Source organism: Pristis pectinata, chromosome 8, assembly GCF_009764475.1.
Source record: "Pristis pectinata isolate sPriPec2 chromosome 8, sPriPec2.1.pri, whole genome shotgun sequence".
Taxonomy (NCBI): domain Eukaryota; kingdom Metazoa; phylum Chordata; class Chondrichthyes; order Rhinopristiformes; family Pristidae; genus Pristis; species Pristis pectinata.
In genome coordinates, this window is record NC_067412.1 from 12,286,007 (window position 1) to 12,407,930 (window position 121,924).

At 39.8% G+C, this 121,924-nt stretch overlaps 1 protein-coding gene across 1 annotated transcript; it reads left to right on the forward strand.

Moving 5' to 3' along the window:
- The first annotated feature begins 27,161 nt into the window (after positions 1 to 27,161).
- zc3h7a (zinc finger CCCH-type containing 7A) lies at positions 27,162 to 111,692 on the forward strand. The gene is given in 24 exon segments (XM_052021259.1): positions 27,162 to 27,399; positions 38,941 to 39,046; positions 66,934 to 66,973; positions 69,366 to 69,560; positions 69,904 to 70,062; positions 73,664 to 73,744; positions 73,843 to 73,857; positions 74,365 to 74,404; positions 74,675 to 74,955; positions 82,534 to 82,759; positions 87,267 to 87,334; positions 90,306 to 90,489; positions 92,048 to 92,209; positions 93,843 to 94,048; positions 95,743 to 95,843; positions 97,855 to 98,036; positions 101,333 to 101,409; positions 104,142 to 104,275; positions 106,220 to 106,235; positions 106,237 to 106,326; positions 106,409 to 106,517; positions 108,145 to 108,272; positions 109,797 to 109,960; positions 110,684 to 111,692. Coding segments are annotated over 23 exon segments (2,916 nt in total). The 5' UTR covers positions 27,162 to 27,399; positions 38,941 to 38,978; the 3' UTR covers positions 110,874 to 111,692.
- The last annotated feature ends 10,232 nt before the right edge of the window (positions 111,693 to 121,924 follow it).

The following is a 121,924-nucleotide window of genomic DNA, read 5'->3' on the forward strand; positions in this document are numbered from 1 at the left end:
GAGCCAATGACTGTGAACTCATCCCTATAAAAGCAGCTTATGGAGAGGGAAGGGTGTGAAATAAGAGAGGTATCTTATGCCATTTCAGCTTGTTAATCAGATTATAGATTGACAACAAGTTGGATGGAAAAAGGACCATGTATGAGAAAACTGTCAGCCCGAGGCTCAGCAATGGTTGTTCCTATAATGGCCAATGTATCCTCCGCATTGGTCAGGTATAGATGGGCACCACCACCCTCCAATTTGCTGCTGCCATCTGTGGTTCTGTGCCACCTTGCATTACAAGAGATTGAGGTGTTTCACCGAGTGGTGAGTGGGACAGTTGGGTAATGTGGTTGTCAAGGTTAACCAGCAGGCACCACATGCATACCGTGAGGTACGGGTGTGATGCTCGCAGTAGCACCAATCATGTGGGAATGAGGTGGAACATATGAGCTGAGGCCTGATTGATAGAGATTGGGAGATGAGTCATGGAGGTGGGGTGAACTGAGCCATTTCTGAGGTTAGTACTGAAGTTTGTAGGCTTTGGCGTTTGAAGGCACATTGGCTGACCACTCTTTATTATGAGATCAATTCTTCTAAAACTGCATCCAGATTCTTGGGTCTTGGTAATTCCACAGAGACCAACTCCCACTCCCTTTTGATGATGTATCAGCCCCTCTGCTGGTACCATCATCTCTTCTACATTGTCTCTCTTAACACAGACCTCGTGAAAAATGCAAACATTTTTGTAGCCCGGTCTCTTTTATCTTGTACTATTTTCTACCCTAAGCAACAGACAGCTCCTGTTCCAACGACAGCACACCTCCCCTTTAAGAGGCAGGCCATCTTCAACTGGAGTTATTGCCCCTCCCCCCCCCATTAATGTTTGGCTGTGAACAGCATGTGAAGGAAGCACTGACTGGCTGCATGAAGTTAATGTTTCACCTGCATTGCAGTCAAAAAGTACAGGTTAATTACACACCATGTGCTGGGATTATATTTTAGTAACTGTCAAAGTTAGACCCCAATGTCTCTACTAATACATAGTTAAATCCAATGGGGAAAAGCTCTTTTAACCAGCAAGTGGTAGAAATTCTGAACTCAGGAGGCTGAAAGGAATAGAAGAATGTGTTGATGGGGTGAGATTTTAGGATTGAAGCAGCTTTGTGTGAGCATGAATACCTACATGTATTTGTGGAGTTATTAGGCTTTATTAGGAGTTATGGTGCAGTAAATGCCAGAAAGTACCTTGTAATGTTAGTTCCAAGTCCGCTAGATTTAAACTTTCATTTCTGTTAATCTTTCCTAGTGCCATCTTTGGGATGGCTCTCAGGAAGATCAGGCAAAACAACTAATTGTGTCATGGTTATATAAAAGCACAAAATAATCAGATTTGTCTCTCTTTTGAGTTTTCCGTAACTTGTTTGTGATCTTTTCTGTTATGTAAAAAGTCTAATGTCTGCATTTTAACTGATATATTCTCAGCATTGTGAACATTCTCAAAATATATCTGATACTTTGCTTTAAAATGCTAAAACAGTTGTAGCATATTATACAAGATTTTTATTCAGTTGCTAGGGTGGGGCTCTGTTTAATTTGGGCTCTCCATTTAAAATCATCTAATTTCCATGTTGAAAAATGTTGGCTTTCAGTTGACTGCATTCTTGCCTCTGAGTCAGACTGTCATGGGTTCAAGACTTTTAAAACTTACGCAATATAGAGGTGTACTCATTGTGGAATGCTTTAGAGAAGTCACTAAATCTGTGTCTCTTTGCATAGTTGTGTTCATTCAATTCCATGACACTATTTGAAGAATGGTTGAATTCTTCCAATGTTTGGCTTAATATTTTATTCTCAGTCAGTGCCAAATGGATTAGTTGGTTAATGCATTGAAAGGGGACTTGCAGGGTGCACATTTGAGACTGTGTTTGCCTATGGTGACCAAACATCTAAAGCAATTTGAAATATTTTGTGGACATGAAATGTGTTGTAATAACACATTAAATAAGTTATTTCTGTCCTGAACGACAATTTGAGGACACTCCGAATTGTATTGTTGTCAGAATGCATTGCAGCTTGGAAGATTATCAGTAGTGGGTTGCATCCAGTATTTTAAGACTTTTGTATCTGAAAAAAATTGCCCGAGTATATGGTTTTATTGTTTTAGAAATTGGTACGTGAGTTGGGCACCTTAAGGAGTCGGAGAGTTTATTTTGGATATTGTCCTTTATAAGAGATCCTCTTAATGGTCTGGCAATGGATTATGACTTGCATTCAACTCCCTGATTCCCTGTGGAAATCAGATTTCATTGGTAGACTTCTTACAGCAAAAGGACAAATGTTTTTCTTTTTCTATGCTAGTGCAGATTAAAGGAAGGTGGAAAATATTATTGGGACCGGAGTAATTGATGATTAGTTCCCTACTTGTTTTACTTCTGTGTAAAGTTTATTGTGTTGTATCTTTATGGAATAATGACGAAATTGCAAGATTTACATTGTTTTCAAACCACATAATTTCAAACACTTCCAGATTAAAGGTGAAATTGCGGGATTTTCATTACTTTCAAATCATTCTACAGTGTTGGTGAAGCACATTAATACTTTTTAATCCAGAAGATATTTAGATGCTGGAAATCCTAGATAAAAACAGAAATGTCTTAAGTACTCAGCAAGTCAGACAGCGTCTCTGGAGAGGGAAACAGAGTTAATGTTTCAGGTAAGTTATTTTTTCTCCACAGGCGCTGCCTGACCTGCTGAGTATTTCCAGCATTTTTAAGTTTTGATTTCACATGAATGCTTCATTTATGCTTATTTGCAAATTTAATAAAAGCCAATGAATAGTTTTAGCCTGATCAATGTGGCATTGCTCTGTCTTATTGCCCTCTAGCTTCAGAATTAACATTTGCTTCCAGTGTACATAGTGATACAAAAGGAATTTTTAACTCCAGCATGTCACATACTTGGCATATTGTGCACAAGATAAAGTATCTAAACATGGGGAGCTAGGTCAAGCTTAGGGTGAAGGTGGTCTTTCTTGAATGAGCTAGTTCATTAGTGAACAGTCATTTTCATCCTAAATACAAGCAGTTAATATTGGGAGGGTGCTCAGATTGTAACAATAAATAATTCTCCTTTATTTGAAATTGTGAACTACTCCATAAAATTCTCTGCTGTGATTCAATAAATTTTGCAAGTCTACCTTACTTGGGACTCATCTGCAAGAAATTAAAATAATAGATCCTTCTAAAAATTCAGTAAAATGATAATTAAAAGTTAACTATCTGTCAGCAATCAGGCTGAGGTAATCTAGTGTTTGGGTTCCATTTTATTCAATCGATGGTTCCCTTAGTGTCAGTATTCTATTAGCACGCAGTGATTTGTAATACACAAACACCTTACATATTAACATTGATCATTTGTTGTGTGAGTTTTGCAATTTAAAATTACAGCACCATATAAATAATGAACTGGAGCCTAACCAACAATGGGGCTGCTCAATTTAGATGTGATTATTGCTCCAGTTCAATGAAAATGATTTGAAAAGTCAATGGACAATTTTAAAGCAAAGCAGAATCATTTAAAATTTTTATGAAGTGCAGAAACCTATGTGCGCTAAATGATTGTTTTTTATCCATTGGAGAAAGAACTTAGCAGCATATGATTCTGAAAGGATCTGTGAACAGCTTTCACCAAGGAATTGAACTGTGTAGAGTTTGCACATTCCGCCTATGACCATGTGGGCTTCCTCCAGGTGCTCCGATTTCCTCCCAAAATCCCAAAGACGTGCTGATTGATATGTTAGTTGGCATAGTAAAATTGCCCCTAGTATAGGTGAGTGGAGAATTGATGGGAATGTGGGAAGACTAGATTGCAGGGAAAACCGGGGGGAGTGGGGAGGGGGGCAGGGAATGGGATGGTTCCATGAGCTGGCTAGACTCAATTGGCTGAATGACCTCCTGTGTTGTAAGGAATTATAGGGATTCTGCATCCATCTTTGTAAATAAATCATTAGCTTCCATGTTGAATGCTGCAGGCCTTTCCCCTAACTTCCTTATTGATTATATTTGACATGGACATCCTTATTTTGGCAGGCCAGTTCATGCCACACTCCTGTCCAATTCAACTGCTCATGTTTTCAGCAGTAGTGTGTCCCATAACGTACAGTTACTGGAACTCGTATATGAGCAGCATTGAGAGCAAGAAGGATAGTGTGGGAAGGGATGAAAGAATAAAGGAACAAGGGAGAAGGTGGGATTTGAGTAGAATTGGGAAATGGGAAGGCAGAAATGGTAGGGAAAGGAAATGAGGCGATGAAGGGCAGGTGAGGAAGCAAAGGACAAACAGAATGAAAATGATGACTGAAGGAGAGGAAGATAGAAGCTCTTTGTATCTATTTCATGAGGAGAATGCCACAGTAGGCATTTGGGCAAGGTGAGAGGGAAGGTCAAAGCAATTACCTTTCTTCTTCCATTCCAGACAATGTACAGATTGAGATAGAAGTTCTTGCTTTAACTGGGGGAACAGAATGTAATTGGAGTACTACTGTTAACTGACGTAATGGGATGGAGGAGAATTATGGTACAAGGTGAGGGTGTGGAGAAGTTAATGACAAGATAAGAGATCTTTATTAGTCACATGTACATGGAAACACACAGTGAAATGCATCTTTTGCGTAGTGTTCTGGGGGCAGCCCGCAAGTGTCGCCACGCTTCTTGCAGCAACATAGCATGCCCACAACTTCCTAACCCCTATGTCTTTGGAATGTGGGAGGAAACCGGAGCATCTGGAGGAAACCCACGCAGACACGGGGAGAACGTACAAACTCCTTACAGGCAGCGGCTGGAATTGAACCCGGGTCGCCAGCGCTGTAAAGTGTTATGCTAACCGTTACACTACCATGCCTGCCTACCGTACCGTGCATGAGGAGAATTAGGTGTGAAGGGATGTCAACCAGGCACTGGGAGATGTTGGGAGCTCAGTGGAAATGGTCTGGTTAAGTTAAAGTAGATGGAGAATAGAGAGAGAACATGCATAGGAAAGCCAGTATTAAGTTTCTAGGAAAATGTAGGTGCTTGAATGAGGTACATCGAACTTGTGAATTGGATGAAAAGAGTCTACTATCTCTTTGTAAACTTGATTGAGGTCTATAAGGCATTCACTGCTGTGTTGAAAAGCAACATTTTTTGACTTTGTCTTTTTATCAATTAAGGATCTATCGTGAACTATAGAGAAGCTTAAAATTAACAACATTGCACCATTTATAGTCTCATTAAAAATTCTTGATTGTTTCCTAGTCATCTGCAATTCCATGCACCAATATACACGTGCATTCTTGCAAAGCAAGTCAAGGAATAGTAAGCACACTAAATTTTAGGCTACAAAGCCTGTGTACCAATTTGGTTTCATATATTATAGATGATATCCATGATTGTCCATGAGTTGCTGATATTTGGAGGGATTGATTAAATTATTTATTTGGAAAGCTATTTCAGCTCAGCCTGCAACTGGTAGCTTCCAAAAGGGATATCACACAGTTGACGCATGACACATGAACTTGAAACAATTATATAAATGCAAATTACTGTTACAAAGATGGAAAAAAAGTGTGGCTTATTGAAAGGCTTACATTTCAATAGCACCTTTCACAACATCACGAAACGTTTTGCAACCGGTAAAGCACTTTTTGAAGAGCAATGTTGCAGAAGTATCAGAAGCTAACCTGCACACAGTGAATTCTGACCATCAGCAATGTGATGACCAAACAGATAGACACATGAATATGAAGAGAATGGAGGGATGTGGATGATACAGGACATTTAGTATAAATTGGCATCAAGATCAGCACAACATCGTGGGCCGAATGGTCTGTCCAGTGTTGTACTATGTTCTATGTGATAATCACTGGATCATCTGTTTGTTGAATGATGCATTAATGTTGGTCTGGACAGAAGGAAGAACTTGCTCTTCTTTGAGGTAGTGACATGGAATCTTCGAGCCCACCTGAGAAATCAGGTGGAACCTTGGACCAACATCTCATCCAAATGTCGACAGCCCCCAACAGAAATATTTAGGAGGCCTGACAGCATCTGTGGAGAGAGGGACAGTGAAAGTTTCATATCCATGGGCTTCCATCAGCACATATATACCACAGTCAATGAAAGGAAATAACATCCCCACCAAAAGTCAACCACTCCAGCTGTGTTGTGCCAGCCTGGTTTCTGTGCTCCAAGTCTTTGGGGTATCTTCAACTGTCTGACTTAAAGGTACGGGTGCTTCTAAATGGACCACAATTGATGCTCTGTCTAACTGACTAAGATTTTCTAGCATTTATTTATTGCTCGTGGACTACTTTTGGAGCTTTCAATATACGCCGATGTTCCAGTTTAGAACTGCAAATCAGACAAATGCAACCTTATTCATTTTATATTGCAAAGATGTTGCACGAATTTGGAATCTGATATTTACACTTAAAAACTTTAAGCTTCTCTTCTGCAACATTTGATTCCCATTCTAGTTTCCATTCAATCTGCGACTGTTGTATTTCTATCCTGTGCGCTGCTGAAAGGCCATGGATGTGAAACGTTATCGGTTCCTCTTCCCACAGATGGCTGCCTTGCCTCCCAAATATTTGTTTCATTTTAATTACCAGCATCTACATTCGTAAACTGTGTAAACCGGAGACCAATCGCAACTTATCTGCAAAGCGTTTTGAATATTACCCTTTACAATCTTTTAAGAAGTTTTCCAATGGTGAGTGGTAAGCTTTTTTTTTTGCTTTTGTCTTGTGAGCCTGTCAGTTATCGCAAATTAAGCAAAGCAGAGATAGACAGGGAGAACTCCCCCGCATTATACAATGCTTTATTTGCAAATGTTTTTGTGTGTGACAGTGTGCATCTGAAATTGCGAGGACTCCCAATATTTCTGAGATGATACCGGCAGCAAGACGATGAAGAGACGACATCGCAGATTGGTATTTACTTGCACCCGTTCCCTTGCGTATTTGCGTGTTATTATAATTGGCCGAATGAGCAATATTTGGCGCAAAGTGCCTCTCCTCGCCGTGCATTAGCGTTGAGGGTTGCATATATTTCTCTGTGCAATAATAAAATTGAAATAGCGTGCACGCATTTTGCACACTGCGGATCAACAATACATTAGCATACGTGACTTGTCAGCCTTGCATTGCAATTGCGCGCAAGTGGAAAGGCACCGGATTTTTTTCATATAGAGTGTAAGAATTTTATTTGCCTTCTTCTTCTGCTGCACAGCAGAGGAAATCAGCGAGTCAGAGGTCGGGTTTGAGAAACTTTGGTCAATATTTTGCATTTTGCAAAATTCCGTCGCATCTCCGCTTGCGACGCCGCAAAAATCTCGTCTCCCAGACGCAGCGAAAGTGCGCCGGCCCTCCGGAGTGCAAATGCAACTTAAAGAGTCGCCATTTTATGCTCTCGGGTTGCAGGGGATGTTGCTTCGCGTAAAAGTACGCTAGAGTTGCGCACGGACAGTGGCCGGCTGCTCCCAATGGCGCAGGAAGAAGCCTTTCGCCGCCGCAAGCTGAATTTTAACGAGGACGAGACAGAAGTCCTGATCCGTGAAGTGACACTAAACCAGGAGCAGCTGTTCGGCAGAGGAGACACCAAAATCCCACCAGGGGCCAAGACTAAGATCTGGCTCTCAATACTGGCCAAGGTCAATGCTGTGTCCAAGTGCACAAGGGACATAGGTGACATTAAGAAGAGGTGGTATGACATGTGTCACCGGACCAAGGATAAGGTGGCCAGACTCGCGCAGGAAGCAATGCAGAATGAGAGAATTGCCCGAACCCTGCAGCAGGAGGCCCCCGTTCAGAGCGTCGCCAACCGTGATGCAGCCGGACTCAGTGCCAGCAATGACAGTGAGCCCAGCACTAGTGGGACCAGCCAGGATGGTGGTGCGTGCAGAGCCAGCGGCAGGCAAGCCTTGGGCAGCCAGCGGAAGAAGCCCACGCTACCCAGCAAGGTGACTTGGCAAGCCAAGCAGGTGCCAGCACAGCCGTTGCCAGATCATCCAGTCCAGTGGCCACCGGTTCTCCTGTTCACAGTGGGCCAGAATGCTTCAGAGGAGAGCAACCGGGAGTCTCAAGGCCATCAAGCCAATGTAGACTTTCGTGGTGAGTCGCCTCTCTACACACTCCTGTTCAACCACACGTGCCGCCAAATCTCCACAGTAGATACACCTGCCTGATCTAATCCCTAATGGAACATAATGAAAAGTCATCCCGTGGCTCTGGAGAGTGGGTGTTGTGTGGATCACAGGTAGTTAATGAGAAGATTGCTGCCCATTCCGATGCCAGAAACTTTCCCCAGTTTGTGTCATCCATCCACCTTTGGCCCTTCTTCTTCTTGTGAGTTTCAAAAGATTTTCCACTAGCTCTATAGATTCTCTACTTTGTCCATCAGAAAAGGCAGCCAGACAACACAATCTCTTAGTGCATGCCATTGCCTCTCCAAGCATCAGACAGTTACCCCAGCTTTGCTGAAGCAGTTCAACTGAAGTTGGGAACTTCTCTCTGGGAATTTGCAAATAGGTATCTGTCGGGATGCACTACAGATTCATTTCACTACCAGTGTCCCATATTGCTCTGTAACACTAACCATCTGCATATCCTGCTCTCCCTGTTGATTTCCCGTTCCTCAGTCTGAAACAAAACACCAGCTAATTCAGCTGGATTTTCTCTGTATTACTTGCAACATACTTTACAGTATAGTCTTATCAGTAACCAAAAGTCATGTTTGAAGTTGGGATTGAATTCTTAAGCTTTTATTTTTGGTTCAGTTCAGGCATGCATTTTCAGATATAATTATTCGGCAGAATTGGATAAACAAAAATAATTTAAGAAAATGGACCAACTTTTGATTTTTATGGCAACTAAATTAGTAATGACAATAAATTCAAAGTCATCCATTGATGCATGTGGCTATATTGATCCAAGAATATTTTTTCTGTCATGTCATTGACTAACGTGTTCTATTACACGTGCACAAACAAATATAATTGGTCATCAATCATTACAGGATATCCAGATTTTAAAAGCTGCATTTTGAAACACAAAATTCACGGTTGATATTCTAAAATGCTTCACCTAAACAAAATGCCTGATTTTATTTAAGGTGGCTTTTAGGGATGAATTTTTATTGGCTGTTAGGGATAAACTATGAAAAATTCAAGCCCCCATTTCAAGTTATGGAAGAGAAGAGCCACAAAAACCAGTGTGGAACCTGCCGTTGTGGTATGTGTAATACAAAGGTATTTTAATAGGAAAAGGTGGATCTTGTTTGTACACTTCTTCAGGTAAGTTATTTAATTTGCTAGTCATTATAGATTTAAGCCTCTTTAAAAAAAACTCTGACTGGAGGTGATGTCAAATTTTCTGTTTAAATTGCTCTTTTACCATGGAATATGAAACATTCCCTAATTTTTTAATTAAATAAATGAAGAATATATTGGACCAAATTTACATGTTAAAATAACAATGAGGGTAATTTATTTCTACTTAAAGGTACAAGAAAGGAGCAGGTACATAGTCAAATTGCACCTCCCAAAGATTCTGATCCACCATTAGCTTCATGAACATAGAACCTTGCTATTGACAAGAATCAAGTGCTTTATCTCCATTGTTGATGTGAGTAAAACTTGGTATAGAGAATAGTCCTGTCTTTACAAAAGTAAGTGCTCTTTAATTATGTGATAATACTTAATTACTGCCAATGGGTCTTTGGCACTGAAGAATAACTATTAAAATTGTGGATTAATTATTTTAATTAAAAGATTTTAAAATACCAAATATAGTTTAAGAAAAGACATTTAAATTTCCCTTTTATTCCTCATTTATATAATTAAATCTTTCTTTGCCCCACAGTAATTTTCCTGCTAGTATCCACCCACTCTATAATGTATGCTTCCTTCTCTATCTTTCCACTACAGATAATTACAGTAGTCCATTCTGATTACTTGGTTAAGGAGATATCCCTATTCAGTCCAAACAGCCTGTTTCCTCACCATGATGTTATAAGGTCACATACGCAACAACTTGCAACAGGAACTTTTGGAGAACCTAAACGTGTACTAACAGGTCCAATGATAGACATTGATAGTATAGGGTCAGTTTTTTTTACACAGAGAGTGCTAGGTGTCTGGAACGTGCTGCCAGGGGTGGTGGTGGAAGCAGACACAATAGTGGCATTTCAGAGGCATTTAGGCATGACATGAATATGCAGGGAATGGAGGGATAGGGATCACGTGCAGGCGGATAAGCTTAGTTTAATTTGGCATTAGGGTCAGCACAGACTGTGGGCTGAAGGGCCTGTTTGTGTGCTGTACTTTTCTATGTTCTATGTACTGTCAAATCTTGGTCATTCGCAAACATTGTAGGTTGTTTTTTAATAACTTGAATCCCAGCAATCATGTAGTTTTTGAAAAATAGTATTTACTGCTGCTGAAAGTGTGATCTGATAACATTGAACTAAAAAAAGCAAGGTTTCTGATACCAGCTAAGTTCTGACATGCATCAGTGTGCATAGTCGGGGACATTGTCTTCTCATGATTATATTATATGTCCAACAGAGACCATTGTTGAAGTGAAACAGGAAGACGTTGGTTCAAACGTTGATGTGGATTATTCTTCACCAGAAATTGGATCTCCACTGATCTCCCAAGAAGAACGTCCATTCCAGTTAGGGAAGAGGGTACATAAGCAAATTTCCGAAGAAGAACTATTGGGTATCCAGGAGCAACACAACCTATTACTTGGGGTTGGCAATGATGAGTTGCATGGCATCAGACAGGAATTAAGGGAGCTCCGAGGTGACATTCAAGAATTGGCCACGACTATCAGACAGCCCCTGGAGCGTCTAGCAGACTGCGTACAGGCGCTCCTTCCACTGTTGCAGCATCCTTCTCGTTCCCATATGACAGAGATGAATGACGCTTTCACGCAGCATGATAACAAAGAAACTTCGGAGTCTAACGAGTTATCATCTCGTGGTCGCCGGACTGGGCGAAAAGCCTGCAAAAGAGCAAAGCTTAATGTGTAATAAAGACATAAATGCCAGAAACACTCAGCAGTTCAGGGTGCAGTTGTGGAAAGGGAAAGAGTCAATATTTCAGGTTGGGGACCCTTTCATCCGAACTGGGAAAGAGAGAAAAACAAGTTTGTTTCCAATGGAAGCTTCTCTTCTTGGAATGCCAACCTTGAAGATGTTCTACTCTGCCCTCTGGTGGGACTTCCATTACCGGACTTGAAGCATTAACTGTTTCTTTTCCCACAGATTCTGCCTGACCCGCTGAGTCTTTCGTGCATTTTCTGTTTTTATTTCAGATTTCCAGCATCTGCAGTTTTTGATTTTCATTTACAGCTGAGTATATAATTTGTGTTAGATTGGTGGATTTTTGCTACATTCATTTTCATCTTTGGTTGGGTTTACTTGATTGCACAATAGTTTTTAGCAATACTTGAAAATAAATTCAAAATTGGTTTCAGTGTGGCTCAGTTTATGTAACACTGTTATCACCAGGATTTTAGAAATGTGTAGAGGTGGGAGTGTGGAGCTTTCATCAAAATAAACATTACAGCTAGGTTTGGGTTGTTTCATCTTACAGTGTCCATGTGAAGTATTTTGGACTGGAATGAATTAGATGTCTGATCATGTATTTTTGTAGTGTGAAAAATTTGAGATAATGGATTACGTTTATCACAAATTAAGGATATTGCCATGACATTAAAGCTTTTTTGATAATGTGTATTTTCCTATGGTGTATTGGTGCTAATATGCAAAATGTGGCAAGGTGAAATGAAATGCTATTCATTGTGAGCAAATTTTAAGACTGCTTTAAGAATATAGTTGATCTAAAGCCACAGTTGTGAGAATGCTTCTGAAATGTGTAACATAAACTTGGAGGCAGCAGAAAAATATTTTGTACTGTACATTAAAAATTAAATTACACAAATGAAGCTCTTGATAATCAACATCATTGGGTTAATTCAGTTTGTTAAAGCAGTGATCTGTGAATTTCGAGGGTGAATTTCAGTAACTGTAACACAGGGGTTGCCTGTATTAGGTTTTTAAAAGTAAATATCGGTCGTCTGATTTCATTCAAGTATTGACATGTTGGAAATAATTTGTAGAAATTTAACTACGACTGTGATAATTAGATACTCTGGGGTGGAGTAGCTAGAAGAATAATGATTCTGACCTAAGCTTGGAAATGTTTGCAGAAAAATATCAGCATCTTGCACCCATTGAAAAATACAACCAATTAAATGCATCACACACGTACTGACATGTCTTGCTATTTTGTGGACCAGGCTAACAAATACCTTGGGTGCACAGTGGCATGGCTGGTAGAGCCAGTGCTTCATCGATCCAGCAACCCACCTCTGGTGCTGTCTGTGTAGAGCTTGCACATTCTCCCTGCAATTGCTTGGATTTGCCCCAGGTACTCTGGTTTCCTCCCACTTCCCAAAGACTTGTAGATTACTAAGTTAATTGGCCACTGTAAATAGCCCAAAATGTGGTAGTGTCATAGAGTCATACAGCCAGGAAACAGGCCCTTCGGCCCAACTGGTCCATGCCAACCAAGATGCCCATTCAAGCTAGTCCCATTTGGCCCATAATCTCTAATCCTTTCCTATCCATGTACCTGTCCAACTGTCTTAAAAGTTGTTATTGTACCTGCCTCAACCACTTCCTCTGGCAGCTCGTTCCACATAGATACCACCCTCTGTGTAAAATAAAAGTTGCCACTCAAGTTCTTATTGAATCTTCCCCCTCTCACCTTAAACCTATGCCCTCTAGTTCTTGATTCCCCAACCCTGAGAAAAAGTCTGTGTGGATCCTGGTCAAATCACGTAGATGCCACGGCTAAGAAAGCTCACCAGCGCCTCTACTTCATCAGGAGGCTAAAGAAATTCAGTTTGTCCCCTTTGACACTCACCAACTTTTATCGATGCACCATAGAAAACATCCTATCTGGATGCATCACGGCTTGGTACGGCAACTGCTCTGCCCAGGACCGCAAGAAGCTGCAGAGAGTTGTAGACACAGCCCAGCGCATCACGGACACCAGTCTTCCCTCCTTGGACTCTGTCTTTACCTCTCACTGTCTTAGTGAAGCAGCCAGCATAATCAAAGACCCCACCCACCCGGGTCATTCTCTCTTCTCTTCCATCAGGTAGAAGATACAGGACCCTGAGGGCACGTACCACCAGACTTGAAGACAGCTTCTACCCCACTGTGATAAGACTATTGAACGGTTCCCTTATAGGATGAGATGGACTATAACCTCAGGATCTACCTTGTTGTGACCTTGCATCTTATTGCACTGCACTTTCTCTGTAGCTGTGACACTTTACTCGGTACTGTTATTGTTTTTACCTGTACTACATCAACGCACTCTGTACTAACCCAATGCAACTGCACTGTGTAATGAATTGACCTGTACGATCGGTATGCAAGACAAGTTTTTCAGTGTACCTTGGTACAAGTGACAATAATAAACCAATACCCTATCTATGCCCCTCATGATTTTATATGCCTCTGTAAGCTCCAAGGAAGGAAGTCCTAGCCTGTCAAACCTCTCCCTGTCACTCAGTCCCTTGAGTCCTTGCAGCATTCTTGTAAATCTTTCCTGCACTCTCTCCTGTTCCTAGAGCAGGCAACCAAAACTGAACTCACTTCTCCAAGAACGGCCTCACCAGTGTCTTGTATAACCGCACCATGACCTCCCAACTTCGATACTCAATGCCCTGACTGTTGAAGGCTAGCGTGCTAAAAGCCTTCTTTACCACCCTGTCCACCTGTAACTTCACTTTCATGGAAGCGTGCACCTGAACTCCAAGGTCTCTCTGTTCTACAACATTCCCTAGGGCTCTACTGTTCAGGTGAATGGTAAAATTTAGGGTGAGTTGATGGGAATGTGGGGAGAATAAAATGGGATTCATGTAAACGGTGGTGTTCATGGGTTCATGGACCATTTGGAAATCTGATGGTGGAGGGAAGGGTGTTCCTGGGTGGTTGGGTGTGTGTCTTCAGGCTCCTGTGCCTCCTCCCCAATGGTCGTAGCGAGAGGAGGGCATGTCCCAGATGGTGAGGGTCCTTAGTGATGGATACCACCTTCTTGAGGCATCGCCTCTTGAAGATGTCCTCAATGGTGGGGAGGTAGTACCTGTGCTATTTCAAAGAAGAGGGGCTTGGATGGGCACATGAATGAGAGGAAAATGGAGGGATATGGGCATTCTGAAGGTAGGAGGGATTAGCTCTGTTGGCACAACATTGTGGGCCAAAGGGCCTGTTCTGGGCTGTACTGTTCGATGTTCTAAACAGGTCTTTGATCGTCAGTAAACAAAAACAGAAATGCTGGAAGAACTCAGCCAGTCAATTTGCATCTGTGGAGAGAGCAGACTGAGAGCAGGTGCCCTGCAAAGAGATCACACAACCTGCGTTTGTTTTCTCCAGTGCAGAGGAGACCACATTGTGAACATTGAATACAGTAGACTATAAGAAGTGCAAGTGAATTGCTGCTTTACCTGGAATGATTGTTTGGGTCTCTGGGTGATGGGAAAGGAAGAGCTTAGTGGAGTGGTGTTTCATCTCCTCTGGTTGCACAGAAAGGTGCCGTGAGATGGAGAGTGGTGGGTGGGGATGGCAGGGAGCCCAGGGAGTCACAAAGTGAGTGGCCCCTGCAAAATGTGGAAAGGGGAGGAGAGGGGAAGATGTGACCGGTGATCTAATGTGATGTTTTCGATGTGGAGTTGCAATGTTTAACTTAACTGCTAGGTGCTTGAATGTGTTTCTAGTAAGCTTTTAATAACTTTTATTTTAATTACATCAATTTTAACAGTTTTAGAGTTTCTCTGAATATCAGGAACATTTAAAAACTTGTAGCTTGCTTGAGCTCAGACACAAACTCCATCCCCCGCTTTGTCATGACTCCATTGCCTGAGGCCAAACTTGCCGTCCCTTCCAGGCTGTGGTGGTCAATGAGATCAGCTCTCTGTGCTGCGTACTGCTCAGGTGAGCGCAGACCATGAGCGTCGTCCAGGTAGTGAGCTCGGACCACGAAGTTCCAGCTCATAAGTTTCACAAGAGCTTCATTTGCTCTGGTTAATGAAATCGGATGGAAATGAAGTTAATTAATTACAGCACATAAAGACAAGATTGGGCAAATTTTATTTGGTTTGTCGCAGAATTGGAATGTTCCTATATAATACTAAATGGTATCCAATCATTTGTTTTAAAAAAAATAGAAAATACAATGCAGGTAAATACTGCTATAAGTATATAAAAAAAACATGTTTGCAAGATATCCATTGATGAGTAAGGAAGTCAGATAGTCATAATCTTACATGGAAACTGGCTCCATGTCCCACTGAGGCAGCGCTGACGAGGATCTCTTCACCTCCGTCATATTTGTTCCAGTGATGAGGCCTCTGCTCTGTTGCCCCTGAAATCATCCTCCTTCCTGAAACGTGACTTCCCATCTGCCATAGTGGATGGATCTCTCAACCGCATTTCCTCTATTCCCCATATGTCTGCTCTCACCCCTAATTCCCCGGGACAGAACAAAGATTGACTTCCCCCGGTACTCACCGTCACCGCAATGGCCATCTTGATTTTTCCGGTTGCGTGTCACTTCAACTCCCCTCCCCATTCCCACACCGACATGTCTGTCCTCAGCTGCCTTCACTGCCATGGTGAGGCCAAACACCAACTAGAAGAAGAGCATTCAGGGTCCCAACCAATCCTTCCGGGTGAGGCAGCACTTCACCTGTGAGTCTGAGGGTGTCACTTATTGCATCCAGTGCTCCCGGTGCAGCCTCCTGTACATCAGTTAGACCCGACGCAGATTGGGTGACCGCTTCGTCAAGCACCTTTGCTCCGTCCACCGCAACAGCCAGGACCTCCCGGTGGCCACCCACTTCAATTCCACATCCCATTCCCATACTGAGGTATCTATCCATGGCCTCCTCTACTGCCATGTTAAGGCCAGGCGCAGGTTGGAGGAACAACACCTCATATTCTGCCTTGGGAGTCTCCAACCTGATGGCCTCAACATCAATTTCTCTAACTTCCAGTAACCACCCCTTCTTTTTCTTCCCCCCCCCCCCAACTCCTTTGTCTTCCCTTATTCCTGTGGCTCCCTTCCCCCACCTTGATGGCCTGCCCATCTCCTCTCCTCCCCTCCCCCATCCTTTATTCCATGGTCCACTGCCCTCTCCTACCAGATTCCTTCTTCTTCAGCCCTTGGCCTCTTCTACCTATCATCTCTCAGCTTATTACATCTTCTCCCCCACCCACTACCTTCCCCCTCTCACCTGGACTTGCCTATCACCCTAACTCACCTCCTCCCCCTCCCCCTCACCCCACCATCTTATCCTGGCTTCCGCCCTCTTCCTTTCCAGTCCTGATGAAGGGTCTCGGCCCGAAAAGTCGACTGTTTATTTCCCTCCATGGATGCTGCCTGACCTGCTGAGTTCCTCCAGCACTTTTTGTGTATTGGTGCAGATTCCAGCATCGGCAGGATTTCTTGTGTCTCCGTAGAAGAAGAGCACCTCATGTTCCACTTGGATAGCCTACAACCCAATGGTATGAATATTGTATTTTCCAATATCAGGTAACCCACTCAGTGTCCCCACTGGTCCATCCAGGGTCTCGCTCGCTCTCTTCATTTACCTTTTCCATCCTTCCATCCCTTCCCCCTCCCCCTCCCCATTACCTAGACTTATCACCCTCTGGTTCCAACTGCCCATCACCCACACACAGTACTTACCTGCCTAGGTTTCTTCTCCCTCGATTCACCTTCCCTATCCCCTCTCCCTTCTGGTTCCAACTGCCCATCATCCCTCACCTGGTTCCACCTATCACCTACCAACCTCTACCCTTCCCCCTCCTGCCTAATTTTTCTTATGTTTCCACCTATCACCTCCCAGCCACTGTCTCGCCCCTCCCTCTCACTTCTGTCACGTGCCATCAACAAAAGAAACACACCGAGTCATGTATGAGTGTTAGGAACTATTTTATTAATAACTACTTATAACAATAAGAAAAATAAAAGTAAAAATGTTAAAATGTTAGAAGTAAAAATGTTAGATCTTAAGCATTAACCCCAAAAACTAAACTCGAAGTGTGTGTGTGGCAAATTCCCAAACTCCAAGTCCAGGAATGGTTCTCAAAGTTCAGTTCAGCAAGCCGTAAGGTGAAACGTGAGCAAAGGCTTCTGCAAAACCACCGTTGACTGAAGAGGAAATGTAGAGAGAAAATAGAGAGAAGTTATGAAATCCAAATGTTCCACGATGGAACCCATATGACACCTCAATCACTGATGATCTCCATTCCTTTGTTCTGAAGTATCTACCACCCCGAAAGGCATTCGAGACGTGGCCGTCCATACAAATACCTGTTTCCTTCTACAAGTTAACGACAAAGTGGACTCCACCGGATTATTCCAAAAATCCATACGTGGATTGTAGTGACAGACACAGTTATTGTTTTTCATCCATCTATTCAGAGACCAGCAGGCAGGCATCCCTCTCCCTCCCTCTCTCTCTCTCTCTCTCTCTCTCTGACTGACTCTGACTGCTCCAAAAACATCATCACGTCCTTATCTCCTGTTGTTGTCGTAATCACGCCCCCCCCCCCCACACACACACACACACACACACACACACACACACACACACACACACACACACTACTGTGCTATGTCTTAAAGGGACATTCACCAACAGTAACCTAACCCGTAACACTTCTGTATTCAGTACGGTACTGGCAATTTCCCCTCTACGGTCTCAGTGGTCTTGCCCTGAATTATTGACCTTCCCTTTGCTGCTTGACCCGCTGAGTTCTTCCAGTAGTTTCTTTTTAGTTACAGTAAGGAGGTAGTTTATTTAGCAACAAAATCCCAGTCAGCAGGCTTTCAGTTTCTATACCTGTAGAAATAACGTTGAAGACAGCTTGTGATGTTGTGCACAAGGCTATTACCCTGGGCCAAACAAGAACACTGAAAACATTTGTGCTGTGTCCATTGATCGCCAATACAATTGTGCGTACCATTTAAAAAAATAAGCAAAAAATTGGGGACTGTGTATGAAAATAACAACTCTAGTTCAGAAGTGTCATTGGTGAGAAGACTTCCTCAATTAGCTGAGAAACTTCTGAAGACTTTGAATATTGAAAGTTTCAGTTTGGGGTTGGCGTGGCAATTAGGACTGAATTCTGTTTGAGCATGTGTCTGGTGACACCACTGAAGCCCAGCTATTCACTGCCTATAGGAGCTGGCTATACAGATTTGTTCAGCGCCGTCCTCTGTGAAATGTGAAATCACAATCCGGATCTGCCGACGTGAACGCTGCTAGCAATTTTAAGCCACTTATTAAACATGATGAATGATTCTTTGAGATAAAGGCTACGAACACACTCCAGTTTTCTAACTATGACACAACCTTTTGTTTTACACAAGAAAGTAAGCATGGGACTGATTTAACTGAAGAACAACATGTGGCCAGTGATTTCAAGGCATTTAAAGATAGATTAACCCCTTTGTGTGAATGGAGCAGTGGACTTCAGGTGTAAGTTTCTTTTAATGTACCTGGCCAAAAACTCAGGCGCGTTAAACAGTAATGTTTCCAGGTAGTGTGGTGTTCCATGGAGAAAGCCTGGGTCACACATCCAGATGAAGGGTCTCGTCCTCAAACCTCGACTATCCATTTCTCTCCAGAAATGGTGCCTGAGTCGCTGACTTCCTCCAGCATCTTGTGTGTTGCTGGATCACAGGTGGTTTTGAAGATTGGATGGAGTACTTGTTTGTCCCGTTCAGGTTTTTTTCCCCCTCTCGTGTTGGACAAGCGCCAGATCACATATCAGAGACACTGTGTTTTATTTCCCCCCCCCCCAATCCCCACCACCACCATTTGTGTAATGGTTTTGTCTCCCAAGATAATGCCAATCTTACAACCTATGGACACTGATGTTATTAAGACCTTACAAAGACTTTGTCTACACTTCTCGCTGCCTGGATAAAGCAACACAAGACAAGATATCTTTATTAGTCACATGTACATCGAAACACACAGTAAAATGCATCTTTGTGTAGAGTGTTCTGGGGGCAGCCCACAAGTGTCACACGCTTCCAGCGCCAACATAACATGCCCACGACTCCTAACCTGTACGTCTTTGGAATGTGGGAGGAAACCCACGCAGACACGGGGAGAACGTACAAGCTCCTTACAGACAGCGGCGGGATTGAACCTGGGTTGCTGGCGCTGTAAAGCGTTACACTAACTACTACACTACCATGCCTGCCCATAATCAAAGCATAATCATAATCAAAGCAGCCAGCATAATCAAAGACCCCAGCCACCCTAGACATTCTCTCTTCTCCCCACCACCCCCCACCGCCCCCATCAGGCAGAAGATACAAAAGCCTGAAAGCACGTACCACCAGGCTCAAGGACAGCTTCTATCCTGCTGTATAAGACTATTAAATGGTTCCCTAGTATGATAAGATGAACTCTTGACCTCACAATCTACCTCATTATGACTTTGCACCTTATTGTCTACCTGCACTGTACTTTCTCTATAATGGTGACAGTTTATTCTGCATTCTATATTGTTTTACCTTGTGCTTTCTCAATGCACTGTGTAACAAAGTGATCTGTATGAACAGTGTGCAAGAAAAGTTTTTCACTGTACCAATTCCAATTCCAAACGTATTACACCAAGAGGCTCTACAGACAAGTACTGAAAGCAATTGAAGAAAACAGAATGAAGAGTCTGACACAGTACAACATTTTTGGACTTCATCAGCATCATCCAGAAGGTTTTATGTGGGAATGTGGGAGTGGAGTTTGTGATGAGGTCAAAGTTTCAACTTTCAATACCTCTTGGCCATCACTGCTACAACCATTCAAGGATTGATGTGGAAAACACAAAATTTGAGCAAAGAGAATTGTAGACTTTGAACTCATCACAGAAAGGAGTCTCAATTTCAAGTCGGGTTTACATCAATCCCTTTCATGTTATGAGGAGCTCCACAAGGAACTGACCAGAAATGCAAAGGGGCAAAGGATCACCTCCTTCTTCAAATCTCAGCCTGCCTCTTGAAATGAAATTGATTTGTAATTTCATCATTGTAATTTGTAAGTAAAGGTTCCAATAAGGCTATAAATTTCAAAATGTTGTGATTTAGTGTATTCAGAAATAAGGTTATCCAATCTTGATACCAGGACCCATACCCCCATTTTAATTAGATTTAAAGCTTTAAATCACATTGTTTCAGTGTTTTTCAGGAATCTACCCTCAATGTAACTTGAAGTTTGATTGTATTAGGTGGTTGTGTTTGTGTTCCAAGGCTGCAACAACCTTCTGTAATGGAAGTAATTGCAAGCTATTTAGATTTGTGATTCTCCCTTTGTTGAATCTACAGCTACCTTTTCTTCTAAATTATAACCAGTGGAAGATTAATCATTTAGCAATTTGTGTAATTTTAATTTATTCACTAAAGCTAAAGACAACATTGAAATTAAAGAGCCTTTAAATCTTCAGATTCTTGAAATCTGAAACAAAACATAAAATACCAGAGGTATGAGAGGCATGAACATTGAATTCTTCTGCTTTAAGTAACCTTACCCCCCTTCCTCACAAACCACCCCCCCCCCACCATCTTCTCTTCTTCCCTTTCCTAGCCTTTCTCTCTTTTTTCTACCACCTTTTTTTTCTTTTCTCTCCTTACCTTTGACCCCTCCCCCGGTGGATCTGCTCTCCCCCTCCTCCCCCGCACCTGCCTATCACTGTCTCTTACCTGCACCTACCTATCACCACCTTGTGCCCACCCCACCTCCCCTCTTTTGTCCACCTATCACTGCTCTGCTTTTCCCTCCTATATATTGGGCTTCCCCTTTTCCTATCTTCAGTCCTGAAGAAGGGTCCTGACCTGAAACGTTGACCGCCTGCTTTTCTCCACAGATGCTGCCTGGCCTGCTGAGGTTCCTCCAGCATCATCGTGGTTTTCAAGTACCAGAGATACTTCACGTGCCAGGTATCATCTGACAGGGAGAAATTACATGAATGTTTCAGGTTGTTGATCATCCATTAGATGAACATCTTAATTAAGTTCTTTTTGGACTTCAGCCATCTAATCTATAAACTGCCGAATTGGCTCCCTAAAACTGCATCTTTTTTATTCTCTTTTGAGATGTTTCTTAAAACCTGTGCTAAGATCATGGCATGTGGCTTTATGTAAAGCTTTGTTTGATATATCCTAAAATAATCAGCTTAGAAAGATTTCTAAGAGGTACTATATAAATGCAGATTGTTGTAACTGTAAGATTAAGTAATTTATATCCATTTCATAATTAACTCTTAGTTCTTTACATTTTAGAAATTTTTTAGATTGTGTATTCTGTATGTTAAAACAATTGTAATGCAAGGATAAGTTGTGTTTTTACAATTGAACATATTGCACATTTGCTGTTAGTGTGACATCTTGCAATGAGGAAACCTGTCTATCAAAATCATATGACCAAAAGACAGCTTTGTGGGTTACTTTACATCACTGGATTGGTGCAAAATACTTCATTGCAGCTGAGTATCTGGAATCATTGTAATGCGTTTCAGTGAGTGAAAGGTAATTTATTTGCAAAACAATTCAAAACTCTACTCTCAGTTTAGAGAAGCATTTTGTATTTTTTCCTGCCATTTACCAAATCAGAAAGTGATCGGTTTCTTGGTCCCTGCCACTACCTCTGTGTAACCAAGGAATTTGTTTTGCCTTTATTCTGTCATGGGCTATTGTGGCCTGTAATATCCGTGGCCAACATCCCAGCATTGAAGCCCTAATTGCACTACATTGAGCAGGCCATGTTATTCACAAGTCCAACATCAGACTCTTGCAACAGACACTCTGTTCTGAGCTCTGCCATAGGAAGAGATTACCAGTCAGACAGAGGAAAAGATAAGATTTCTTTTATTAGTCACATGTACTTTGAAACACACAGTGAAATGCAGCTTCTGCGTAGAGTGTTCTGGGGGCAGCCCGCAAGTGTCGCCACGCTTCCAGCGCCAACATAGCATGCCCACAACTTCCTAACTCGTACATCTTTGGAATGTGGGAGGGAACCAGAGCACCCAGAGGAGACCCACACGGACACAGGAAGAACGTACAAACTCCTTACAGACAGTGGCCAGAATTGAACCCAGGTCGCTGGCACTGTAAAGCGTTACACTAACTGATGCACTACCATGATTTGTAGGATGTGTCAAAGTCAAAGTTGAGTTTATTGTCATATGCACAAGTACATGTACTGTAAGTACAGGTACAATGAAAATCTTATTTGCAGCAGCGTCACAGGCACATAGCATCAGATACACAATATTCACAAGAAAATATAAATTAAACATAAATCATATAAAATTATACAAGAAAGAACACAATTAGAACAAAAAAAACAAAGTCCATAGTAGTGCAAAGTGGTCATAGTGTTGCTATACTGAGGTAGTGGTTAGAATTGTGCAGAAGGGAAGTAGCTGTTCTTGAACCTGGTGGTGTGGGACTTCAGGCTTCTGTACCTCCTGCTCAATGGTAGCTGTGAGAAGATGGCATGACCCGGATGGTGAAATCTTTGATGATGGATGCTGCCTTCTTGAGTGAGCGCCTCATGTAGATACTACCGATGGTGAGAAGGGAAAAAAAAGGGATGCGCCCGTGATGTATTGGGCTGAGTCCACAACTCTCTGCAGCTTCTGTGCATTTGAATTGCCATACCAAACCATGATGCAGTCACAAACCAGTCAGGATACTTTCAACAGTACATCTGTAGAAGTTTGCTAGAGCGTTCAGTGACATACCAAACCTCCTTAACCTCCTAAGAAAGTAAAGTAGCTGGTGTGCCTTCCTTGTTAGAAGTTACCTTGATGAAATGCAATATCCCCACTGACTCCTGGGAAGTTCTGGCCTGAAGTGGAGAAGGAGCATTTGGGATAGTATTGAGAATCCTGAATCCAATCATTGCAAGAAGAAGTCTGCCGTAAGTTGCAAAAGGAATGCATCACTTAACAAACTATCTATCTGCCTGCTCCATCAGGTACCATGTGCCTGACTGTGGCTTCCACACTGTCCTCATCAGTCACCTCAGAACCCACAAAACATGAGAGGATCATCCTTGATCCCAAAGTGACTACCTGAGAAGAAGGATAGCAAATCTCTTTCCCTAAAGGACCTATGTTAATCATGTTGCTTCATGATCAATTTTACGGATTACATTTCTTAAAAATTCCTCATTATTTTATTAGATGTATTTAAATTCAACTGTTCTGATGCATTTTGATCTCTTTACTCTGGTTGACTCTCCTACCAATCCCAATGATCCAATATACTCTGTCTTCTGAGCATGTCTGGCAGGCTCCTTGGCCCTCTGTTGGTACAGAAGATGTGAGAAGGGAACAGGAGGAAAATTAACTCAAAATAAATGATAATAAAGTGATTAATTTTCTTGTGGCATTTTTTTGTTTCTTGCTACCAGGGCCCTAAGAGGATTAGCCAAATAGTTTGACTATGACAACAATAAAATAAGTTTCTGTTAGCATTTTTTAAATGAAATGTTGCAATGAGAAAGATATTTATCTCATTATGACATAACTTTAGAGTATGCTGAGTCACACAATTACCATTTGAAGAGAGATTCGGGAGAATGTAGTGTTACCCTGTGAATCTTTGTTTATAATAATTGGAGGAAACAATTACTTCTCTAGGAATCATCCTGTTCCTTTTGGTCACAGCTCTTTAAGCCTACACGAACCTTCGCCTGAGAAGGCAAGCTGTATTTAAGTAGTCCAAGTTTTCTTCGGTTCACCGGAAAAGTACTTTGTGGATGAAACCAGAATTGTGCTCGGATCTGAAGCTTAAATGTTAACCTTTACATGGATACTAAAGGTTGATCTAAATTCCAGACTCTTATTTTGGTCATTTTCCTCAGTACCTTTATGATCCCCATACAGCTTCCAGAATTTTTTTTTCATATAGTTTACCATCTGTTATAGCTTTACGCAGTGTTAAAATATGGTCTGGTTAATGATTTCTGCTCATAATATTGAAATGTTAACTATTTAGGGCAAGAAGGAGTGAAAGTGATTGAGGCAGCAGAGAAGAAATTCATGAGTTCCTCACAATTGCTGTGGTATTGGTATTGCTATTGGTTTATTATTGTCACTTGTCTTACATACCGATCGTACAGGTCAATTCATTACACAGTGCAGTTACATTGAGTTAGTACAGAGTGCATTGAAGTAGTACAGGTAAAAACAATAACAGTACAGAGTAAAGTGTCACAGCTACAGAGAAAGTGCAGTACAACAAGGTGCAAGGTCACAACAAGATAGATCGTGAGGTCATAGTCCACCTCATTGTACAAGGGAACTGTTCAATAGTCTTATCACAGTGGGGTAGAAGCCATCTTAAGTCTGGTGGTACGTACCCTCAGGCTCCTGTATCTTCTACCTGATGGAAGAGGAGAGAAGAGAGAATGTTTTGGAGAGAGAAGGGAAAGATTTAAAAAAAGATTTTAAAAAAGGGGTTTGCAGCAGACAAAAAAACACAGGAGGAGGTTGTCTATAGATTCCAGCATAATCCTGGGATGGGGAACACTTCTGGCAGATGGGATAATGGTATGATAATTTTTATTTATAATACAGCAGATCTGTTAGAAATATTTGTACTAGTAATCTCAATGGTCTAGCTATAAGCCATGAATGGAGGATTTTTCAGAAAGAGTTGATATGCTATTTCATGCACAGCATACTGATGCAAGATGAAAATTGATAAATAGACATACAAAAAGAAAAGAAATAGCATACCAACAGTTGGGGTATGGTATGGTAACATAGTTGTTATTTAACTAGGTTAATAATCCAGAGGCATGGACTAAGATCCAGATTCATGTTCAAATTCTGCTACTGCAGCTGGGGAATTTACATTTAGTTTATTAAACAATCTGGAATTCAAAAGTTAGTATCATAAAATGGTGACAAAGAAACTACTGTAGTGCTGTTAAAATCTATCTGGTTCACTAATGTCCTATTGGGAAGGAAATTTGCCTATGTGTAATGGATTGGAGTGTGGTTGACAGTACTGCCCTCTGACCTTGAAAGCTACTCAGTGTCGCTCTGTCGATGATGCCCACATTTTATGAATGAATTAAAAATAAATAAATAAATAAATAAATGCTTTAAATATGGCATGAAATTTGTTGTTTGGCGGCAGCAATACTGAGTTAAGTTCAGACTCTTTCTTTTTCAATCTTTTTATTAGTTTTCAAATGAATACAGATTAATATATAACATCAATGTTTGTACATGTAATACAAAGAGATCAGGAGAACAATCATGGTATGGATAATCATAAAGAACAATAAAATATTTAAAAAATCTGTAGATCCCACGATCTCTTAGTAAATGAATATAATATAAAAGAAAGGAAAGAAAAAGATTTACTGTATATATAAAAGAAAAGAAAAAAATCCCCAAATCAATAAGAAAAATTATAAACAATATATCAAACCAAACTAAATGGAAAAATTTCAAAACAAAAAGAAAAAAAAAGACTGGACTGAAATTTCTCAGTAGAAACAGAGCAATATTATGTCATCAACTCCGTTCCTCTAAATTGGAAAGTTTTTGAAAGGGGATCTATATCATGTGAAAATATTGAATAAATGGACTCGAAATATCTTCAAATTTAAGTGAAGGACCAACAGTACCACTCCTAAAGTTCAGACTCTTAAAGTAGCTTGAGCAAGAGCCTCCCTTATCTTAGTCCGTGTTCATAGCAAAAGGATATTGAAATCTTTTTTACATAAATACAAAAGGCTTTGATAACCATTCCTTGTATGTTGACTATGGTTTAGAAGTGTGGACACCAACTAAACACTGTTACTGAACCTGGTATAGTATAGGGAGAAAATGCTGTATTCCTGATGGAGATACAAAAGACTGCAGATGCTGGAATCTGGACCAACAAACGATCTGCTGGAGGAACTCAGAGGGTCAAGCAGCATTTGTGGGAAGCAAGGAATTGTCGACAATTCCTTGCCCCCACGGATGCTGCTCGACCTGCTGAGTTCCTCCAGCAGATTGTTGCTGCATTCATAAATTTGTCTTTCCTCTCTTCTTATTCTGCTTTTTTTCACTCCTTATATCATTTTTGTTCCTCCCTTCCCTATTACTTGTTATCCTAAAGTATTTATGCACACCAACGACTAACCTAAATTCGCGCCACTCGATCACACTCACACCCTGCTGTACTCCAGTCAAGCAAATATTTCCCACCGTTCCTCTACCTCAACCATCCATTGAATCTTCGGAATGCACCAATATATTGTCCACTAACAACCTCCCTTAATCATTGTTATTCCAACTCAGCTAGCCACTATTTTCCCCAAATTTGCTTAATGTGCCCTCACATTCTCACTTTACCATTCTCCCTAACTGCTCCATGAATCTTTAAGAATCACCAGGCCTCTGGCAAATATATCTCCTCACTCAGTAGTAGCAATGCCATTTATAACTCACTTCCTATTAAAGCGTATTGGCTCTTCACTGCCAATACTAAACAAATGCTAGGTTGCTTATGAGCTGCGCCTTGAAACTGACAAGCACACTTCAAACTGAAACAGGCCTTGACCAAACAGCAATTACTTTATACTGGACAGCTAAAGGAATCACATTTCTGATATTAAAGGTGCAGGTTAGTTTAAACACCAGTTTACAGTCTATTTATCAACAGAATAATAGATTTTTCATTACGAGGCTTCTCATTATGAAATGGATGAGCTAATTAAAGCAATACTTAAAATCAGCTAGTCTTTTAAAGTGCTGTTTGCAATGTAATCTCATGTATGCAACTGACAAGAACATCCGAATTTTTTTCCAGAAAAAAAGAATTTCAGATGCCAACAATTTGCCCATTTGTCTAAAGTACTGTATGTATTTTAAACATTCGTGGTTTCGGTATTGAACGAATAGCAAGTGAAGACTTTAACAATGAGATGCTTGTGCTTGAAAGCGCGATTGGCACGATTTCAGGAAAGTCATGAGATAAACTTGTTTTAAAGTAATTTCACACGTACGTTTCCGTCCACAGTTTAATGACAAGCGAAGAAGGTGGGGAGTTAATGTTAGCTCTCGGGTTTCGATTTGCCACTTATTGTACAGTGCTACTTGCATGTTTTGAGCTCTCTATCGCTCTGTAGGTGGCAGTTGTTAACTGACAACGAAGCAAAGGGAAAGACACGTTTCTGATTTAGGAGAGAAAAGAAAATAAGGTGTATGGAGAAAGAGGGGCTGTCTCCACAGAGAGGACAAAAGACCTTCGCCTAAGCTGGTGAAACAGGCAAGTGACAGAAACAGGCCAAACTAGGCGAGTTTATCCGTCCCACGGTAGTCCTTTTTTTTTGTTTGTTGCGTGTGGCCAATTTTTGCAGCGAGAGAGAGAGAGACAGACAAAAAGTTTGTGATCGCTGCAGCAAGAGGTGGCTGCGCGCCTCCCCGGGGAACTTGCACCGGGGTCCTGGCGCGGCCGCCGAACAAAGCGGCTGCCCCTGGCAACCGCGGCCGGGGAGCAGCCCGGGCCTGAGGATTCCTTCACACTCTTCGAGCTGTGGGCTCCCCCATGAACCCCACTTCCTGGGGGAGGGGGGTGGAAGGGAAGGGGGGGGTTGGTGGTTGAGGTGAGCTGGAGCTGAGAAGGCCGCCGGCCTCTCGGCTCGGCGGGGAGCCTGGGCCTCGGGTCGGGGGATGAGGTGGATCCGAGGAGGGGGAGGCGCGGCCGCCGGACGTGCTTTGTGTCACAGCTCCGAGTGCGGAGCCCACTGCAAGGGCCGCAAAACCCGGGGCGGGGGGTTTTGAAGGAACAGTCGCCCAGCCGTCAATCCCTCTGCAATCCGGCGGAATTACCGCCGAACTGAGTTAAAATAGGACCCGAGGTGGAGCACCGTGTATTTTTTATACCCGTGCATATTTGCATTTTCCTCCTAAAATGTAAGAAATTCAAGTGTTTGCTTACGTTTTAAGTTTTTATTTAATGCTACCTGTGTTGTCGGCTCCTATATATTAAATATGATGTGGAATGAACCCAACCGTGGCTTTTTGAAGCTGTTTATTTTATGTAAGTAACGGGCTAAACAAGGGTGCACCTTATGTGGGAGTTATGGTATGTCTAGATTTTGAAAGACACTTGGTGAAGAAGCCACACACAAGCCGTCGTATGAAATAAACACAACAGGGCAGGGGTAATATATGGACGCAGGTATACAGGGATGTAGGATGATTGATTAATCGGAAACGGAGGAGGAATGAATGGTTGCTTTACAAGTTGGCAGGAAATTATTAGTGGCGTGCCATAGGGATCAGTACTGAATCCTCGGCTATTCGCAAACTATTTTAATGGCCGGTCTAAAGGCAGTACTACATACTGATTTAGTACATACTGACATACTTATCTACATACTGACAATACTACATTTTTTCATCCAAGTTTGGTGACAATACAGAGTTGGATGGGAAAGAGAGATGTAGAGGCATATAGACAGATGAATCGAGTGGGTTTGAAAGTAGTTGATGGAACATAATTGGAGCAAACATATATGAAAAATGGGAATTTTTTTTGAAGAAATGATGTGAAGCTCGTTAAATAATTATTGTACAGTGGAACTATGATGGGCTGGCAAATGATATGCATCAAATTAACATCGGTACAGCAATAAGACTAGAAAATACTGCAAACACTTAAGGTCAGGCAGCATCTGTGGAACGAGAAACAATACAGCAAGCAGCTTGGAAGGCAAATAGTGCTATGGCCTTTATTACAAGGAGGGTTGAGCACAAAAGTAAGAAAGTCATGCTGTAATTGTTACAGGGCTTTTTTGAGATCACACCTGGAATGCTATGGGCTCATTACTAAAGAAGGAGTCATTTCCCTTGCAAAATAATGATCTGCTGGAGGAACTCATCGGCTCATTGAGTTCCTCCAGCAGCTCGTCTTTTGCTCTAGATTCCAGCATCTGCAGTCTCTTGTGTCTCAGTTCATTTCCCTTGATGGCAGTGCAGTATGGATGCTCTTGATTGATTCCTGGGATGGCAGACCTGCACCAAGAGGAGAGATTGAAGAAGTTGGTTGGTATTCACCAGGGTTTAGAAGAATGGCCTCATTGAGGCATACAAGGACTTGGTAGTACAAGTGCTGAGAAGCTGTCTCCATAAGATGGATAACCTTGAACTGGAGGGCATTGTCCTGCAAGAAGAGGTCACTATTTCTTGACTAAGGAACTCTCTACCCACAGAAGGCTGTGGATGCTCAGTTATGGAGTGTATTTAATACCCGGGTTGTCAGAAGTTTGAACACAAAGGGATCGAGCGATTGTGGGGATCAGGCAGGAAAGTGAATGAGAGAAAAGACCTGCTGTAATCACATTTAAGGCATAGCAAGGTTTGGGCAAGGTGACTTCCTGGTTCTCTTTGCACTTTAATTTCAGATAGTTTACAAAAATATAGGAAAAATAATTAAAAGTTTCTCTCTTGTAGGGAAAATTTTGAAGTTAACATTGCAGATTTTCATTTGTATTTTATACATCATAAAAACATCCCAAGGTATTTCACATAAATAGACTCTAGGGCTTTGCCAAATGATATATAAAAGGCCAGAATCTAAGAGCAGAGACACAAAGTATTGTAACACTGGAGGAGGTTAGTGAGAAAGTGAAGAGTGAGATCAAGGAGGGATTTGAAGACCAGGGTGAGAATTTTGACATTGGTATGCAGGTCAGCATGTATAGGGGCAGTGGGTGAACACAATTTAGTGCAAGTTAGATTTCAGGCATTGGAATTTGTGAGAGCTCAATTTATTGGTGGTGCAAGGTGTATAACTACATGGTGGTAATAGTGTTAATACTGGTTGTAGCAGGTGTGCTTTAGAGTAGTTCCTTTCCATAACTTCCCGTGTGCTTTCATCAAGAGTATTATTCAAGGTTAGATTACTATCAGAATTTTTTCCTTATAGTTTGTTCAGGGAAATGGTATGTCTTTTTTTAACTTTTTTTTAATATAGCAGCGAAAATGCATTAAAACATGGTAACTCTTCCTGAGGACATTCCATAGACATTGGGAGCTGCTCAGTAACATTCATTGTTTGGGGAATTTATTACAAAAGTTGGGAGATTATGCTTATGTAGGTAGATTGGCTTTATTGAGACCATAGAGAATTGTGTGTACATTATTGGTCCTCTTATTTAAGAAAGGATGTTGAAAACAATTCTGAGCAAGTTTACTACACTCAAGCCTAGAAAGGGCAGGCTAGGCTTGTATCCACTGGAGTTTAGAAGGGTGATTGAAAATATAAGATCCTGAGGAGTTTTGATAGTGTGGTTATGACAATGACATTTCCTCTTATAGACAAATTTAAAAGTAGGAGTCACTACCTTTCCAAAAAAAAAGGGGAGATGCCCATCTAAGACAGAGTTAGGGTGAATCTTTTCTCTCTCCAGAGTGGGTCATGAGTGTGTGGAACTCTCTTCTTCAAAGGGCGGTGGAAGCAGAGACTTTGAATATATTTAAGGCATTGGTAGACAGATATTTGATATGCAAAGGGCTGAAGAGTTACCTTGGATAGACCAAAATGCAGAGTTGAATGCAGGGCCATGATCTTAGAGTGATAGAGTTATACAGCATGGAAACAGGAACAAGTTCGTGTTGCCCATCAAGCACCCTTTTTGTTAGACACATCTTACCATAATACATTTTATTCTCCCATTAGTCCCATCAACTCACACAGACTCTTCCGCTCATCTACATACTAGGGGCAATTTACAGTGGCCAATCAACCTACCATCTTTGGAATATGGGTGGAAACCAGAGCACCCTGTGGAAATCCTCGTGGTCACAGGGAGCATACAAACTTGGACATTACCAGAGGTCAGGATCGAACCTGGATTGCTGGAGTTGGGGCAGCATCTGCACCAGCTGTACCAATGCATTGAATTGCAGAGCAGTCTGGAGAGGCCAAGTAATTACCCTGGCTCCTAATTCATATTCCTTTGTATAAGGCAAAGCATTTGATCAGTGGCAATTTCACGGTCAAGGATATTTAGTTCTTTATATGTTCATCACTGGATAACAATCAGGAGAATGCTTAGCTGAATTTGCCAATACCCTGAAGGTTAAGGAGGCAGGAATAAGCCAACACCGAGGAAATGAATTTGTATATTGTTGAACAAACCTTGATAGTCTTTAACTCAGAGCTGTGTTGATCTATTGAGTCGTTTGGAGCAATGGTTTTTGGAGGGATGCTTGGATAGCTTGGATGAAGGTACAATTACCAGAAACTTATGAGAGGTTGTGATCTGGAATCATAAATCATTGATGATGGTTTGAAATGACTTTGTGACCATTAGTGAAGCTAATGTGGTTGTATAAAATTAATTTGTCCACTAAAACTTTGCAATAGGTTAATGCCTTCAAGATAGTAGGCAGTAGAATTTTATATTAATGTGTCCACAACCATTACTTCCGAATGACTCCAATCTAATAATTTGTATAGCTAATATTTTAAAAATAAATTGTATTACATGTAGATCCAAATATTTTCATGGGCACTCATGTAATGTAGGGAAATGTGATAAGGTCCTGCAAACCAGGGAGATTGGAGATTAATGCTTCAATATCTTTGATAGTATCTCAGATTAGTGTCACATCTGAAAGGCTGCATCCTGAGTACTATGTTGGGTGAAGGAAATCAGTCTGCATTTATCTGTCATGTTTTTGAATGGGGTTTGAACCCATAACTGAGCAAGTGAGAGTGCAATTAGTTCACTAAGACTGATGAAAAACGGACATGCAGCAATTTTTCCAAACTCGGGACATCATAACATGCTTCAAATGCATTGAATACTTAGGAGGTGTAGTCACTTCTGTGATACAACAAGAAGAAATTTATGATTTAAATTTTAAGATTCAAATAAAATGTTCACACCAGTTTTTCTTCACTGTTTATTGGAGGAGATGAAGAGCTGCATGTCATCAACCTACACGTCCACGTACAGTATCTCCTGTCGATGGCAAGGTAGACAAGGGAGAAGAGGATTTGAGTATAATTGAGATGTGACTTTTTGCTGGCATGGAAGGAAATCTGCTGCACAAGAGCTGGTTGTTTTGGGCCAACAAGTGGAGTGGGCAATCAGTTGTCTAATTGCAGGTCCATGTCCTTGAGTTCTAGTTTCTGCTTTTTACTGTCCTTGCACCAGTAGGAGAGCAGTTTGTTTCCTACATCTTGCATCTCCACTTTTGTGATGTTCAAGCTTATTGTCATTGGCATTTTTACCTGATGTATGTATGCCAAGAAAATTAGCTTTTTCCAGCAGCACAGTACATTACAAACATAAGTTAACATAAATTAACAGAATTTATACATAATTTGCACAAGAAATTCAACAAAATAAACATGACGTTAGTGCAAGTTGAGAGAAAAGAAAGAAATATAGTCTGAGGTAGTGTTAGGGTTTTTCAGGTCAGTTCAAGAACCTGTGGGGAAGAAGCTGTTGTTGAATCTTAGGTGTGGGCCGTAAGGCTCCTGTACCTCCTACCTGATGGCAGCATCGAGAAGAGGGTGTGGCCTAATTGGTGGGGGCCCTTAATGATGGATGTTGCCTTTCTTAGACATCGCCTCCTATAGATGTCCTCGATGGTAGGGAGAGCTGTGTCCGTGATGGAACTGGCTGAGTCCACCACTCTCTGTAGCCTCTTGTGTATCTGTGCATTGGAGTTTTCATACCAGACCGTGATGCAACCAGTCAGAATGCTTCCTACTGTTGAAGTTTGTCAGTCTTCAATGACATGCTGAATATCCCTAAACTTCTAAGAAAGTAGAGAAGCTAGTGCACCTTCTTCATCGTTGCATCTGTGTGCTGGGCCTCTGAGATGTTGACACCCAGGAACTTTCCACCACAGACCCTTCAATGTGGAGGGTTTGTGAATATTGTGTTGGACGTGAAGTTATCATTTTCATTCTGTCAACAAAAAAAAGATTAATTAATGTTTACACCACCACATCCTTGTATACTTATACCACTGATGCATTATAGTTTCGCAGGATGTCTTTAATTTATTATTGCTTTTTGTTTCTGGTACTTCCCACAACTTATTTTTCATTGCCACTTTGAATGTAATGGAGATTTTATTGGATCGTAGTTATGATTTAAAGAGACAATAACAGGACAGAGCATGAGAAATAGCCCCTTTACCTTTAAGATCATGGCCAACCTGATCTTTGGCCTAAACTCCATTTTCCTACCTAATTCCCTCTTTCATCCCCGTGATGGATGAAATTCTTTTTGCCAGCTAATAGTTTCATGAGAAATGAACGTAATTTGTTGTAATCTAGTTTCCATAGATGTTTAGTACACAGCGCATCCACAAAACAGAAGTGATAATTGGTTATCTCAATTATCCTATGAGATTGCATGTTGTAGTCATTAGAATCATTCTTTCGAAATGTAAATTTTGATTTTTGTGATCAGTGATGGAGTAAGCAGTTTTCACTAACCTCAGAGAAAACTACTTGCAGTGATCTGGTTATCACTGTTTGAACTGCCTCTGTTCCAATGGCAATTACTATCAGTCATCATGTCACAATCCCTTGCAGTTAGCGAACACACAAATCTCTCAGGTGATTAAACCAGGAAGTAGAAAATATAATTTTTTTTTAAAGAGAGCTATCTAAAGATTGGAATGTACACATAAGATAATGGTAAAAGCTGAAATATTATAAACCTTTCAAAATATAGTATTTTAGTTTACAATGTTCATCTGTGTGAATTACAATTCACATTCATATTCTTATAGGGCCTGAGAGCTTGCCAAACCGTACTAATTCTTGGAATGCAACACTGCATAACACTTGCAGGATACTTTACTACAAGAATAATTTATAAACACATGACATTTTTATTACTTTACTGCTTTTTTTTCTGGAGTTTACAGTGGAGCAGGCTTCGAGTTAGGAGGAGGACTATCAAGAAGTGAATTACTGAAAGACATTTTTGGGGGTGGGTGACTAGTGTATGCACGCATCCTCTCCATGCACAGTACTCCAAAGATTGCTGTCAATTTTGTGGTGTGATGGCATTGATTGCTGCCAGTTTTGCTCTCATTATAACTAAGATATGCACCATCACTTAATGCATGTTGTCAGGACAGAGGTGATCTGCTCTGCTTATGTGTGTTTTTTTTAACTTCTGGATTTAATTGATACCTTTGATCCCACTGATTGTCTAGCATGTCACAATAAAGGTCATAAAAGTGCATTTTCCTTCAATATAGTGAGGGAATTGAAATCGCTTGGTGTATGATTATTTTGCTTGTGGACTCTGCTTCGAGAAAAAAAGTTAGTTAAATTACTTAAACTAGCAGTTCAAATTTCTATCCATTAGTGAAAACTGTAAATACACAGGCTATTCACATGCACTATAAGATTAGATTTGTCAGGTTTTCTAGGGGCAGATCACAATTTCTATGCTAATGTTTTTCTGGGGAGCAGAATGCAAAATGCATTTTTACTTGCTATGAGATGATATCTCTTCCCAAGATACCTTCTAGTTTGTATAATATTTGTCAATTTAGCATTCGACTCTTGAAACTGTGAGTTACTAATGTTGGATATAAGTTATACTACCACCTGCAACTCTCACGAGTATCTTCTTGTCTACAACTTTAATTTGTAGGTGTTGATGTAGAACTTAGTCCACACATCAAAACAGATGCTTAAAGTGGCTTAGTGCTGTGGACCTGCAGCAGTCATTTTTTTATATACAAATATTGTGCAGGTGAGCAGGGTAATTTGCAAGTCTTTTGTGCAGTTGCACTTATGTGAATCTGGGAGTTGAGCATCAATTTCTGTGATGTGCTGGCATGGCTGGAATTCCTGGAGAACTCATTATCAACAGGATCCACTGCTGGAGGTGGTGGGGTGGCTGGGGTGAACTGTCTGGATGGGCATGGGAATAGGTACCTTTGTTCTTTGCATTGAAGACCGAAACTACAAATGGAGACATCTAGGGAGAGGATTCAAGTTGTTGAGTGGCAAGGGATAGCAATGCCTCTCTCAAGAAATGTGACTGGTTAAACTTGAAAATGGTCAGAAACCTGGACGGATTCTAGATAGCATTGGAGGCGGTGCAGAGGAGACACCCCAGGATATTTCCTGGGATTGGGTGACTAGTTTGCAGAGCACTTGTGTGCAGTCTGCAAGAGTGACTCAGAGCTTCCTGGTACCTGCCAATTTAAGTCTCCACACCACTCCCACGCTGATTTATCTGTGTCCTCCTGCACTATTACAATAGGGCTCAATGCAAGATTGAGGATTTACACCACATCCTTTGGGTAGGTTGAAGCCTTCTGGACTAGATATCATATTCTCCAATTTTAGGTAATTCTCTCTATCTGAACTTCCTTTTCTGCTTCAAGTCATCAATCTGTGATAATTGGCTCAGCTGTTCTCTCTCCATTACAACAGCCGACCTGTTGGGCTTTATTCACAGCCCTGCTGTTAGAAATGCACAACATAGTCAAAGAAATTAATCACCCTCGAGCTGCCCCATTAACCCATTTTGACCTGACCTCGCCCTGTCACACATATTCCCTTTGTCCCATCCACCCCTCCTGCCACCTTCTCTTAAACTCTTCAAGTCACCCTTTTTTCTTACAAAGGGTCTCTGACCTGAAGTGTTAACTCTATTTCTCTTTCCCCAGATGGTGCTGACCTGCTGAGTATTTCCAGCATTTTCTGTTTTTCTTTCAGATTTCTGCCACTTGTAGTTTTAGAAAAAAATTTTCACCGATTCTAGTTTAGTCTTATTTTCCTTGTGTGCCAAGGTACCTTTTAAGTTTCTTTTCCTTTTTGTTCATTTGTTTTATGCATGGGAGTAGGTTAACTTTTCATTCTGCTTTAAATAAGGACTTTGTTGCACAACTGGAAACTAATAATGATAATTATCGTTCTGTGATATTCATTTCCGGTAACATGTAACATAATCTTTCTGTTAAATGATACCTGTACTGTATTAACAGTTCATGATAAGCTTATTGCCCTGCTGGTGGCCTGTAGCATTTTCATTTGGTTTCTTTCGCAATCTGTAAATGGTGTGGATGTAGAAGGGTATTTGCTCATAATGCAAGATGTCATCTTGACTAGAATAGATTGTGGTTAGGACGTTATTACATTATAATCTCAGTTTTCTCTGGGGCAATTTTTTTTCTTTTAAACGATGTCAGAATCAGGTTTCATATCACTGTCTCATATGATGTGAAATTTGTTGTAGTAGCAGTACAGTGCAAAGACATAAAATTACTATAAATTACAAACTAAATAGTGCAAAAAAAGAAACAATGAGGTAGTGTTCATGGACCATTCAGAAATCTGAAGACGGAGGGGAAGAAGCTGCTCCTGAATCGTTATGTGTGGATCTTCAGGCTCCTGTACCTCCTTCTTGATTGTAGTAACAAGAAGAGGGCACATCCTGGATGGTGAGGGTCCTCGATGATGGATGCCGCCTTCTTGAGGCACCACCTCTTGAAGATATCCTCAATGGTATTATAAAGGATGGCTCAATGATGCAGCTAATAGAGCCATTGCCTGATAATGCCAGAGACCCAGGTTCAATCCTGACTTTGGGTGCTGACTCTGTGGATTTTGCATGTTCTCCCTGTGACTGCATGGGGTTCCTCCCACATCCCAAAGATGTATGGGTCAGTAGGGAATTGGTCACTGTAAATTGCCCCCAGTATGTTTGTGAGTGGTAGAATCTGGGGTGGGGGGGATGTTGATGAACTTGTGGGGACAATAAAAAAATAAGATTAATGTAAGATTAGTGTAAATGGGGTGGGCACAGATTCGGTGGTCTGAAGGGCCTGTTTCAGTGCCATATGACTCTATGTTCATGGTGCTGGATAAAAATTTGAAGGGTGGAGTGCTGTGCATCTATATGATTAAATTAATTTGAATAATAAGTTTATACATCCAGGATGAAGGATTTCATAAGGTTAAGATGGAAAAGCTGGACTAGGTGCTCCTCGTTCCTCCACAATAGAACTTGTGTCTCTTTGCCTCTGCTAACCCTAACTCCTCCTTGGAAACTAGTGTAAAGCAATCTTTTTTTTGTATGTGGTGATCAACTTCTGTTCCTATTTGTTTAAATCGTAGATACTGAAACTCTAAAATGGGTTCTATATCTATTATTGTATTATATATGGTAGACATTTCTTATCATCCACTTACTACTGCAACCAATGCTATGTGCATCGCAAGTTGTAAGGTTATACAAAGTAATGCTGAATGATTTTTCTGTGAAGGTGGAGCCACGTCTCTTCAAATTCTCAGGCTTTGTATTTTCCCCCCCATAACTGAGTAATGTCCAATTCTGGTAGAAGTACCTTAAAATATAGCATATTTTGAAAAACATTTATAATGGTTGGCTTTTGTTTTGTGTTACCGTGCAGCTTGGCCTTTGCATCAGTTTATCAGTCACTTGCGATCTGTTATGTTGTTTAATAATCAATGTTCTTTATTTGAAATAATTGGTTGGAGAGGTGCACAACTTCTTGCCTCTTCTGTATCCCACATTTTTAGTACACTTTATGAAATGCCCAAGATGAATCTCTCCTTTAAGCTTGAAGATCCCAAGAAGTCTTTTTAAAGTTTGGTGCTTATTTTGCTTCTCTAGAATGAATTTTTCAGTATGTATTACTTGAAGTGACATTGTAATTTGTCTTTTTTATGATGATTAAAATTAATTAGTGTGCACGTGCTTTTTGTTGCAATATTAGAGAAGAATTCAGTGCTTAAGGATAATAAGAAATCTATTACAGTACAGCGGAATGTTTATCTGAAAGAAAGTTACTGCTATTATGGATTAGAGTTTGGTATCAACACTTTCTTGCACTCTAATATTAATCACAATGTACTCCTTCCCTGTGCTTCTCAGAACAGAGTTATATCTAGCATTGTGCCATGATTGTTTGGGTGTTTGATTTCACTGGAGCTTTTGTTACTGATTTCTGTGCCAATACCTTTTGTATAACAGAGGAGCAACTGCAAATACTATTGTCTTATTGTTTGGTGCAAAAGGGAGAGATGAGTATTTAATCATCATAAGATTCAAGGAGAATGCATGTAATCAATATAGAAAAGTACTGAGTCTATCTAATCAGACTTGGTGGCAACTGGAACATCTATAATGGCTGGGGAACTGCTGTTAAGTTGGTAGACTTTGGAAGTTTTTAATTCCAAAAGCCTAATGAAAATTTTACTAACTCTTCTTTAGATTCAATGTTTTAGGTTGTATAAATAGCTATGTAGAGTATTTTTTAATAAGAGATCAGCATTGATTCAATCAGTAAGATGTTTTGAAATAAAAATGGTAAATACTTAGTAGGTTAGGCAGCATATACAGTTTCTTCCTCAACAGATGCTGTCTGATCTACTGAGTATTTCCAGCAGTTTCTGTTTTTCAGACTTCCAGTATCTGCAGTTTTTTTGCTTTAGGATTAGTTTTGAATTGCTCTGAGAGAGAGATATAATGGCACTAATTATCTCTCTAAGCTTCTATGATGAAGAGATTTAAGATTTATAGAATATAATAAATCTCATAACTTCCTGAAGAAAGCCATATTAATTGAGCTGAGACCAAACACTTAAGTCTCCAAGTTGTTGTTGCCTGTGATAAGTGTGATGTTTCATTGCATTAATAAGTCATAAAGTAGTTCTGGCAATTTTGCAAGTACATTATGACACTTTACTTTTGAGTAACTTTGTTTTATATATTTGTTATATATACTTTTTATATGACTGTTTTATATATATGACTTACTGTCTATCTTTCGAACTTAGAATCTGCATCGTTAGAGGAAGTGGGCGTGAAGGATAACATGACCAATGTTTCCAAGGATAGAAATAATAGGTGGCAGGAAATTCAAGAAGGATTACAATTTATCCAGTGAGTATCATCTTAACTATCACACTAATGATACAGTTCTTTGAAGTATTGGATCAAACTGTTATTTGAAGCACTGATGAATCTGGGTGTTTTCTGTATCTGAACAGAGATTGTATATTTTACTGCTCTTTTTGTGGTGGCAACAGAATCAGCAGATGTGAGTTATTTTCTGTTGTCACTCATGACATCTAGGAGCAAGATTCCTGAGAAGTAAGTGGGGTCAACAATTGACCGTGCTGCTTGTGTCACTAAAGTTTCAATAAAGTGTAAAACAGACGTGAAAATATTGCAATGTTCACTCAAACTCTGTGGTTACAAATCAGTCTGCCCAAACTTGGCTTGTGATCAGAGGTGAGAATTTGGAATAAACAGGAGAGTTAACTACATGGTCTTGTCACATATTATAAGGACAATTAGTGAATTAATGTTGTTTCATGTGCTATCATGCTTCCTTTTCCTATAGAGTATCAGAAGCAATTACGTAAGATCTAATGTAGCCAAGATTGAAAACTTCCTGGATAATGAAATATTACATCACTAACTGCTCAGTTGTTTAGCGATTCTCTAATTATACAATTGTTAAAATTCACTTGGCTGATATTAAGTGGTGTTTTATAATTTGCATCATTATGTGTTTGTATTGGAATTTGGTTGGCAGAAAATCCTTTTTTGTTTGGCATGCAAAGTAAGATTTAGGAAATGAGATAATTAATATAGATATGATAAGGCAAAAGATCACATTTGTAATTTAACAGTGAAAAACAAAAAAAATGTGTGAAGTTAGACTTGTAATATAAAATGTGCCAAGTTTTTTTGTTGATGTGGGATATGTTGTTTTATGCTTATGTAGAATAATTTTTTGACTGTAGTATCAATTAATCAGAGTTTTATGTATTGATATGTTTTATATCCAATGAAATTACTGGTGTGTGCTATTGTCAACATTCCTTTATTGGTCGTTATGTTGTGTCTTAAGTTGTATTGCAAGTAGAAGAGATGAATTGATCCCTGGATGGAATTCATAAAGCTAAATTGAAAATTGTGTTCTTTATTGCAAAAAATAATGTTTGAAGATTGTTACGGACTCAGTGAAAGTCCCTTTAAGATAGAGAGTGTGTGTGTATGTGTGTGTGTGGGGCATGCTTACATCAATAGAAGATAAAGGACGTAATTACGTTGTTGAAGAAGTTAGAAGAAGAAAGAGAGAGAGAGAAGGGAGAGAGACACCAGCCTGCTAGTTTTCTCTATCGATGGATGAGAAACAATAACTGTGTCTGCCACTGAAATCCATGTATGGAAGTTGGAAGTAATCCGGTGGAGTTCACTTTGTTGCTGACCTGTAGAAGGAAACAGGTATTTGTGTGTGGATGACCACGATTCGGATGCTTTTCGGGGTGAGGAAGTCACTACCGAGTAAACACTGGAGTGTCGCTTGGGTTCCATCGTGGAACATTTGGATTTCGTATTTACTCTCCCTATGTTTCTCTACATCTACGTCTTATCTTCAGACAACGGTGGTTGTTGAAGAAGCCCTTGCTCATGTTTCACCTTATGGCTTGCGGAACTGAACTTTAAGAACCATTCCTGAACTTGGAGTTTGGGACTTTGTCACACACACACGAAGAGTTTAGTTTTTGGGGTTAACGTTCAAGGTTTAACATTTTTGAATTCTAACATACTAACATTTTTACTTTTATTTTACGTATTATCGTAAGTAGTGATTAATAAAATAGTTTTTAACACTGAATCATGCTCAGTGTGTTTCTTTTGTTGCTGGTTCGTGACAAAATTGGGGGCTCGTCCGGGATCCAATCCAAAGATTAACGAGTGTCGTCTGGGATCGTTCCCCAGATTGACGAGATTTGTTTGGGATTCAATCCAAAGATTTTTGAGGGAGGTCTGATAAATTCTTTTTAATTGGCTTGTGTGTGTGGAAACCAGCAGCAATGGATATTAAGGCATTTTTGGAGTCACCAACCCTACAGGGATTGGAGATGGCAAAAAAGGATGATTTGATAAAGATTGCTACAAAGCTAAACCTTACAGAAGTAAAGCAGTCTATGAGAAAAGCAGTTATTCATAGAATGATAGTTGACTATTATTTGGAGAAGGAAGTGTTTGAGTTGAGTGAGGTAGTTGAGTTTCCTGAGAGTAAACCAGTGATTTCTGATGTGACTTTTCAACCAGTGGAGTTGGAGGATCTGGAGGAGGAAGAATTAGAACAGTTGGAAGAGTTTTCTGGGGGTGAGTCAGAGAGACCTGTTAGACAGGTGCAGATAGTAAAGATAGAGGCCGAACAAAAGAAATTAGAGGCTGAATGAAAGCAAAATAAGTTAGAAGCTGAACGAGAACAAAAGATAACTCAGATGAAATTAGAGGCTGAACGGGAACGAGAGCTAACTCGGATGAAGTTAGAGGCTGAACGGGAACTAATTCGGTTAAAGTTTGAGGCAGAGGAGAAGGAGAAACAGAGGCAGCATGAGTTACAAATGAAGCGTAAGAGTTTGGAATCTGGTTCTGATGATGGTTTTTCAGCCAGCAGGGAGGTTCGATTAGTCCCTCCTTTTGAGGAAGATCAGGTTGATCAGTATTTCCAACATTTTGAAAAGGTTGCTGTGAGTTCAAACTGGCCAAAGAAAGGATGGGCTCTTATGGTACAGAGTGTGATTAAAGGTAAAGCTCAAAAAGCTTATTCTGCTTTGTCTGCTGAGGATGCAGCTGATTATACCAAGGTAAAACAAGCTATATTGAAGGCCTATGAATTGGTACCTGAAGCTTATAGACAAAAATTTAGAGACTTGAGGAAATCTGCAGATCAGACTTATATGGAATTTGCCAATGGAAAGAGAATATGTTTTGAACGATGGTGCATGGCTAAAAAATGTAGATGGGGATTTTGATAAATTGAAAGAATTGATATTAGTGGAAGACTTTAAAGATGTGTTCCAGCTGAATTAACAACATATTTAAATGAAAAGGCAGTGGAAACTTTACAAGAAACTGCTAGGTTGGCAGATGATTATGCTTTAACCCATAAATCCAAATGGGGACAACCTAAAACCTTTCAAAAGAGTTACAAGGACAATCCAGGTAAACCGGAGATTAAATTGGGAGGTAATCAAAAAAGGAAGGATGGAAAGAAGCCAGGGCTGGAGAAACCTGTTGAGCGTACTTGTTATTACTGTAAGAAACCTGGCCATGTGATATCTAATTGTGCCCTTTTGAAGAAAAGGAAGGAAGCTGTGCCTAATGCTTGCTTTCAGGCAATTAAAAATCAAAAAGGTTTAGGAGATGCTGTTAAAGATCAGTCCTTGCAAGAGGTAAAAGCGGAAAAGTTGGAGGAGGTGAGAAAGGAATTCCGTTCTTATGTATCAGAGGGTTTTGTTTCATTGAATGATGAGTCACCCCAGGTGCCAGTGAAAATTCTTAGAGATACTGGGGCTTGCCAATCTCTCTTGCTGGACAGTGTTTTAAATTTTGGTGAAGAAACTGACACTGGTGAGGTAAATCTAGTGCGAGGCGTTACAGATGACACCATATCTGTCCCTTTACACAGGGTGATTTTAAAGTCAAAGTTCGTAGAAGGACCAGTCGAGATAGGGATAAGACCTAGGTTACCAGTGGAAGGAGTTTCTTTGTTATTGGGAAATGACCTTGCAGATGGAGAAATTGTTCCTGTGGTACGGTTAACAACCAAACCAAGGATTGATGAGTCTGAGAATGATCCAGATGTTTACCCATCATGTGCGGTGACTCGAGCTAGAGCTAGAGAATTAGCCAAGACAGACAGTCCGGTGCAGTCTGAAGTTGTTCCTTGTGACAGTCCTAAACAGGAAGAAAATTATGATGCCTTATCTGAGACTTTTCTTTCTTCACTGGAGGATCAACATCCTTATAGTGAGCCTGAATTTAAAGATTTGTCTTTGTTGAGGAAGGATTTATGGTGGAACAGACAAAGGACCTGAGTTGACAGAATTGAAAGAAAAAAGCACTCTCATGTGAGGAGATTGAAAAAGTGCCAATTGGATATTATGTCAAAAATGGAGTGTTAATGAGGAAATGGAGACCTCTTCATGTTCCTGTTACTGAGGAATGGGAAGTATTCATCAGGTTGTTGTTCCAAAAGTTTATAGGGATGAGATTTTAAACCTGGCCATAGTATGCCTTTGGGTGGTCATTTTGGGGTGAATAAAACTGTAGGGAAGATCTTGAAACAATTCTATTGGCCTGGTTTGAGAAAAGATTGTGATGTTTTGTCGACCTGTCACACATGTCAAGATGGTAGGTAAACCAAAATCAAAAACCCCTGTGGCTCCATTGAAACCAATTCCTGCTTTTGGTGAACCCTTTTCGAAGGTGATTGTGGACTGTGTTGGTCCCATTACCAAAGTCTAAGACTGGAAATCAGTATTTGTTAACCATCATGTGTGCCACTTCTAGATTTCCAGAGGCAATACCCCTTAGAAATATTAAGGCCAAGACTGGTGTCAAAGGACTCTTTTAAAATTTTTTACCTTGTTTGGTTTGCCAAAAGAAATCCAATCTGATCAAGGTAGTAATTTTATGTCAATTTTTTTTCAACAACTAGTCTATGAGCTGGGAGCAAAGCAGATTGTATCATCTGCATATCACCCAGAATCTCAAGGAGCTCTGGAGAGATTTCATTCTACTCTCAAAAATATGCTGAAGACGTATTGCTTTGAAACACAAAGGATTGGGATGAAGGCATTCATTTACTTTTGTTTGCCGTTAGAGATTCAATCCAGGAGTCATAGGATTTAGTCCGTTTGAGCTTGTATTTGGACATAGGGTGAGAGGACCTTTGGAGTTGTTAAGAGAGCAATGGGTTAATGAAGAAGTGCACTTGAGTCTGTGGACTATGTCCAAAAATTTAAAACTCGGTGGAGAGAGTCTGCCAGCTAGCGAGAGAGAATTTGAAAACTAGCCAGATAAGAATGAAGACATATTTTGATAGACGTGCTCGGCCTAGGACATTTGCAGTGGGGCAAAAGGTGTTGGTATTTTTCCCTAGCCAAAATAATCCCTTGCAATCTCGTTTTTCTGGACCCTATGTTATTGAATCTCGAGTGACTGATTTAACATATATAATCAAAACACCAGATAGACGCAAGAAAACACAACTCTGTCATGTAAACATGCTAAAGCCTTATTATGAGAAGGATTCAGTTGTGGCCTTGGTGGATGATGTAAAGGTTGTTTCTAGAATGCCTGATGTTGATGTTGAGGAAGGCCAATTTAGACCAAAATATTGTTCCATCGAAACTAAAAAAAAAAACAAAATATCCTGGAGAACCTTGAAACAAAGTTGGACCATTTACAAGTTTCACAAAAACAACAGATGAGAGAATTAATTTTAAAATTTAAAAATCTGTTCCCAGATGTTCCAAACAGAACATCGATAATCACCCATGATGTTGATGTTGGGGATGCAAAACCAATCAAACAATACCCATATCGAATGAATGTGGAAAAAAGTAAACTTGTTGATCAGGGGATAAAATACATATAGGAAAATGATATTATTAGACATTCTACTTCAAATTGTTCGCCCTGTGTTATTGTACCTAAACCTGATGGAACTGTTAGATTTTGCACAGATTACAGGAAAGTGAATGCTGTAACGAAGTCAGATGCTTACCCTATTCCTAGGGTGGATGATTGCATAGATAGAGTGGGAAAAGGCAAAATTTCTTACAAAAGATTGACCTATTAAAAGGGTACTGGTGTGTTCCATTAACAGATAGAGGAAGGGAGATTCAGCCTTTGTAACCCCTTCTGGATTGTATGAATACAATGTTTTACCATTTGGAATGAAAAATGCTCCGGCAACATTTCAACAAATGATTAATTCAGTGATTCATGGTTAAAACATACAGATGCCTACATTGACGACTTAGTGACTGGGAATGATACTTGGGAAGATCACATATCTGCATTAGAAAGGTTGTTTGAAAGACTTTCCAAGGCTAACCTTACAGTTAACTTGGCTAAAAGTGAATTTGGCCATGCCACTGTGACGTATCTTGGTTATGTTGTAGGTCAAGGCAAGCAAGCTCCTGTTCAGGCAAAAGTTCAAGCAATATCTGAGTTCCCTATTCCCACAGGTACGAGGACTGTTAGAAGATTTTTGGGAATGGTTGGATATTACCAAAAATTTTGTAAAAATTTTGCTGATATTGCTCTTTCCCTAACTAATCTTCTGAAGAAGGGAGTAAAGTTTGTTTGGATAGATTCTTGTCAAGAAGCATTTGAGAAGCTGAAAGCCATTTTATGCTACCATCCTGTGCTCAAAACACCTGACTTTGAAAAGCCATTTTCGTTAGCAGTAGATGCCAGTGATGAAGCTGCAGGAGCTGTGTTGTTGCAGAAGGGTGACCTTGATGATATTGACCATCCTGTAGCTTACTTTTCAAAGAAATTTAATGAGCATCAAAAGAATTATTCCACCATAGAGAAAGAATTACTGTCGCTTGTTTTAGCCTTGCAACATTTCGGTGTATATGTTTGCACCGCTCAGAAACCATTGACTATATATACAGATCATAACCCATTGGTGTTTCTGAGCCGAGTCAAAAACAAGAACAGAAGGCTGTTAAACTGGAGTTTAATTTTGCAAGAGTTTGATCTCATGATAACTCACATTAAAGGCAAAGATAATGTGATTGCTGATTGTCTTTCCCGATGTTAAATGGGGAACATGTATCTGTACTAATCTGATAGTCTTTAGTTGTGTAGCATGATAATTATTAACATTACTAACTGTATACGCGGTTAAATTTTTCTTGGGAAAAATTTTTTTAGGTGGGAGGTGTTACGGACTCAGTGAAAGTCCCTTTAAGATAGAGAGTGTGTGTGTATGTGTGTGTGGGGCGTGCTTACGTCAATAGAAGATAAAGGACGTAATGACGTTGTTGAAGAAGGAGAGAGAGAGAGAGAAGGGAGAGAGACACCAGCCTGCTAGTTTTCTCTATCGATGGATGAGAAACAATAACTGTGTCTGCCACTGAAATCCATGTATGGAAGTTGGAAGTAATCCGGTGGAGTTCACTTTGTTGCTGACCTGTAGAAGGAAACAGGTATTTGTGTGTGGACGACCACGATTCGGATGCTTTTCGGGGTGAGGAAGTCACTACCGAGTAAACATTGGAGTGTCGCTTGGGTTCCATCGTGGAACATTTGGATTTCGTATTTACTCTCCCTATGTTTCTCTACATCTACGTCTTATCTTCAGACAACGGTGGTTGTTGAAGAAGCCCTTGCTCATGTTTCACCTTATGGCTTGCGGAACTGAACTTTAAGAACCATTCCTGAACTTGGAGTTTGGGACTTTGTCACACACACACGAAGAGTTTAGTTTTTGGGGTTAACGTTCAAGGTTTAACATTTTTGAATTCTAACATACTAACAATTTTACTTTTATTTTACGTATTATCGTAAGTAGTGATTAATAAAATAGTTTTTAACACTGAATCATGCTCAGTGTGTTTCTTTTGTTGCTGGTTCGTGACAAGATTAATAAACCAGACAACAGCATCCATTATCTGCATGTATACAGTTAAACATGGGAAAGAGGAAGTGTAGGATTTGCCCCGCATATCCACTTTGTTACTTGATGAAACGTACAGCATTCATGTACAATGGTGTGAAATTGCTATGCCTAGCCACAGTTACTACTAAACTCATCAGGAAAAAAATGTCTAATGTTTGAAAATCCTGACATGAAAAAATACCCTTTTTTTTGAGTGCAGTGTCTTCTTCAAATTTTAATTGTCAATTAGAAATTCAATTTTCTTTGTTTTTAATCTCTCAGTACCACCATTTCTTCTCGTTCACTTTCTGTATGTGATTTTACATTTAATTAAATACTCTTCCTGGTTTAGACTTCATGGAACAATAAAACCTCCTTTATCGGTGTTCAAAAATATAATTACTAAAGTGAGAGAGAAGAAGTAGAGAAATTTTTGCTTGTCCTAATCATACAAGTTCCTGCTCCCTTGTGAGAAGATCGTGCACTATTAACAAGGGGCAGAAGTTCTCAAATTCGATGGGCTACAATGTGCCCAAGAGAGAGAAATGTTTTGTTGATGGGACAAGATCTGTGTAGACTTATTGGAGATCAATACTCAATTCAGGTACCTTCATTTTTGAAGAAATATATTGTTCTATAAGCAAGTACCATTTTCCAACTAAATGTATATATTTTTAGTATTTTGATGCATATTATTGAACTCCAGACCCATCTCTCTTTTTTTCCCACCAACTGTCTTAGTAACTTAGCACGATAATGGCTGCCCATAACTTCTCACTTATTTCTATCTTTGTACATGTTGGAAATTATATTGTTACCAAAAATCCTCTACAATCCTGGTTATAATTAGTATTGAAGGTAGTGTTCAAATGCCACCCTTGCAGCATTTGCGTTGCAGAAACCTGCTTATCAGGTTTACCGTGTGCGCAGGACAATAATCAACAGTGTTATTACCAGATATGCAATGAAAGTAATTGACTCTGATCTTCAGATTACTGGTGAGTTGCCCAAGCTTGCCAGTCAGATACTGTTGGGAGTATGTTGTTTTGTTCTGTCCAACCTGCTCCTGGGTGCAATCTTCCAACAGGCATCAGGCACCTAACAGATCAATGAGGCTCTGTGCAGTTTAAGGCATTCCTGACTGTAATTGGCCAGCTTGGCACCAGAATGATCTTGACAGGCAGTGAATCCTCACCTCAAGCTCCCTGCCATGCAATGCTATCAAATGGCCAGCAACTTTACAGAACAGTGTGAAAGCATTTTAACAGATGAAATGTATCAGATGAAATGTTTAAAATTCCAGTAATTCTTACCCTGATCTTTGTTTTTTCATGAAGCCAACTCCTCTTCATTTTTGGTAAGTGGATTATCATTTCAGTACTGTGGCTGGTCTTAAATAGCCATTTGCATTGAACTTCACAGGCACGCCTCAAGGATGCGTGCTTAGCCTACTGCTGTACTTTCTCTACACTCATGACTGTGTGGCTAGGCACAGGTCAAATGCCATCTATAAATTTGCAGATGACACCACTGTTGTGGCAAAATCTCAGATAGCGACAAGGAGGTGTATAGGAGTGAGATAGTTCAGCTGGTTGAGTGGTGTCACAACAACAACCTTGCACTCAACGTTAGCAAGACCAAGGAATTGATTGTGGACTTCAGGAAGGGGAAGTCGGGAGAACACACACCAGTCCTCACTGAGGGATCAGCGGTGGAAAGGGTGAGCAGCTTCAATTTCTTGGGCGTCAACATCTCAAAGAATCTATCCTGGACCCAACACATCGATGCAATCATGAAGGTATGCAAGCGACTCTACCTCATTAGGAGTTTGAGGAAATATGGTATGTCACCAAAGACTCTTGCAAATTTTGATGTACGGTGGAGAACATTCTGACTGGTTACATCACCGCCTGGTACGGAGGCTCCAATGTGCAGGATCGAAAGAGGCTGCAGAGGGTTGTAGATTCAGCCAGCTCCATCACCTCCACAAACCTCGCCACCATCAAGGACATCTTCAAGAGGCGGTGCCTCAAGAAGGCAGCCTCCATCACTAAGGACATGCCCTCTTCTCGTTCCTACCATGGGGAGGAGGTACAGGAGCCTGAAGACCCATACTCAACGATTTAGGAACAGCTTCTTCCCCTCTGCCATCAGATTGCTGAAAGGTTCATGAACTCATGAACACTACCTCGTTATTATGTCTTTGTACTGTACTGTTGCTGCAAAACAACAAATTTCATGACATAAGTCAGTGAAAATAAACCTTCCAATACCTGATGTCTGGGCACACAGTAAAGTGAATAAACTAATTCCTGTGATTCTCACAATGCAATCAAAATTATCTAATAGAATAAATAAATGAAGTAGTGGAAAGCAAAGAACTGATAGTAAGGATAACCTGGGAATTTGGGATTAAGCCTGGACAGCTAAGGTCTATTGGCTAGAGGGTGTGGATGTGACTCCTACTATTCAGCAATCCAGATGGGCTGACTCATTGTCAGTGCTGCCTGGATAACTGGTGGCACAGGTTAAGACCATAAGACATAGGAGCAGAATCAGGCCATTCAGCCCATCAAGTCTGCTCCACCATTCAATCATGCCTGATTTATTTTTCCCCCTCAACCCCATTCTCCTGTTTTCTCCCTGTAACCTTTGACACCCTTACTAATCAAGAACCTCTCAACCTCCACTTTAAATATACCTAATGTCTTGGCCTCCACAGCCCTCTGTGGCAATGAATTCCACAGATTCACCACCCTCTGGCTAAAGAAATTCCTCCCCATCTCTGTTCTAAAGGGACGTCCTTCTATTCTGAGGCTGTGCCCTGTGGTCCTGGACTCTCCCACTACTGGAAACATCCTCTCCACGTCCATTCTATCTAGGTCTTTCAATATTCGGTAGGTTTCAATGAGATTCCCCCCCATCCTTTTAAACTCCAGTGAGTACAGGCCCAGAACCATCAAATGCTCCTCATGTGTTAATCCTTTCATTCCTGGGATCATTCTTGTAAACCTCCTCTGGACCCTCTCCAATGCCAGCACATCCTTCCTTAGATATGGGGCCCAAAACTGCGCTCAATACTCCAAATGTGGTCTGACCAATGCCTCATAAAGCCTTGGCATTACATCCTTGCTTTTATATTCTAGTCCTCTTGAAATGAATGCTACCATTGCATTTGCTTTCCTTACTACCAACTCAACCTGCAAGTTAACCTTTAGAGAATCCTGCACTAAGGACTCCCAAGAATCTTTGCACCTCCAATTTCTGAATTCGCTCCCCGTTTAGAAAATAGTCTTTATTCCTTCTACCAAAGTGCATGGATTGTGTGGCCAGATTCTGCTCTAACTCCATCTACAAGATTGCAGATGATACCACCATTGTAGGCCGTATCTCAAACAGCGATGAGTCGGAGTACAGGAAAGAGATAGAGAGCTTAGTGGAATTGTGTAATGACAACAACTTTTCCCTCAATGTCAACAAAACAAAAGAGCTGGTCATTGACTTCAGGAAAGGGGGCAGTGTACATACACCTGTCTACATCAATGGTGCTGAGGTCGAGAGGGTTGAGAGCTTCAAGTTCCTGGGAGTGAACATCACCAACAGCCTGTCCTGGTCAAATCACATAGATGCCACAGCCAAGAAAGCTCACCAGCACCTCTACTTCCTCAGGAGGCGAAAGAAATTTGGTTTGTCCCCTTTGACTCTCACCAACTTTTACTGATGCACCACTGGATGTATCACGGCCTGGTACGGCAACTGCTCTGCCCAGGACCGCAAGAAACTGCAGAGAGTTGTGGACACAGCGCAACACGGACACCAGCCTCCCCTCCTTGAACTCTGTCTTTACCTCTCGTTGTCTTGGTGAAGCAGCCAGCATAATCAAAGACCCCACCCACCCGGGACATTCCCTCTTCTCTCCTCTTCCATCAGGTAGAAGATACAGGAGCCTGAGGGCACGTACCACCAGGCTTAAGGTCAGCTTCTACCCCACTGTGATAAGACTATTGAATGGTTCCTTTATACAATGAGATGGACTCTGACCTCACGATCTACCTTGTTGTGACCTTGCACCTTATTGCACTGCACTTTCTCTGTAGCTGTGACACTTTGTACTGTTACTGTTTTTACCTGTACTACATCAATGCATTTTGTACTAACTCAATGTAACTGCACGGTGTAATGAATTGACCTGTACGATCGGTTTGTAAGACAAGCTTTTCACTGTACCTCAGTACAAGTGACAATAATAAACCAATACCAATATACTTCCGTACGCTGTATTCCATCTGCCACTTTGCCCATTCTCCCAACCTGTCCAAGTCCTTCTGCAGACTCCCTGCTTCCTCAACGCTACCTGCCCTTCTACCTGTCTTTGTATCATTCACAAACTTGGCCACAAAGCCCTCCATTCCATCATCCAGATCATTAGCATATAACGTGTAAAGTAGCAGACCCAATACTGACCCCTGCAGAACACCACTAGTCACAGGCAGCCAACCAGAAATGACCCCCTTTATTTCCACACTTTTTGCCTTCTGCCAGTCAGCTAATCTTCTGTCCATGCTAGTACCTTTCCTGTAATACCATGGGCTCCTATCTTGTTTTGTAGCCTCATGTGCAGCACCTTGTCAAAGGCCTTCTGAAAATCTAAGTAAGCAACCTTCACTGACTCTCCTTTGTCTATCCTGCTTGTTACTTCCTCAAAGTATTCCAACAGATTTGTCAGGCAAATCTCCCCTTTAGGAAACCATGCTGACTTCAGCGTATTTTATCATGTGCTTCCAAGTACCCCAAAACCTCATCCTTAATAATGGACATCTTACCAACATCTGAAGTCAACTGGCCTATAATTTCCTGCCCTTTGCCTCCCTCCCTTCTTAAAGAGTGGAGTGACATTTGCGATTTTCCAGTCCTGCTGAACCATTCCTGACTCTAGTGATTCCTGAAAGATCACTACTAATGCCTCCACAATCTCTTCAGATATCTCTCTCAGAACCCTGGAGTATAGTCCATCTGGTCCAGGTGACTTATCTGCCTTCAGACCTTTCAGTTTCCCAAACACCTTCTTAGTAATAGCGACTTTGCTCACTTCTGCCCCTTGACTCTCTTGAATTTCTGGCATGTTGCTGGTGTCTTCCACAGTGAAGACTGATGCAAAATACTTATTCAGTTTGTCTTCCATTTCTTTGTCCCCCACCTCTCTCCAGTGTCATTTTCCAGCGGTCCAATGTCCACTCTTGCCTCTCTTTTACTCTTTATATATCTGAAAAAAACTTTTGGTATCCTCTTTTATATTATTGGCTAGCTTACCTTCATATTTCATCATTTCTCCCTTTACTGCATTTTTAGTTGCCTTCTGTTAGTTTTTAAAAGCTTCCCAATCCTCTAGCTTCCCACTAATTCTTGCAATATTGTATGACCCCTCTTTTGCTTTTATGCTGTCTTTGACTTCCCTTGTCAGCAATGGTTGCCTCATCCTCCCTTTAGAATGCTGCTGCTTCTTTGGGATGAACTGATCCTGCATCTTCCAGATTACTCCCAGAAATTCCTGCCATTGCAGCTCTACTGTCTTCCCTGCCAGGGTCCCCTTCCAATCAACTTTGGCCAGCTCCTCTCTCATGCCTCTGTAGTTACCTTTACTCAATTGTAATACCGAGACATCCAATTTCAGCTTCTCCATCTCAAACAGCAGGGTGAATTCTATCATATTATGATCACTGCCTCCCTAAGGGTTCCTTTACCCTAATCAAATCTGGTTCATTGCACAACACCAAATCCAGAATTGTCTTTTCCCTAGAGGGCTCGAGCACAAGCTGCTCTCAAAAGCTACCTCGTAGGCATTCTACAAATCCCTTCTCTTAGAATCCAGTACCAACTTGATTTTCCCAATCTACCTGCATATTGAAATCCCCCGTGACCACCATAACATTGCTCTTTTTTATATGCCTTTTCTATCTCCTGTTGTAATTTGTACCCCACATCCTGGCTACTATTCAGAGGCTTGTATACAGTTCCCATCAGGGTCTTTTTACCCTTGCAGTTTCTTAACTGTACCCACAAGGATTCTACATCTTCTGATCCTATGTCACTTCTTGCTAAGGATTTGATTTTGTTTTTTTTACCAGTAGAGCTGATCCACCCCCTCTGCCCACCTGCTTGCCTTTTCAATAGGATGTGTGTCCTTTGATGTTTAGCTCCCAGCTGTGATCTTCTTTCAACCACGACTCTGTGATGCGCATAACGTCATATCTATCAATTTCTAACTGGGTTGTCTGATGACACAAGGGCTGGGAGTTTTCACTAGGGCATTAAGCTCTTATGGAGAGCTTGGCATTGCAGCAGGGGCCTTTGTCAGATCAATAGGAAATGGATGGGGTACCATTTTTCTGTCTTCTTACAAGAAATATCATTAAGTGTCTTAGGCCAATGGAAAATATGCACCAATATTGAATAACGGATATCTTTGCGCTGCTTCCTTTCAACTAAATGAAATCCCATTTGATTTTGTTTATCTAAACATTATTCTTTAGTGTTTACTTACTGTTGTGGCTTTTCTTATATGGGGGACCTTGTCAAATACTTGACTAAAGTCCATGTAGACAATATCACTGCTCTAACCTCATCAGTTAAGCCCATGGGTGTTCCAACACCTGCTTTGCTTAACATGCACGACTAATTTGTCTTAACTTACAGTCGAATTTATTGGCATACTGACCAAAGACCTTGTCACAGAGAAGAGTCTACCTGGATGGTGTATAATCACCCACTGGTAGGTTACCTGTATGGCTGTCAGAAATAACTTTTCCACTTAGTGACATCGGGCACGCTCGACGTGGCAGAACGACTATTCGGAAGGACAGGAGGAAAGGACTGGTTCAGGTTTGGGCATCACTTTGGTGGACACTTCAGATGAACCAATGCTGGCCTGGAAGGAAGGAAGAAATGGAAGTGGTTGGGGGAGGCTCCCTCCCAGCTGTGTTCCTGCAAGTGCAGTATTACGATAAAACAGAATAGAACTGCAACTGGTTCAGTGATGACCTGAACACTGGCAGGCTTCCTCATCGGGATCTGCTGGGACTGGAGGATGATGCAAAGCAAAATCTGGGTGATCGGATCAGAGGGTCCCTGATTCCTGCTGATTTCCCCCATCCCACCTTGCACTACTCATCCGTGATATATTAGTGGAAAGCTGATAGCCTTGCCACCACCATCACCCACTGTCCCCACCCCAAATCAATAAATATCATTTGAATTTGATAACCACAAAGAACTTTCCCCTTTAGTTCCCCATAATTGCATTATGAGGAGAGACTAAGGGAGCCAGCGCTTTACTCTTTGGAGAGAAGGAGGATGAGGGGAGACATGATAAAGATGTACAAAATATTGAGAGGAATAGATAGAGTAGACAGCCAGCGCCTCTTTCCCAGGACACCAGTGCTCAATACAAGAGGGCATGGCTTTAAAGTAATGGGTGGGAAGTTCAAGGGAGATATCAGAGGAAGGTTTTTTACCCTGAGAGTGGTTGGGGCATGGAATGCGCTGCCTGGGGTGGTGGTGGAGGCAGGTACATTGGTCAAATTCAAGAGATTGCTAGATAAGCATATGGAGGAATTTAAAATAGAGGGATATGTGGGAGGAAGGGGTTAGATAGTCTTAGGCGAGGTTTAAAGGTCCGCACAACATTGTGGGCCGAAGGGCCTGTATTGTGCTGTACTATTCTATGAATAGTTATCTTCATCACCTCTTCAAAAAATTCAGTCAAATTTGTAGGATAGCACTTCCCCTGCACAAAGCTGCACTGACTATCTCTTGTAAATCCACGCTTTTCCAAGTATGAGTAAATTCTGTCCCTAAGGATCTTCTCCACTATTTTCCCTACCACTAATCTAAGGCTCACTGGCCCATAATTTCCTGGATTATCCCTGTTGCCCTTCTTAAACAAAGGAACAACATTGGCTATTCTGCAGTCTCCTAGGACCTCACCTGTGGCTAAAGAGAATATAAAGATCTCTGTTAAGGCCCCAGCAACTTCTTCCCTTGCTTCCTTCAGTATCCTGGGATAGATTCCATCAGGTCCTCGGGATTATTCATCGTAATTGTTTTCAAAACGCCCAATACTTTTTCCTGCTTAATATCAACATACCCCAGAATATCAATATACCCCTGCCTGATCTTACCATCATCCATGTCCTTCTCTTTGATGAGTACTGATGCAAGTACTCATATAGGACCTTGCCCACTTCCTCTGGCTCCATGCATAAATTTCCTTTTGTCCTTGAGAACTCCCTCTTTTGTCCTACCCTTTTCCTAGCTACACTCTTGCTCCTAATGTATGTATAAAATGCCTTGGGATTCCCCTTAATCCTACTTGCTAAGATCATTTCATTTTCCCTTTTAGCATCCTAATTTCTTTCCTGCTTCCATTGTATTCTTCAAGGGTCTTGTCTGATGTCAGTTTCCTAAACCTTGCATTTGCTTTTATCTTTTTGACTGAACTTGGAACATTTCTTGTCATCCAAAGTTTCAAAACCTTGCCATCCTTTCATCCTCACAGGAACGTGCTGGTCCTAAATTCTAACCAGCTGGCCTTCAAAAGACTCCTACATGTCAGTTATGGATTTGCCCCCAAACAGCCACTCTCAATCTACTTTCCCCAGTTCCTATCTCATTCTGTTGTAATTAGCCTTCCCTCAATTTAGCATTTACCAAGGACCAGTTTTATCCTGTCTTTATAGCTTAGATGGGCATGTTGGTCGGCATGGCAAGTTGGGCCAAAGGGCCTGTTTCCATGCTATATTACACTATGACTCTGCATGGCACCAAATCAGGTGTAATTATAACTAGGACTTTTCCATATTGTTTAATGTGGACTTCAGGAGTTGAGTTATAGGGAAAGATTGAACAGGTTAGGACTTTATTCCTTGGAGCGCAGAAGAATGAGGGGAGATTTGATAGAGGTTTACAAAATTATGAGGGGTATAGACAGAGTTAATGCGAGTCGGCTCTTTCTACCAAGATTAGGAGAGATAAGTACGAGAGGACATGGCTATAGGGTGAAAGGGGAAAGGTTTAGGGGGAACATTAGGGGGAACTTCTTCACTCAAAGAGTGGTGGGAGTATGGAACGGGCTGCCATCTGCTGTAGTAAATGTGGGCTCACTCCTGAGTTTTAAGAATAAATTGGATAGATACATGGATGTAAGAGGTCTGGAGGGTTATGGACTGGGTGCAGGTAAATAGGACTAGCGGAATAACGTTTCGGCACAGACTAGAAGGGCCGAATGGCCTGTTTTCTGTGCTGGAGTGTTCTATGGACAGATGTCTTTGACGTTTGATTAGCATGTCATAGCTGAACAGTGTCCAACTTAAAGTATTGCATAGATCCTACTTCTAAAAAAAACTTACATTATATGCATGAATAATTCAAATAAACAACTTAATGCAGCAAAATTTAAATTTAAGTCTCATTTAATCAAGATATCTTGAATTATGATGAATATCTGATCTATCACCCCAGGTGCTGAGTTCATTACACTTTAACCACGTATGTGATATTGTTCTGATTTGATTTGCTTAACTAATATATGCCATACCTACTTAAAATTTAATCTGCCATGCTGAAACCAAAATTAGTGGCACTGCATTTATCACTCCTCTAAAGGTTCTGTTGTTAATGAAAATTGTGCTGTGCTATCTTGTCTGCAGCCTAATAACTTCTAACCTAGTCAATCCATTTGAGTTCTGTTATGTGGAAACCAGCTTTTTACTTTGTTAAACACTAAAAAGTGTTTTTTTTATATTAAAAATGATGCTTATAAGTGCTTAAGAAAAGCTAGTCTTGGTGTCAGCCAGATTTGGGCTTTGCAGACTGTATGGATTTCTAACCTTTTTGTGGTAGCCAGGATAACTTTACTTAAAAAGGACATCACATCCTACTAATTACAAGAGCTGAATGTCATTGGCAAGGAAGTGAAGTGAAATGATTGAAAGGTATTTACCGTGAACGTGCTGTGTCCTTTTCATGATAGCACCAGCCACCCTAGGTTAACACTCCATGTGGATTTGATTGAATGATTATCATCAAACTTTCCATAATTTCAGAAAATAGAACATGAAGTAGGCATAGATCACTTACCAGGTAAGTGAAAATCAAAATAACTCCAGATTCTGGAAATCTAAAACAAAAACAGAAAATGCTGAAAATACTCAGCAGGTCAGGCCACATCTGTGGGAAGAGAAACAGAGTCAACGTTTCGAGGCTTCAGCTGTTTCTCTTCCCACAGATGTGGCTTGATCTGCTGAGTATTTCTAGCATTTTCTGTTTTTATTATACACGACTCAGCCCCTTGAGGCTACCACCATTCAGTAAGATCATCGCTGATTTAATGACATGCAAGTAATCCCTGTGCTCTTAGTAACCCATTAACTTGTGATGAGAGTCATCAAACCAATAAAATAATAAAGTTCATGATCACATAGAATAATGTGTGATCTATTCATAGAGTACCAAATGCCATTCAAAAGGTTTGCAAACGAAAAACAAATCAACAAGCACTAGTTTGCATTATCTGTCAGGAAAGTTAGATTTCCACGGCTTCTTGATTACATTCTTAAAATATTTGTAAAACTAAGCACATTTATTACATTTTTCATGGTGACCTTTTACAGCTGAACTTTCAAGTTGTTGTCAGGTGACTCATTTAAGGCTTTGGCTTGGATTTGCGGTTGATATTTTTCACATTGCTCTTGCTATCCTGATATTTGTACAGAGTGCAGTCTGAGTATGTGCAGACTACATGAGAATTAGAAGCAGGAGTAGGCTATTGGCCCCTTACGTTTGGTGGTGATTGCTAATCTTTCATCTTGGCACCACTTTCCTGCAAGAACTCCACGTCCCTGATTCCTTTCCTATCCAAAGATCTATTGATCTTTTTCTTGAATATACTTGGTAACTGAACTTCCATGGCTCTCTTTTGTATACTCCCAGTGAAGATATTTCTTCTTGTCTCAGAACTGAATGGCTGACTTCTTATTTTGAGATTGAGCCTGAAGACCCAAACTCAACAACTCTGGAACAGCTTCTTTCCCTTCGCTATCAGATTTCTGAATGATCTATGAACCCATGAACGCTACCTCATTATTCCTTTTCTCCCCCCACTATTTATTTATTTTTGTAATTTATAGATTTTTATGTCTTTGCACTGTACTGCTGCTGCAAAACAACAAATTTCGCATCAGATGTTAGTGATAATAAATCTGATTCTGATTGTGACTCCTTATTCACGGCACCGAGTGAAGGAAAAGGTCGTCCCTGTATCTGCTTGTCAAGCCTTGTAAGAGTTGTGTATTTTTCAGTAAGATCATCTCTTATTCTTGTAAACTTGAGAATAGACCCATTATGCTTAATCTCTCCTCCACAATGCACCACTGCATCTCAGCAATCAAACTAGTGAACCTTCATTACTTGTGGTCAAGGGAATGAACTTCCTTTCTTCGATAGAGACACCAGACCTTTATGCAGTACTCCAGATCCAATTCACCGGGGTTCTATGTAGTTGGAGCAAGATGATGTCTCTACTCTGGTGGTCAAATTGATTTATAATAAAAGCCAGCATAATATTGATTCTTCTGATTGCTCATTTACTCCTGTATATAAATTTTCTGGTACAAGGGCACCCTGGTGTCTCTGAGTACCAACACCTTTCAACCTCTCACAACTTGGGGGAAAAAAAACTTGTGTTTTGTACCAAAGCAGACAACCTAACATTAGCCACATTATATTCTATCTGCCATCTCCTCGCCCTTTCACCTACCCTGTCTTTATACGCCTGTAGTCTCTCTGTACCTTCTTCACATCTTACATGGACATCTAGCTTTATATCATCAGCAAACTTGGATATATTATACTTACAATACTAATTCATATCATTAATATAGACAGTGAACAGCCGGGGCCTTTGCAGCAATCCTGACAGCACCTCACTGGACACAACTTCCCAACTCAAAACCATTTATTCCTACTCTGTGTTTTCTGTCCATTATGCCAGTATATTATCGACAATACCATGTATTCAAATTTTGTTTAATATTGTCTTGTGTGACACTTTATCACGGGCCTTATGGAAATCCAAACACACCACATCAAACATGATTTCCCTTTTGTAAAGCTATGCTGATGCTGCTCAATCCTATTATAATTTTTAAGCCTTTTGCTGCTACTTCCTCAGTAAAAGATAGAGAAAATTTCCTAAAATACTACTATTAGGGATGTCAGACTAACTAGTCTACAGTTACCTACTTTCTCCCCCCTTCTCTAAGTAATAGGGTTATTTTTATTATGTTCCAGTCTGTGGGAACTACTCGAGAATGAATGGAATTTTTGAAGATGACAACTATCTCTGTATCCATTTCCCTAAATCTTGATTTATTGTCTTTCAGTTTCATTAATTTCTCCAATGTTAATTTTTTATTAATGCTAATTTGTTTTCTTGTGAGCTTCTCATTCACTTTGGATTTGTCTGTCTTCACTGTTTCCAGGAGCTTTTATGTGTCATCTTCCATGAAGGAACACAAAACATCTGTTGAACTTCTCTGCCATTTAATTATTCCCCCAATATAATCCTTCTCTTGCTTCCTTTTTTTTAAGGAATTCATATTAAATTTAGCTTGTTTTTTTTTCTATTTTACATGTCCACATATACTCTTGCAGCGTGTTTTTGTTTCTCTGCAGTCTACTCTTATATTTTACTTTTCCTTAATAATAATTTGGCCATCATTGGCTGGATTCTGAACCTTTCCCAATCCTCAGGTTTACTATTGTCATTTTGTTTTTCAACTTTATAATCCTTCTCCTTTAATCCAGTACTATCTTTAACTTTGTGTTAATAGTTATGGCTGGACCACTTTTCCTTTTCTTTTTGCCTTGGAGTGATTACGTATTATTTGTAAATTATCTATTAATCGTGATGGACAGTAACCCTAACCATTTAGAACATCCCAGAAATAGCATGTAGAATTTATATTACGTGATATTATGCAAAATGGCCCATTCAAAATAAAGGTTCTGATGATTTTATTTCAGAAGTTAAACAAAATGTAGGGGTGTAATGTGTGTTTTCTCTTTGTGTTTAAGCATAAATTGTTATATTTACTGTTATTATTAAATTGTGTTCAATTGGCTTCATTGACGGTATTGCATTTCCAAATTTGGTAGAAGTGTTTTGCATTTGTAAAGTGACTTTCATGACTTGAGGAGGTTCCCACATATATTACAACCAATTAACTACTTTAATGACTACTCTGATGCAGGAATGTGAAAATAAGGAATTCAAGATTTTTTTGAATGAAAGATACTGTCTTTAGAAAGTGTTAATTCACCTTGTTTGATTAGAACATTTATTATGTCTTTGCTTATCTGTGATATATTGTGAAGTAGTTTATGTATTGTAGGTTATGTATGCACTTACAGTTGGAATGGTTAATGAAAGCCTAACAGATTTACCTTTTTTGATAGAAATAACAGGCCTATTTAAGACAGAAGTTCTGAATACATGATATTTTAGATTTCAAGAAAATACTGAAATGATTAATTCATAAAATAGGAATGCAAAGAACAAGAGGCAAGTTTCAGAAATGGATTTAAGTATTGGCTGTGCAGAAGGATGGTTTTGAATAGAGCTTTGTTGACGTGGCATAGGATCATTAATGGAGTGCCAAAGGGCTCAGGGCAGGGACTATTGCTGTTTACAATTATAGGTCTTTTGGCTGGAGGATTGAAACAAAACTGATTTAAATTTATAGATGAAACTGGATTGGGATGGATTTCAAACTATAAGGAAGAGATCAACCAAATAGAAGGGATCTGAGTAGATTGGGAATAAATACTTTTCAGCAGAAAATAGCAATTAGGCCAAAAAAAGGGAAAAGTGTTTTGAGGAATGATCTAAATGGTTGTGAGTTACAGTATTATTGAGGACATTTAAAATCAACAGTGCAGGTTGGTTGCACTGCCATTTACTTATATAATCAAGTCTTGCTATACATACATGACCAGGGGAACAAGCATCAACACATGATGTTGAGTTTGTACGAGGTAAAGCCAAGACCAGAATACTGTGTACAAGTCTGGTCACTGGAAACAGCAAAATCCAGAGTTTGGGAGCTGGTGCAGGAAAGGACAACCAGATTAATATTTGTATTAATAGTTTGTAATTTGCTTTAAGGAATTGACAGAACAGGAGATACTGTTTGAATATCGAAGACTGGTGTTTTCACAGATTCTAGATCAAATGAAAATGCGACAAGTTTGCAAGAAAAAAGATGTATACATAATTTATTCTAATCCCCTTCTAAGTGGTTAGCCTAAACAACCCAAGGAGACAGTGAAAGGATTTTAAAGGGGAAATGTGACAGATTGGGTAAATGAGTTGCATCATTTTTAAGAGGTCAAATGGACTCTATTTTCTTGCCATAGCCTGTTCTTTCCTATTAGGTGTCTCTTCTGAATTGGTGTTGCATTTTAAATAACCATGGTTAATTTGAAGGATTGCTGAACCTTGGGGATGTAAGTTTACAGTTGGAAACAGGCATAATAATTTAAAGAAAAAGTTGAATTTGAATATGGTTTAGCACTGTGATTTAAAGTTTTTGCTACATATATGTGTATGCATGATAAATAGACAAAGAAAAAAACCTCATTGGTCTGGAATGTTCAGGCAGTGGTGAGCCTCACGTTTGCTTCTCCCCCTGTCCACCAGCTCAGTAATTACCTGGAACAGATCTAGTTGCAGCTTCTTGAAAGAAGCTGGCTACAGGGCAGTCACCGAGGGCTTGTGCATTGCAGGGCCTTGCTCATAAATGGATATCACATGGCAAGGCATGAACAAGTCTGAAAACAACTGCTTTCCTGACTAAGGCACAACCCAAAGCTTAACCAGCTGTCAAACCTATGAAAGAATTGGAATGTTGTCAATGTCTCTGACGTTCAAACCACTGAAAATTTATCACATTATTTCAAGTTTGAAAGATATTGAACTACCAGAACAGCTGGCATTTGCTTTGAAAAATCTAGGCCTTTATCTTTGAAATGAGGCAAGAAATGGTAATTGTTAGAAAAAAGTACTAGAGTAACATTGCCCGAGTGCAGATTGAATTCAGTACCATGTGTGTGCTGTGGATATCATTGTATTGCATTGTACTTTACAATCAGATTTCAAGTCAATTTGGACTTGCTGAACTACATCACTACATTAATGTTGGACTCTAAGATTAGCTTATTATAGAAGCCTTTGTTACTTCTGCCAGTGACTTTTCTCACTGTACATTTAATAATGGAGAGAAAACCTTTGGAAAAACACATACAGTTTTCCATTTTATTACTCACTATGTAATTCATAAAGCCCATGATTTTTCTTTCTTGTTGCACCCAACCCTATCCAACTAACTTATTTAGTTTGCTATTTGCTGTTGGGGGGTGGGGGGTGGGGGTGTTAAAAAATCTTTGATCATTAGTCAGTAACAGCTGTGTTTTTCTTCAGAAGCAGCTTTGAAATGTGTGATAGATTTCCATTTTCCCCTTTGTAATTGCATGGCATTGATAAAGGTCACAATGACCACCTATTCTCCTTTATGCATTTGAAATGTTTACAGCATTCCTGCTTCTAGAATATTGCACTTTTGATTAATATTTTGAACACGTTTGAATTGAGAGTAATTGGAATATTTCTCTGTGTGCACAAAGTAAGGTTTATATTCTACGTATATAAACTTAACATACTTACATATACTTAACAGTCTATTGCTGATCTCTCGCTTCACAATTTCACAGTTCTGTCATATCACAACTATTCCAAGTATAACGCGCATTGTCCTATGTGGCTCTTCTTTGTTAAACTGCCTTTGTTTTTATTTTATTCTGTCCCAATGTAGCCTGCAGAAGTCCAATGACAACTTTGTATGACCATAAGACATATGAGCAGAATTAGGCCATTCAGCCCATCAAGTCTGCTCCACCATTCAATCATGGCTGATTTATTTTTCCCTCTCAACCCCATTCTCCTGCCTTCTCCTGTAACCTTTGACACCCTTACTAATCAAGAACCTATCAACCTCCACTTTAAACAAGCCCAGTGACTTGGCTTCCACAGCCATCTGTGGCAATGAATTCCGCAAATTCACCACCCTCTTGCTAAAGAAATTCCTCCTCATCTCAGTTCTAAAGGGATGCCCTTCTATTCTGAGGCTGTGCCCTCTGGTTCTAGACTCTCCCACTACTGGAAACATCCTCTCCACATCCACTCTATCCAGGCCTTTCAATATTTGGTAGATTTCGATGAGATTTCAACCCCCCCCCCCCCCCCCCCCCCCACTCATCCTTCTAAACTCCAGTGAGTACAGGTCCAGAGCCATCAAACACTCCTCATACATTAACCTTTTCATTCCCAGATTCCCAGGATCATTCTTGTACATCTCCTCTGGACCCTCTCCAATGCCAGCACATTCTTACTCAGACATGGGGCTCAAAACTGCTCACAATACTCTAAATGTGGTCTGACCAATGTCAAGGGTACCCTAGTCATTCCTATCCCCCCCATTGCCTCTTCAGTCATCTTTGTGTTGTCAGGCAGTTGGTGGGATTGTCAATGGGAGAACAAATTTTGAGTCCACTACTATGAATATTTGTTCCAGGTCACTACCGCCTTCCTCTCCTCCTGGCTCATTGTTTGGAGCCTCACCATTTTAGTTTGACTCTTAGCTTTTAAATAGCCTGCCTTCATTCCTACTTCCAACACGTTGCTGCTGCAACCTTCATTCACGTTTTAGTCATCCTTGGATCTGTCTAAAGCAATTACTGATTTATTTACCCCTGTTTTCCTTTACACACTACGGGGTCATACATAAGAATTACTGTCTAATACAAAAAATCTTATAAACTATATTTAAATCTTCTCTTTGGTGGCTCAATCAGTTAGCCCACACCCACGTCTTCCCATTTCCTGTAGTTATTTTTTTTCTCTAAGCATCAATCCAATTCCCTTCTGAAGTCCAGCTTTAAGTCTGCACCCACCACCCTTTCGGGGAAGAAACTATCTCATCATTTCATGATGGTTAGAAGCCATCAAGTCTCGTCTTGGCCTGCTATGCTTTAAGAATTTTGTGCTAGAAACCTCCTCAGATTTTGTCCTGCCTCAGTAATGCTTGCATGTTACCCATGTCCTACATTCAATTCTATCCCTCCCAACCTCTTAATGTAACACCTTTATTTTTAAATGCCTCTGTGACCTTGCCTGACTTTGCCACTACAATCTTTTTTGGCACTACACATCCTCCGAATACTCTGTTCCTCTCTGCATGTTTTATATATTGACCTTCCACTTGCCACCTTCAGAATTAACCTGTGTGGGTGTTACTGTCAAGAAGTTCCCTTCTGTTATTGTCTGCATTTGCCTCTTTTTGCTTAAAATAAAAAACAGATTTTAGACCAAATCTGATCGTCTCTCACCTGGATCAGCATCAGTTTTCATGTGCCAGTATGTGAACTAAGATAAGGTAAGATTTCTTTATTGGTCACATGTACACCCTTGAAAACCTTCCTAACTTTCTCAAAGGCATTCTATTTTCTCTTGTTAGAGGCTGTCCCTCAGTGTCATTACTATAAGTAATCATCTTCCCACCAATATGCATGTATCCACATCTTGTTTTTGGACTATCCATCTTTTATAGCATTAGTGACAACTGAATATTGGTTAAAACCAAAACCAAAAATTGTCTGAACGACTCAAAAGGTAGAACTGGATAGCTACTTCAGTGCCTCAGGACTCCAGTTCTCTAATGTTTTCCTTCCTAGCTTTCAGAGCAATATTTTGCTCAAACATGTAACTCAATCAAAAATCTATCGTCTGCTCTGAATAATTGCTAACTGATTGCTCAGTCTTCACCAGATCCACACACACAATTCCAAACCCAGGTTCACATTAACAAATTCTTCCATTGCTTCATTATAGCCCATTTCTCCGCTCTCCACAGCAATAATCCCAGCTCATACCCTGGCCTCTGGTTTCTTGTCCTCCGTCAAGTGATAGGACTTTCAATTATCTCAACTCTGTACCCAAGCTTCTTGAGCTTGTTACATCATATTCCACATATAAAGCCTCGAAATCTATGATTTCATTTGTGCTCTCAACTCTACTGCTGGCTCTTGGTATCTATATGAGATGAGGGATGTTTATTGCATTAAATGCAATTTAACTCTATTAGCAAAATATTGCTAATTTTTAAGCAATCATATTTTCCCTTTCCAGAGAAGTATCTCAAAAATATACCAATACATGAACCAAAAAAGCTAAAGAATCAAACAATATTCATTTTTTTCAACGCTGCTATTCACAAACAAGCAAGTGTCACAAGATCAAACAGCAACTTGCATTTAGAAATATCTTTAATGTAGGAAAATGTCTCAAGGCAGTTTACAGGAACACAATCAGACAAAAGAGGACCAAAAGCTTGATTAAAGAGGTAGATGGTAGATTTTAAGGAGAGACTTAAAGATTGCATAGAGGTGGAAAGGTTTAAAGAGGGAATTACAGATAACCTACATGTATATTGCTTATTAAAAAGTACACTGCAGATTTATTATTGTTTTCTATTTTTAAGTCTCTCTGTGGTATATTAAGGACTCATATTGCTTAAAAACCTGTCCTATTTGGTCAAATGTCAATGTCACTGATAGCTTTGGTATGGCAATCTATTTAGACTTTAGGCCAGGAGTTCTATTTGTGTTTCTTGGGCAGATCAGAAGTTGTCAGTCTCCCAAGCACATCAGGTATAATGTTGTGACCAAACTTAACTTTCCTTTCACATTTGTTACTAATTGTTATGATCATATGAAATTCTGCTGGGGTTCTTTCTTGCCTACTAAGTCCCAAGGTAAAAAATTGGTGCCTGTTTTCAGTTGGTGCTTAGTAAAACATTATATAATGGGCTGGATATCTTGGACCAGGCCTACTTGTGAACCCTGCCTCCTGGTGGACCCTGCCTCTGAAGCAAAAGGCTCAATGAGCTGATCTCCCACACCCAAACGGGATCCAGCAAGGTGGAATAAGCTTCCAGTGGCAAGCAAGCCTTAGGCAATGTGCCCCGAGGCCCCTGTCCCAGAATACCCTGACTGACTTTAATAGCTGACTGACTGATAAAGGTATTTGAACAGTTTATGATATCTATGATAGAGATATTTAAAAACTAATCAAGAAATCAAAGAGTACATTTATATAAAGACGTTAAAAGTAAATAACTTAAGCACTTACGTTTTGCTTCAGGGTCTGTAACTCTGTTGACATGAAGAGGCTGCGTAAGAACTCCCTTGCTGGTGTAAAGCTGAGGAGCCCATCACAAAGTTTGTCTGAACCCTGTCCTGGCATCTTGCTACTCCATTGAGGCAGTCATGTCTATTGATGTCTGACCTCAAGCTTTCCTCAGTCTTCAACATTTCACCAAGCATGTATAGTAATCCAAGATGTGCTGAGATCAGAATTATTGATAGCTGGCAGTTCTGGTCAGCTCAGTTTGAGCCAAAATTATTTTTTATATCTGATATAAACGTGACATGCAAGAAATACTTATTTAGTGCTTGCATGTTTTCTGATTGTTCTGGATGACCAGGTATAGTTCATGGAGTTCATTACTGAAATTGGTCAGTGCTCATTCATCCACAATGTGTGGCTTTAATTGGTCTGTTTCACAACTGTTGACTAAGTTATCTTAGAAACCCCAGTGGTTTGACTGCAAAAAGGTCTTGTCCAATCTGGCAACTCCTAAAATAGGCCACTGATAATGTGATAGTTTAATTCCAGGATATGTGAAGCCAAGTGGACAATGCATTTTGTCATGTATTACTCCATTTTTTTCTTTTAATCTCTATCTCTCATATACCTCCCGTATCCCCCTTTTCCCTTCGCCTTTTCTTTTTCCAGTATCCTGTCTTTCATTTGGTCTTCTCTCCTCTATTCTTCTTTCTTTTCTTGAGCCTCATTTTGTTCCTCATGATAAATCTCTTGTAAGTAAGATCACCAATTAAAATGCAGATAGTGCAGCACATTTTATGGGTTAGGCAGCGTTTGCTTATAATTGAAGTTGTGTAGTGTGTATAAAGCTGATTGATACTGTAACAAAAAGTATAATGCTGCTCAATAAAGATTTAAATTTGTTAATCTGCATTTGCTGTACAGCATTTTTAAGATGCTGGTGGGTACCAAAGGCTATTTTATAGCTTAACATGCGTGGGAGAAGTAGGGCAAGGAAGGTTTATGTGAGTCAGATATATAAATAATGGTTTTCTTTTGCAGGTCTCCACTGCCCTACCCTGGAACAGAGAGGGAGTATGAGGTAAAATAAATGTCTTTTAAATATTTCAATGTGTATCCATTAGCTATTGCCTTCCTTAGTTATTGATTCTTAACTGCTACCCCTTTTCAGGGGCATTTAGGGCTGGACAATAAGTGTCAGCCTCGTCAATGACATTAATGTCTTGTGACTGGGTAAGTAAATAACTTTCCTGTTAAATTTATGGTGGAGGAGATGAACATTCTTAAGGTTGATTAGAATTCTAAACTTGCAGAATTAAAGAAAGGTCTACACATGTTTGCAAGGTTAGCGGTGCAATAAATCAGAGCATTTAGTTATTTGGGGAAAGATAGAATTCCTATTCTTGGGTGTATTGGATTACTTATTTACATTACAAGAGGGAAAAATGGACGAAAAAGAATGCAAGGCCATCTGATGTTCTATCCATTCATTTAAATTAGTGATAAATTGTAGTAAACAGTTTTTCTTATAGATGTGTAACCCATACCATTTATTTTTCAATCCACCATGATTAGGAAAGGAACACGTGCTTCTCATGCCCCTTGTTGTGTTCCATCTAATTTCTAAGAATAGGAGTACGCCACCCAAAAGAAACAGCAATACAGAGCCAAATGGTCTGTTTTTCTGCTAAAGCATGATGTAATTTAAAACGTTATAATATGGGTCACATTGCAAAAATTAGATGGAGCAAATCCACTGCAGCAGACATTGTATTTTAATTGTCATACTGGCATGTTTTCCAATAAAATGTCAGATCCAGACGTGTAAAAATGGAAATTAACTCTCTTTAGCAGGAAGTCGAAGACTAATGGCAAAGAACATAAATACTGCGAAAGCACTTAATTAGCATTTCAGACTAATTATTTGGCTTACCAAGAAAGTGAACCATTTATGCTCTGAAATGCTAATGGGAATAGTAAATTTATCAATAATGCAACCCCTGGAGTACATATTCCAAAACATTTCTCTCTCAAGATTTTAATCTCTCAGGATTAACACATTTTAAACCTTCATTATTAAGCAAGGAAGAGGAAGAAGCAAAAGCTTAGTGTGGTTGATAATGGTCTCTGCAGTGGGATGTGAACTGGAACCTACTGGGTGCCTGAGATGTGGCTAATGCTTAAAGATTATTTCTCAATTGGTCTAAAAGGACAAAAGTTATTGCTTGAGGACCCATACTGGCAAAAACAATGATATTTCATCAAAGGAAAGGTAACATGAGTGGGGAAATGCATGAGCAGAGGTACTCCAATTTGAGTCATAGAGTTATGTAGTACAGAGACAGGCCCTTCAGCCCAACTTGTCCATGCCGACCAAGTTGCCTACCTGAGCTAGTCCCATTAGCCTGCGTTTGGCTCATATCCCTCTTAAACCTTTCCTATCCATGTACCTGTCTAAATGTCTTTTAAACAATGTAATTGTACCCTCCTCTACCACTTCCTCTGGTAGCTTGTTGCACACACCCACCACCCTCTTAGTGGAAAAAGTTGCCCCTTGGGTCACCTTTAAATTTTTCCCCTCTCATCTTAAATCTATGCGCTCTAGTTTTAGACAACCCTACCCAAGGAAAAAAGATTGTGACCATTCACTTTATCTATACTCCTCACCCCTCAATCTCTTGCGCTCTCGGGAAAAAAGAAGTCCCAGCCTAAGCAGTCTCTTTAATAGTCAAGCCCTCCAGTCCCAGTAACATCCTTATGAATCTTTTCTGCAGCCTTTCCAGCTTAATGTCATCTTTCCTATAGCTAGGTGACCAGAACTGCACATAATACTCCAAGTATGGTCTCGCCAACATCTTGTACAGTTGTAACATGACGTCCCAATTTTTGTACTTAGTGCCCTGACTAATGTTGACAAACACCACCTGTGGCACACCAGTGATCACAGGCCTCCAATCTGAAAACAATGCTCCACTACCACACTCTGACTCCTACCCTCAAGCTAATTTTGTATCCATTTGGCTAGCTCACCCTGGATCCCTTGTGATCTAGCCTTCTGGACCAGTCTACCATGTGGGACCTTGTCAAAGGCCTTATTGAAGTCCATGTAGACAATGTCTACTGCCCTGCCCTGCCCTCATCAATCCTCTTGGTCACCTCTTCAAAAAAAAAATCAATCAAATTTGTGAGACACTATTTCGCATGCACCAAGCCATGCTGACTATCCTTAATCAGTCCTTGCCTTTCCAAATGGAGATGGATCCTGTCTCTCAGAATCCCCTCCATTAGCTTTCCCACCACTGATGTTAGACTCATGGACCTGTAGTTCCCTGCCTTGTCCTTGCAGCCCTTCATAAATAAAGGCACAACATCAACCATCCCCCAGCCTTCTGATTCCTCACCCATGACTCTTTCCATTTTAAGAAAGTGAGTGATTTTCTGGATGTTTTCACTTACATCATTTTATTTTATAGGTATTTCTTCAAGAACTTGTGAAAAATTTATATGATGAGGGAAATGATAAGTTCAGAGAAGGCAAATGGGCTGATGCTTTGAATCAATATACTGAGGCCTTAAATGTGGCTGATTATGCATCTGAAAACGTCAGTATTGTGAATGGAGTAATAGAGAAACTTTATGCAAATCGTGCTGCCTGCTATTTGAATATGGTAAGATTTTTTTAAAATTTCAACATAGTTCGAATGCTTGCTGAGAAATTTTGTATATCTTTGATTGGAAGAATTAAGACTTCACAATCACTGTTTATGATGGCAAATTGTATCGTAATTTTTCTTCAAAGAAATCTGGGTGTAATTTTTTTTCACTTGGGTATGCACTTTTTGCAGTCCTTTTCCTGCCTTTATCTAAGCAATGATTCTTCCAACAAAGATCACTCAATAATTTTATAGCCCACACTTTACTTTCACTGTAAAATTTCGTTGAATGCTAAAACTAATTGTGTTCATCATCTACTTTATGTTTCTATGTTGTGCCACTTTCTTGTAATTTCAGGGTCTCTATAATCAAGTACTAGAAGATTGTGACAAAGCTTTACAACTGAATCAAAATAACTACAGAGCACTCTTTCGAAAAGGAAAATCCTTGAAAGAATTAGGAAGGCATAAAGAAGCCTATGATGTAGTTGCAAAGTGTTCACTAGCCGTGCCACATGTAAGAGTGCCACATTAAATCTCCATATGCTGTTTAGTAACTATTTTCCAGAAAAGATGATTTTCAACCTGTCAATCCTATATTGCGATTCCTTTTTTAAGTATTTTGTTATATAATTTTATAAGTGAAGGACAAGCAAGGCATTATGTCACATTCATATTTCACATCTTCTCACGACATATGAGGCTGTTCAGCCCATTGAGTCTATGCTGACACTCAAAGCAATCTCATCAGTCCTATCCCTCTACTTGCTTTTCTGTAACAACTTAACCAGTTCTCTCTCTCATGCCCAAAATCTTCCCTCTAATTCTCCTGGTGTCGACCTACATTGGGGTGATTTACAGCAGCCATGTAACCTACCAGCACATCTTTGGGGTGTGGGAGAAAATGGAAGCACCTGAGGAAAACCCACATTGTAACAGGAACACAACACAAGAAAATAGGACCAGGGGTAAGCAATCAAGCCCTTGAAGCCTTCCCTACCATTTAAATGATCATGCCTGATCTATGCTGCTCTCAACGCCATTTCTCCACATGCCTCTATTCCTCGATTTGCCAGATATTTATCCACCTTCACTTTAAATACTTATAATGATCCAATTTCCACCACCCGCCAGGGCAGAGAATTCCAGAGGTTCACCACCCTCTGCGAGAATTAATTTCTACAAACCTCCGTTTTAAATGACCGGCCCCTTATCTTGCAGTTATGTCCCATTGTTCAAGACTCTCCAACTAGTGAAAACATCCCAATATCTACTCTGTCAAGCTTCCTTAGTATCCTATATGTTTGAATGTTACCCCTCATTCTTCTAAACTCCAAGGAATAATAGCCCAAACGTTTTAGTTTCCCTCTTATCCCAGGAATTAACCTGGTGAACCTCCTTTGTACTGCCTCCATAGTTACTATATCTTTTTGTAAGTAAGGGAACCAAAACTGTATGCAGTATTCTAGGTGAGGCCTCACCAGCACCCTGTACAATTGAGGCAAAATTTTCTTATTTTTTTAAACTCCAACCTCTTTGTAATGAAGTCCAAAATGCTGTTTGCCGCCTTAACTACTGGTTGGACCTGCCTACTAGCTTTTTGTGATTCATGCATTAGAACACCGAGATCCCTCTGTACTTCACTCACTTGCAGTCTCTCTCCATTTGGATAATAATCTGCATTTTGACTTTTCTTACCAAAGTGCATGACCTCACACTTCCCCACATTAAACTCCATTTGTCAGTCTTTTGCCCACTGACTCAATCTATCTATATCCTGTATAAATCACAGCATGCCCTTCCACCTATTTTCGTATCGTTGGCAAATTTGGAAACCTCACAAAACTGTTTCTTCCTCCAGGTCGTAAATGTAAATAGTGAACAATTGCGGGCCAAGAACTGATCCCTGTGGTACTCCACTAGTTACCTCCTTCCAGTCTGATATGGACCTATTTATTCCAACTCTCTGTTTTCTATGAGACAGCCAGTTTTCAATCTATTGTAACGCATTTCCTTTGATACCATGGGCTTTTAATTATGCAGCAGCCTCCTGTGTACACCTTGTAAGATGCCTTTTGGAAATCTAAATATACTACATCTATAGGTTCCTCTCTGTCAACTCTTCCCATTACATCCTCAAAAGAATTTGATGAAGAACGTGCAAACTCCATAAAGACAGAACCCGAGGTCAGGATGGAACCCAGGTCCCTGAAGCTATAAGGCGGGGGAATACTTGAGATATTAAGAAGTGCAGAGGGCAAAGGGACCTTGGTGTGCATGAATTTTATTATCTAGGTTGTATGAACACCATCCCACAGTAGAATTATTTCAGTGCTCAGAATGAATTAAAGATATAGCTTGTCAGTTTAGCATCTGCAGCTGGTAAAAGGAAGTTTTCCAGGAAATATGTTTTATTTTTCCCAAAATGCAAAATACAAAAAACAAACAGAAATCGTTTTGTATTGGCTGCATCTTGTCCTTCAAAAGGTATCTATCAAATTTAAAAACAATAATCAAATGCAAAGATTGCAGATGCTGAAAATGCTGAAAATATTCAGCAGGTCAGGCAATGTCAATGGGAGAGGAAATGGAGTTAACTTTTCAATTTGTTACATTACAAATCATCCTCAGTAATTTCTGCCAGCTTCAATGTAATGCCATTGTTAGACACACCTACTCCTTCCCTTTCAGCAGTCTGAAGTAACTGGGTCCTCCATAAACTTCTTGGTTCACACTTCCCTCTCTATTAATGTCCCCTCCACTTCTCAGAGCGCATTCCCTTGCAAGTGCAGGAGATGCAACACCTGCCCTTTTACAACTTCCATTTTCCAGATATGCAAACACTCCCTCTGGAAGCAGCAATGATTCTCTTGTACTGCCTTCAATTTAGTGTGCTACATTTGCTGCTTGCAATGTGCTCACTTCTGCAATAGTGAACCAAACACAGATTGTGTGACTGCTTGCAAAACAGCTTGGTTCAATCCATTTGCCTGTCATTTTAATTCTTTATCCCTTTTGCACTTCGACTACCTATTTCTGGCCTCTTGGTAAACTGGTTTATTATTGTCACATGTACTGAGGTACAGTGAAAAACTTGTCTTGCTTACAGTTCATACATATCAATTCATTACAACAGTGCATTGAGATAGTACAAGGTAAAACAATAACAGAGTGTAAAGTGTTACAGTTACAGAGAAAGTGCAGTGCAGGGAGACAGTAAGGTGCAAGGTCATAACAAGGTAGATTATGAGGTCAAGAGTCCATTTTATCGTACTAGGGAACCATTCAATAGTCTCATAACAGCGGGATAGAAGCTGTCCTTGAGCCTTGTGGTATGTGCTTTCAGGCTTTTTTAAGTTCTGGCCAATGGGAGAGGGGAGAATATCCGGAGTGGGTGAGGTCTTTGATTATGCTGGCTGCTTTACCAAGGCAGCGAGAAGTGTAGCAGAGGTGAGACTGGTTTCTTGATGTGCTGAGCTGTGTCTACAACTCTTGCACCGTTCCAACAAATTCCAATGTATACTCAGGGAACAGGATCTCATCTTCTTATAGGCAAGTTGCAGCCCTCAACAACTTTAGATAACCAGTCTTTGAGTTTGTATCAGAACTGGCCAATTCTGACGAAAGACTAATGTTAACTCACATTTTCTCTCTCCACAGATGCTGTCTGGCCCACTAAGTATTATTTCAGATTCTGAGGGTTTTGTATCTCCCTGTGCTTTCCAGCACTCTGTCTCTTCTCCGTTCTTTATCATCCCCTTCAGAAAGATTACCTGTGATTAACAAGCCTTTGCAGTCTATCAGTCAGTACCAGCACCGCAGTCACTTGTGTAGTCAGTATCTTTTGAGGTCTCTATCACAGACATTCCCTGTGTTTTCTCTACCCTTTTTCCTTTGCAACATAAAAACATGTTTGATTGCTAGTTCTCATGAAAGGTAATCAACCGGAAATGTTAACTTTTTTTCTCTTACCACGGGTACTGCCTGATCTACCAGGATTTCTGGCAGTTATACTGTTTCTGTCTAATTTTAGTCATCTAATATAGAACCATCCAACTTCTGTTAATTGTACTGCCTTTAAGCACACAACTAAAAATGTGTTTAAAATTATATTTCAGGATGACGTTATAATAAAATTAACCCAGGAGTTGGCTCAGAAATTAGGATTAAAAATTCGGAAAGCATATGTTCGAGCTCAGGTGAATACATACTATACTATTTTTCTTGCATCTAATTTCCAATTAAAACTCATATTTATACTCTTATTATTAATTGAATGTTTGTCTTTTTCTTGCAGCCTCCAGTAATTGTGGTCAGTTTCCATTACTTCTGCTGAAACTTCTAAACAAGTAAGGATGTTCTTATTAGGCTGTTTAATTTTCTCCATCATATGTGTTAAATGTGCAGGAGGAATTTCAGCATAGTTTGGCTTTATCTGCTTGATTAGTGTACGTTAACTTTCAAGTTCCAATGTTTTATTTTCTTCGTGATTTCTTTGAGAATTTAGATCTTACTATGAGAATTGCTTGATGAATAACAACTACAGAGTTCCTCAACTAAATCCATTAGGTCTGCTATTCTAAATTGGAAAACTGCTGTTTTCATAATTATCTTTATATTTGGTATTACATTTTTGTGGATTTAATTTTATATTGGCTTCTAAAAATGGCCCACAATGCATACACTGGCCATGATTCCAATTTAAACTGCACATCTGCCTGCACATGATCCATATTCCTACATTCTCTGCCTGTTCATGTGTCTGTTTAGGTGTCTCTTCAACATTAAAGAACAACTTTTTTCTCTGTTTTCTCCATAGCCCAACAATAGTTCGGATTCAGTTGAAGATATTGAAACAGGTAAAGAGCGCTTAATTTTATATTCCTGTAAACTCTGCAGAGGTTTGGGAGCAGTTGTTTTACAGTTTACCCATTGATGATATGTGCATGGTATTGGGAGATCAGATAAACTATCTCCTGACATTATATTGCATATAAAGGTGACGCACAGAAATTGCTAATATGTCGTAATATATCTCTTTGAAACATTTTTGCTTGCAATATAACAAAAACTTAAACTTCTCTGAGATTAAATCTTGGTTGTTAATGTTGCACCTTCTTTTGTTGTAGATTTCCCAGGATTAAGTCTTGAATCTCCAGTTTCTGTATCTGATCCTTTGGATGAAATTCCTCAAGCTGCAAGTGAATCAGCACTAGTTGTCTCTAATTCTACGTCGCCTACTGTACATCTGTCAGAGAAAAGCAACCTTCCCACTGCTACACTAATGAATGGAGGAGGGGTACCTTATCCAGTGTCTGAGTCATGCTTAGACTTTACTGATGGAGACAAAATAGGAGAAGACCTGGATGAGCTACTAGATTCCATGTCTGCTTTGGAAGAAACTCCAGTGGTAAAATATTATGCATCTTAGTAAAGGATAACAAGTACATTGTAAGATTGGTAAACTGTCATTATAGTTAATGTGTGTCATTCATAATTTGTAATCATTGAATGTGAACAGAATTGTGGAAGCATAATACAGAATCAAGTAGTTTTTGAACACCATTTTCTGGAGAGCATTTATCTGGAAATCACCAAGTAACTTGGTTAAAACTGGTATGGGTCCCAGATTTTAATCAGTTGTGCCTGCACAGGACTACAGTTGGCCTTGTCATTCCTGGACTATGCTAAGTGGTCATGTTTCTTTTTTTTTTTTGGATACAGTTCAGTAAATGGAAATGGTTATTATTTGAGGATTGGCTTGTGCTTTGTTGTCTTTGCTCCAAACACAACTACTGATGGTTGCTTTCCAGTTATGCACATGACTTGAAGCTCCAGAGTGTGCCAGTTCCCATGCCAAGTATCACAGTATAATTCTTCTGGAAAGGAAGACTTCCCAGTTTCCATAATTTTCTTGGATTTAGAATTGCTTTAAGTTGCCAGTGTCTGGTGAGAGCCAAATACCACAGCCATAGTTTCCTTTGTTGGTGCAACCTGGAATATGTACCCACAGTGGATATCAAGTTATGCTTGATGTTGGAATTGGCTAGAACTTAAGGGGCATGAATTAGTATTGACAATTAGGGGTCTAAAGAATGTACTAAATCCACATAATACGTTACCCAAGTTTCAAACTTATGTTACAACAGGATATTATAGACAGGATGCAGAGTTGGGCTGAGAAGTGGCAGATGGAGTTCAATCCAGAAAAGTGTGAAGTGATATACTTTGGAAGAACAAACTTGAAGGTGGAGTACAAGGTTAATGGCAGGATTCTTAGCAGTGTTGGGTCTAATTCCATAGATCCCTCAAAGCTGCTGCTCAAGTTGAAAGGGTGATTAAGATGGTGTGCTGGCCTTCATTAGTCGCAGGATTGAGCTCAAGAGCTATGAGGTAATGTTGCAGCTCTATAAAACTCTAGTTAGACCACGCTTAGAGAATTGTGTTCAGTTCTGGTCACTTTTTTTATTAGAAGGACATGGAAGATTTACCAGGCTGCTGCCTGGATTGGAGACCATGTCTTATGAGAAAGGTTGAGCAAGCCAGGGCTTTTCTCTTTGGCGTGAGGCAGGATGAGAGGTGACTTGATAGGGGTGTACAAGATTGAGGGGCATAGCTAGTGGACAGCCAGCACCTTTTACCCAGGGCAGCAATGGCTAATAGCAGAGGACATCAGTTTAAGTTCAGAGGAGGAAAGTTTAGGGGAAGAGGTCAGAGCTAGGGTTTTTTTTTTAAAATAACAGTGGTGGGTGCCTGGAGCTGGTGGAGGCTGACACAATAGGGACATTTAAAAGACTTAGGGACATTTAAAAGACTTAGGGACATGGAAATAGGCAAAAATGGAGGGTTATGAGCTGTGTAGGAGGGAAGGGTTAGATTGATAATGGAGGAGGTTTATATAGGTCAGCACAACATCATGGGCTGAAGGACCTGTACTGCTCTATGTTCTAATCCAAAAATATCAGGGATTGCATGTTGAGGAACCTGCTGTCTTTGTATAGAGCCATAGAGCAATGTAGCATGGATACAGGCCCTTCAGCCCAACAAATCTATACCAACCACAGTGCCCACCCAGCTAGTCCCAATTCCCTACATTCAGCCCATATCCCTAAGCCCTACCCCTGCATGTACCTCTCAAAGTGCTTAAATGATATTATTATACCTGCCTCAACTACTTCCTCTGGTAGCTCATTCCATATACTCACCACCCTCAGGTCCTCTTTAAGTCCTTCCCCTCTCACCCTAAATGTACCCCCCTAGTTTTGGATCCCCCTCTACAGCTCAGGCCCTCTAGTCCTTGCACCATCCTTTTAAATCTTTCCTGTACTCTTTCCAGTTTAACCACATCTTTCCTACTACAAGGTGACCAAAACTGTACACAGTGCTCCAAGTGCAGCCTCACCAATGACTTGTACAACTGCAACATAATGGCTCAGCTCCTATACTGAAAGCCCTGACTGATGAAGGCCAGCATGTTAAATGCCTTTTTCACCAGCCTGTCTACCTGTGATGCCACTTTCAACAAACTATGCACTTGTACTTTTTGGTCCCTGTTCCATTACACTCCGTGGTGCCCTACCATTCATAGTACAAGTCCTACACTGGTTTGATTTTCCAAAATTCATCACCTCACACTTGTCTGTATTAAAGTCCATTTGCCACTCCTCAGCCCACTTCCCTAACTGATCAAGATCTCCCTATAATCTATGATAACCTTCTTCACTATCAACACCTAATTTTATGTCATCTGCAAACTTACTGATCAAGCCTTGTGTATTTGCATCCAAATCATTTATATAAATAACAAGGGTCCCAACACCAACCCATCCAGCACACCACAAGTCACTGGCCTCCATTCCAAGAAACAACCTTCAACCACCACCCTGTGCTTCCTACCTCAGAGCCAGTTTTGAATCCACCCAACTAGCTCTCCCTGGATTCCATGGTATCTAACCTTCCAGACCAGCCTGCCATGTGGGAGCCTGAAGGCCTTGCTAACATCCAAATAGACAACATCCACTGCCCTACATTTTTGGTTACTGCTTCAAAAACTCAAATGGTTCATCAAGCATGACTTTCCACATACAAAGCTATTCTGACTCCTCCTAATCAGACTGTCTATCCAAATGCTGGTAGATCCAGTCCTTCAGAATTCCCTCCAGTAACCTCCCTACTACTGAGGTCAGGCTGACTGGCCTGTAGTTCCCTGGCTTGTCCTTGCTACCCTTCTTAAACAAGGGCAGGACATTAGCCACATTCCAGTCTTTGGGAACACCACCAGTGGCCAACAATGAAGCAAATATCTTCACAAGGGCCTTTGCAATCTCTTCTCTAGCCTCCCACAAAGTCTGAGGATGCACTTGGTCAGGTCCTGGGAATTTATCCACCTTAATGTGCTGCAAGGCTGCAGATACCTCCTCCCTGGTAATGTAAGTGTCCTCCAAAACATCTCTTGCTTTGCTTGTCTCTTGAGCAACCATGATTTTCTCCTCAGTAAACAGAGGAGAAGTATTTGTTAAAGTCCCACCCATCTCCTACAGCTCGAGACACAAGCAGCTCTGCTGATCTAAAGGGACCTACTCTCTCCTTAGCCACCCTTTTATTCTTAATATAGTTCTAGAACCTCTTGGGATTTTCCTTAACTTTACCTGCCAGATTCATCATAGCCTCTTTGCTCTCCTGATTTCCCTTGAGTATGCTTAATCTTTTTAGTCTTCAAGGGATTCACTCCTAAACACAGTGCATGCTTCCTCCTTTTTCTTGAGGAGAGCCTCAATATCCCTCATGAGCCAATGTTGCCTAAGCTTGACAGGTTTACCCTTCACCCTTACAGGAAGGGACTGCTCCTGGACTCTTGATATCAAGCTCTTAAAAGCCTCACTTGCTATTTATTCCTTTCAATCAGGCTCACCCATTCAACCTCTGCCAGATCCTGCCTGATTATCCCTGCTCCAGTTTAGGACTCTAACCCGTGGGCCCATCCTATCCTTTTCCATTACTATCTTAAACATAATAGAATTATGGTCACTAGAGCCGAAGTGCTCCCTGGCTGCCACTTCAGTTACTAGCCCTACCTCATTCCCCAAGAGAAGGTCCAAGCATTGCACCCTCCCAAGTAGGGCCCTCTATATATTGATTCAGGAAATTTTCCTGGACACTTCACAAATTCCACCTCATCCAGGCCCTTAACACTGGGTAGTCCAGTCAATACCTGGGAAATTAAAACCTCTCACTAATACAACCCTATTATTCTTATAACTATGAGCAATTTCTCTATACACATGCTCCTCAAGTTCCCACTGACTACTGGGGAGAAGAGAGGGCATCTATAATACAGCTCCACTAGATTGACCCTCCCTTCTTGTTTCAAAGCTCTAATCATATGGCCTCACTGGACTATCTCCAAGTACTGTTGTTACATACTCCCTTATCAAAAAGGCAACACCCCTTCTTCCCTTACTTGCACCTTGTCACACCTGAAGCATCTGTATCCTGGAATATTTAGCTGCCAGTTCTGCCCTTCTCTCAGCTATGTTTCTGTTATTGCTATAACATCCTAGGCCTCAGAGCCAATCCATTGCTCTGAGTTAGTCCACATTACCTGTTAAACCTCATGCATTGAAATAAATGCATTTTAACTGAGTATTCCTTTCCCATGCCCTGGCTATCCCGATTACTAAACTTGCCCTCGCTGGCTACTGCTTTATCCCATGACTTGCTCCTACTCAAAGTCCCACCCCCCACCAATCTAGTTTTAAACCCTCCCATATAGCATTAGCAAAATTTTCCCACAAGGATATTGGTTCCTCTCTGGTTCAAGTGCAATCTGTCCCTCTTGTACAGGTCACCTCTACTCAAGAGATTCCAGTGGTCCAAGAACCTGAATCCCTGCCCCACCTCACCCTTGAATTCATCTGGCCTATCCTTTTATTTCTGACCTCACTTGCACATGGCACTGGTAGTAATCCAGAGATTAGTACCCTCAATGTCCTGCTTCAATTTCTTACCAAACTCCCTACTCATTCTGCAGGACCACATTACTTGTTCTACCCATATCATTTGTACTAACATGTGCAACAACCTGTCTGTTCACCATCTTCCTCAAGGATTTTCTGCAGCCACTCAGACATCCTTGACCCCAGCACCCAGGAGGCAACACACCATCCTGGCATCTCTTCTGCAGCCACAGAATCTTCTGCCTGTCCCCTTCACTATTGGGTCTCCTATCACAATGTCTGACTGCACCCTTTCCTTCTCTGAGCCTCAGAGTCAGTCACAGTGCCAGAGACCTGACTACTGCTGTTAACCCCTGAAAGAACATCCACCTCAACAGTCTCTAAAGAGGTATACCTGTTAGTGAGGGAAACCCTACACTGACTGCCTACTCCCTTACTTTTCCTGGTAGTCACCCATCTATCTGAAGCCTGTACCTTGGGTGCAACCACCTCTGTAAAAGTCTCATCTATAATGCTCTCAGCTTCCTGGATGATCCCAAGTACATCCAAATCCAGCTTCAGTTACGTTCCTTGACCCAGTCTGTCAGGAGCTGCAGCTGGGTGCACTTCCCACAGATGCAGTCATCATGGAGACCATGAGGTTCCCTGACTTCCCACATCTTGCAGAAGGAGCATTTCACTGGCCTGACTGCCATCCTGCATACACTGAATCAAATATTAAGGATCATCAGCAATTTAAAACCTTCTCTGTTCTTCCCTGTGCCTCTTCACCAAAGCCTTTTAAAAGATCCACCCTCACTCCCAATACCTGGGCCACTTACGCAGCCTCTTCACACCAAACCCTCTTGAACTAAAACCTCAGCTCCCCACTCTTCATCATGGCCACCCAGCTTGACCCTACCTTCTTTTTATTGGTTGCTGTTAATTAGCCAATCAACTAACAATTAGCAAACTTGCCTGTTTAAATTCCTGTCAACTGAAACTCACAAGTAAGCCCCAAGAACCACCTCTTTTAAAACCATCCTGCTCTTGTTCCAAGTCCCGAGTCATGTAAAATGAAACTCACAAGTATCTTAGCATGTTTGCTATGAATTCTATGTGTACTGTGAAAATACACTCAAAGCAACAAAACAGAATTCAAATCTGAGGATTTTTTAAAAATGCCCAAAAAATTACAATTGGAAAGGATTGGTTTGGTTTCCTTGAAGTAGAGGAGGCTAAGAGGGGACCTGACAGAGATCCACAAACTTATGAAGAGCACAGATAGAATCAATAATGAGGCGTTCAAAACCAGAGGGCGTAGGTTTAAGGTGAGAAATAAAAGGGTTAGAGGGGGTCTGAAGAATTTTTTCCACCCAAAATGTGGTTGAAATTTGGGATGCACTGCCTGAGAAGGTGGTGAACGCAGGTGCACTCACAACATTTAAAATGAACATTTGAATTGCCAAACCATAGAAAACCACAGATTAAATGTTGGTTAATTGGATTAGTGTAGCTAGGTACTTAATGGTGGATATGGTGGGCTGAAGAGCTTGTTTCTGAGCTGTGTGACTCTGACCCTAGTTGTATGCGACCTAAAATTCTGCGTTCATTTAAGTCACTAATTTCATTTCTAAGAGCAAGTGCCAATTACATGTGTTCTTGGCCAATTACCGCAAAGGGAGCTTCTGGTTTTGTTGATCAAAATAAATTAATGTAGCCAACAAAACCACATTATAACCAGAGCTGCTAAAATTAGTGCAATGAACCCTTTTCGTGTTGAGATTATACTCCTGGTGGAAGATTATGAAACATGTTTTGCAATTTTACAGACGTCCAATGAACCCATTGTTACTGTAGTAGTGATGCAGATCTGATGACAAATGTGAGTGACAGTACAATCAAGTGTTGTTGAAGCTACACTTCAAGTGGAGAGCTTTTCACTACACTCCAGATGTGCCTGGTAGATGGCAGATAAACCTTGGGAAGTCAGGAGGTCAATCACTCATCACAATACTAAGCCTTTGATCTACTCTTATAGCCACAGTATTTCTGTAACTGGTCACTGTTATTTTGCTAAATTGGTGACAATAATTTTCATTGTCTTAAAAATGGTTAAAATATGAACTGTACTGCAAAAAACATACATTGTCGAATTTGCAATCAATAATGCTAGTTTGGCTCCATTGATAATCTATTTTCCTCTCAGTTGGAAGGTTATGACAATATCCAGTGACTGACATAATTTTGTAGGAAATATTGAGCAAAGACCTAGTCCACCTGCATGAATGGATAGACAAGATATCTTGGTATACACTTAAGTATGAGCAGGAAATTCTACAATTGTTTTGGCATGCATTCACTCCAAAACTGACATCACCAAAGTTTGTTTCTGTCATTCATTTGCTCTTTGAGTTGTGCTCATCCCCAACAATTTAAAACTAAAATATATAACTGTATGGCCTGAAATGTAACTGGAGCAACCACATAAGTACAGTCAGAGATGGTGTGTCCTCTAATGAGTGAATTTCCTCCTGACTTCCTATAAACTTCCCACCCATCTGCAAGGCACAAGCTGGGAATGTAATTAAAACTCTTCACATGGCAACAGTACTCTATAATTCAAGCAAAAAACAAATTGCTGGAGGAACTCAGTTGGTCAGGCAGCATCTGTGGAGGCAGAGGGGTGGCCGAAATTTTGGGTTGAGACCCTGCATCAGGAGCAATGGCCAGAAACACTGACCCATCCCTTTGTCTCCACTGATGCTACCTGATCTGCTGAGTTCCTCTGGCAGTTTGTTTTTTGTTCCAGATTACGGCATCTGCAGTATCTTGTGTCTGCTCCTTAATTCAATGCTTCTGATGTGCATAAATTGACTGTAGCATTTTGCAGAAATAATGCGAATGCATTTCAAGAATGATTTGCTGACTGTAAGTGCTTTGGGATACCTGAAAAGCACTCTATATAATGCAAATTCTTTAGATACTTTTTATTTATAAATTTTTTTTTTTGCCACATTAACCTTGATTTTGTTTTACTCCCTTTATTGTAGGAACCCGTGAAACTTAAAGGAAGTGTTTCATCTAGTTTGCCAGCCAGCCTGCCTTCTGGTATTCCTTGTCCCAGTTCTGTCCTACCACTCCAAGTTACAAGTAGTAATGTTCCTTCAGTGACTCTCCCATCAGTCTATTCATTATCTATGAATATGCTGCCATATGATACTTTTGGCTCCAGAATGGATTCTTTAGACTCTTTACCTATTATGGAATCTCAGAGAGGTAAGAATTGTTTATCAAGTTCACATCCAAATTTTGACAATGAGTTTCCATAATTCTTTTGTTTCAATACTAAATAAAAGTTATTATCTCCATCCATTGAAAATGTTCCTCTGCTCAGTTGAATGTTCAGTGCACTTCATGGGGTGATAATTTGTGTGAATACATTTGCTGCAGCTGTTTATGAAATATGTTCCTTGCTCATTCATGGTTAGGAGATTATCACTGAGGTTCTCTGCTTTAGAAAAATTCCATTTGTAGTGTTACGTTACTAGACAAGGAAGCAGAGACTTGGACTATTGACCTTGGGATGTATGTTTGAATTCTACTATGATCTGAGAATCTAAATTCGAGCACTTAAATAGTATCTGGAATAAAAAGTTAGAACCAATAATAGCTACCATAAAACTATTGGATGGTCATCTGGTTTTACTAATGTTCTTCAAGCTATCCTTGCAAGGGCTGCTGTTTGTGTGACTAAAGAACCCAACAATCTGGCTGACTTTTAACTACTACCTGAAATGGCCTTGGAAACATTTGGGGGTGGACTGTGAGCAATATTTTTTAAAAATAGTTTTTTACCAAATAATACTTCAACGGAGTTTGTTATTGCTACTGGATTCTAGAAGTGAGCTGATTTTTTTATGGCAGTAATAGACAATATTTCTGAACCAAGTTAAGTCAGGTTGCTGCAGAGCAAAAACAAATGTGTTGCAGCATAAAAACAACTCTTGGATAATGGACAATAACTTGAAATCCTACACAAGTGCAGGATAACCTTCTTCCTTCCAAGCATGCAAAAGGCAAGCTTCACAAAACTGAAGACCTCTGTGCACACAAAGTCACCACCCCTATCATTTCCCAATATATACCAAGATAGTAATACCCTTCTCCCACTCCTCATTCTGTCGTCCAACGTAAACCCAAAATGGAAGCTTCAACCTGGGCCTGGAGTTCAGGTAGATGTTGCTTCAAAGTGAGCTGTTAATTTTTCTTATCTGCCAGGTTCTGCAGCTTTCAAAGGTTGTGCTCTAGATGTATCAAAATAGTATTTGGACACAAGTTTAAATATGACCTGAGGCAGTAATTTTGCAGGCTATATTTAGCTCCTAGTCTACTTGGTTATTCCTGTAATATGTGATATTTGTTAATTATATGTGTAATTAAGACAAATCTATATGTAAACTAATTTAATTTTAACAACAAGAAATGAAGCAGTCTACTACAAGAGCCTAACTTCTTGAAGGGGAACAAAATTTTATCATACTTCTTGTTCAAAATAATATTCACGGAAGTAATCTTTCGAGAAATGTAGGATAAAGAGTGGAAGAGCTCGAGGAACAGGGATTCAGTTGTAAGGGGAGGCGATGAGCATTTTGGTGGCCGCAAATGTGACTCTTGGATGGTATGTTGTTTCCCTGGTGCTGGGGGTCAAGGATGTCATTAGAGTAGCTGCAAGACATTCTAGAGAGGAACAATGAACAGCCAGTGGTTGTGGTACATATCAGTACTAACAACATAGGTTAATAAAAAGAAATGAAGTCCTGCAAGCTGAATTTAGAGCGATGGGAGATAAATTAGAAGGTAGGATCTCATAGATAGTAATCCTTGGATGTATCAGGATTACTCCCAGTGCAACACATTAGTGAGAGCAGAAATTGGGGGATAATTAAGATGAATATGTGGCAAGAGGGATGGTGTTCAGAGAGTGGGATTTAGATTCCTGAGGCATTGGGACAATTCTGGGGATGGTGGGATTTGAGGTTTACTTTACTTTATTTATACAGCACAGTAACAGGCCCTTCCGGCCCACCGAGTACATGCCGTCCATTTTCAACCCCACGTTAACCTACCCGTATGTCTTTAGAATGTGGGAGGAAACTGGAGCACCCAGAGGAAACCCACGCAGACACGAGGAGCACGTACAAACTCCTTGCAGACAGCGACGGGAATTGAACCCCGATTGCTGGCACTGTGATAGCGTCACGCTAACCCCTATGCTACCATGTCGCCCTGAAAACTGCTATTTTGATCCCCTTATTCAAAAAGGCAAAAAGTGGGTGACGACAGACCAACTAGCCTAATGTCTATTATTAGGAAAAAAAGCCGTAAATAATTATTAAATATTAAGGAAGTATCAACAAAACATTTGGAAAGTCATAATCTGATCTATCAAAGCCAGCTTGCCTTCATAAACAGGAAATCAAGACTGACAAATTTATTAAGACTAAATAAAAGTGGAAAATGCTGGAAATACTCAGCAGGTCAGGCAGCATCTATGGAATGAGAAACAATTAACATTTCAAGTCCAGAGCCCTTCATCAGATATTTATTAAGAGTTCTCTAAGGAACTTTCAGCTAGAGAGGATAGAGGGGGAACCGGTAGATGTAACTTTTCAAATTGAATTGGATTTTCAAAAGGCATTTGGCGTCACACAAAAATTTATTTTCAAAGGTAAGAGCTCATGGTATTGCAGGTAATATACAAGCATGGGTAGATTGGCTAACTAGCAGAAAGCAATGAGTAGGGATTAAGCGGGGGGGCATTTTCAGTTGGCAACTTATAAGTAGTAAGGTGCCACTGGGAGCACTGAGACTACAGTTGTCTACAATGTAAATGAGTTAGAGGAAGGAATAGAATGTACAAAAGTTAAATTTGTTGATGATATGTGCAGGGGAAGACAGCCTGTGAGCAGGATACAGACAGTTTTTGGAGAGGCTGAGGGTGAGGGCAAGATGTTGGCTTTTGTGTAAACGTGAGAAAATGTGAAGTAGCTCATTTTGGAGAGAAGAATGGTAAATTATTATTTAAACTGAAAGGGGCTGCAGAAAGCTACAGCACAGACGTTTGGAGATCCTCCTGTACGAAACAGAACTGGTATACAGGTGCAGTAGGTAATTGGAAAGGTTGATGGAACTATTTCAAGGGGTTGGAGTACAAAAGTGGGAACGCCTTAATACTGGGCACTGTGGGGACAGAAGTAAGATTGTGTCGAGATTACTGACTGCAGTTTTGGTACCCTTATTTAAGGAAAACTGGATAGCTAATATTGTCCCCTTATTCCAAAAGGGCAGCAGGGTTAAGCTTGGAAATTACAGGTTAGTGAGTATCAGTGATAGGGAAGTTGTTGGAGAAAATTCTGAGAGACAGGATTTATGTTCACTTGGAAAGGCAGGGACTGATTGAGAGGAGTCAGTATGGTTTTGTGCAGGGGAGATCATATCCCACGAATCTGAGCTTTTTAAGAAAGTAATGTTAAAATTAATGAAGGTAGAATGGTAATATGATTTACATGAACTTCAGTAAGGTTTTTGATAAGGTCCTGCATGGTAGGCAAGTCCAGAAGGTTAACGCACAAGGAATCCGAGTCATGTTGGCAGACTGGATCCAGAATTGGCTAGGTGATAGGAGGCAGAGGGTTGTGGTAGATAGGTGTTTTTCTGATTAGAAATCTATATCAAATGGTGTAATACCGGGATCTCCATTCTAAATATAATTAGAGATGGTTTAGAGCATTTTTTATAGGATGATCCTCGGTATGGAGGGGTTGCCTAGTGAGGGAAGTTTAACAGGTTGGGTCTGTACACATTGAAGTGTTGAAGAATGAGATCATATTGAAACACAATTAAATTCTTAGGGTGCTTGGCAGGTAAATCCCCTCACAGGAGAATCTGCGACTAGAGGACAATTTCAAAATGAGGGGCGCCCATTTAAGACTGAGTTAAGGATGAATTTCTTCTCTAAAGATTGTGAGTCCTTGGAATTCCTTGCCCCAGAAAACTCTGCAGGCTGAATTCTTGAATGTACTTTGACAGATTTTTAATCAGTAGGAGAATCAAAGGTTATGGGGATGGGTCAGGAAATTAGCCTTGAGGAAAGTTTGATCAGACTTGATCTTACTGAATGGTGGAGAAGACTTAAGGGGCCTACTCCTTTTCCTGTTTCATGATGTTACGGAGAAACTTCCCTGATATTTTTCCAATGGAATGGCTCAATTACAGTGACCTGCAACTGCCTTAATGGCTGAGCAAACCATGGAAAATTAGCATTTTCATCTTTAGCAATTACTTCCTCAGTTTGGTCAAATTCAGGGACACCATTCAGTTACTCTGAATTTGCTCTGTGTAATGTTTGAACTGCAGTTCCTGGGGGATGTGGCCCATAATTGATATAGTGGAGCAGGTTGGCAATGAAGGATGCCCTGCTTTAAGCTTTGCATTCTTTATAGTAAAAGTAATTTCTTTAACAAAATTTGAAGGAATTCTTAGTAAGACTTCATCCCTTTCTCCACGAAAAGAGGCCATAATTGGTTCAACGTTTAATAATATATACTCCCCACCACACCCCACTTAAGCTTGCATTTTTTGTTAAAATACTCTTTATACAAAGGGTTTGAAGGCAATAGATTAATTTTACTGATGTTCCTTTGCACTGCTAAAATTAATACATTGGATGTAATATGTTACTCTATTGGTTTTTTCATGTGTTTTCACTTTTTCTCTTTGGAAGCAAAACCTTCAGGTATTGGAAGTGGGGCTGGAGCACGGGGACACAGTAGTACCATTTCTTATCTGCCTGTGAGTAAATGTATAATTTTCACTTGTCTTGTCTTATATAAGTGATGAAGTTTGATGGAAAAACAGAGCAATTAAACAAAATGGTTCCTTTAAAACTATAATACATATTTAAATGGTGAGCCAGAAGTAGTAGGAAATAATACAGGAACTCAGCAGGCCAGGCAGCATCCATGGAGAAAAGCAGCTTTTCCCTCCTATATATTGGGCTTCCCCTTTACCTATCTTCAGTCCTGAAGAAGGGTCCTGACCCGAAACATTAACTGCCTGCTTTTCTCCACGGATGCTGCCTAGCCTCCAGCATCATCGTGTTTTTCATCTGGATTCCAGCTTCTGCAGTCCTTTGTTTCTCTAGGAAATAATTTAATTGTCTGATAAAGATACAATTATTTGCCAAAAGATATTGCTGTGCTAATTGACTAGCTTGTCATATTAGACATGCTTTTCTGTCTTGATTATATTCTGATTTAAATTATTGCACGTAACCTCTCTGATCATAAGGCACAAAAGAATGACTGCTAATATTATAGCAGAAACAAATTGTCAGATGGGTACCAAAGCATCCCCATTAATCCCTTGAAAATAAAATTGTTTTCAGAATAAACACTGTAAAAAGGATTCAGCAAATGCTAAAGTTCTTTGAATGAGTAGAAAATTTCAATTAAAATTTGAGGCTTAACAATTTACAGGCAACAAAGTGATTAACTGAAGGACTGACGTCAGGAGATGATAAACATTAATAATCTGGGCAGACAGATGTAAAAAGAAGTTTATTGAGGAAAAGTATAAGGCCATAAATTTTGAGTGGGAAGAATTGCCTTAAAGTGGTGAAAATTTTAATAGGGGATAGAGGAGCTAAAGCTTGGCTTAATAAGTGCAAGGATGAGATGATAAAGCTTTGTTTTTTTTTAAATAATAATCCTTGGTTACTGGTTGACTTACTTCTGGATTCCTGTTTCATGAATGCTCTATTTAAAGCTGAACATCAGGTCACAAGATGGATGCAGAAGAAATTTAAGTGAGCGATCCCATGGATGAATCTTCATTAACAAGTGTAGGAATGGGACTTTTTAAATTGGTACTCAAGCAATGTGATGGGTTTTGACAAAGTAATTAGACACTTTTGCCACTGGTCAGTAAAATGGCAACCAGTATTTTAAGATTATTTCTTCCTACCTCTCCTCGAATATAAATATAAGGAGAGAAAAAATGAAATTACTTCAGTGCAGCAGGTTGTTAGGATGTGGACTGTACATCAGTGGATGCAGAGTAATAATTCTCAACATAATCGAAAAAAAATCTTTTGGAAGGTACATGGGGCAAGTGCAGGGAAGTGGAAGTAAATAGCTCTTCAGAGAGCTCTTCATTGGACCAAATTTTCTTTCTGTGCTATTAAATTCCCTTATTCTAGGAAACGCTTTGAGGTGTTCTGATGATGTGAAAGGTGCTACATAAATGCAATTTATTTTTCTTTGCAGCATCGGTCTGCTTCTGTGGTAGGTGACAGGAAAAGAACAGAATATGGGGCATAAAGAAAAGTGACAGGCAAGCAGAGGTGAAAGCGTGTGAGAGGCAAACAATCTGCTCGAAAGAGAAACAAGCATTGCCAGGATGGGATAAGGGTTAATTATGAAACAGTTATGAGGAATAGTTTACTGACTATCTTATAACACCAGAGTTTATCTGTGGAACAGTACCCTAACAAGGGGGTGGAGGAAGAGCACAGGAGTTAAATTTTAAGTAGGTGTTGAATCTTGGAGGAAAAAACCTAGCAATCTTTTGTTTTCTAGCACCCTTTTTGATTTACCTTTTGTAGATGAATTTGCTAACCTAGATCCAGCTTTTTTAAGGACTTGATTTTGTTTTCTTCTTGTGATTGACAAAATAAATAACACAATTGAAAAACTGTCTCAAAAGTGAATAATCCAAATCCCCTCCCCTTCCGTAAGTCGGGATGTCATTGTTATGGCATTTCCTGTGTGTCATTCAATAGAGGCAACTTAACTTTATTGGTGCTGGTACTGCAGATATCTTTAGTTTTCCTAAATGATCTTATTCCTCTAAATGAATACTTAACTTTGCCAAATAAAGAGCAGGATACATTGATTTTTAATTTGAAAGTAAATCAGACTTTTCTATCATACTGATTGCTGTTAAGCGTAACTTAATGCACCCCTGCGTTACGGACGAGTTGCATTCTAAGAAAAACGTTAGTATCGCAATTTTCCGTATTACAAACCCTAGAAAAAAGTTGACCTAATTTGTTGTTTCTTTCACATTTTATGTTTATTTTTATGAATGGTCAGGTAACCTATTGCTGTGCCTAATTCTTACGACTTAGTTGTGTCTAAATTTGGCTCAGTTGCTGCTGGATGGTCCATCCAGTATTGTTCATTCTCCATTTCAATGTAGTGTTGATGGCTGGCTATTTGTACAAGACTTTTGAGATGGAGTTGCATGTTAGCCAGACCAGGTAAGGATGGCAGATTTTCTTCCTTGATGGGGAATTAATGAGTCAGATGGTGTTTTTTTTTGTATATAACCATCTGTTTTTTTTTTATTGTGGTCACGATTATTAACTGAATTTAAATTTCACAGCTTTGATGGTGGAATTTGAACTCTTGCCTTTGGTCCAGTAATTTAACCACTGTGTGCCACATTTATCCCCATGTGAAAAGCTTTTAAAATAGATTATTTACAAATTAAGTCTTAAATCATTACACTCTTATTCTCTGGAAGGATTTCTAGCTTTCATTTTTAATGAAATAATTTTAATTTAAATGACATTAAAACTTCTGAAGACTTCTTCCATTTACAATTTAAAATAAAACATTACATCTCATCCAGCCATCAAAGAACACCCTCACCAGAACAGTGCAACATGTCATTTACTCCATGGTTAAATATTCACAGTTTATTGATGGTGTTATATTTTCTGCAAATTTCACTGAATATTTTCTGTGCTTTTTAACAGCGAAATAGTCCAAGTAGCCTTTTCGTTAATAACAGCAATATAGGAGCTATAGGTCAAAATGGAAGTGCCTTTTCAAGAGGAACAGAAATGGGAACGACTGAATTATCCACGCAACCACTTGGTGGAAATCCACTGTCAGAAACACATGAATTTAAGCAGGCCTGTCTGTCTTGTTTCAAAATAGGTGAGAAATATCTGTCTTAATTATATTATTCAAATCTTTTCTGTTACTAAAATAGATATTATAAAACTGTTTGCATGACTCCATTTATATTTGAGCAATGAGCTGTACTACTTCATTTCTCTACCAGCAGGCAAGCATTTGTTGTATCAGGGAACAGTGGGGCTGTTAACACGTTTTGCAGTTCCCTAACCTAATTTGAGATGAGGTTATTTCATCATTACAATAGATAAAATAACTCAAGCACACAGTTAGTTTCTAGCAAGTTATGACAGTTACACATCAAAACATGGAACTAGAAATAAAGTTGCTGAAAATTAATGACTTTTGACCTTAGACAATCTATTCTGTTGTTGTACGTGCCAAGAATTCTCATAGGTAATGATGAGGTCAGACAAAATTGTGTCTCCACTTTGTTTTTGCTGTGCTGTGCTTGTCTGTTCTCCCACTTCCAATGCTTCTCTTTATTTTTACCTTGTGTAGTTCATCATAGTCCCATGGGTGTTTATTATCATTTCCACCATGACTTGCTAACCGCAAGTTACTACATTAGCAGAAGCAAGCAACACATGGAATGAAAGGAGAGGAGGAAATGTGGCTATCCTTTGGGAAAACATTGTCAGGAAATCTTGCAGTAAAACTGCTGAAAGCAGTGAGAGGGATAAAAAAGTTGCAAGATTATTAAAGAATAAAACTTTATATGCCAAGAAAGATCTGTTGTTATCCTATGGCCTAGTGCCATAGTTAATCTTTCATTGAGTTTATTATCCACTTGATGCTAAGAAATTAATGAAATAGTGTTAATCAGATGGCCATTTGCAATATTGTGAAAATGCTTGTTTGTCAATTCTAGCATAGGACAGCTAATTTAACTTTTAATCTATTATGCCTGATATGGTGTAATACAGAACTGTGGTGTCCAGTTATCTAACAGAAGCTTAACTATCAGTGGGCAAATGGCAACAAAAATTAAGTGGTTCTATTAGCAGCAGTAAAGTAAATAAGCAATGGGTGGTTTAGGCTCGTGTTCTGACTGTTGGGCAAATGATTAAGTGCAGTGCACGTTTGCTGCTGAAAGCAAATTGTTTAGCCACTGCAGTGCTAAGCATTTGTATTGAAGTCTGTTTCGTACAGGCCAGTACTGCAATTCTCTAATTGGTTTTACACATGTTGGTCTGTACAGACCTTTCCCCAAACAATTGAAAATACTAATGCACCAGCTAAAATCCCACTATATTAATCTGCAGTTTTTGTCTGGGTGAAGAAAATGACTTGCATTTTTATAGTACCTTTTACAATCACTGGTTGTCTTAAAGTGTTTTACAACTAATAAGATAAATTATTGTTATTTTTCTAATGCGGGAAATACTTGAAATCATTAAATGTTAAATTATCACCATCTTTTTGCCTGATATGGTGAAGTGTTAAAGTGGAACTGCCAGTTTAACTGTACTGTACAACATAGAGACAAGATGAGAAACAGTTCCTTGGCTTTGTCTTGAGAGTGAAAACAGTTTTTAAAAGAACTTCTGTACAATTTCACACTTTCCGCTGCTTTTAGATCCTAAAGGATTGACTTACACCTACACTGGAGAGGGGGAACATAAGTGTAAGAAGGATATTTTAATTGGTAGATTGAAGAATTCCGATGATAGGTCTTGGAAGAAGATACGACCTAGACCAACAAAAAATCAGTATGCGGGACCCTATTACATATGTAAAGGTGAGGAGTTATTAGATTTTATAATTTATTTTTATTAGTCATATGTACATCGAAATGCACAGTGAAATATGTTCTTTTTGCGTTAACAACCAACACAGTCTGAGAGTGTTCTGGGGGCAGCCCACAAGTGTCGCCAGGCTTCCGGCGCCAACATAGCATGCCCACAACTGCCTAACCTGTACATCTTTTGGAATGTGGGAAGAAACAGGAGCACCAGGAGGAAACCCACACAGTCACAGGGAGAATGTACAAACTCCTTACAGACAGCAGTGAAATTGAACCCAGGTCGCTGGCGCTGTAATAGCGTTACGCTAACCGCTACACTAGTATATACATATAATGTTTGGATCATGGTAGCTTCTCACGTGAGATTTTGTAAGCAAAATAGGATGAAATATAAAGATATTGGCTGCTTTATGCATTTGCTGATGACCACTCACAGCTTTTTGATAACTAAGAATATTATTATTGGTTTATATTGCAGTATTTTTGACACAAGCTGTTAATTCCCAGAAAAGTGCAGTAGGAATCATGATTGTATTGTAAGATGTTTCAGAACTAATTTTTGGAATGCGGATGTTCCTGCTAAGTCTCGCATTGATTACCTAACCCTGGTGACCATCCACAAGATGATGTCTCTTTTGCTTTAATGGTCACGAGGATTGATCAGCAGCATGCTGTGGGGCATGGAAAGCAGGACAAAGTGCAGAAGGTGACATGATCATCCACTCCACTTCCTAGTCTCCAGCTGTAATGATCCCTTCTCCACCGTAGCTAGGCTTCTGTGCTGGAGAATGGGACTACCTGTGAAATGATCTTTGCATTTAAAGTTTCTGAACAGGTTTCTGAACACCGAAAAGAAAGACTTGTGAGATGCTTTACGTTGTAATTCACAATAAACCCCACCTTGTTGCCATCTTTTTTTAATAACCCTTCATGAAAGCTTCACTTGTCCATTTATCCTAAACTTTAATATTTTTGGCTTCAGGCCTATTTTACATTGAACCTGAGTACATTTCAATGTTGAACACACTACAAACGTATCTACTTGTCTTTGCCCAAGATCCACAAAGGTAACTTCTGTATGGCAATCAGGATAGACCTGTTTGCTGTGGTATCAAATCAATGAATTGATAATTGATTCTTTGTTCTAAAACTCAACAAAATTGAAAATAAATTATGTACAGTTACTTCATTTTGATTCCTTTTTGAATGTAAGCAACAGGTGTACTGTTTCCACCCAGATAGGATTTTTTTTTAAATTTTGCAGTTTTATCATTGAATTCATGCATTATAAATTGTGACTTGTGGTGATATGTGCCATTGAGATCTGGATTTTTTTATTCTTTAAATCTTAAAATCAGGCTGTGAGTTAATCACAGGCAACATTAGATAAAATCTATTTCTTCAAATCCAGATTAAAGTTTAGATACTTTGGCTATGCCCTGGGATTATGAGCAACAAATTCAGTTTTTTTTATCTCATCAGGACACAAGCAGCATTTATACTTTGTTTTGCATTGGGGGTTCAAGCTAAAAGTTATTTGCACTGCAAAAAAAGCCATTTATGTTTTGCATGTTTGAATAAAAAATATCTGGTTGGCAGATCTAAGCTCTTTCATTTTGTTTTATAGATGTTGCTGCAGGAGAAGTGTGTAGGTACCCTGGTCACTGCACATTTGCATATTGTCAAGAGGAAATAGATGTATGGTCCCTAGAACGCAAAGGAGCATTTAACCGTGAGCTGTTGTTTGATCCTTTTGGAAGTATCAGGAAGGTTAACTTAACTGTTGCCAAAATTCTGCAGGAACACCACGGAATTTTTATGTTTCTTTGTGAGGTATGTTAGATATGTTTCATTTAAAGTTAATCATTCACTTTTTCCTTATGTTACACCTGGCATATTGTTGTATTTTCCATCTGTGGCAGGGAAAAAGTGGAACAAAAATAAGTGCAGTAGAGAGAAATATTATTTCACCAAAAGGCATTTGAGTGAATGGGGAATGAGTGAGAAGGTTTTTGAAATCTTCAACTAAAGATATCTTTTTATATATCTGTGAAAATTAGTAGAAGCTATTGAGCCAGATCAGCCTGGACTCTGGTCCATAGCTCACATTCATCTCTCAAGAACTTCCTGTGACTACACTAACTTTTTGTGGCTGAGGGACTCCCAGTGCTCTGGAGTCATTCGGCTAGATGGAGCAGTCTGCAAGCTGCAAGTGGGCCTCGGGCAGCTTGTGTTGCCAGCAGGCCTTTTCCAATGGAAACATTCAGAAATAGTTCAAAAACATTTGAATAATTTTTTTTTAAATTCAAAGATAAATTTAAAACCCCATTTACCTGGTGCAAAATAATTTAAAACTTTAGTTTAAAAAAAACAATAAAACAAACTATTGGCTTCATCTATCTTTCAAACTATGGTTGATGAGTCCATTCAAACAAATGGGACCTCATGAGGTGTGTCAGCCATGGCTGATGAGAAGTTTAGGGGCCAGGTAGGAAGAGTATCTGATTATTTGGTTCAGTACAATCAGAACCATTACTTGTCTCAGTGCTGAGTCCAGTGGCAGAGCAGGAAATCAGATGAACCTCTATCTGACCTTCAACACCTTCCATAAGTCTAAGTCACACTGACACTCTTGGCAGCACCACAAAACTGACGGCTAGAGATCAGCATGCTCCAGTGCATTGGTCTCATTGTTGCATTTTCTTTTACATTCCTTTGCTCTCTTGAATCTCAATATATTTTCCTTTTTGTTATCCACCCTAGAGATTATAACTATTGTAGCATACTTCCCCCACTGATTATTTTAGCCTTCTGGGATTGCTTTGGAAAGTGACAGGTGCATTCTCGAGAAATGAGCTGCGAAACAGCTGTGCAATTGAGCCGTGTGGAGAATTGGCATGGAGTTGTTCAAATAATTTTTGTCTTTCCCAGCAAAATTCCCAAGCTACATTGAGTTTAACATTTGGCACCCAAGATCAGTAACAAGAATTGTTAAAATTACTATAGTTGAATATATCTAGTGGATTTTCTTTTCAAGGACCCATTAGATTATGAAGTAAGTAATTATTCTATTTTCATAGCCCCTTTCTTGGTAATTAGAAAGATCGGATGTGTATCTTGGTTCCTGGGGGCATGCCACAGACTGGCAAACCCCACTATTAATAGTGATCTTGACTAAAACGGTTTTAGGGACTCTGCATTTGATGTTATTGCAAGGTGCCAATGGGCAAGTATCTGAGCAGCCATTCTAAATTGGTGCACTTTAGAGCAGAGATATATTATAATCGCAACTAGGACACCATTTTGAGAAAAACAATTATAAAAAGCTTCCTATTTTAATTCCTGCATTTTTATTGATTGATGAACTTTTGAATTATAATTTAAATTTTTGCTGAGTTTTAATTTGTACAAGAACAAAATAGATGGCTATCAGTTATTGTTTAAACCGTGCTTTTAATGCACTACAAAGCAGGTTCCAACCTGAATAATAATTATGTAAGTAACTATTGTTTTCTATTTCACTTCAGATGTGTTTTGATAACAAGCCCAGAATGATACACAAAAACAACAAGGATAACCAAGCCTTCTGTTCCAATCCAGATGCCAAGCATTTATTTAATAAGAACAAGTAAGTACATTCAGTTACTAATACTGTAAAGGTCATTAGTCGAGCTGTAACCAATCCATCTTTTTGAACTTTCAAGAACTTGGATGTGTGTGCTATGTTTGGACTGATATGTTGATTATCCATGAAATATTTGATTATATTTATTCCCATAACCATGTACTCCTAAACCATTCCAAAATCATATTCATTTATTTTATTTTTGGAGCCAATTAGTAATGGCATTAGTACTTTGCTAGGTGAGGAAGCATAGTGATAAGTTAATAAGAATGCCTGTGTAACTCATTTTTTAGAAAAATGAATACTGTAGTAGAATATGCAGGCAACTTGCTTGCCTTGTAGGCCAGAAGCAATTCCAAATTGTCACCACATTTCAATGGAGGAAGCAGGTAAAAGTCAATCAGGAATGAATCCAAACAGGTTGCAAACACCTACACGCTAAACTGAAATCTAACACAGCTGACTAAAACATCAAAAATGGATTTGACACAGAAACTGTCTTTGAGTGTTTGCTAAAATTCATTGAGGCACAATGGAACGTTGACCAACACTGCAGGTGTACCCAACATTGCATTAATTGCTTGGCACAAAAATGTAGCAAAAATGGTAAGATTTCCTTAAATTACCCTTGACAATTGTGATCACGTGTTGTTACATTTTATCTCTGATAAAATATAGTTCAAATATAGTTTATAAATTTCCACAATGACATGGATGCAGTATTCTCTTATTGATGCTGGCATAATCCCTTTCTGCCCCTCTTCACTACATTACATTACTTTGCGTTGCCTGTCACCCCTCCAAGTCTATGCTGGCACTTTTTGCTCTGATCTCTTGGTTTAGAATGACTCTCTCGCCATCTTTCGACACTTTAGTTTATGCTGGCAGAATCCAGGTCAGTTCACCACTTCCAGCTTCCCACCTGTTCTGCTATCTGTCCATACTTATGCCTTTTTTTCCTCCAGTGCTTTTCTTTCACTCATCCTGTTTTTTATTGAGCTGCTATAACCGCACCCCCACCCTGCTTTCCCTTGCCAATGTTGGTTAAATATTTTAGATGCAAGGCTATAATCTTTTGAACTTCTAAGGCAAATGAGTTAGCCTATGTCATTTTATCCAGTGGTAATTAGTAATTGGTTTATTATTGTCCCATGTACCAAAGAACTTTGTTTTGCAGGCTGTCCGTGCAGATCATTCCAAACATAAGTACATTGAGGTAGTACAAAGGGAAAAGCAATAACAGAATGCAGAATATAATGTTACAGTTACAGAGAAAGCACAGTGCAGGTAGACAAGTAAGGTGCAAGGGCCACGATAAGGTAGTTTGAGAGTTCAAGAGTTCATCTTTATCGTACAAGAGTCCTATAACAGCGGAATAGAAGCTGTACTTGAGCCAGTGACTGAGCTACGTAGGGATTTCCATGAGTGTGGTTCAGCTAGGCATTGGTTGTAGAATAAAAAGGGAAATCCATTTACATAGAATGTCAACAAATAAATTCTTTCATACTGAGCTATTTGGTCTCTGTTCCAGTTTCAATGAAGGGTTAATATGGTTTCTTTTTCCACAGATGCTGTCTGATCTCCTGAGTGTTTCCAACATTTTCATATTTATTTCAGATTTCCAGCATCTGTAGTCTTTCATTTTATTAAGCTATTTGGTATATTATCTTGACCTACACTGATTCAGTTAGATCGTCTACCTGTGATATATATAGATTGACTGCAGTTTTCTGTTCCTGGGAACATAATGATGGGAAGGTCCAGAAATTGGAATGCAAGGCTCTCTGTTGTGCATTTCAGACATTGTTATTTATGACAGCAAGTCTTGGTCTTTGTATGTGAATTGAAGGTGTAAAAGATCAGGGGCCAACCATAATGCAGGAACCACGATAAACTTATATAATTGCAAAGTTTGCAGGCCTCTTAAAATTGCGTGAGCTTTGTCTGCTTGCTTTGTAGAATTACTGAATATATTGTGGATTTTTTGCATAGAATTCTCTTACCTTTTAAATAGGTGCCTCGTTCACATTCTTCGAGAGACAACAGTGAAATATTCTAAAATTCGACCTTTCGACAGCACCAAACTACTTGATCTCTGCCGTCATGAAGTGCGCTTTGGTTGTAATAGAGAAGATGAGTGTTTCTATGCACACAGTCTAGTAGAACTGAAGGTCTGGATAATGCAACTCGACACAAGTAGGTGCTCTAGCACAGGGCATTATTTTCTTTTGAGACTCTGCTCTTTCTCTGTATTCCTCTGAGATTATCTATTCAAGTGTAAGTCATTCTGTTTGTCACATGTGATTCTGCCAAAAGTGTACATCCCTTCTGATTATTTTTATTCCCTCGTTACCTTAGAGCCAAGCCCTTTGAGTTCATCAGGTTTCCTTTGTCAATCTTTTGTCTTCCTCAATTCATTAATAAGAGAGGCATATTTGCTGTTTTCTAATCCACTGGTACCCTCCTGGGATTCAGTGAGTTTAGAAAAACTTCAACCAACAGATCCACCACCGCTGTAGCCACTCCCTTTAAAACTCTTAAGTGCAGCCTTTGGGTCCTAGTAACTTGTCTCCCTTGTGAGTGTTTCTAATGCCTTGTTCCCTGTGATTGGGGTTTTTACAATTTCTTCCATGCTATTTGAAACTAGTCCATCACATTGAATCCTGTTTAGTTTTGTCTACTCAGCTAAATCTTTGATATTGATTATGAATAGTTTGGCTCACGCACCAATCTCTGGAATGGTCACAGCCTGCTGGTTTATTCCCACTCTAAGCATTCTGTCTGTTAACCAATTCTCAACCCATGCCTGTACATTATCTCCAACTCTATGCGCTCCAACCTTGTTGACCTTATTGAAAGCCTTTTGAAAATTTAAAAACTCTAGATCCACTGGTTTCCCCTTGCCTATTCTACTAGTTGTATACTAAAAGAACACCAGTGAATTGGACAAACAAGATTTTTCTTTCACAAATCCACGATGACTACTTAACGCTATAGTTTTTAATGTGTTCTGTCTTTATGCCATCTGTCATTATAAATGCCAGCATTTTCCCTACCAGTGATGTTGTGGTGATATGTCAATAACTCCCTGTGTTTATTCTCTCTTTCTTAAACAGTGGGGACACATTTGCTGTCCACCAATCTGCAGAAACCATTCAAGAAACCTATATAGAAATTTGAAAAACCAGTTTCTTGTGATTTATTTGGCTTTTAGTCTCACCAACTTTCCTGGTACTAGACTTTTGCTATGACTAATTTCCTTCAGTTCCTTAATCTCACTAGACCCTTGGTTCTCTAATATTTCTGACAGTTATCTTTTGTGTCTTCCAAAGCATTTGTTTCATTTTTCTTCCATGTCCGTATTTCCCGTTATAAATCCCCCATTACAAGCCCCCCTGAAGTTATAAGCATTATAATTTTAGAGTGTTTCACCTCTGAAGTGAGCAATTAGTTTCTCTCCGTACTGGTCCTTGTTAGCAAATTATTAACAGTAGGACAGATGCTTGCTGTATTGAGATTCATGGAGCAAACCAATTGTATGATCTTTAATGTATTTTTACAATATTCTCTGTGTAATTTGGCACTGTAGGGGCGCTCCACTTAATTGGAGTGGTTGCTGGAATGTAGGTTGATTCTGTTTTAAATCCTCTCCTTCCCGTCACCTAATGTCTAGTGTTGCAATGTTTACAGTTTTCAGATTGATCTATGTTCTGTACGCTATTGCTGTTGTCGTGAAGTACTGATTTCATTGAGATATAAATAATTTCAATCTGGGATTTATGTTATTGTGATTTATATAAAACAAACAAATATTTTTTGTTGTAAAGTATCTTGAAACACTATATTGAAATTTGTTATATGGATTATTTCTGTTCTCTGCCACTGTCAGCTGTTGTGTGAAAAATGCTGCCATTATAACCATCATTCCATGCAACATAATTTAATAATATTGGCTCCATTTTAATACTTCAACAGAATATAAATTTCAATAGCAAAATGAGGAATATGAAGATTTAGGAGGAGTTGGTTTGAATGATGTTTATAAAGACTGGAAACTAACTTTCATTTCAGAAAACACCTTGAATATGTTTCAGCCAAGTATGATTCAATAATACCTTAGTATAAATTTATCATAACAACCTAAGTTTGATAAAGCAATTTGCATGTTGCTGATTGATTTGTTCAAAGTATATGCTGCTGGGAAAAGACTTGAGTGATTATCAACATTTTCTTTTTCAATCTTTTTATTGAATTTCAAGTTAATTCAAATTAATGTATATAACATTAATGATACAAAGAGATCGGGATAACAATAATAACAGCTAATATTTATACTCACAAGGAGTAAAATATGTAATCTAGACCTCCCGCACTCTTGCTAAGTGAACATGTTGAGAAACAAAATAATTGAAAAGAAATTTAATTATATAAAGAGAAAACCCCCAGATCAAAAAAAAGTATAATATTAAACAAAAGCAAACCAACAACTTCAAAGAAAAAAAACTGGACTGATAGTTCTTCGATTTAAAAAAAACACAATCTTATGTCATCAGCTCTGCTCCTCTATATTCAAAGGTTATTGAAGGGGATTCGAAAAAGGTCTGCTCATATCGTCTGGAAATATTGAATAAATGGATTCCAAACTTCCTCAAATTTAAGCGAAGCATCAACAGTATCACTCCTAATTTTTTCTAAGTTTAAACATGTTATAGTTTGAGAAAACCATTGAAATGTATAAGGGGGTATAGGGTCCTTCCATTTAAGTAGAATGGACCTCTTGGCCATTAATGTAACAAAAGCAATCATATGACAAGCAGAAGCGGATAAACGGCCAGAATCCATCATTGCTAACTCAAAAATTGCAGTAATAGGATGGGGTTGTATGTCAATATTCAATACAATTGAAATAATATTAAAAATGTCTTTCCAATATTTTTCCAAAAGAGGACAGGACCAAAACATATGTGTCGGGGAAGCCACCTCCAAATTACATCTGTCACATATAGGGTTTATATGTTGATAAAAATGGGCTAACTTGTCCTTCGACATATGTGTCCTGTGGACCACCTTAAACTGTATCAAAGAGTGTCTAGCACACATTGAAGATGTATCAACTAATTGAAGAATTTCCTTCCATGTCTCTGTGGGTAAAAGTATCTGGAGTTCTCTTTCCCGTTCATTCTTAATTGTATCAAATGTCTCTAGACGTATTTTCATAATCAGATCATAAATTATTGCTATCAAGCCCTTCTGATAAGGATTAAAACCTAAGATTTTTCCTGTAATAACATTTTAAAAAAAGAAAAGCCAATGTGCATTCCTTGGAATTAATTAGAAGCAAAATCAGATATCAAACCTATTTTCATGAACTTATATTTTAAGATCAAAATTATTTCAGAGTTTGTATTTTTATTTTTATCTATGTACCTTTATGTATAGGTGTGTATATATTTCAATGTTGAAACATTACATTATTATATTCCCATTGCCAGGTATAACTCATGAAGCAATTACTCAGGAATCAAAAAAGTATTGGCAGAATATGGAAGCCAGTGTCCAAGCAGGGCAGGTAAACACCTTCAGATGTGTCTGTGCACAGTGCTCAGGGATGGTTGTTGCTCGACTAGTGAATTCAGTTCTGAGAGTTCCTCACGTGAACTGATCAGCATAACAGATTGGGAGAAATAAAGTTTTGAGTTCCAGAAATATATGCTCATGTTACACAGGCTTTACAGATGTTCATGTTCTGAGAATAGCTGATTGTACAGAGTGTTGGAATTTATTTGGCAGATAGATTCTTTTTCTTAAGTATGGAGTTTTGCAGTGCAGAGAATAAAGATTACTCTCAATATGCATTTTATTGCAGACTTCTCTGTGTTGTAATGATAATTAGCTGACAAAGGTTTTGGGGGGTAAAAAACATTGTGAGGGCAGAGATTCAGTACATCAAGACCAAATGAAAACTTTAAGATTAATAATGATGAGGCAATTGGATCTATGTATCCCAATACAATTGAGTCTCAACTTTTTAAGTCATTTATTTGGTCTTTAATTATTTCCATGATAAACTTGTGTATGCATGTTTATAACTAAAATTGTCTTTTTGAACTTGTCACACTTTGACTACATTGTTGCAGGAAGTTTTGTATGTGAGATTTACTCTTTTAAAAAAAATTGTAGTTATTAGGCAAATGGAAGAGGGTTTATTGCCTTTCAGTGGATTATTACCAGCTATGTTTGCAAATCAATTAACTTTCATTCCATCTCAGCTGTAAAAGTGATAATTTTCACATTTCGACTTGTTCATCTCCTTTTCTTTTGAATGCATGTTCTTGATCTAATCTGTAGAAACACTGTGAGAGTGAGATTATAAATGGAACTGGACAAGTGCTCATTAAATTATTGTGCTTCAGAACTCAAGAAGGACACGGATATAATTTCAGAAAAATCAGAAGCCTCCAAACTGCTGTTCACCCATTGCTGCTGTTTATTCTATTGCAGTCAATCCAACATGTGAATTCTAGGTAGTGTTGGCCTCCTGAAGACCTTGAAGCTCTGAAACTTAGCTACTTACTGGCGTTCTGGAAGCTCACAATTTCCAAGTGCTTGTTTCAGTATCAAACTAGATATTGTGCACTGGTGTAATACCCATAGGAGATTCGTGTTGCTAAATTACATGGGGGTAAAGCGAACTGAGTGTTGGAATTGCACTGGAAATGATAATTAGGACTTGATTCCTGTTGCTTGATGTCATAGTGGAATCATTCACTTTATTGTAGGCTGGAGCAATTGCTAACTAATGCCAGATGGGTAAATTCTTAGAGAATTATATCACAAGTTTTACCACAATCAAGAGCATGCCTTCACACTTTGAATTAAGGCAGTAATGTAATTTAAAACTAACCATTTTGAAAATAGACTAAGGTTATAAATCCCAACTGCGCCTAATTATCCAGCTACTGAAAGCAATTGCAAAAGTTGAAAAGGATTACCCTCTCTCACTGAATATATTTCTTCATTACATGTTAGTGGAATGATAGAAATTTTGGCAGAGAAAGGGACAGTTCAGTTCATTCATCAGTGTTGCTAGCCCAATAACCTAATCTAACTCCATTTGCTTCTTTTCATCCTGCTCCTAGAGTTTAAACAGCAACATTATTTCAGCCACTGCAATATTCCAGAACATGAAGCTGCTGAACAATACGCATATTGCAGAACATATTGGTCATAAAATCTATCCCTCGCTCGCCATCCTCCCCTGTTACTGTATAGGTGTCGCTGGCATATGTTTTTTGCACTTAACAGGTAGCTTATCTGAAGTCAAAGTCAAGTTTATTGTCATATGCACTAGTACATGTATACAGAGGTGCAATGAAAAACTTATTTGCAGCAGTATCACAGGCACTTAGCATCAGATAAGCAGCATTTACAAGAAAAACATAAATTAAACATGTTGTACACAATTTTTACAAGAAATCTGTTGATAGTCCATTACAAATCCTGAAGACTGACCCTTGCACTTGATGCTCCACATGAGCAAGGAACCAGTATATTCTGCAGCATTGGTTTAACGTGTGATATGTGTTCTTGTGATACCAACAAAGTAGTTCTTGAACAGTACAAATTAGGGTTGGTTTTGTAGCCCATTTACCTGTTTTCCATATAAAATTTGCTTCTAGCTATAAATACAATTTTACTAATGAAATGCATACATTTCAAATGAAGCCTTAAACTCCTTGGGGCAGCACAGTGTCACAACAGGTAGAGCTTCTGCCTCACAGCACCAGAGGCCCAGGTTCAATCCTGAGCTCGGATGCTGTTTGTGTGGAGCTTGCACAGTCTCCCTGTGCTGGCGTACATGTCCTCCAGATGAGTGTGCAGTCTTCCCACATCCAAAGATTCTTTTGTCTTGGTAGGTTAATTGGCCACTATAAATGACTCCTAGTGTGTAGATGAGTGGGGAATGTGGGGAGAATGAAGTAGGTTAGGGTAGGATTAGTTTTAAAATGGTTGCTTAATGGTTGATATGGACTCAATGGCATAAAGGGCCTGTTTCTTTGTTGTAAAACTCTACGACTCTATAGCATGGATGTATAACTCAAATAAATTGGAAGGAATAATCACAAATTTTCAATAACGAAAACCTGTTACTGTTGTAGTTTTCCAGTAAAATAGTGAAAGACAGTTTTGTGATTCAAAATCTTGTCGCTCTTTATAACTTTGCATACGTTGGAGTTATTGTATTGCACTTGTCTAGTTGGAGGTGAACAGTCAGTGATTAGTTTTTTTTTAATTTTCAAGGTACCTGTAGGTGTTTCAAAATCTAGGAACCTCAATTTAAAGCTCATGTTTGTTTGTGGACAATGCTGGAGGTATGGACAGGTCAGTGAGCCAGACAAGAACAGAAAATACTGCAATGCTAAAGCGAGACATCCGTAAGTAGTTAAATCATTGTTGTAAATTCAGTCAAACGAGGATTCTTGAATGATTGTGTAATTACATCATAGACACTCATGTAATTACTTATTGCTTTTATTGCATTATGTAAATTTCAAAGAATGCTTGGATTATGCAAGGAAATGATCACTTAAAGCAGGAATTAGATCAACTGCAGTGGTTAATCTCTTTTAATTCGTTACATCATTATTGAATTTGTGAGAATATATTATAATCTGATTGCTGAACTGGAAATCCTCCAGAATACAGGTTTGCTATTGTTATTTATCTGATTAGTGACACAATGATACATTGGCCCATATTGGTAGGTGAATAAGCAGCACCCATTGTTAGTTACATTTGCCTTTTGTTAAATAATGGCAATGATATTTTGCCCCACTAGTTAATGAAGTGTGCAATTGACAGGGTCCAAAACTGCCTGCACAGCATCCTCACCCCAGCTGTGAAATCCAAGTAAACAGAGCAAGTAAGATCTGAACCAACCTGATTGAAGGATTCTGAAAGAAATCTTGCAAAGACAGAACAGCATCCTTAAGTTAAAATGATGAATGCATCTTTGAATCTGGTATCGAAAGAGAAATTGAAAGGGAAAATGACTTCAACAACTAAAATTTGAAGGACTGAAACTTTAGTAGTTAAATTTTAATACCACCATCATTTGCAATAATTAACATGTCACGCACTTGACCTCATTTCCTGTGGCAAAATCGCTTTGGGTGTACCATGGAAATAAGGAAATGCATGCCACTGGTCGTATTGGAATGGAGAGCCAGAGAGTGATATGTTTTTGGGAAGATAATGGTAGAGTATTCTATCTCTACAGCAACATTTTGATTACTACAATTAACTGCACATCTGTCTCACCCGAGTTTGATGTGACATTTATACATAAATAATGCTTAGTGCTATGAGCCTTGCTGTTATTTAGAAAACAGTTTTGGACCATTGTGTTTTAGTCTTCAAATATAATGAATGATTGGGTCCCTTACAGGAAAAGGAGATACAGTGTATTCTCGCATTACAGCAGCTCGGGTAACGGAAATTCACCCTTGGGGAATTCACAAATCACTACCAAAAAATTTGAAATGTGGAATAAAAATTTGCTCCTATGGAATTTGTGCAAGGGAAAAAAATAAACACAAAATGCAAAAGAAAAAACAAATTTTGTCAATTTTTGTCAAGGGTTCATGTTATAGAAAATTGCGATATGGACGGTTTTCTCAGAATGCAAGCCCTCTGTAACGTGGAGGTGTATTGGAGGCAGTCCACAGGAGATTCATTAGGCTAATTCCTGGGATCAGGGAAGTGTCTTATCAAGCGAGGCTAAGCAGGTTGGGTCAATGTTCTTTGGAGTTTAGAAGGCCTGAGCAGTGATGTTATTGAAACATATAACACTCTAAGGGGCCATGGCAGGGTTTTAACTAGTGAGAGATTTCTATGAGATTTCCTTTCTCATTGGATAATGAATCTCTGGAATTCTGTACCCCTGAGAGTTGTGGAAGCTAGCTCATTGGAAGTATTTAAAGTGGAGGCAGATAAATTTTTGAAAGGTTGGGGAATTGCGAGCTATCGGGGGCTGGCATGAGAGGAGAAGTTGAGGCCAGGGGTAGATCAGCCATGATCATCTTGAAAGGTGCAGCAGACTTGAAGGTGGCGTACTCCCTTTCCTACTTGCTTATGTTCTATGAAACACATAATTCCCATTTCCTCCCCTGACCCCAGATGTGGAACTTGTCTGTCAAATAGAAAACTACGTAGCAACGTCTGGGATTTTGGTATTGAGTTCTACAAAAGCACCAGTCATAAGTATCTGTTTTATTTTGTTTATCATGTGAAGGATATCAATATGTAATAGGCATAAGCTACTGGAAATGAAACATTGTAATATCTTTGCCAATATGTCTTTTAAAACCTGTTTAAAGTTGGACCAAAGAGCGATCGTGTGCTTCTAGTGATGTCCAACGAACGTAAGAAATGGACAAATATACGCCCTTTGCCATCAAAGAAACCAATTCCACAACAATTTGATGTAAGTATTTTATTATGATGGATATTAAGTGACTAAGTGCCATTGCAAATAAACATCCTATAGTGACATCTTCTTGTTTCAGTTATGCATGCATATAGCGAAAGGAAAGAAATGTGGGTACATTGGGAACTGCTCCTTTGCCACAGTCTTGAGGAAAAAAGACATGTGGACCTATATGAAAGACAATAACAGTAAGTGAAGACAAAAGCTTTATTGATTTCTGCTTGAACTTTAAAGCTGCTTTGAAACCTGTAGTCAAATAAATCAAATTATATTCTTAAGAGTAATCCTTACTTTCTTGATTTTTAAGCAACACCGTTCTGCAATGATTATTGAACAAAAACCTGTTTTGATATAGGAAGTGCAGATTCTCTCCTTTCCGTTTGGAATACCTCAGTAGCAAAAGTCAGAATGCATGTTACCAGTACTGTTTTGCAGTGATGAATCGGAATAATTTCACATACTGCTTAAAATCAGAAATCTTAGCCCAGCATCCGATAATGACGCTGTCATAACAGGAGTATATGACGCTGTCGTAACTGTGGTATAAATTTCTTATCTGACTTGTTCAATAGTCCATACCTCCTGCACTGTCCGTACACAAAAATGTGCTTTTTGGCAAGGGAAAGTTGGAAGCATGTTTAAAAATAATTCTAACCGGTATATACACTGGTACTTCACTTAGAGTTCGGGACATGTTGCCAGGAACAAGAGCACTAATGGAATTAGTGCTAGAAGAGGTCATCATGGCATTATATATTGAGAAATGTCTCATTGACATCACTACTGTGCCGGGAACCTGGAGCAAACCCTGTTGTCCCAATTGCTGCACACTGCAGTGTGGGGAACCTGGCATTGACCAAGCTGAGGCAAGCGGTGTGGCCATCCGTGACTGAAGTATGGGACTTGGCTGGGACAGTGAGTGCAGACTATTGCTGAGGATTGGCAACGACTGTTCCATTAAGGGCCAGCAACCACCTCGTTGCCCTGGGCTGAGGAGAGGTGCGCAGCCAACAAAGAAGGCGGGGACAGCAGCTTTCATCACCTCCGACAGGATCCGGGCAGTATGTCAACACATGAAGCAATTACTTTGAGTCTCAGCAATGGCCTGCGTACAATGTGCTAACCGTTGTGCAGCCTCAAGCCCTGCATGCTGTACTACTTGCCCTGGCCCACCCAACACCAGCCCTTGTAGGCAGCCTCTCCATTGCCAAGACTGGGTGATTCTTTGCTGTGGAAGCACGAGCAGGGGGCAAGGGTTTGTGCCAGGTTCCCAGTACAGCAGTGGAGAGGGCAGGGGTTCATATCAGATTCTCAGCACTGCAGACCCAGCAAATGCCTTTTTTAAAGGTACAGTCAGGTACTTTCGTTTTGAGAGTTTGGACTAGAGGATCAAAGGCATTATAATGTATCAGTGGGGTATGAATGCCCCTTGTTCATGGCTTGATGCCTGACATCATCAAAGAGACTTCCATGAAGAGATTTGCTTTTTCCTACAGTCATTGTGACTTACGTAGACAGATTGTTCTCGTGTCAAATACTGTACATTTTTCTTGGAACATGTAGGATAAATTAAAGAGCTATGATACCATCCCATTCATAAAGACATGAGAAACGGATGCCAGGTAGAATGGGCATGTTGAAGCATTAAGTAAGGTCATGGCTGATCATGTGTCCTGAGTTATTTTCCCACATGGTTACTGCATACTATAATCCCTTTAGTGTTCAAAAACCTAAAATTAAGAAGTGTTATTGCTCCTGATTGTTCATCTTTTGAATTCCTTTCCGATTATATGCAATGTTAATTTTAATTTTCAGTCTTAGATATGGAACAGCTATATGAAAAGTGGCTGAAGAGCCAGGAGCCAGAGAAAGAAGAAGCCACTTCTGTGCCAAAGGAAAATGGGAAGCAGATACACATGCCAACTGACTATGCTGATCTTGTGGTAAGTGACTGATTAATTGCGAGTGCTTAATAGATCAGTTGCTGGTTCCTGACCAATTTTTTTTAAAAGAGAAAAAAAATTGTAAACTACATTAAGTAAATTTGCAATATTGATCAAGGGTATAATGATACATTCACATGCAAATTTAATTTATTCAAAATACTGTGAATTATAAGTACTTCATCACCCATCACACTCCCTAAGCTTACTTGGTTGCAAGTACTTAAAATCTCAATAGACTGTCTTCTGTTAAAGAAGGATTTGACCAGACAGCTGGTTTGCAACTTTGTACGAATTGTGCGTATTGTCAGTGATTTCACCTCTGAATACAAAGTACTTAGAATGTGACTTCTGTACTGATTAATTCTGGGATCGTTATTATTTAAAAGTCAATTCCCAGCTCTTGATATAACTTCATCTCTCCCCCATTACTAGGATGTCAAAATAAAGTAGATTTTAATTAAGAAAAATATAAGCAACTAAGGTATGACAACAACTTTTTGAAAGAAAAGTTTGTAATCAACCTGAAAGGGAGACAGTATTCCCCCTAAGCTTGGAAACATAAGAGACTGCAGATGCTGCAACCTGAAGCAACACATAAAAAGCTGGAGGAACTCAGTGGGTCAGGCAGCATCCATGGAGAGAACTGGACAGTCAACGTTTCAGGTCAAGACCCTTCCTCTGGACTGGATTCCCCCTTAGCATGCTTGGTTACATGACTCTTAAGTTAGTTCTCAAGCTTAAATCTTTCCTGGTTGTATGTGAATTTTTGATTCAAAAATTTGTCTTTCTACTTTTGTTTTCTTATTAAGTTACTCTTTATTACGATGTACTCGTAATGTGGAAGCAATGGAGGTAATCTTTACCAGGAGTTGCTACAGTTGAAAGTTGACTTTTAACTGTTAATGATCATAGAAATAATGAATACAAAAGTCATACTACTCAGCATGTACTCAGAGGTGGAATCACCAACTCTCAACATTTAAGAAGGCTACAGGCTATGTGCTGGTGAACAGATTAGTATTGATGCATACTTTGTAGTCAGCGTGCATGTGGTGACTCAAAGGGTCAGTTTCTGTGCTGTTAAGGCTCTGATTTTTTTAATATCTTTTTGGGAAGGCTATCTAATTTAGTTAGTGCTTTAACAAATAAATGATACAGTTTGAGATGTTAATATTGAGGAAAATATCCAATTCCACTCTTCATCTTTCTGATGCAGACTGCTCTGTGGTGCTTCTAATATTGACTGATATTCATATCCAACAGTCCTGAGAAATTCTGAGGTCTATTGCTTCTATCCTGCATGGTTTGTGCTTCAATCCTTTTTCAAGGAAAATTAACAGCATTTGTATTGATTTGTATTCATCTTATTTACTATTATATTTTTCTCCAGCAAAAAAAGATGTTACACCTACTCACCTTTCCCTCCTTTTACTCCTAGTTTTAATGTTCCTTCCTTCTAGTTCTTGTATTTTTAATGCTGCAATGCATTTAAAGGAAATTACTGTTGTTTTTCCTTCAAAGACGGGCTATCACTGTTGGCTTTGTGGGAAGAACTGTAACAGCGAGAAGCAGTGGCAGCAGCATATAACCTCAGAGAAACACAAAGAGAAAGTGTTTAGCTGTGAAGATGATCAAAACTGCTGGCAACATCGCTTTCCAACAGGACAATTCAGTGTTTGTGAAATGTAAGGATCTGTTCAATTCATTTTTTAAACAACATAAAAATGTGGTTTTGCTTTAAGAAAGGTATTTACATCATTCAGTTAACCAAAAACATATGTCAGAGTCAGTTATAATGGCAGCAATAATCTTTTTATAAAATAAAAATACATACAGCATCATGATTCTTCATCAGTTACTTAGCTGACATAGAGCAGTCACAGTTAAGGCCATTGTAAGTTATGCTGTGTGCTTATTACCATCTCTGTCAGTTCCTAGATACTCATTTGTTTCAACCGGTCACATACTGTGAGTATGTCCTTTGAAACAAATGTTATTGTCTCATTTGGTTAGCTTTATTACTTAACGTTATTTTCATTACTGTTTTCAATAATCAAACTGCCAGTAAGGAAGACAGTCATTTCTTTGGTCTTGTCAGTATATTCACAAATAATAGATTTATATCAAAACTGATATAGTAAATGATCTAAATCATTACCAAGCAAGGATTTTAAGAATTATAAAAGTGTATTGGAATTGTGATTAAAAATATTAACATGCCAAATGTAACATTGGTTCTTGAACTGTGATTCAATAAAATTGTCCACATCTTGTTTCCCAGCTGCCTAATAGATTTAAGTCTCATTTCAGTGACACTCATCCCCTCATCAAACATCTGCAACGTTAGTTTTACATATTAAAGCAGTGCATTGTGGAAGTAAAAACGTATGCGTTTATGTTGATTACAGGCATCAGACTGGTACCTGTGCAGATGAAGAGAACTGCCAACTTGCCCATAGTAAAGCAGAATTGCAAGAATGGATGGATCGAAGAGAAGTTCTAAAACAGAAACTAGCCAAAGCCAGAAAAGATCATTTGATTGCCCCAGATGATGACGACTTTGGCAAATTTGATTTTTTGATTAAAGAATTAAATTAATATAATAACCACAGAATGTTCATATTTTCAGAAATGTCTTAGAAATTGCCATTCTCTCGATTGAAACTAAAAGGCATACTGTATAGCAGTAATTCTTTGAATTATTCTCCTGCTTTACTACAGTGATAATTGCTGTGGTCTTGTGAAAGTGGCATATGGTAGAGGCAGGAGCATGGCAGTATTCGCTGCCCAGTGGCACAACATTTTATAGCCAATGACACAATGTTTGATGAAAGTCGCTGCCTTACTTCAAGGTGACGTGCAGCTTAACAAAAAAATCGTGGGCTATGTTAAAATGGAACAAATTTTTATGATATTCTTTATAATATCATGGGAATAGATTTCAAATCTCCTGGAGATGGGAAAACTTAAGATTTGTATGAAAATGTCTCAAAGATATTTGTTGTAAACATTTTGAGTTTACAAAATAGTAAGAGCAGAGGAATTGGGATCAATAATGTGGCAAACCAATTTTGATAGATTGTAATGGTTCGGAGATGCAAAGTTATCATCATTGAATGTGTTAAAACAATAGGGTACTATTTATGATAACTCTTTTTCTTCTAAGTAATAGTTTTTAAATAAAATCATTCATCAGTATACAGGATGAATGGATTTACATTTTACCAGTGTCCTTCATTGGCAATAGGGAAGCAGGTGTTAAAGAACAGCATAAAATAATTTGGTTACAAGATAAAGAATACTACTGTATGTTTTGGTTATATATATTGCTTGCTATTTAAATGTTGATTTCATTTAAAATCACATGAATTGCCAATTGGCAAAAAATTATATGGACCAATAATGTCATTAATAAAGAATATGAGATGGTTTACATTGTACATTGTTTGGAGTGAATATTATCCAACAATTATATTCTTCATCTTACTTGCTAATAGAAGCATGTTCTGTCTTATTTTCCAGTTCTCTTTGTAATGCCATTTTGTGCCTCCTTATTTGGTCCCTCTCCAACAACTAACCTGTTACCCATCCATTTCAGCATATTATCTTCTAAGCCACCCTCCTTCCAAGTTCAACTGAGAAGGTAAGTCTGTGGGCCCAGGTAGAAACACAGCGTGTTTACAGTGCAGCATCCTGAGAGTGCAAGTCCTACAAAATTTGGAGTTTGCTGAGTAAGGGTCAAAGAGCAACAGGTACTTGAGGCAGAGAGAAAATGGTGATAATTCTCAGCCCTTCTGGCAGTTTCCTAAGGAGAGAGAAAGAACATTTGTTTTGGGTCAATGAACTTTCATCAGAGCTGAGAAAACGTAAAAATGAATCCAGTTGTAAGTTGCAGAAAAAGAGGAGGGGTAGTGGGGAACAAAAGGAGGGTCTCAGAAAGGGTGGAGACCAGGAGAGTGGGTATGACACAAATGATTGCAGTGCTGGTTGAAAGAGACTGGATGATAAGTGGTCTGTGGCGTGCCAAACATGGAAAGTTAAAATAACTTGGAAAAATTAGAAGTTGTAGTTGTGCAGTTGCTGGAGGAGGAGCCCTGGATGATTAAAGCTGGGAGTACTGGCAGTGCCACCTAGTGCTGAATTGCTGTGGTTGATGTGGTAAATGAAGTTACCCAAATAAATCTGAAACATTAAATATATTACTGATGGTGTACTTAAACAGCATCTATTTACAATAATTTCAATGGAACACATAGTAATATCAACTGCTTATATACCAAAATGTGGGCAATGCTAGAAATCTGAAACGTAATGAAAATATAGAAATATTCAGCAGGTCAGTAATGGAATTGGAATTGGTTTATTACTGTCACAAAGTACAGTGAAAAACATAACTTGCATACCGTTCAGACAGATTCATTACACTGTGCATCAAGATAGTACAAGGTAAAATAATAACAGAATGCAGAATAAAGTGTAGCAGCTACAGATAAAGTGCAGTGCAGGTAGACAATGAGCTGCCTTATCATACTAGGGAACCGTTCAATAGTCTTATAACAGTGGGATAGAAGCTGTCCTTGAGCCTGGTGGTGTGTGCTTTAAGGCTTTTGTATCTTCTGCCTGATGGGAGAGGGGAGAAGACAGAATGTCCCGGGTGGGTGGATTCTTTGATTATGCTGGGTGCTTGGCTGCTTTACTGAGGCAGCGAGGAGTTTAGACAGAGTCCATGGAGGGGAGGCTGGTTTCTGTGATGTGCAGGGCAGTGTCCACAGTTCTCAGCAGTTTCTTGCAGTCCCGGGCAGAGCAGTTGCCATACCAAGCCACGATGCATCCAAATAGGATGCTTTCTATGGTGCATCGATAAAAGTTGGTGAGCGTCAAGGGGACATGCCAAATTTCTTTAGCCTCCTGAGGAAGTAGAGGCACTGGTGAGCTTTCTCGGCTGTGGTTGGACCAGGACAAGCTGTTGGTGGTGTTCACTTCTAGGAACTTGAAGCTCAAACCTCTCGACCTCAGCACCGTTGATGCAGACAGGAGCATGTGCATCGCCCCCCTTCCTGAAGTCAATGACCAGCTCTTTTGTTGACATTGAGGGAAAGGTTGTTGTCATGACACCATGCCACTAAGCTCTCTATCTCCTTCCTGTACTCTGACACATCATTATTTGAGATACAGCCCCCAATGGTGGTGTCATCTGCAAACTTGTAGATGGAGTTAGAGCAGAATCTGGCCATGCAGTCATGAGTATATAGAGAGTAGGAGTAGAGGGCTGAGGACGCAGCCCTGTGGGGCACAAGTTTTGAGAATAATCGTGCCAGAGGTGTTGCTGCCTATCCTCACTGATTGCAGTCTCTTGGTCAGAAATTCAAGGATCCAGTTGCAGAGGGAGGTGTTGAGTCCCAGATCTCGGAGCTTGGTGATGAGTTTGCTTGGAATTATAGTATTGAAGGCAGAGCTGTAGTCAATAAACAATAGTCCAATGTAGGTGTCTTTATTGTCCATGTGCTCCAGAGATGAGTGTAGGACCAGGGAGATGGCATCCACTGTAGACCTGTTTCGGAAGTAGGCAAATTGCAGTGGGTCAAGATTGTCTGGGAGGCTGGAGTTAATGAGTGCCATGACCAGCCTCTCGGTGCACTTCATGATGGTGGATGTCAGAGCCACTGGACAGTAGTCATTAAGGCATGTTACCTTGTTTTTCTTAGGTACCAGGGTGATAGTGGTCTTCTTAAAACAGGTGGGAACCTCAGATTGAAGCAGGAAGAGGTAAAAAATGTCTGCAGTTACCCCCGCCAGCTGATCTGCACAGGATGTAAGGAAATGGCTTAGGGACACCATCCGGACCAGATGCTTTCCATGGGTTCACTCTCCGGGAGACTGATCTTACATCCGCAACGGTGACTATGGGTTCAGGTGCACTGAAGGCTGTCGGGATGGGTGGTAACATTCCGATCCCCTTCTGTTCAAAACGTGCATAGAATGTGTTAAGCTCATCAGGAAGGGATGTGCTGTTGTCGGCAATGCTGCCCGACCGTTTTGTAGCCCATTATAGCATGTAAACTCTGCCACAACTGACGGCTGGTCTGGGACTCGATTTTGGACTGGCATGGTCTCTTGGCATCTCTGATAGCTTTACGGAGGTTATATCTCAATTTCTTGTCTAGGTCATGGTCACCTGATTTGAATGCTGCAGTCTTAGACTTCAGTAGGGTGTGAATCTCCCAGTTCATCCATGATTTCCAGTTTGGGAACATCCTTATTGTCCTCTTTGGTACACAGTCCTCAACATACTTGCCGATAAAGTCCGTGATGGTGGTGACATACTCATCTGGGCTGGTAGCTGAGTCTTTGAACATGGACCAGTCTACTGACTCAAAGCAGTCATGTAGAAGCTCATCTAGTTCCTCAGACCTGCACCGTACAACGTTCTGTACTGGATCCTCCTGTTTCAGCTTTTGTTTGTATGCAGGGAGCAGGAGCACAGACTGGTGGTATGATTTACCAAAATGTGGGCGGGGGGGGGGGGGGGGGGGGGTGGTGGCTTGGAAGGCATCTTTGATGGATATATAGCAATGGTCAAGGGTGTTTGGGCCCCTGGTGGGACAGGAGATGTGCTGGTAGTATTTTAGTAACACACTCTTGTCAGAATCTGTGGAGAAAGAATCTTGGGTCCAAACAGCTCTAGCATTTTCCATTTTAATTATTTTCATTGTCAGTACCGCAATTGGATGGTTAGTGCTCTGGATTATACAGAGATAATTGAGTATTATTTGTCCCTGGGGAAAAGTGGAATTTTTAATTTGATTCTTGTTCCAACAGCAAAGAGTATAAAGAGATAAACTATATAAAGTGATTATGACAAAGTCAGAGCTCATTTGGCGTGAAGACTCGATTGGCTGAATGGCCTCCTAGTTTGTGAGAAGTATGAAGTGTCGTGTCTTTAACAAATGATGACTTTACGGCCTCACTGAATCAACTTGGCCATGAACTTCTCTCTCTGGCTTCATTATTACGCCAAAGAATTGGAAGAGGCCCCATTTATTACAACTCGGGCTTTCAACCAATGATTTGTACTTCTGTTTGCATTAAAAAAATGAATTTCAATTACCAAACTCTCATTACTTATTAACTAAAACTTTCTTGCCTCTTTATGACATTATCTTGCCAAAGAGACCACAGTGTTGTTTTACATGGAGGCTAATATAAATGGAGATTTCGTGCTTGAGTTGACTCCTTAGGCCTCTATAATGAGTGATAAATAGTATTGAATTCTTCATGGGATTAATAGATTTTAATGTCCTCATTTTTTTTCAAATCCTTCCATAGTTTCACCCTTCCCAATCTCTGTAATCCAGGGTATTTGCTTTCTGCCAATTCTGGCCTCTTGATCATCCTTGAATTTAATTGCTCCACTGACGTCAGTCCTGCCTTCAGTGCAAAGGCCTTAAGTTCTAGAATTTCCATCAAAAACATCAAACTTACTAACTTACTTCTTCTCGCTCTCTGTTCAAGCATTTTGTCATCTATCCTGATTACTGCTCTCACTTTTTATTTGAAATGCTCGTTAGAAGCAACTTGCCATGTTTTGCTACAGTAATGATACTATAAAAATGGAAGGTGATGTTGATCAATGGTTTAAATCATTTGAAAGTACAACAATAGGAAATGTGTGTTTAACGTCATAATGTTATAAAGCATCCTAATCATCCACTAGGATCAAGGTAGCTTTGTGATGCGTCATCAGCCTGGACGGAGCCAGCTGTAACAATGCCCAAAGAGCTTGGCAGCAGCTTAGATCAGTTTGCTTGACTAGCGATTCTGCCAATGTATGCTCCACCATTATGATGGATGTATATGGTGCACTACAGCAAGCCTCCAAATTTAGACTTGACAACACCTTGTATGTGAATTCCTCCACCAAGAACAGCAGTACTGTGGAATCAACATCATCTCCAACTCATACATCACACCTCACATGACTGTACATTCCTGTCCTTCACTGGGTTAGACACATGGACTTCCATGCCTAATGCCATTGGGAAAATTGTTGCCACTGTAAGGATTCAAGGTAAGATTCATCATCATATCTTGTGACAACAAGGAATGGGAAATAACTTTAACAGTGTTGCCCACAATAAGAAAACAAAATATTAAAATTGGAGCAGATTATAGTGAATTGACCACATTGTAACCAGGTTAAATAACATAATAGACTTTTCTGATTAGATTGGTAAACCATTCCAACCTCAATAGCAAGAATCAAATTGCTTTAATAACTCATTCATATGATCTGCACAAAATGGTGACAGGCCTTAACATTGCAACATGAATATTATGTAAAATCGTAACACTTCTTTGGTCAGGTGACTTCTTATATTGCTTAAATCTTCCTCCAAAGATGCCAACTAAACTCGCCCTGAAATGTTTACATTTTCAACTTGTGTTGAAGCAGACATTAATATTACAGCATAAAGGTACTTTGTTGCTGTAATATTAAACTAAAATACAAAATTAAAAACTTAAATGTTATTATAATTTTAAAAATTAAGCTATTTTATTCTGCATGTCCAGACTTCAGTATTACTGATGTTTCTTTCAACTCAAAGGTTAGTTTTTCAGTCTACTCTGTTTCCCTAAAACTAAGCTTAATTTTAAATTAAAAGAATGAAAATCAAAAAACTGCAGATGTTGGAAGTCTGAAATAAAAAGAGAAAATGCTGGAAACACTCAGCAGGTCAAGCAACATCAATGGAAAGAGAAAGAGTTTCAGGTCAGAGGCTCAGAACTGGCAAATGGTCTTTGACCTGAAACACTTAACTCTGTTTCTCTTTCCACAGATGTTCCCTGACCTGCCCAGTGTTTCTAGCGGCTCTTTTTAATTTTAAAACTAATTTACAATAACACTCCAATAACTAAGACACTCGAGACTTTAATGGTGTTGGACTAGCAGATTTTGTTGGACTTTTGGATGTCATTTTTATTAATACCCCAACTCATTTTTAATTCACTTTTTCTAAAGATGATGCACAGTATTTTGATAAATTTCCAAGTGAAATCGGTTAAGTTTAAAGGGAGTCTGGGAAGTGAGACCCTGTCAATTTAAAGAAAGTGTGGGAATCAGGACCCCAGCATGACAAAAGGGAGCACGAAACCTGTGGCCTGGCAAGTCAGCAGGAAGCACAGGAACAAGGGGTTCAGTGAGTTGGAAGGGAGTGAAGCAAAAATCAGCTGAACTGCTGAGATTTCCAAAGAGTCGGGTAGCGGACTGTTGGAGCTTTACTGTAGTTGCTCATATGTTTGCTTCCTATTAGTCTCCCTTTAATCTTTTTGGTAGTGAAAGTCTCCAAAAAAAAATCCATGGGAAATCATTTGCAAAAACGTTTTCAGACAGCACCAGGAAAGCCCAAAGTCAGATAGTAAAATAATCAGTTCAACACAGAGCCTGACAGCTCACTGCTGTGTTAAAAGGCACCAAGGTGGGAGGGAATGGGGGCTGCTGTTCTCCCAAACCAGGAAGGGTCAACTTGCTCCAGTTCAGAATGGTTGAAGTACACTGTGGGGAAGAATTCAACATGTGGTCGAATTTGACCTGGCGAGTTGCATGTCTCACTGCTCTTTAGCAACGTAGGGCATGAAATTAACTTCTTCCAATACTCATTGGATTGACAGGTTCCCTCCAATGAAACCAGGAAAGGATTTTGAAGTCGATCCGAAGTGGAATCACTGGTTACCACTAAAGTGACAACAAGTTCAACAATTTCTATTACTCAGTGTAGCAGTTAGTGTAACGCTATTACAGCACCAGCGACCCGGGTTCAATTCCAGCCGCTGTCTGTAAGGAGTTTGTATGTTCTCCCCGTGTCTGCGTGGGTTTGCTCCGGGTGCTCCGGTTTCCCCCCACATACCAAAGGCATACGGGTTAGGAAATTGTGGGCATGCTATGTTGGTGCCGGAAGCGTGGCGACACCTGCGGGCTGCCCCCAGAACACTCTAGGCAAAAAATGCACTTCACTGTGTGTTTTGATGCACGTGTGACTAATAAAGAAATCTGTGGCAATTAACCAGAATGACACCAAGGAACTATATTAGTCAACATAGTGATGCTATTCTTGCTTCTTCTCAAACTTTATTTGACTGCTTGAAAAAGAGGACAGGAAAAAAATGAAGGTCACAGGCATTGTGCACTTAACCAATAAACCTCAAACAACCTGTATTTGTGTAAAAGCCTCAAAATAAAATGTCCTAAAACATTTAGCCCTTTATATTCTAGACCCAAATGGTGTCAGATTCCACAAGTGGAGTTATTAGATACCAAAATCTAATGCTTTATTAATTATAGTTACACATGTTTTGCTCCCTCGATTAATAATATTTTGGCTGTCAATGTTAGTTTATTCTGTGTAAATTTGATCAGCTGTGGCTCAGCTGGTGGCACTGTTGCATCTGAGTCATGAGTTTCTAGATTGAAGCCCCACTCCAGAGTGAACAGACTGAAGCAGTACAGAAATAGGTACTGAGAAAGAGGGAGAGAGAGAGGGGGGGGGGTTTGGGGGACAGAGAGAGAGAGATGGGTGGGAGCTGTACTGGTGCAGATGGCATCTTTTTAGGCTGGGGGGTGTAACATTGAGGCCCAACTCGCTGATTCAGGAACAGCTTCTTCCCCTCCACCATCAGATTTCTGAACCCATGAACACTACCTCATTACTCCTTTTTTTTGCACTTTATTTTTGTAATGTAGAGATTTTACGTCTTTGCACTGTACTGCTGCCGCAGAACAACAAATTTCATGTCATAGCTCAGTGATAATAAATCTGATTCTGATTCAATCTGAGAAAGATTCTATGACATTATTTTCCATTATGTTAAAATCTTAATTATTGAAATAAAGTCTTCGAAACAAAACCATTCTCATAGATCTTTGGGAAGGCTACTCTAAATAATTCTTCCCATGGCTCCACAGTAACATAAGCCTATTATAGTGCTGAATGGGAGTCATCCTAAAAATTAGTATTGTCCACTTTATTTTCAAGGATTGAAGTTACGGAGTGAGCTTCTAACAATGGCAGGCTTATAAAACACTTTAAGAATAATTTTTACAAGAATTTGTTATACAGCTCAGTACAATTGGGTATGTGCAATATATTGATTTTAAGTCTTTGCAAAATAACTTCATCAGCCCAGGAGGGTGGATGGATTGCAGATCAGATAGTAAGGACAAGCCAGCCATTAAACTTCCAAGTCAATATCAGTATCAACCTCGAGATTGTGCAATTGCTTTATCCAGGGGGAAAACATGCCTCAATGTGAATACATTGTGTGATTTTTTTGTATGCATTTGTTATTGCACTCATGGAATTTGGAAATAAAATGGACACTGTGATGTGGATTCTTTTAAATGATTTATCTGTTCTGTACTGAGCTCTGAAATGCTGATAAATGTATCGGATGAGTGGTCGACATCCACACAAACCAAATCATTCTCCAACCATCAGCACTGGCATCCACTTTGGAATACTGAAAACACATTTTTATTTATTCCTTCTTCAGGAATTAGCCATTGCTCACAAGGTAGGATTTATTATTCATCCCAAACTGTCGTTGAGATACAGGCCGCCTTCACATTCACCTTCTGGTGAATGTATTCCCACAATGTCACTGGATAGGGAGTGCCAGGACTTGGATCCAATGCCAATGAAGAACCAGCAATATGCTTCCAAATCAGAGTGACTTGTGATCGAAGAAGGGAAGCTCCAGGTGCTGGTATTCGCTTGCACGCGATGCCTTGTCCTTCTAGGTGACAGAGGTTGTGGATTTTGGAGTTGTTGTCAGAGTAGCTCAGCAGAGTAACTGAACATTTTGTAGTCAGTACTCATTGCTTTTTGTAGATAGTAAACAGTACACACTGCAGCCACTGTGTACCAGTGGTAGGAGGAATGAATATGTTTAGGATGGTGTGGCCGTCAGGGAGGCTGGCTGATTTATCCTGGATGGTGTCTACCTTGTGAAAAACACGATGATGCTGGAGGAACTCAGCGGGCCAGGCAGCGTCCGTGGAGCAAAGCAGGCGGTCAACGTTTCGGGTCAGGACCCTTCTTCAGGACTGAAGATAGGAAAAGGGGAAGCCCAATATATAGGAGGGGAAAGCAGAGCAGTGATAGGTGGACAACAGAGGGGAGGCGGGGTGGGCACAGGGTGGTGACAGGTAGATGCAGGTAAGAGATAGTGATAGGCAGGTGGGGGGGAGGAGGGGAGAGCAGATCCACTGGGGGAGGGGTCAAAGGTAAGGAGGCAAAAAAGGGGGTAGAAAAAAGAGAGATAAACTAGGAAAGTGAAGAAAAGAAAGCGCATGGTTGGGGGTGGGTGGAGGGGAGGGGGGAGAGGATTAAAGTGGGAGGATTCAATGTTCATGCCCAGATCTGTGATGGAGTGGGAGGGGGAGCTGAAGTGACTGGCAACAGGGAGATACAGATCGTGGTTACGGACAGAGCACAGGTGTTCTGCAAGATGGTCACCTAGTCTGCTTTTGGTCTCGCCGATGTAGAGGAGGCCACCCTTGGAGCACCGATGATATTAAGGGAGGTGCAGGTGAATCTCTGTCTCACCTGAAAGGACTGTTTGGGTCCCTGGATGGAGGTGATGGAGGTGGTGTAGGGGCAGGTGTTGCACCTATGGCGGGGGCAGTGGAAAGTTCCCGGAGTGGGAGCGGGATGGGTGAGGGGTGGGAGGAGTGAACTGGGAGTCATGGAAAGAGCAGTCCCTGTGAAAGGCAGGAAGGGGTGGGGAGGGGAAGATATGCTTGGTGGTGGGGTCCTGCTGGAGATGGCTGAAGTGGCGGTGAATGATGTGTTGGTAGGTAGGCTGGTAGGATGAAGGCTCTGCCTTCATTACTATAATTCCAAGCAAACTCATCTCCAAACTCCTGAACCTGGGACTCAACACCTCCCTTTGCAACTGGATCTGTGACTTTCTAAACAACAGACCGCAATCAATAAAGATAGGTAGCAATACCTCTGCTATGATTATTCTCAACATTTGTGCCCCAAAGGCTGCATCCTTAGCCCCCTACTCTGCTCCCTATATACTCACAACTGTGTGGCTAGACTCTGCTCGAACTCCATCTACAAGTTTGCAGATGATACCACCGTAGTGGGCCGTATTTCAAATAACGATGAGTCAGAGTACAGGAAGAAGATAGCGAGGCTAGTGATGTGGTGTCATGATAACAAGCTTTCCCTTAATGTCAGTAAAACAAAAGAGCTGGTCATTGACTTCAGGAAAGGGAGCAGTGCACATGCTCCTGTTTACATCAACTGTGCTGAGGTCGAGAGGGTTGAAAGCCTGTCCTGGTCCAACCACGTAGACGCCACGGCCAAGAAAGCTCACCAGTGCCTCTACTTCCTCAGGATGCTAAAGAAATTTGCCATGTCCCCTTTGACCCTCACTGATTTTTATCGATGCACCATAGATAGCATCCTATCTGGATGCATCACGGCTTGGTATGGCAACTGCTCTGCCCAGGACCAAGAAACTGCAGAGCACATCACAGAAACCAGCTTCCCCTCCATCGACTCTGTCTACATCTTGCTGCCTCAGTAAAGCAGCCAACATAATCAAAGACCCCACCTACCCAGGACATTTTCTCTTCTCCC